This window comes from Xiphias gladius, chromosome 22, assembly GCF_016859285.1.
Source record: "Xiphias gladius isolate SHS-SW01 ecotype Sanya breed wild chromosome 22, ASM1685928v1, whole genome shotgun sequence".
Classification (NCBI taxonomy): Eukaryota; Metazoa; Chordata; class Actinopteri; order Istiophoriformes; family Xiphiidae; genus Xiphias; species Xiphias gladius.
This window is the reverse complement of record NC_053421.1, coordinates 29,853,100-29,962,099: the sequence shown is the minus strand read 5'-3', so window position 1 is coordinate 29,962,099 and position 109,000 is coordinate 29,853,100. Positions and strand designations below refer to the sequence as shown.

The window sequence follows — 109,000 nt, the reverse complement described above, 5'->3', positions numbered from 1 at the left end:
TATATTCTACATACGTGACCATACACCTCACACACACACACACACACTTGAAATTGTGAACTTTAACCTGTAGAAAAGAAAAAGAGGAAAGCGAGAAAGTGAGTTCCTGAAACCAACAGTCGTTTATTTAGCGCCACCTTGTGGAGCAAGCGCCTCGGCGAAATCCTGGACTGAACACTGAGTAAAAGGATTATAGCTTTATACCATTACATTTTTCATCATCATCATCATTCATTCAAATATAGTTAATGTACAGTTTTAAATTGTGTTTAAAATGTTGACATGATGGCTCCAATCTGAGCACAAAGTAGGAGTAAATGACTAAAGTGATTCAGGTTCCTAAGCCCGTAAATGAAAAGCTCCCGTTTTGAATAGTTACATATGTGAAGCTGACATGTATGTAACAGAAGAGCAACATCTATTTTGCATAAATGTGCAACTGATATTTGTTGCATTTTTTAGATGCATAAATGAAAGGGTAGTTGATTAAAATACATGATAAATGTATAAACCAGACACTTTCTTATTTTAATATATGTGACAGTACAGTGGGGTCCAAAAGTCTGAGACCACCACTGCCCATGTATGTTGGTGCAACATTTATGTCCATAAATGAAATTGTTCCGTTTTTAAATATGGATAAACGATGCATTTCTAATACGTGTCATGTGCATATATTACATATTTGACGTTTTCATAAATGCACATATATTAGATTTCCGGATGAAGTTATCGTAATCAGGTTGTATTTCAAGAGACATGATTGATTATTTTGTACAGTGAAGGAGAAAGATAATAAAATGTATAAAGGAAAAAAGTGAAAGAAGATCAAACTCAGATTCCAACCAGACGAAGTTTCGCTTCTGCTTCTTCACCCAATGTGCCCTTTCTCTCTCTCTCTTCCTCTCTTTTATTGTTGTCATCAAATCCCAAGTGCAGATCCAAACCAGCAGTGTGTTAGTCCGTCTCTCGACACCGTCCCTCCTCTGTCTGTGTCTCTCTGCTCTGAGCCCGTTGGTTCCTGCTGAAGACGGAAATCTTTAAACCCTCCTCATATATAAATATATATATATATGGTTTGATTTCTAAACGTCTCGGTCATTTTCCTCCAACAGCTGCTCACTGTAGTTTTTCATCGAACAAACAGGAGGAAACAGCGACTTTGTTGAGTCTAAGTAACCTACAGTGTGTGTGTGTGTGTGTTCGTGGTGATGAAGGGACATGTCTCCCAGAGCAACGGTGCGTCTCACTGATGGGTTTAGATGGTTTATGGAAACAGTGGAACTCAACGGCTCAGAGAAACCAGATGCATCACATTGGTTTGAGTCTGTGCCTGGGATGACAGGCCTCCTTTTTGTCACCCTGGTGGCCAGAACAGGGTTGCACTGTTACCCAGGGTGACAGAACGATTTCTACTGGAAAGGTATGAAGGTTGAAAACTGAGAGCCGTGCCCCTGATTCCTGCACGTCTCCGGCCGATGGAGGAGGATGCAATGATCAACTGTATCAATGGCGGCACTTAAATCTAAAAGGACCACCGTCGAGCAGTCACCTCTGTCTGCAGCTGGCTGTAGGTCATTAGTACTTGACCGTCAAGTACATGTACTAGTACTTGTACTTGACTGTACAGACTGTGAAATGGGTGTCACATTACATTCTACGTGGTATTAAAAGGTTTAATTTAAAGTGGCGAACCTATTGTGTCAGCGTTTACCTAATAAAGTCAGTGCAGCCATTTGAAGCGTGTGTGACCCATGCTGTGTGACCCATGCTGAGCTCTCCGTGGACCAGTCTATCTTCCAGCTCCCGGCGGACTACGTTTCCGTTTACAGTCAGAGTTTCTGACCCGGGTGGGGCTAACTGAGACCGCCAATGGTATTTTCTAGCTCGGTGCACTAAGCTTTGACTCCGGCCCCGAGGGCTGCTACATCTACGCAACAACTGAATCAAACGAGCAAACACACCCCATCCCACAGCTCAGACTGGATCCTTCTACATCCAACCGTCTGTTTTCTCAGGTTTCTTTAGACCTGCACCAACTGATGTTTCCGTCGCAAACACATCACTGACATGTCATCGCATTTTAAAGGGGGAATATGTAAGTATTTTTAGTTTAAAACATTAGAATTAGAATTAAAATTATCAACAGAATGTGAAGAAATAACCGTTCTGACGTTATGCCAAAGACGTCTGTGTATATGTGCACACCTGACCGACAGGGACGCAGAGAGGCCCGGTAAAAACTTAATGGATTTTCGGACAGTCCTCCGATGCGGCGGCGGCCGAGGGCCGGTCTGACCGTGGCGCAGGGGAAAGGGACGGGGGGAGGATTTCCTGGATTCCTACCTCAATGAAAACGTTTTACCTATGGTTTATTTCTTAACAAAGACTCACACTGCAATAAAAACTAAGAAAGAATGAACACAATTGAAACCGAGCAGCACGACAAGATAAGACCAAATCAAATCCAATCCATGGAACAGAAATGTGGAGTTCTACACGGAATATCTGCCGAAAGCACACAGCAACAATTCACAATATAATGTAGGAAAGCAGCTTTAATCTGACTTGAAATATAGAAATAGTAAGTCACTGACAGAAAGACAAGAAATTACAGTTGAGATAAACATATAACAAACAGATCATGTAGTTAAACGTATGATTTCCTGTGTAACCACTGCAGCTCTTTGTTTGATGTATAAATCCTTCTCATCTACATTAGAGTGCGTTTTTCAATTCAGTTCAGTTTTATTTCTATAGCAGCCAAATCATGACAGAGGTCACCTCAGGGCACTCGTCATGTGGAGCAGGTCTAGACCGGGACTCTGATTTACAGAGTTAGATTTACAGAGACCCAACAATCCCCTAATGAGCAAGAACTGGGCGACAGTGGCAAGAAAACCTCCCTTTAACAGGTAGAAACCTTGAACAGAACCTGGGTCGTGGTGGGAGGGGGGGTGGGGTATAGAGGGAGGGGGAGAGAGAGGGAGGGAGAGAGAGAGAGAGGGAGAGAGAGAGAGGGAGAGAGAGAGAGAGAGGGAGAGAGAGAGAGGGAGGGAGGGAGAGAGAGAGATAGAGGGAGAGAGAGAGAGAGAGAGAGAGAGAGAGAGAGATGGGGGGGGGGAGAGAGGGAGGGAGGGGGAGAGAGAGAGATGGGGGGGGGGGGGGAGGGAGGGAGGGGAGAGAGAGAGATGGGGGGGGGGGGGAGAGAGAGATGGGGGGTGGTTCCACAGTAGAGGAGCTTGATGACTGAAGGATCAGCCTCCCAGTCTACTTTTGGAGACTCTATGAACCACAAGTAAGCCTTCATTCTGGGCGCACAGTGTTCTACTGGGGTAATAGGGTTCTATATGACGGTTCCTGACCATTAAGGGCTTTGTAGGTGAGGAGGAGGATTTTAAATTATATTCAGAATTTTACAGGGAGCCAATGCAAAGAAGTTAACACAGAAACGTGATCTTTTTTCCTGGTCCCTGTCAGTACTGGTGCTGCAGCGTTCTGGATCAGATGTAGAGTATTTAGAGACTTGGTTGGACAGCCTGATAATAAGGAATTACAATAATCCAGCCTAGAAGTAAAAACAATGGACTAGTTTTTCAGCGTCTTTTTGAAACAGGAATTGCCTGATTTTTCCAATGTTACATAGGTGAAAAAAGACAGTCCTTGAAGTTTGTTTTAGGTGAGAATTAAAGGACGTATCCTGATCAAAGAGAACTCCCAGATTCCCAACAGTGGTGCTGGAGGCCAGGGCGATGCCATCTGGAGTAACTATATCATTAGATAAGGTGTTTCTGATACACAATAACTTCAGTTTTGTCTGAGTTTAACAGCACATATAAATATGGTGTAAGTACATTAAAGTACATTAAAGTAAAGTACAATTCCTATTTATTATCTAACAGTGATGACGCAGCACCGGGGGCGGAGTCTCCACTCCCGCGAGGACCAGTTCGCTGAGGGAGATGTGGTGGAGACATCTCACTCTGCTCACATTTTCGGAAACTACAGCACAGTGCGAGCGATCCTGTGCTGCAAGGAGCCAGATGGGTTGAGGGTTGGGGGGGGGGTTCCACATAAAAATGTGTAACAATAATGAGACTAATAATTATAATCATAGGTCCAATAATACCAATAATCAGACTAAATATAATAACAGTAATGATAATCATAATAAATGAAGCAGTGGGTGTTGAGCAGGATCACGGGGCAGTAGGTGGTTTACAGTCACACAGAGGGGACTCTGGCACACCAGGGGGCAAACACCTGCAGAAAAGCTTAAGAGGAGAGACGAAGAAGAACAAAACTACGGGAGAAAGAAGAAGAGGAGCCAGTAACGAGCAGTGATGGGATATTAAAAAGGGTTCAGCATTCACGCTTTCTGTTAATGTGCAAAAAAAACATTAAGCTTCACCCGCCTCCTCCCCTCCTCCTTCCGCTTGTTTGTTTTTTTTTTCTCCATGAAATTCCTGTTTTATTCTATGGTTCTCAACTTTCTGTGCTCAGTGAAGCAGCAGCTTTTTTCCGTTTGGTGCAACTGAATAAATAGTTGATCGACTGTAGCAGAGGAGAGAAACCTTAGCAAAGCTCCCTGCTTGCGGCACCGCTTTGGCTGTAGGCTAACCCGCATTTGGGAGGCACCGCCCCGTTTGGAGGCTGTAACGTCCCGATTAGAGGCTGTAACGCCCCGTTTGGAGGCGGTACCATCCCCTGTTTGGAGGCGGTACTGCCCCGTTTGGAGGCGGCACCGCCCCATTTGGAGGCTGTAACGTCCCGATTAGAGGCTGTAACGTCCCGATCAGAGGCTGTAACATCCCGATTGGAGGCTGTAACGCTCTGTTTGGAGGCTGTAACGCTCTGTTTGGAGGCGGCACCGCCCCGTTTGGAGGCTGTAACGCTCCGTTTGGAGGCAGCACCACCCCGTTTAGAGGCTGTAACGTCCCGTTTAGAGGCTGTAACGTCCCGTTTAGAGGCTGCCGGCCTCACAAAGATCAACCTGTTGTTTGCGCTGCTTTAATGTCGCCAGAACACCGTGAAGTCCAGATTGTGATAACTCAATCAGTGACTGTCTGAACCTTCGGCGAGACTGTACCCGAGTCCACCAGGACTTATGACTCATTAATGTAACGTACGTCGTTCTGAAATGGGCTAAAGAATATATTGATGCTGATACATTGACTTGTACTTGTAACAGAGTACCTCTGCACGTCGGTATTAGCACTTTTACGGAAGTACAAGCTCTGGGTACCAGATATCATCGATTAGTTGGTTGACAGGAAGTTAACGAGCAACTGTTTTGATAATGGAATCGTCCTGTTTAAAGCACAAATACTTGCTGCGTGTAGCTTCTCAGATGTGATGATTCGATGCTCCTCTTTGTCAAACATGGTATCGGTTTTTTAACTGCTGGTGGGACAAAACAAGACTTCTGTAATGTCACCTTGAAATCTTGGAAATTATAACAGGCATTTTTTATTATTTGTTGACAGTATTTTAGATAAACAAAATGAACCCAAAACCCAAAACCCCAAAACAATCGGCAGATTGGTCGATAACCAAAATGGCCGTTGGTTGCAGCCCTACTGAGCACGTCTCCACCGCAGCGGATCTTTGGTGGGCTGTCTCTATGAAGAACTACAAACAATGGGGAATGATGCCCCTACTGTCGCGGGGTGGAGTGCCTCCTCTTCTCCAATAGACGATCTCGGTCCAGTCTCATCGCGAGCTCCTCCGCGCAGCCTCCCTGCATCCTCCCGCGAGCATCACTGCGCACCGAGCGGAGCACCGACAGAGACACCGACGCACCGAACGGACACGGCACGGCCAGCGGACGTATGCAGGCTTTCCCTACCGAATCAGCGGCTTGTTTTCGGTGATTCCCCTCTCTGTCGTCGGCGCTCTATGGATGTGAAGTAAAGGACAGCAGCAGTCAGTCGGTGTCCTCTCCATCTCCGTGCGCTTCTCCCGCATCCCGCTGCCCACATCCACAAAATGGCGGACATCATCGAGCTGGGACCCACCTACGGTGAGAGCCAGGCCCTGTCTGCTTCATCTGCCTGTGGCTCGGCGGCGAAATAACTCATTGTTTCGGGCTTTTGTGGGGTTTTATCAACGAGTTACAACGAGTGTGTGCGTCTAAAATGTCCTGTGTCATCTCGGTTAGTTGTCTACAGCCAGTTAAAAAGAGCGTTATCACGCCAGCACATTCATTTGGATCCTTCGTGTGCGATCGTTTGGCCCCGACTGTCGTTATCAGCTCGATTTAATCAGCTTAAAGGTGAATACTTTACACCGGGCGGGTTGGAATCGATGATAAAAATGATTTTATTAACAAAACGGGAAACAAACAACGAGAAAACGGAGAAGAGTGCAGCCGACAGGTCGCTGTGATGAATCTGTACTAACGAAAATGCCGTCGTCCCGTCAGACGCGGTAAACAGGGCGTTCTCGTGCTCCTACGCACCGTCTGTCGCTCTCGTGGGCCTCGGTGTGCGTGCGCGTGCCAATCGGGGTGGGTACCGGATGACGTCGTGTCTGTGCCCGGCACGGGGGGGGGCGAACCCGACACACCCGCAGGTTTTACTGTTGACACCCCCGAGACTCGTCCCCTCGCGCCCAGGGGGAAACGCTGAGACACGGTCGGTTAACACTGGCGGAACGAGACCGAGTACATCTACTCGAGTACTGAACTTAGGTAGTATTCTACTCGCACTCGAGTATTTTCTTTTCCTTATATTTCTACTCATTTCAGAGAGAAATCTTGTACTTTCTACTGCACTAGATTTACGTACTTGAAAAAGTGAATACTTTTACACGTAAAACATATCGACAGCTTTTACAGTATTGTGCCTTTTTCTATAGACGAAACTACCTGACAGTAAAAACAAGCAGAGGTTAACTGATTAGTTGACTGACAGAAAATTGATTGGCACTGTCATTTTTTGGTTCCAGCTTTTCCAATGGGAGGATCTGCTGCTTTTCTTTTCAAATAATTTTAATAATTGTCATTTAGTTTTAACATTATTGAGGGTTGGATGGTTGGTTGGATAAAACAAACACGGTGAAGGTGCCACTTTGAGCTCTTAGTAACTGTGACGGTATTTCTCACCTTTTTTACAAACCAAACGATGGATTAATTGAAAAAATAATCAGCAGATTAATTAATAGTGAAAATAATCATTAGTTGCAGTCTCATACAGAGTAGTTAAAAATTTGACCAGATACAACAGTAAACTATCATTAGATAATCATTTAATGATATATAAAAATACAGTGTACTATTAGTACTTTTACTAAAGTAAAGCATCGGAATACTTTTCTTTTTTTCTCTACCAGAATCACCTGTCTTCATTTACAGGATAACCAGACCTCTTCAAATGAGTCATGGAGGAGAGACATTGCAGCAGGATTAATTTGATAATTGATCAATTGTATTGAGTCATTATTAAAAACAAAAATGCTAAAATTCTCTGTTTCCAGCTTCTGAAACCTGAATATTGGTCGGTTTGCGTAGTCTTCTATCCCGCTAAACTGAACCTCCTTGGGTACCGGACTTCAGACACATTGCTTGAACTGGATTTTAGATGTAGTAAAAATGAAACAATGCATCGGGTTTTTAATTCATATTAGGACTACAACTAATCATTCGTTTCAGCATCTACTAATTATATAGCTGATTAACTGATTAATCATTTGATTTACACAGTGTCAGGAAAAAAAAAGCCAATCACAACTGTGCAGAATCCAAGGTGTCGTCGTCAGTCTTGTTTTGTCAGTTTAAAACTTCTCTTTAAAAAGAGATTGAGTTTACTGTGACAGAAAAAAGAGAAAAAAAGAAAATCCGAGAGATTTGAAAAGCTGGAACTAAGTAATCAGTTAGAGGGAGGAAGTAAACGAACGACAGATTTTTGCAGATTAATTTTCTGTCAATCGACCGATCGTTGCAGCTCTTTTATAAATGGTTCTTTCTGGTCCTCAGACAAGGAAACGCTTTGTTTTGATGATTTTGGTTCAAATGTAGGATTCAGTAAAATAATTTGTCTAATGCAGTGCTCACGTCCTATTGGCTCTTATCCAGCCAATAAGGAGCTGGTACTGGATGTGATAAATGATTATTATTGTTGCTGTGGATCAGGAACTCTGACTGTCACTGTGAGTCCTGTTAGTTCATCATGGAGCTAACACAGCTCAGTGTGTGTGTGTGTGTGTGTGTGTGTGTGTGTGTGTGTGTGTGTGAGTGAGTGTTGCTAGGCAGCGAGCTCAGCTGCTTTCAGCTCTTTCCAAAACATGACCTCATCTGATGGAGTCTGAATGGAAGCCGACAACAACAGGAAGCAGGATTTCTCAGAGTTTGGTTCCGATTTTCTTGCAGATAAATGTTAACGCGTTTTAGCAGCTTTTAGAGTTTAATCAGTGATGTGTTTATGTGTTATTATAGAATTAATTGAAATGAAACAAGCGGGAAAATAATTACAGCTGTTTAATAGCTGTGATTAATGTGGGTGAAGTCACTGTTGTGATGATTATCAGAGCAGTTTTACAATTAAGGCTGCAACTAATGATTACTTTCATTATCGATTCATCTGTTTGTTATCTTGATTCATCGACTGCTCTTTTAATCTTTAATTGTCTCGAAATAGGAAAATTGTTATATTCTACTAGTATTTTTAAAAATCAAATAATCATTTTAATAATTTTTTAAGCAAAAATGTAAAATAATTTCTGTTTGTAGAAGATTTTGTGCTTTTTTTGTCACTCTTTATTAAATTGAATATCTCTGGGCTGTTGGTCGGCATTTGTAGACGTCAAATGTGGTCTGTGGGAAACTATAACGGGTATTTTTTTACTGTTTTCTGGCATTTTATTGACAAAACAATTTAATGGATTAATTATAAAGAAAAAATAATCGGCAAATGAATTGATGATCAAAATGATGGTTATTTTCAGCCCTAGTTTTGATTGAGTGAATTAACTAACGTCTCCACAGTTGGTACAGTTGGTTGTTTGGGGTTAAATACAAACGGTCTGGACACACCTTGAGGACCAGTCAGACTTTAAAGGACTGTCCACACTGACAGCGTTTACTGAAATGTCACTACACTTCTGTTCCTCCAAATGGATTGATCCATACTGACTCCAGATGCCAACCCTGCACTTTTTTCTCCGCTGTGTTTAGTGAAGTGTAAAATCCACATCTGTCTCTAAACCGCTTACATCTGCTGCTGTCTACTAGAGTAGGGAGACATGTTTGGGTACTTTTGTGAAAACAATATTCTCGATGACATGGTTTATATAACTGCCGTATATATATATATATGATTACAGTATATTAGTAGTAATGTAATGTCAGCTGATGTGGTGATGGTGGTGATGTGTACGGCAGTATTCAGATACCGATAAAAACCCAGCACAATTCTGTGCAGACTGTATATATATTGCATATATATAAGTATTATATATTATATGTAATATAAACCCTATTCAGCTGGTGATTATCAAACTCAAGCTGGATTTATATGTTGATGGAGTTCCACCGAAGGAGCCTCCAGCGCGGGTTTTGATTCATAGTTGAGCACCAGGCACACATGTTGTGTATGATCGGGTTGTATTATGCTCGTATCCCCCACAGTAACTGTGTTTAGATTTATAGCCCTGGAGTAATACCTGTGTTGACATTCCTTCATCGAGTCAGCCAGTCACAGTTCTGGCTTTGCTATGTCCATTGATACCCCTGAGCTGTGGTTTGACTGGCAGCCGTCTGTGCCCCTCTTACTGTGTGTTGACTTCCTCCTCACCCTCAGCCCGGCGTCACGTTCACGCGTGTGTAGTGCGAGCCGGTCTTTCAGCCTGTGTAGAAGCAGCATTGATGAAAACAGACTCGTATCCGTTTTATCAGACAGTTGTGAGACGGCCGACTGACACACGGGACGCAAACGCCTCCTGAGCGGACTTGCAGTTAGCCTCTACTTTTACCAACTTGTAAAACCTCTGAATGATTGATTTTTTCCTGACGTTTCAACCTACTGCTTGATCGATTACCGTCACCTGATATCACACTGTGATTTATACCAGTAGTACCATCAACAGTCTGATATGACACACGCCTACTGTCTGGTGCCTGCGACGCTGAAACAGAGCTGACATCTGGTGTGGATTCAGGGTTCAGGTTTGGAAAGTGAGAACATTTTGTCCAGTCTTGACTGAGTCAAAGGCCTGTTTTAGGATCAGTAAGATTTAGCTTAAGAGATGGTTTCTGTCAAGGCTCCTCACAAGTTTAGAATAATGTGGGTGTGTGTGTGCGCGCACGCGAGCGTTTGCGCGCGTACGCGTGTGTGTTGTAGCATCAGTGCGTCCTCGTGGGGCAGATCAGGACAACAATACTCCTCTGTACACAGCAAACAAAGACCTCCACAAGCCCTCCTCCTCCTCCTCCCGCTCCTCTTTTTTCCTCCTCATCAAGCCCCCCCCCCCTCTCAGCAGGGATCAGATGGGTTACAGTCTGTTTCTAATGAGACCTCAGGAGGGACGATGTGGTGACATCACTGTGTTTTTACGTGATGTAGCTGTTTATAAACGTGACGTCACCATGTAATGACATCACCGTGCGTTAGCATCACTAGTGACTCAGCATGACCGTGATACTGTCCTACGTCTCTGTGAATGTTAAATCCTGCTGTGGTTAAATACTGGGGTTCCAAATGTCAGCTTAGACGCCAGGTTTTTGGAGAATGCTATCCAGGTGCATTTTGGGAAATGTAGGGTCCAGTGTTTTTGGAGTTGGATCCATAGTACGGACTTAAAGTCAGGATATCTCCGCCCTGTAAATCTTGTGTTACTGACAACCAGTGGTATAATTTCTCACCTGGCTGCAGTGAAGCACAAGTGTACTCTGGGATACTGTGACATCACTGTGGGATGTGGTTACAGGTGCGACAGAGTAGAACTGCAACTATTTGATAATCAAAGGACCCTTTTAGTTTTTTAAGCAAAAATGCCAAGTACCTAAGTGCACCAATAGTTATAATGCATTAATATAATATATATATAATTCTGAAACAGGTCATTCAGCATAATGGGTACTCAGTAGTACTTAAAGTAGACAAATATCAGCAAAAATATTAAACCCGGTAACTGGTTTTAATGTTGTGGCTGATCGGTGTGTATGGACAGAATGTATATGTGTGTATATATATATATATATACATACATATATATGTACTGTATACTGTATTCATGGTGATGGGAAAAAAAGGAGTTTTCTGTCCCTGTCAGCATATTTTAGGATGATGTCACTGCATTTGCACATTATTATAAAGTGAATCACACTCCATGACCTTGTAGAAAAGAAAACTAGAGCATATGTTTCTATGCCGGCAAACATCCATTCCTTGTTTGTGGAGTGGCATTCTTCTGTTTTCACTAGAACTCAGCAACTTACCACTGCTGAGTTCCAGTCTGCAAAAGCAGTGAGTGTGATAGAAAAAAAAATCTCTATTTCAGAAAGTTGAACGAAGATAAAAATCAGAAGTTACAGACGATGTGATCCATCATCGTCTTGACTTGGTTCGACTTGGTCAATGAATCGTTCCTACTACAACATCAGCATCAACAACAACAACAGTCCCTGAACATGTAGTAATATCAGCCTGTAGTAAAGAATTTTAATACTAATTCACAACACATATCTTTAAATTATTTTCTAGTTGTGACTCCAACTGAGTCTAAAGTGACGACTTCAGATATCTTGTTTTGTGCGCCCAACAGTCCAACCTCCAGAAACATTGAGTTTACTGTGATAGAAAACCGAGAAAAGCAGAAAATCTTAGCCTCTGGAGAAACTGACACCAGTTCAATTTTAGCATGTCATCCTCAAAAATCCTCATTTTTTGTTCATCAGCTAATGAAGGAATCGACCGACAGTTTCATCTCTGTATGTTTCTGTGCCAACCAGTTTTCCTGAGCCTCTCCCCCTCTCTCTGTCTCAGCCATGTCTCCAGTGCTGGCGGGTTTCCTGGGAGCTGGTGTTCTGGTTTTGGTTGTGGTGGTTCTGGTTCTGCTCTGGTCTTTCTGTCAGCGCCGTTACCTACGCATCTCTGGACGCTACAAGCTGCATGGCGACCGTTACTGCGATGCCGAGGACCCGCCCTACAAGTTCATCCACATGCTGAAGGGCATCAGCATTTACCCAGAATCCCTCAGCGGTAGCAAGAGGATCGTGCGTGGTATCCGACGGGCCGACCGCTCCGACCGTGACGGAGAGCGAGGCTGCACCACTGCCCCCGCAGCAGGGAGGGGCATGGTGCTGGTGGATGCTGAGAACAACATCCTGGATATGCCGGGGCAGTTGCAGATGAGTCACCTGGTTCCCCCCGCTGGGCCAGTCCCTGATCCTGACCAGGCCCGGGTGGAGCGGGCGCTGCCGGTCCGTGCCGACTACTGCTGCCTGGACAGCAGCTCGGCCAGCAGCAGCCAGACCAGCAGCAAGACTGCGTCTCCCTTCACCCCCGCCTCCTCGGACCCGGAGCCGGAGCCCAGCCTGGGCTCCATCAGCCTCACCGTCGACTACAACTTCCCCAAGAAGGCCCTGGTGGTGACCATTGTCGGGGCCCGGGGCCTCCCCGCCATGGACGAGCAGGCGGGCAGCTCAGACCCCTACGTGAAGATGACCATCCTGCCTGAGAAGAAACACCGTGTCAAGACCCGCGTGCTGAGGAAGACCCTGGACCCCTTGTTCGACGAGACCTTCACCTTCTACGGCGTGGCCTACAGCTCGCTGCCCGAGCTCACCCTGCACTTCTTGGTCCTCAGCTTCGACCGCTTCGCCCGTGACGATGTCATTGGGGAGGCCGTGGTGCCACTGAAGGGCGTGGACCCGAGCACGGGCCGGGTCCACCTGAGCCAGCAGATCACCAAGAGGAACATGCAGGTGAGTGATGGCTCTCATTGTGGTTCAGAGACGCAGTGCAGGTCCAGCTGGTTTTCCGTGTCTCCTGTTCATTTCTTCACAATCGATCACATTCTTAAAGGGTAATTCTGTCTTTTTATAAGCTGGCTCTTGTATTTGTAGTTGTGTGCTTTGTTTCATTTCCACCTGTAATTTCTATCAACTCTTCAGGTTGTGGTTAACTGGAGTTTTCCTTTAAACGTGAAGCTGCTTTGAGAGAAAAAGAAGGATTTAGTAATAATCCAGCAGTTTTCTTGTCTCCTGCTGTGCCTCGTTAGATGATTAGTTAATTGGATGATGGTCTAAGACATTTTCAGTTGATTACTTAATAATTGTTTTTGTTTTTTTGTAGGTTGCTTTGGAAAAGAACCTGCCAAATGAATATGTGTAAATATTTCTCAGTAAAGAGTCATCAGTCATTACAGGAAAATTATATTTGAGGTTATAAGGCTGCAATCAGCAGTGACTTTAATATTATTTTGTTATTACATTATTATTATCATCATCTCACATAATCAGTCAATAATCTAGTGTCCAAACTACACCCAAGTTGCTGCATCTTCACTTCTCAGAACAGATAAAAAAAGACCATAAAGTGATCACACTGAAGAAAAAGGGGTAAATCCTCAGAGGAAACTGGGACTAGAATAATAATTTATAAAACTGGGATAATAGTGATTCATCGTTTCAAGCAAAAATCACAGCTCAGCATCCTCCTGACAGTGTGAATCTGTTTCCAGTGTGACTTCACTTAACGTTAAAACACAAACCTCTGTGTCGTCCCGATGCTGACTAACAGCTGCTGTCACCATGGCAACAGGCCAGTCTGACCTCAGACCAGTGCAGATCATCAGATCCAGTGACAGTCTCACCGTTGTCCCGTCTTTATCAGCTTAAAGCAGGATTTTTGGTAGAATGTAAACGTGTTAGTGATGGACGTCTCAGACAGCGGAGACGTTCTGTTGTCCTGCTGAGGTCTCACTCTGACACAGTTTAATCACCTCTTTGACATCACATAGTGTCTGCTGCTCTGAGGGTTTAAAATTTAAAGAAAAGCCACAAAAACATTTGCAGATGAAGTTGCATCGTCACATTAGATTCAGCTATCAGGAAGCATCAATAGCTCTCCATTCAATCAGTATTTTATATTGATTCAATTGCCAGGACAACAGCTGTGCTGAAACAGAACATAAAGAGGGTTGTTTTCCCCAAATAACAAAAGACATAAGTCCTGTCTTTCCTCCAGCAGCACGTGTTTGGTCAGATAGTTTTGGTGTTAGTCGTCCAGGCTTGGACATATCTGTGTCTGAGGTTTCTGCCTCCACCACAAAATTTAGTTTGCACTGCTAACAGCAGTGAAAACTGGCATTTAAAACATTCAACAGTGACACCTCTTTCAGAATCAGAGTCTCTGTTGTTCCGGATAATCCACAGAACTCACTGGAGGGAAGGATCTGATTCTTGATATTTGATTTAAAAGTCAGCCAACATTCTGTCGTGTTTGGGACAGTTGATAGCGTAAAAATGATCTGGTCGGTGCTCTCTGCTGGACAAACTCTGTAATGGAGACACTGTTTCTGAATGACCTCAGTCAGCCCGGCTGACTTATCCATCGGGCTCTAGTAGAAAGGGTTTCCAAAGAGAAGTGTTGACCAGTAGAGGTACTAAGTCAGAAAGCATTTATTAAAAAATTTGGGTTAACTGCACCTGTAACACTGCTGCTGCTTTGACCCTTTTTCTGTTCATTTGATATTTCAGTTGACCACGTTTGTCTGGACAGAAGTTTATTTGACACATAAGGGGGGGTTTTCAACATTCAGCCTACCCTGAATTATAACATTAGTTGTGCAGGAGAGTAAAATATAATAAAGCATTTAATAGAAAACACAGGAGCTGCAGTTTTTGTCACGTACCTTGAACACAGACCTTTATTCGCCCCGTGTTTGAGTTTCTGACACGATGACAGGAGAGATGATGTCAAATCAGACTGATACATGACCTGAGGTGAAATGTGACCTAATATGATCCACTGTGAAGTCACGGAGAAAACAAAAAATTTATACCGAAGGAACTTGTGCTTCATGTCACAGTATCATGAGACAGACTGAGTCAGCGTTTTTGTCTCTGTGTGTTCTCAGTGTGAGAGTCGTGGAGAACTGCTGGCGTCTCTGTCCTACCAGCCCGTGTCTCATCGCCTCAGCGTGGTCGTCCTGAAGGCTCGACACCTCCCCAAGATGGACATCACCGGCCTGTCAGCAAGTGAGTTCACCCAGCTGGAAACGCTGCAGTTAAATGTGTTTCTTTTTACACTAACAGGGTGTTTTTCTGTCTTTTCTTGAGTTGACATCCATCCATTCTTCCTATTGTGTCTGTGTGTTTTTGAGAAGCACACAGAGGCTCCCTCTATATCCAAATTTATGAATTACATTAATGAATTTACAAAATCTCATTGAAAGAACGACAGTAAGTGTGTTTTAAATTTACCAACTGGAACAAGAATAGTCCACATATTCAGGTATTATTATTCAGTGGGAGGTTTTATTGTTGCACCGTCTAAAAGCTGATTCAAATTGTTGCAGAAAGACTGAATTCCTGTCGCTATGAAACAAGGCTCAAGTCTAAATCCCTGAAAATCTCTCTGTTAGTCTAACCACCAAAGCTCACTATGTGGCCAAAAGTATTTGGACAGCCCTCTACACATACTGTATCTTTGGTTTACTTTTGTTCTGGGTCTTCTTGTCCCGGTTTGGGGATATTTGAGACAACAGTGTTCTTCCATCAGTTTGTGTCCGCACCTTTCCTGTCTCAACTTGACTGGCCTGCAAGAGTCCTGACCTCAACCCCATGTTACACCGAGCCAGACCTGATCACCAACGTCAGGGCTGGACCTCACTGATGGTCTGGTGTCTGAATGGGATCAGATCGCTGCAACAGGTTCAACATCTTCTGGAAAGACTGAAACCAGGACTGTGGAGGCTGTTAGAACAGCTCATTGGTGAACGTGGAGTCACAGTCACATGTTGCACTGGCTCATGTGTTCACCTGTCCACATACTTTTGTCCATGTAGCGTAGCATCTTCTGGAGAGCGTGTCCATTGCAATTGATATCTGGTATCAGGACCATCGTCATCAGTAGTTGACCCTGGATGTGAGACAAAATATCAGGCTCACTGGAGACTGGAGAAAGTGCTCCTCACCTGGACACTTTTTAAGATCCGGGGGCTGGGACAAAAAGCTGCAGTCGAGACGGACAACTGGGACGGATCCAACTGCCCCCGAAGCTTCGACCGTTGCCGTGGCAATTGACGTCCAAATCAGTATTTGAATGCTGCGGTTTTTTTTGTATAATTGTTAATATATATGCATTACCACAAAAATCCCAAATATCACACGAAATAAGAAATAGCGACCCGACATTATTCATTATGCGTCGGCGTCAATGACGATTAGTCATTACTAATCATCATTGACGCTGACGCATAGACAGACAAGGACTCAGACAAGGACATTTAATCCTAGTGAGAGTTCTGTGCGTCAGTCGTAGCTCTCACGATACTTTATGATACCTAAAACAATAAGATAAGTAATATTCATATTGTAGACTCGCACTAGGATCGACTGTCAGACTGGCTGCTGAATGTCTTCGGATCACCGTCACATTTATTCTGTTAACAGGAGAAATGTCTGAACCAATCAGCTCGTAGATCAGAGGAGCGCCGGGTGTTTCCCGTCATGCCCGGGCTCCAAAATCTGCAGCCGCCTTGATCTCGTGAGCTGATCGTTGTCTACGTTTGAATGATGGCAGAACGAGTCTGGATCAAGTCGAGGAGAAATCTGACCAGCTGCATTGTGCAGCGATCGACGATGATTGATCCTGATCAGACCTGGATCTTATTGATCCTGTCGAGGCCAACCTTAAACTCCCATTATTTCCCTCTTCTTCTCTCCTCAGACCCCTACGTGAAGGTGAACGTCTTCTACGGACGTAAGCGCATCGCCAAGAAGAAGACCCATGTGAAGAAGTGCACGTTGAACCCGGTCTTCAACGAGTCCTTCATCTACGACATCCCGCCTGAGCTGCTGCCCGAGATCTCCGTGGAGTTCCTGGTGGTCGACTTCGACCGGACCACCAAGAACGAGGTGCTGGGCCGCCTGCTGCTCGGCCTCCACAGCCCCTCCCCCTCCGGAGCCTCCCACTGGAGGGAGGTCTGCGAAAACCCCCGCCGGCAGATCTCCAAATGGCACAACCTGAGCGAGTACTGAGGGAGGACCACCGATACCAGCTGACACCACCGACCGGTTGGGACTCCACCAGTGAACACCACTGGGAAATAAAGACTCAGTGTACAGCACATTCACACACTCACACACACACACACACACACACACACACACACACACACACACACACACACACACACACAGTTGTGATCATAGTTAAACTCTCTCTCTCTCTCTCTCTCTGTCTCTATTATCTCTCTCTACCACCTCCACATTCGCAAGTCTAAGAAAAGTCCTGCAGTTCTTTACTACAGCCAATAAACAAAAGAAACAAGCTGTTTTTAAAATAGAAACCATGAAATCCATTTCTAAGACTCTTCTCATGTCTCCTGGCTGTTGATGTGTGTAGACTGGGGGAAGGAATGCTCAAATATGATTTAAAAAAGAAAAACAAGTAAAAAAAATGACTCCCCTCTTGCTGTTGTTGTCATGCAGTTCATCGCATGTCTGTCCAAAAAGAAAAAACAAAAAAACTCCAGATGAAGAGTTGAGAACTGCTGACTGATTGACAGGTAGAAATTTTCTCTCTGATAGAAGACAAGGTTCAACACCTGATAAAAATTCAAATACTCAGTAACACTGCATATAACTAAACGCTGAATATATCCAAGTAGAATTGCTCTTCAGTAGGACCGAATAAGAAACTGCTACAGACCTCCCACGTCTCGCTCCTGATACTCGACCACACGGTGAAATATTTTCCATTTTTTAGTCGGCAACATGCTCCCTGCGCCTGCAGTGTGACGGTTCAGCTCCTAATGAAGAAGATTAAACATCATGGTCATTCACCATTCCTGCAGCAGAATGTACGTCTGGTCCTGATCCTGGAGGAAGTGGACTTCAATATTTACACCATGACACCGTACACCCTCATTACGATGTGGATTTTAACGTGGATGTGGATTTAAATCTGTGGGTAACATCTCTTTACTGAAGACTACTGTAGATGCTAATAATCCAGCTCTGCTCATGAAGACAAGCAGACTGTGAGACCATGTAAAATACGTGTTTGTAACATGAATGCATTTCCTCTGGTATTTAATTTACAAGATCCTCAAGACTCTCCTGAGGAAGCAGAGAGCAGCTGTGGTGGCTTCTGTCTATTTCAGGCCTGTTGTCTTTAGATGAACTGGGACTCACTTATCCATGAACCATCTCTAAGTTTGAATATGACGTACAGAATGATGACCTATGAACTGCAACCGGATCGGGGTCAGGTCATATGATGACAGGTGTGGGTCACCATCCAGCCCGACCAGAGGTCAGAGATTAACATCTCAAAGCGGTTCACAGGTCAGGAAGGTTCGTCTCAAAGAGTAGAAGTACAAAGGAAATACATCAGAATATCAGCAGAATAGAATCAGAGGCTAGAGGAAGGGGAGCTTCAAAGATAAAATGGATAAATGACCCGGTAAAGTCACATCTGAAAATCTGCACACGTGCATTTTATTTTAGTTTTAACATAAACGTGTGTGACGGTCGAGAACAGCAGACAACGAAGCTTTACCTTAAATAAATCTGAAGACGTTTAGTCGTACTAAAAGTGTTTTATTTCATATTCTGGATTCGGCCCTCTTGGTGTTCAGAGTCCGAAGGGTAAAGATATAAAAATGGTTTGATGTGGACATACGGGACTTCCTGTGCTGATGAGGGGAATTTCCCAGCGGACTAATGTTTTTGTGAGATCCGGAGTGTACGTGCTCCAGGTCTGATGACACTTCGGCGTACTAGGTCATCCCACACCTAAGTTGTCAGGTCCAAGCTCTTGAGCAGAAACTTTAATATCTACAGAAGACCCGATCGTGGAGTCCCGATCTCTAGGCTCTTTCAAGTAAATGTGAGCAGCGTTTTCTCCAGGAAAACGAGACGCTCGAGCTCTGCCGCCTGTCACGGAGGCAGAGTCTCCGTGTCAGGACGGTAGAGTCTTGCTGCTGAAGTCGTGGTTTTGAGAGAAGAAAATCAAGTTCTGATCTCAGGACAATGTAATGAAACCAAACAAGGGTCCTGTTTGTCACCTGGAGATAATTCATTTGGGATCTTAACTGGTGTAAAATCATCACTGGCCAAGCCACAGCTCCCCTCTGCTTCTCCTCTCTTCTTTCTCTCTCTCTCTCTCTCTCTGTCTCATTTTGTACATTTGCATTCTCTTTTTGACCAAATTTCTACTCTAATTTGCACTGGTTTGTAAAGGATTTCTCCCCGTGAACGTTTCCCTGCAGAAAGGATTTAATCGGCCAGCTGGTGGCGCCATTGCAGCTGTTCTGGTTTCACACGGGCGTGTTTTATAAAGCCCAGTGAATATTTGTGCGAAGTGAAGCTGGAATTGGGTTTTAATATTTAGTTTGAGTCCACAGAGTCGACTCTCTGTTCTCCAACTCTTAGTCTTAAAGCACATTTTAGTCCCAGTTTAAAGTTAATCCACCTTGAATGTGCTCGGCAGATCAGACTCAGACTTCAGATGAGCGACCTGTGTAGGGCCAGGTTGGACTTGAAGTCCCAGAGATGTGAAGAAGTGCTGAGGAGGCCGCAGACAGCCGACAGAAAGCCCTCAGGCAGCTGTTGTCCGCAGCATCAGCAGCTGTGAGGAGCGACGCCTGCTTTCCACGCTCCCCCCGGACTCTGGACAACGCTGTGGCCTGACTGTAGATTTGTACAGATGTGAAGATGTTCGCTGGTTTCCTTCCTGTCTGATGTCCTCGGAGCTTTAGTGTGTTTGAGCGCCCCCTGCTGTAGACCTGGATGCTAACCTCTGTGTTGGGTTTGTTAACACTCATTGGACGTGCAAATAAAAAACGAGTTAGCCGTGACGGCTCCTTTCGTGTTCTTCTCCGCTTGCCTCCTCTGTCTTGCCTACATGCAGCGAAACTCGGTGTCCGCTTTATTAGGCGCAGCTGTCCTGCCACTAACTCGGCTTTGACGATGCTGGTCCAGCCGCTGGTTTGGGTCTGGGTTTTTTCACCGAGCTCGGGGTCTGGTCAGAGCTGCCTCTGGTGTTCTGACCCCTCCGGTGTGCGACCGGCAGAGGCAGCTCCGGTCCTGCGGTACTACGGCTCCTTCAACTCCGAGCTCGGTGACAAACCGAGACCTGGACTCACACGTTTCTGACAATACAGACACGAACCGGAGCCTACACAACATAGCGTCCAAAACGCAGGATGCGCGACCGAGCTGAAGTAGAAAGTACAGGCGTACTTGATAAAGTGGCCACCGAGCGTGTATTTACGCAGAGAAACACACTGGACATTATCAGGAGACGGTGTTTCTGTGGTGAACACGGACGGTGTCTAATGACCAGACTGAAAAGAGAGCTGGTATCACTGCCCCTCTGAGAGCAGATGGGCCTCAGACACACACACACACACTGATATTTATTCCATTCATTTCTTTACACGTCGGATGACCAACCGGAAGCGTGTGTAGTTCTCTCAGCCTCTCACCGGAGGGTCTGCGTGTCTGTCTGGGTTTGGCTTGATGCTTTTTGCTCAGTTTTACCTAGAGCTTACCTATGACTCCGTCCTTTTGTGCCGATGCGATATGCGGCGCGTCCTCCTACAGCTGAGCCTAAACGAATGAAGACCAGCGGGGACGTTTGCCCCGAGGCCTCCGACAGGTCCGCACGACGGCGTCCTCGCCTTGGATCCTTTCGGCAGCTCGTCGCTCCAGCTCCCACCTTCAGTCTGGTCCCATCCCGCCGTTGACCCTGCAAACAGTAAACGCGATCTTAACTCTCGTTTCAGGGCCTAGATTTTGCTCAGTTGGCTCAAACGCAGTCCTCTGATGAAGACTCTGAGATGTGGTCAAAAGCCGCGGAAAAACCAGTGGCTCCAATTTGAAAATCACTCAGACGTTCGTGTTAAATATCCCCGTTAACTGTAATTAAGTATCAATATCACCATCCTCTATTGATCAGAGTGGAAACTGATCATTGCCCCGCCCCGAAAGTGCGCACACGCTCACCTGGAGTGACGTCAGGGATTCGGCCTGCTGGCCGGCACTGGTATTTTCAGGTGGTCCAGCTCCTTCACCGGAGACACGAGGAGGAGGATGGCGTGTGCGCGCGCCGGAGCGACAGCGACAGGTGAGTTCGTGTGGACTCGACGCTGCTCAGTCAGTCGTTGGTCTCAGGTGTTGAAACCGTGAGGAGGCCTGAAGGCTGCTCTGACCCAGGTGATCAGGGCAGCGTGCTCGGATACTTTACCCCAGCACAAGTACTGACGCCACATTATAGAAGTGGTACATTGCAACCGTTTGGGAATACTCGGGGAAATGTAGAGTATTTAAAGTAAAAGTACTCGGTAACTGCTCCTTCATTATTCTTGGTGACGTGTTAATGAAAAAGCAGCATTTTACTGCTTTTTGCAAAAATCTGAATCTGTGATGTGACTTAAGTTTTCCGAGAAATGTAATAGAGTAAAAAGTTCAACCTCTCCCTCTGAAATGTGGCCGAGCCCAAGTAGAGAGTAAGAGTGAAATTAAAAGTACTCCAGTAAAATACAAGTACTCAGATCTGTACTGAAGTAAACGTACTCAGTTACCTTCCACTGCTGCAGCACGAGTCACTGATTCCACAGGTGAAATGAAATGAATGAAACTTCCATTTCAGGTTTTCTCGTGGGTCACCTGGGAAATATTCAGTGCGTTACAGTTTCAAAGGTGTTTCAGAAAAAACGTGCATCGTTTTTTAGGGAACACCTGATAAAATGAGCGTCATCTGGGTTTTTTGCCCCAAGTATCCTGATTATCCCAACGTTACCCGGCAACTAAACTCAACAGCAGGATTCTTCGCCTGTAACCTGCCAATATTTCACACAGAACGGCGAAAAGCAGGATGTTTCTGAAACCGAAAGACACAGGAAGGCCAGTAAAGGCAGAAACGACAGGAAAAAAGGAACATTTCGTGGACGTCCACCTCATCTGCCCACACACAGTAGGACGTCTTTAATCCAGGCTGTGTGCAATAGAAATCAGTTACAAAATGTAGTTCAAGTAAGGAAGAACAACAATTTTAAAAACATTCTGGATATTTCATGTGTGTGTGAAATAGTTTAAATTGAGTTCATTTAAAATTAAAGATAAAAAATGAGCATTTAGGACATTTACAGACAAAATCAATGTTTCTTGAACTAAAAGACTGAAGAGGACGCCCACTGTTTAATATGAACCTGCCTCTATCAGTATTAAATCAAGGCAGCGGCTAATAGTTATTTTCATTATCCGTCAATCAAGCAGATTATCTTTTCGGTGAATTGTTTGATCTATAAAATGTCAGAGAACTCTGATGTCTCGTTGTGTCCGACCAACAACCCGCAGAAAAGCAGTGAATTATCACGTTTTAGAATCTGAAACCGGAGATGCTCAGTCGCTCGCTGGGTTGCTGATTGTCTCTCCGTTGACTGGCTGATTCGCTTGACGCATTTCCTGTCCGGTTCAGTTCATCCAACCAGCTCTGACAAGTGAAATCCCTCATCTTTGTTGGAAACCGGGTCCTCCGCCTCCGCTTGCTGCCGGCTGCCGACGGACTCGGGAAACATCTGGAGCTCTTGTGTAATTTGGGAGCTGAGATCGAGTCCGCACACAGGAGGGATTATGCGCTGCCGTCATTCCTAGAGTGGTGTCGCACGTTGTCCTATGAAAGGCTTTTTAGATCCAGAGGCTTCCGGTGTTAGAGACCTTTATTATGTTATCGATTTCATTTGAAATGGATGAACTTGTCATTTTCTCCATTGATCTACACTCAGTGACCCATAACGACCAGGTGAAAACAGGTTTTTAGAAATTTTTGCAAATGCATTAAAAATGGAAAACTTAAATCTCTCATTTATAGAATTCCTCAGACCCTTCATTCAGCTCCTTGTCGAAGCCCCTTTGGCAGCAGTTACAGCCTCCAGTCTTCTTGGTTTAGTCTCTACAAGCTTTGCATCGTGAGTCGGAAAGTTTCTCATTCTTCCTGGCAGATCCTGTCAGGCTCCCTCAGATTGGACGGGAAGCGACTGAACTGCCATCTTCAGGTCTCTCCGCAGATGCTCTGTGGGGTTTAAGTCTGGACTTTGGCTGGGCCACTCGGGGGCAGTCAGAGACGGGTCCTGAACCCACCCCAGTGTTGTCTTGCTCCTTGCTCCTTGCTTCAGGTCAATGTCGCCCCGGTATCGGGTATCCTGTACTCTGGATCAGCTTTTCGTCAAGGGGCCTCTCTCTGTCTGGCTGCGTTCATCCTTCCCTCGGGTCTGACCAGTGTCACTGTCCCTGCCCCTGAGAACCTCTGTAGGGATGCTATCAACCAGGTGATGAGCAGCACCTGGTGTTCACCAGACATAGCACTTGGAGTCCTTTCCAGAGGGTTCAGTTTTTGTCTCCAAGCAAACTCCAAACAGGTTTCTGGCTTCCGGCTTCTGGCTTCGGGCTTCTGTCCAGCCTCAAGCATACAGGCCTGACTGACCGAGTCCTGCTGAGACGGTCGTCCTTCTGACAGGTTCTCCATCTCTGAAGAGGACGTCTGAAGTCAAGAAAACTTTATTTATATAGCATCATTCAGACACAATGCAATTCAGTGCTTTACAGGCCTAGACTAATTAAAGACATTCAAAAGGACATTAAGACGACGTTCAAATTGCATTTAAAAGACAATAAAAACAGAAACAAAAGCAGAAACAAGCAAATATTTAAAGATTAAAAGGAGGTTAGATATGTAATTTACTGCAATCTTTAATGTTCTACACCCTGAGCTGACTGTTTCTGCACAGATCAGGTGTTCAGGAAGCTTGTTCCACAGGTGGGGAGCACAGAAACTAAGTGCTGCTTCATCTTGTTTGGTTCTGACACCGGGAACCCCGAGTAGACCCGTCCCAGATGACCTGAGGGTCCGGATGCTGCGTAACGTACAAGTAAGTCGGAGACATATTTAGGCCCAAGTCTAGCGCTTTGTAGACAAGTACCAGGATTTTAAAATCTGCCCTGTGACACTGGGAGCCAGTGCAGTGGTTTAAGGACCGGCGTGACGTGATCCACTTGGTGTCGGTGAGGACTCTGGCAGCAGCGTTCTGGACGGGCTGTGGCGGTCTGGGTGATGAAGACCTGTGAAGACGCCGGTACAGTAGTCATCCTGCTGAAAGTGAAGGCATGAACAAGTTTTTCTGTATCTTGTTTAGACAGAAGTCCTTTCATTCTTGCTGTGTCTTTAAGGTGGTAGTTGGCTGGTTCAGTAATTGTCTGTATGGGACTGTGGAAATTTAGGTCCCAGTCCACAACTGCACCAGGATTTCTGGCTTGATTTTGTAGATTTTAGTGTCATGGATTCAAGGCGAGCAACGAGTCTGACTCTCTCTGCTTCAGGGCCAGAAGGAATTAGGATTCAGACACGTCAGGCCTTGATACGCACACGGTGCTTGTTTGTCAGTCCGTTAGTCAGAGCGAAGAAACCAGTAAGGACCCACCAGACTCATAGTTCAATGGTAAATTAGCGCCTCAGGGTCTGAATGAAGCCTCAGAGGCTGAACTTGTTCTGTAATGATCCTTTCAGTCACATGAATGTTGCCCAGAGAGACTCAGACACTGATCCCTTCATGACAGGACTCGGTGGCCTCCGTCCTCCAGGCTGGTGATGTCAGAGGAAGTGAGGCGTGCGCAAATCTGTACATCTGTACCTCACGGCGCACGACTGGCCTCGTCGTAATCCAGAGAAAAGGACAATTGAACACACGAATGTACGGCGAGAGGAGAAGGTCCATCTTCTAAATGAGCTGCAGAGCTGTGAGGCTGCTCTGGCGTGTGTCGAGACCACAGCTGCAACCATTAGTCGAGTAGTCGATCAGCTGATTGACAGGAAATGAGGTCTTGTGATAATCAAATAATCATTTTAGCCATTTTTGAAAAGAAAAATGCCAAAAATTCACTGGTTCCAGCTTCTCAGAGGTGAAGATGTGTCTCATAGCAACCGAATCTCTTTGGGTTTGGGACAGTTTGTTGGACAAATCAAGACATGTGAAGACGTCCCCCTGGGTCATGGAACTTGAAAGGGGCATTTGCACTATTTGCTGACATGTTATAAACAAACTGATTAATCGATTAATCAACATCCAATAATGAAGGTAATGGTTAGTTGCCACCCTGGTTTAAACAGAAGTTCAACAGCAGAGTGTTGGAGCGCGGCTCCCGAGGCCTGTAGGTCTGTCGTCCAGCGGCTTCGGCCGCCGGTCCTTCGCCCTCTTGACCATACCACGTGATGGGATGAGTGTGTGTAAAACCCCGGATAAGTTTCCCACACCAGATGCTCTGAATGAATCCCTCGGACGAGCCGGTAAAGGTCAACCCCGAGCAGAACGTCCCTTTTCTGTAGAAATGTCTCGGTGGAGATTGTTTTCACAACGTAAATCAGAGAAAAGACAAAGAACGCAAGATTTGCATCGACACCGCAGCGAACTGTAGGGTGACTCCAGGCTTCTGCAGCCTGCAGTTAGTACTCGCACAAAATCAAAGTCAAGTGGGTCATCAATACAATCATTTCATTCAGATTTTAATACATTTAGGCTGACACTGACGATCGTTTTGATTATCGATTAATCCGCCGATCACTCGATTAATCGACAGCTGCGGCTCAGACTCAGGACTGAGCGCAGGTCGCTGTAGTTACCGCGGCTGAAGCTCCGGTAGCGGTAAAAGCACGTCTACCGTGTCGGAGGGAGACGGGAGATTTGACGAGCGATGCGGTGACTGCAGAGTTTAGCGAATCCAGCCATTCTACCGACTGGAGGCCGGATCCAAAATGGAACCGGTTATCAGGACTAGAACATAAAACTCAGCGATGTAAAACTTCACTTTGGGTTGTAGTTATACACTCAGTTGTCAGTTTATTAGGAACACCGGTCAGATCTAAGTCAGTCTGATCCAGCCGTCCTGTGGTAAATCCTCCATCGTGGAGGTTCTGATCTTCAGTTTGTGTGAAGTCCCCTGCGCGATCAGTTTGGAGGCTGCAGTTCGTGGAGCTGTTGAACCGAGCTGCGTCACACACACACACACACACACACACACACAGGTGTTTCTGTTCTTTATATCAATGAGAGGAGGCTAAAAACCAGAACCTGATGTGGACTGCAAACACCACCTCCCTCGTCAGCAGAGCCCAGCAGAGGTTGTCTCTGGGTGTGAGGCCAGTCCACAGTCTCTGATGCATTTTGCCTGATTCTTAAAAGACAGTTATATCAGTGAGTCACGTGTGTGTGTATAATATACTGTGGTTATTTATTGGAGGGTGTGAGCTCCTCAGCTTTTTTCCTCCTAAATCACCTCATTCAGTGGCAGATAATCGATCGGTCACTCAGAGAAACAAACAGACGACCGAGTCAGTTTTCGTGTTAAAAGTAAAAAGCGCTTCTGTTCCTTCAGCATCAGCCGTGACGTCACACGCGGCTCCGTCCAATCAGGTCGCAGCCCTCGCCCTCAAAAACCCGTCCACACTGTGCCCCAGCAGGTCATACAGTCAGAGTCGTGGTCTTCGTCGTCGTCATCCACACTTCAGCCTCTCTGATGGGGTAAGACCTCAGACGATCCTAAGAGCTGAAACAAATAGCTGATTATTAATTAGACCGTAGACAGAAGATCTGACAACAAAATTCATAGTAAGTAAAGATTTTTTTTTTTTTTCCCTCGTTCAAGCTTTAGTCTGGTTCCACATGTGCAGGATGCTCTGTTTTTCTGTGTTTTATCACAATAAACAGGAAAATCTGTCAGTTTTGGACGAGTTTGATGAACAAAACAAGACCTTTGGCATTTTGACAATGTTTTCTGATTACAGATTATAGACCTAGTGATTGATCAGTTAATTCCTCTCTGGCTCCAAATGTGAATATTTGTTTTTCTGTTTTCTATCAAAGCAAACTGTATATGGACGGACATTTTTCACTATTCGCTCAAAGTTTTAGACCAAATTAATAATTGCTGAATTCAGAAGGTCATTTTCGGATTATAAAGGACTTTATTTTTCACAGAAACAGTCTCACTGCCGTGAAAAACCTCTGGTCCAAGAGGAATTAGTGACGAAAAGTCCTAAGCGATTTCTAAAAGAAAGATTTAACAGCGTCTCAGATCGTTTAAAAAATCCTGGAAAAAACAACCCCAGCATATAAAAATCAACAGTTAGAGCTGACCATCGGACTTCGCCCACAAAAAGACGAATTTCTCCTAAATGTAGCTTTTGGTTATTTGGAGGGAGAGTCTGGGCCTGTCCCTCGGACACTCGCTCCCTCCTGGCTGCAGGAGCGCGACAGGGTTCGACGTTCGTTGCAGCTGAGACCTTTCAACCGATCAAACAGTCGCAGAGGAAGTGAATCCTGTGCTGAGCTCCCGTCCGTCACTGGCCCCGGTTCTCAGTCTGAGAGCTTCTGTCTTCAGCCATGTTTTACAGTGTATATTTTAGCGCTGCAACAAATGATTAGTTTCATTATTGATGATTTGCTGGGGGGGGGGGCAGTAGTAGGTTCCAGCTTCTCACATCTGAGAAGCTGGAAACAGATTTTATTATTAACAGGGAACAGGCCACACCTGTCAATGAAAGCGATCAATCGTCAATTGTCCAATTAGTTTTGAGCCTCTGAAAATGATTTTGTTTCAAAATCAGTTGTGGCGGTGTACAGAGGCACAGTTGTGAAGATGATGTCACCGTCCAAATACTTATGGACCTAACTGTGTATCTTATCAACGAGCCCCGAAAAAACGGCAAAATATCAGTGTTCGCCTTGATGAATCATTTGAATGCGGAAGCTTAACTTGCAGGGGAAAACTTTTCATTAATTCGAGGTGTTTTCTGCCTCTTCGTAGAGCTAAAGTCAAAAGTCAAACCCTCAGACACACCTGTTTAAATGCCATAAAACCAAACAGTCTCTTCACGCTGGGTCTGTCTGCTCTCATTTTAAACACCGATGAGCGGGTTGTGTTGAGGTGGTGGGATTAGAAAACGGCGTCCTCGTCGCTCCACGCAGGGAAAAGCGGATTTTCACGCTGGTTGCGGCTGAACAGGCGTCGGCTTTGTGGAGGAGCAGCAGCTGACTGCCTCATGCCGTTGGTGAGGCTGCTCACTGACCTCTCTCCTGTTCGTTTCTCCTCAGATTTGGCGAAGGAGAAATGTCACATCGTCAGAATCATGAGGTGAGCTCAGACCAGGGGAGAAAAACCCCAACACAAACGGACACCGGACTCCTCCTAGCCCTTCTACAGGTCCCGTCCCTCCCTGGATTGATCCCCGGGTTGTCTGAAGATTGAAACCGACACCTTCTTCCATCCCGATCACTTCACATTATCGATAACCACCCTGAGATATGAGAGTCTAAACTAACTGATGTGATAATACAGCAGCCAATGTTCATTTTTTGCCTCAGCACATAAACATTTCTGATAAAATGTGGCTCTTAAAGAAGGGCGGCACGGATCTGTCCTGCTCTCTGGACAAACTGTCCTCAGTGGGTTCAGACCGGGGCTGAGTGCGGTTTTAAAATCGGCGTTTGAAATCGCATTATGAACGTCTCAACAAGCTGTAATAGGGTGTGTGACTAACTCGGAGACCATCACCGTTAACTGTCGCCACCAAGGGGCCGTAGCTAATTAATGTTAAATTTGTGAGTGAGATGGTGAAACTACAAAATGAGACTCTTTGCTGTCGACTTTTTTAAGAGGCACGAGCTGCAGCCTGGTGTCTTTACCATTTACGCTCGGCCAAACATGCTGTCTTTGAAAAAACAAAAAAAAAGTTGAGAAAAAGAGGTGGACTGTGTGGTTCGTAGCGTCATTTTACACCTACCGCCTTAAAATCTGGAAACCGGGACCTCTGGTATTCGTCCTGTACGAAGTCGGTATCAGTGCCGATGTACAAAATGCAGCTGCAGCACAATGACGGTCAGAAAAAGCACAAATCGTTGAAAAATGAAATCCCAACAATTCAGCCCGGCCCCAGGCATATTCACATTTCTGTGCTGACGCTCACTGTTACACACACTGTGTTATACACTGACACTGAACCTGACCGCTCTACATCTATATGACACAAAACTGTGCAGTGACACAGCGTCTTTAATAGGGATCCAGATGAGGGCTGTAGATAAAACCGGGAGTGTGAGAGAAAATAACCAGATGTTACTGTCTCTTATTTATCGCAGTCATGCAGAAACCCTGTAAATCCCAGGTGACCACTGCCTGGCTCCTCCTCAGTCCTGCCTCTCTCCCTCCGTATAATTTCAGACCAGCGCCGTGCTCAGAGTTTCCCGCCTGCCTCTGGTTCGCTCGGCGTTGCAGTCGGTGACTTCAGCGTACTCGGGGGTCAAAGGTCGTTACCCTCTGCTGGGGCTGATGGGAGGAATGGCTGAGGTTGGAGTTCGCAGCGTCTCCCACGTGGCCATGAGAAGAGCCACGCCCCTCCTTCAGAGGCTGGAGCCACAGAGTACGAGGAAATAAGTACTACTGCTAATACTGCTGCTACTACCGCTACTGCTACTGCTATTACTGCTACTGATACTGCTGCTACTGCCACTGCCACTAGTTACGCTACTACTAGTGGGGGGGGGGTGTTGGTGGGGTGTTGCTGATGTTTGTTTTCATCCAGAGTGAATCATAGAAAGTCCTGATGTATTTACCCCCCACCCCCCGTTTTCTTTCTCCCCAGTTGAAGTTGCCAACAGTTTTGCTCTGGTTGGTCTCGACCGTCTGGAGAAGAACTTCCCCGTCCTGTACCAGTCAACAGACGAGGTTTGTTCTGCTCTCACCTCACGCTGTTCTGTTACACATCAGGTCGACTGAACATTAATAAACGGCAAATCTGAACAGGAACTAACTGTAAAGGTTTTTTTAAATAGTTTAATAGCAGTTTTCCTGCATCTTATGTCACAGTAACCGAATCTCTTTGGTTTTGGACAAAACAAGACATTTGACACCTCAAAGGTAGAGTCAGCGATTCGGATCCACAATTTCAGATTCAGTGAAGATCTCCTCACGGTCCGCTAGCTGTCCGTTCTGTGTGTGCGCTGAAAAACACCCAGTGTTCCCACACAGCCCTGGCTCTGTAAACGGGACACAAAAAGGTTCGGACCAAGCCACACGTCACTGTTCCCGCCGATCAGCAACAGGGAAGTGGACTCGGTAGAAACATCCTGGATCTGTAACTGATCCTAACCTGATGCGTATTCCCTTTGCCGTTGTCTCTCCCTCCTCAGTTGGTGGATCACCTGAGGGACGCCCTCTTCCTGACCTTGGACGACATGCAGCTGTGGGCGGTGGACGGTTTGGACGGAGCTCTGGATCAGCTGGAGCGTCTGGCCGATGCAGTTTGGATGGCGGTGCAGCTGCTGCAGGACTCTCAGGTGGGCCGAGCTGCCACGTCAGGACTGGACGACGTGCTGAGTCGTCTGGAGGACGCCGCTGCCTACTACCTGCCCCTCCCACCCATGCTGCGTGAGTACAGGGGCCTTCTGGGTAACTGCGGCGAAGGCCTTCGGTGTCCTCCAGACACAGATTAAATCTAGTTTGAGATCTGTGAAATGTTGTCACCGCTTCTGGTCTATTTTCCTGCAGAAACATTGATTAAAGTGACAGGACTCCGGTTGTAAAGATGGGTGCAGGATGTCGGGGGTGCTGGGGGTGAGGCTGCATCACCCCGACTGTCAGGAATCATTCAAATCTGCCTTTTATTTAAAAAGAAGGAAAAAGACAAGAAAAGTTTGGCCTTAGTAGTTTATCAGTCTGTAAGTTTTCCTTTCTCGGGCGGACACAGAGACATTGTAGATGTGTTGTCAGAGGAGTGTGACCGAATCCAAACAAGCCTCATTCTTTCTGACAGACCCTGACCCCGCTGCGCATTGGCCTCGTTTCATAACGAGTATCAGAAAATTCATCTGCTGACTGCAGATATTGATATAAAAACCTGAACCTCACCCCTGAAAAAAGAGAGATCAAAAACAAGACTGCACATACAGTACACGGGTGAGAGAACAACACGTATGTGTACATGTCTCGGGTAACGCGTTCTAAAACGGGCAAAGAGACTGAACTCTCCTGAAAAAGACAAAACAAGACTGCGTACAAAACACAAGGGGAACAAAGAACATACGTATATGTCACGGTAAACGTGCGGGCAGCGCGTGCAAAGACGCGCAACGCAAGGCTGCGTGTGCGTGTGTGTGCGTGTGTGTGCTTGTGCGTGTGTGAACGTGTGTGTGTGTGTGCATGTTTGCGTGTGTGCGTGTTAGTGTGTGCTTGTGCGTGTGTGCGCGTGTGTGTTCGCGCGTGTGTGCGTGTGCGCGCCTGCGATCTGATCTTGTCTGACATGTCGAGGTGGTTCTGCTGCTCCACGTTCAGATTCTTACAAACTGCCCCTGTGACCCGACTGCTGGAAAAAGTGCCGAGGAATAATTCTCTGCACGTCCCCTTGTGTTCGCCAGGTCGGGAGTGGGAGACGAGGGTGCGGGAGTACGAGGATGAAGATGAGGACGATGAGCCCAGTCTGTGGACCAGGGTCCGCAGTCTCCTGCTGACCCTCAGCCTGCAGCTTTATCACCGTGTGACGAAGGTCAGACAGCAGCTGCAGAAAGCCGCCGGGACGCTGGGAGACGCAGCTGACGAGGTGAGACCACGGGGAGGTCTGTCCCCTGCACGCCCACGGTCCACCCGCACAGGTGTTTTCGCTCGCAGCATCTTCGCTGATTTGACCCCTCGTCAGAGGCGTGGCCGCGTCCGGGCTGCAGATTCCTTTCAGTTGTGTTGCACCTGTAGCGACGAGACAATCCCCACCTTGGTGAGTTTGGTGAGATACTGTAATTCCAGGCGCAGCTCCACCTGGCTCGAGGTGCCGGTTGGTGTTCAGGGCCTTTAACACGCAACACGGGGTGAAATCCCGAGGGGCCGTGACTGAAGACGAAGAGAATGGAGAGACAAAGAGACAGATCATGTCGTGTGAGGTGAAATCTGAGGCAGGAAAACACAGGATCCTGCTTCGTCACTGTAGTGAGTCGTCGTCAGTGAGTGGTTAATATCCACCACGGAGGTGGTTCTTCGATATTTTCGCTCTATGCGGCGCATCCGACGCGTTTACCGTCAGTTCACAGGAATAATCCGCGTGCTGGTGCAGAGGCAGAGACTTTGAGCACAGGAAAGACAGGCAGCACAAAATCCTGAGACGAGGTGTAGCCGGTTCTTCGGTTCAGCTCGTCTGTCCGTGAGACGCCATTGACACAGTCCAGCAGTTAAATTCCCATGAATGACCAAAGGTGTCTAGTTTGTCCTGAGGGTGGCGCAAGAGGAAAGATCGGGGAGTCATTAAAATCTACAGGGTTCGTCCTGTGGAGAGCAGGAACATTTTACGGACCGGCGCTTGGTGTTTTTAGTAGCGTCGACCTTTGACCCCTCAGGACTCGCGTCTCCGTCCTCAGTCCCTCGGCTGCTCTGAGATTTTATCATCTTCAGTTTGAGGCGGCATCTGTTTCTGAAACAATCGGGGCCTTTGACAACATTTCAGTCATTGGAACGATGATAAAAATCTGGTGTGCGGCAGAAACACCTCGTCCAAAACAAACACACAGATGAGGAGACGTGAAGCAGCTGCTCCCAGAGGTGTGCGGGTGTGTGTCTGGACTTGTAATTCTATCCTTGTGAGGACCAGCAGAAGGGTAGACCTTACGCAGTGGGGACATTTTGGGAAAATTAGGACATTTTGTCTGGTCCTCACACCTTCAGAGGGCCGCTTGAGGGTTCAGACCTGGTTTCAGGGTTCAGGTTAGAATCAGGTTTAGGTTAGGGAATGCATTATGTCCATGAGGGTCCTCACAAAGACAGAAGCACGTGTGTCTGTGTGTTAGCGTGTGATTGTTTAGGGGTGTGTGTGTGTGTGTGTGTGGCGGCTACGTGACCAGACACACGAGCGTTTCTTCAGCCTGCACATCTCGGACACACACGAAGTCGCTCTGATCAGATACAGTCCGACTGATCGCACCCTGATTATGCAACTGCGAAATAACAAACAGGCTGTGAAACAAACCGAAGCAGGTTCACGCAGACGTCCTGAAGTCGAGGACGTCCCAGAAAATCCTACAGACGCGTTCGCACGTTCATAACGTTGTTGCTTTAGTCTTTTTTTGGGAAAGAGTGGTTCTCATTATGGATTAAACTGCAGATTATTATTCCGGTTAATTGTTTAGTCTATAAAACCTCAGAAAACAGTGAAAAACAGTCATTTCAAATTCCCAGATTGTTTCTTCTGTCCGACCAACAGCCCGGAACGCGGGGAATCAGAGAAAAATCTATCAGAGAAAAGCTGACTTTTCGTAGACAAATGACTAATCAATCCACGGTGAAAATACTCATTAGTTGCAGCCTCAGACCTGTTCACACCAGCATTTACGACACCTCACAAAAACGGAGGTGAAATCTTCAATTGTACGTTTGGTTTAAGGCTTTTCCGACGTGATGAGAGAAAAATCTGAGAAAAGGATGAGATACAGAAACACACTGAACTTCAGCAAACAGCAGCTTCACAATAAACCCGATCAGTTTCTATCATTTTACATCTACATCCATTAAAGATGCTTCTCGTTTCCTTAGGACTGACACAGATGAGTGTTTTCCTGGTGAGCTTGAACCCAGCAGCAGCGAGAGCAGAGAGCCGGCAGACAGGAAACTGAGCTCCATCAAAGATAAATGGATCCCTTTCCTCTGCGGGCAGCTGTAATGGACCTGAACCTCTCTGCCTACGTGCCGCACGGAGCGTCTGAACTGATGCAGAGATAAGAGACCGTCCGCTGAGTCTGGTCCCTGCTCAGATCTCACTGAGGCTGAGGCTCGTCCCCATTTCCGTTTGGAGCCAGCAGCTGCGTTTATGTCACTTTATTAGGTTTTGATATTTTTGCAGGTGGGACGGTAGCAGCTTGTTAAAGAGGATATTGAAGCCGCGGAGAGTCGGTTCCGTTACGTCGCCCAGCGAAGCAGGAAACAGCCCAGAAGCAGCTGATTGGTCGTCCGCACCTTGTTGAGGGTCTTCCCGATGTCCCGAGTGTTGGACCACGGGCGGTGACGGGACGTTGCTTGGAGGTTTAATTCAGAGTTTAGTGTTGGAGTCTGTATGTCGGGAGGTAGAGCCGGTCGTCCACTAACCGGAAGGTCAGTGGTTCGATCCCCGGCTCCTCCAGTCCGCATGTGGAAGTGTCCTTGGACAAGATACTGAGCCCCAAATTGCCCCTGATGTATGATCAGGGTGTGAGCCTGTGTGCGTGTGGAAAGCGCAGTATGTGTGGAAAAGGGAGCTGTGTGAATGTGTGTGTGAATGGGTGGATGCGTCAGTACTGTGAAGCCCCTCGAGTGGTCGATAAGACGAGAGAAGAGCCGTCCATTTACCATGTGAGAACGGGGGTCAGCTGGTACCAGGGGGCGCGATGAGACCGGCTCAGTGCCGCTTCTGTCCTCTCGCGTCTCTCTCTGCTGCCGGCTCTGAGCTTTGGTTCGGGTCCAGCGTTTCTGCTCTGTTGTCCGTCAGAGCTACGGAAGGTTTACTGCTGGTGTTGAACGGCGTACAGACGTAGGTCGGACTGAAGATCACACCCGTCCACGGTGGCTACCGTGGTGACGGCAGGTACTTTAATACAACAGCAGAGTCTTGATCTCTTGGGGTTACCTCCTTTTTTGAGACTGGTATAACTGGTATCACGAAGCTGGTCATGAGCCGGCTCTGTTTCCGCCGGGTTTAATAATCCGGCTCTGGTGGCACTCCCATGACAGGTGACTAAACGCCGTCTGCTGAGGACTCATGTGGTCCAAAGCTCCTTAACAGGTGGCTTGGTTAGTCAGTTAGACGAGTCGGTCTTCCCAGGTGCTGTCCGTGAGGGGTCGGCTGACGTCGATGTGCCTCTTTGCTGGACTGGGACTTTAAATGAAGTTGTGTCTTTTCGGGGGGGTCGGTTGTTACTGAATCTCATGGTGGCGGTAGGGGGGGTGATGTGGTGGTATTTTGATTCCAGGTGGGTCAGATTTTACGTGAGGCCTCAGAAATCCTACCCCCGGCCCTGTTAACACTTGACCCGGTGTATGTCCCTACAGGTGGGTCTGGGCACGGTCCTGGAGATGGTTGGGGAGCTGCTGCAGTACCTGCAGACCCTCCTGGTGGCCCTGCTGTACCGAGCAGAGGGTCTCAGAGAGCAGACCCTGAGCGGGATCAGGAGCCGGGCCGCCGTGTTGGCAGAGCTGAGTCCACTCCGTCAGCTCAGAGAGCTGCCGGTCCGGCTCCAAAACCTGCTCGGAGACCTGCGGGAACTGTCCAAGCTCCTCCTGCAGCTGGTGATCAACGGCACACCGCTCTACAACATGGTGAGCCCGGAGGGCAGGGGCGGGGTCAGCTGAAACACACCTGAGATCTGCCTGAAAGACTTATCGGGCAACTCTAATGGGTAATTAGAGTTAATTAAGTACTTTAATAGGTATTTAGGTACCTTGATATTTTTTTTATCTTTTGACAGAGGGTGACTTCAGCGATTTATTTGGACACACAAGATAAAAACTAATAATAATCTGGATCCTTCAGGGACAGGATGCTGAGTGATGGTTTCTAGACTTTGTCTGGAAAATGCACCTGAGAAAGAAATTTAGATTCTTTTGTTTTTCTTTTATATGCGACACAGATCTTCTTTTTTCTTTTTTTTTTAAACGAACGGTGGAACGTGTCTGTGAATCCTCTTCTTCTCCGCTCTGTGTCTTATTATTAAATTAAATTCAACTGAATCTCTCTGGGTTTTGGACCGACAGTCAGACAAAAGACAGATTTGAGCATTTTTCAAAATTATTTATCAGAAAAATGACTGGTAGACTAATCGATATGGAAATTGGGAACTCGGCATAGCCAGCTTTATCACGTGTTGCTGTTTTTGGTGAAAAGGAACCGATTGACCTACAGAACATGATTTCACAGGTTTTGAACTAAAATCATTACTCTATCAAAATGTCTCCGTCCGTGCGTCTGCTGTCAGGAGTCAACTGAAAATGTCTGATTGTAACCTCTGGATAATGAAACACTAAACGTGAATTAAAATGTGAAACTTTTCGTGTCCCATTTGCTGCTGCAGCCGTCTGAGTTTCTGGAAATAACATCCAGAGGGGGAGAGTTGGCTACGTGGGGCAAACACATTTCGGTACCTTAGACTATGTAGCAGCTGAACATATTGATGGATGAATCTAAGTATGAACCATGTATTTCGTGTTTGTCAGCTGCAGCAGCCGTCTGACCAGGAGGTGGAGGACTTTCTGAACCGGGAGGACTTTACTTCCGACAGCTCGTCTGGTCGCGGCTCGGCTAACAGCCTCTTCCTGAAGGCGATGGATGGCCGTTCTCGCCGCCGCCGGAGTCTCTACTCCCGCGCCGCCCGGGGCTCTGGGGACCCCCCCGGCGGCCAGCGCTCCAGCCCGAAGGAGCCCCCGGCCCAGGAAGTCGGCGGCCCGCTCGTCCCTTCCAACGGCAGCGTCCTCCGGCGGCCGTCGGCCACCGAGATGCTCCTCTCGCCGCTCAGACAGTTCGTCTCTCAGAGCCAGAAGGCCTTCGAGTACCTGAGCCCCAACTCCCTCGACGACGTCGCCAATGCCACGGCGACAGCCGACTGAGGTTTGACCCCGCCCTCGTCAACCCCTCGTCGCTACCGCCGGTCCCGACCCCCGACCAATCCCAGCCTGCCGTCTCCGCCCCCGATGATCAGCCGTTTCTGCCTGAGCTGGTGTCGGTTTGTGCGTTCGCTTTAACCGACAGAGCCGTCGTGAAATTAGTTTAAATCACTGAATTTCCCCTTAAAAATTGTCTCCAGTACGTACATTTGGTTTCATTCAGAGTCCAGCTACGTATTTAATTCATTGTACTTCACATTGCACCTATTTTACATGTGAGTCAATAATATACAGTGTTGAATATATGACGTCAAATTCCCATAACACTGACTTTAAAAGAGCAGCCTCGAGGAAAAATCACATCTCAGAAAACACATCAGCCCTTTTGACAAAATATTCCCATCATAAGATGCAGTTTGAGTAGAGGATGAATTTTTTCCCCCGGTTCGTTTCTGAGATGAAGACGTTGGGAGACGCTGCGAACTCCTTTTCACTCGTCATGAATCTGTTTAAAACAGAAACCCCTGCAGGTTGACCTGGACTAGTCAAACACTGAGGGACTCGCTATAAACAGACCCGAAACACTCGCTAGGCCGCGTTACACCGATGCTCTGTCTCTCCACTTATAAAGACGAACTGAAGTTGAGAACAGGTAAATGATCCTGTTCTCCAACATAAGACGAGACCGACATTTTCTATCCTCATTTCCAGGGAAAAAACATCCTGTTATGTTTGGGTCAAAGCGGTACTTGCTTTTCCAGAGCTTTCAGCCACTTCCCATGGCCTTTATCAGGAGATCATTCATTCGTTATAGAAATTCCATCCGGTGGTGAGTCCATGACGCGTGACTGAAAGCTCTGGAAGTCCGATTCTTTTGGTGAAGAGCAAACCTTTGAGCTGAATGTATTTGTTTTCTGAAATGTCGTTTTGCTCCTCAGAGCCACCGAAGGTGTTAACGGCGATGTTTACAGTGATGAACACGCTGCTGCTGCTGCTGTTGTATTTCACAGACACGTCGAAGGTTTTGGTAGCAAGGACTGGACCTTTGAGTTTTAGGACGACTGCGTGATGAGTCAACATGAGCTTTGAATGTTTAAAAATGTTAGTAGTTACTTAAATTATTCGTTTTTCTCCCTTTGGGATTTTAGTTTAACCTCGTTTATTCATCTTACGGATAGAAAAACGAAATCAAGCAGGAAAAACATTCAAATATTGTGCAGCTTTCCGACCAGTCTGATGTTCTAATAAAGCTTGTTGGACTCTGCAGCTTCACCTCACTGTGTTTGTGTCAGGATTGAAAACGGACTCAGATTCTCTTGAGTACATTGGGTTTTATTAGAAAAGACTCGACTTCACATGAATCTGCTTCACTCAGTCTGTTCTTTGTTTCCACCCATCACCATGTATAAAGATATGTCGCTTTTTATTTGACCACAGATCTGCAGCCAAACTCAACAGCAGCGTCGTCACTGAACATTTCTCCGGGCGGAGCTTCGCGTCTGTTGTGACGTTGTTGTGACATTAATTTAATTCAGCCCGTCTCTGTTCCAGCACTGAAATCTACAGATGTTTTCACACAGAACCAACAAATTGAAAAAGGCCCCAGTCTGCATTTAAACCTCATTCAGGGCTGGACTGTGCCTCTAGGGCAGGTGATTTACCTGCACCAGCCAATGATTTTTGACTGATTACAGCTCCGACCACATAGTAATGACATTACGGGGAAATATTATTAATAATAATCACAACTGTATTGTGTTATTTAATTGGCCTGCTGCTGATAACCTGTGTCTACAGAACAGCTCCTGAATTATTAATTAGATCACTTTTGATTAGTTTGCTGTTTGAAAACACATTTCACAGTAAACGCCTCCAGCGATGCTCCTGTGAGTGCCCCCCAGAGGCTGCAGTGTTCATTACAGCATGAAAGAGTTGGGGTTCTTCCTCTGGGGAGCAGGAACGGATCCTGAGATTAAGTGAGAACTGGTCCATCGTGGTTTACCAGGTTATAAATCAAACTACCGGACAAAGTCAGCGTTGACCTGATGATGGCGCTAGATGAGGATCATGAGTTACTACAGTTCCTCCTGAGGGGAACATGAGCGCCTGAACAAAGGTTCACCTCAGTCCCTCCGATGGTCGTCGAGACGTTGCCGCGCCGTTCGCTCGGTTAAAAATCTCTCTTTCCGATCGGCAACCGCCTCTTGTCGCTCTAACACGCTTGTACGACTTTTCTGTCACCAACTTTACCGTCGACGCTTTCAGATGAAGAACCCTCCTCTCGGCCCGTCTCGTGCCTGACCTTTGACCTTTCTCAAGAAGCGACGGATGCTCCGGTATCTGCTCGCTTCAGAGGCAGTGAGACCGACCTTCGCACGTTAGAACCTCTTCAGAGAGCTAAACCTCCCCCCCTACTCGGCTCGTTTCTTTCCGAACACGGCCGACACGCTCCTGACGATCCCTCGGACGCCGGCGTTGGTCTTCCTCAGCGCCCGAGTCTCTCTGACGAGATCGACCAGCCGGTGAAACACCACCAGGACGCCGTGATACGTCTCAGCCGCCGACACCTCGAAGAAGCCGCAGCGCTGCGACAGAGCGAGCAACCGTCCCTCCTCGCTGGAGACGCTGCGGTGACGCTGCAGGTCCCGCTTGTTCCCCACGATGAGGACGGGGACGGACGACGGCTTCCTGCTGCGACGGATCTGCTGCAGCTGCTGCCGGACCACGTCGAAGCTGCCGCGGTCGCAGATACTGTAGACCAGGATCATCCTCAGCACATCAGGACGTCCGGCAATGACGTTGTCCTCTGTGCTGTTGTTTCTGACAAAACAAAGATTTTCTAATAAAATCTAAGCGTCACAAAAACCTCAGCTCCACAACCTTTGGCTGCAGGAACCGATGAACCGAGTCCACGGAGGCTCGGCCGGTTGGCGTCGTGGGGGAGGGAAACTGCAGTGCGATCCGGTTTCTGTCGGGCGGGAGCGATCTACACCGTGTCTCTGAAGCATTTGGCAACTTTTAAACTGACAAAAGTGTTTTCTTTAAAAAAAAAAAAAATCCATTGACTCTGAAGCTTCAGACGTCACAGGTGACATTTGGAGGAAGAACAAAGAAAATTTTTTTTAAAAATGGCATCTTTAAAAACTTTGGGGACTTCAACTGGGAAAAAAAAAAAAATTCACATTTTTAAAAAAACGTATAAAAAAGGCCTTTTACTTGGTTTTCTGGAGCTTTCAGCTGCATCTTGTCTGCTTCATCGGTGGATGGAGTTTTGCTCGGTTGTCGTGGCGATGGATCAGGCGTTGTCACATGAATGTATATTGATGTGGAACCGTACTCAGGTGATAGCAGGTGGTTGTTGCTGTTATCACCTGACCCAAATTTCACAGAGCAACTAAGCCGTCTCCGTGACAACCGAGCAAACGCTATCTGCTGATGAAGGCCATGAGACGTGGCCGAAAGGGCGAGAATGAACCTTCGGGCTCAGAATAAAAACAGTTTCTGAGACTCTGAGATCACAGGGATGAGCAGCAGCGGTCTGATTACGTCTGGCGACACCTTCGCCGCGTGGTGCAGGTGACGCCGCCCCCCTGCGTTGTGCTTAGGTCACTGCGTGTGTTCCTCCTGCGTGTTAAAGACGGGTGCGTTTCCTACCTGTGTGAACTGAGAGTCCCAGATGTTGAAGCAGATCTCCTGCCCGTCGATCCTGTCGACTCGGCTGTACACTGACTCTGAAAAAACAAGGTCGGAGGATTCTCAAGTCCAGCTGACTACATCCACCGGTCTCAATAGACATTTCTGACCAATCACAGAGCCGTTCACGTGGACGTTTTTTCTCTCACCGATGTCTCCGTACTCTCCGATGAATCTTCTGGTCAGAAATCGGACAGTCAGAGCTGCGGGGAGAGAAACGGAGCGTTAATCCACAACACGGACTCGACGCAGGTTCAGGTGTCCACAGGAAAACGGATGAATTAACGCTGAAGGAGAACGTTTGTTCAAGTGATTTCAGAGCGAATAATCACTGATAGTCCGTTCAGGTCACCGTGATGTGAAACCGTGACCCTCAACGCAGGACGTGGTCCCGGTGTAGACCAGATTTTCAAGCGTCTTTAGAGGCCTGCTTAGGTCAAGAGGCCGTATTTAGTATTCAAAAAGAAAAAGACAAAAAAGTAAAACATGAGTTTTCTATCTTGGTCTTTCTCATCCCGTAAATCATCTGATGGCTCCTCAGGTTTTTCTCTGGTGTCCTTGAGAGGCCGGGAACCCCATGTTGGGAACCACTGTCAGAGAGACTAAAGAAACCAGCAAATGTTCTCATCTGGAACCATAGACTCTTTTATCGGCATTTCTACTCAAAAACCCAATCTAAAAAGACTGATCAATTACAGCTGACGAAGGTCTGTCAAAAACTGAAACTGAATGAAAACGAATGAGGTCTAAACTGAAACCACTAGTCCATCCTCCACCTGTAGGAAATGTCTAAACCGAATGTTCAGTGAAAACTTAAATACAACCCACAACTGGAAAGAATCTCAAAACCAGATGTGAACTCTCCAACTGAGCAATTACAACAAAATAAAAGAAGAATGCGTTCAAACGAAAACCACACGACTGAGCCGAAGCTCCGAGCCCTCAGTGACGTAAACCAGTAACAAGCTGAAAACCACTTAAACCCCGCTGGCGTTCAGGGATCCGAGGAGGTATCCGGACGCTTTACTGAGGTAGAGAAAGATCTCATGAGGCAGAGTACGAACCGCAGCCAGTTTTACATTTTTACCTTGATTATCACTGATGTTACTACAAACCCATCCTAAAGTCGCAGCTGCTAGTTTAATCAGAACTAAGGCACCAGACATAGTTTGCATTAAAAACACCTGTAACTGGTGTTTACATCTGTCAAATGACTGTAACGGAGAAAAGGCTTTTTCTTAATATCACAAGTAGAAGCTGTAGAACAGGGACCTCTGCACTTGAAGAGGTCCCTGTTCTCCAACTCAGAACGCTCGATAAAAAGCAGTGTAAAAGTCCAATATCGTGTTTCCCCACCAGACTTTCCCACATCGCGAGCTCCCAGCAGCAGGATGTTGGCCTCCATCCCCGCCGCCACCACCAGCACTGAACGCAGGCTCTGCCTCCGCTGCGCCTTAAGGTTCTGCAGGGTCTGAAGGCCCCGGTTCAGGTGCTGGTCTTTATGTGCGCTGTGTGGGTGGGGTCTCTGCGCTGTCAGCCACGCCCCTCGGTCTGATTGGTTGATGTTGAGTCAACAGTGTTGATGCAGGACTGAGATCACAGATAGAGAGTGTGTGTGTGTGTGTGTGTGTACTTGGTCCAAGGGGAGAGGGGACGCATTATATCAGAGTGTCCTCACAACTATAGAAAGACCAACGTGTAAATCCTCCATTTTTCCAACTTTTATTTAAATCGACCGGTTCAGTGTCTGTTTCTGAAATTAAAGCATAAAACAAAAAAACAATTGGAGACTTTAGAAACATTGAGCCATTGAATCTGGTTGTTGAACTAAACTTAAAGTGAAGTTTTGACTTCGGGGTTTTTCTGTGATGTTTACAGGATTTCTCGGGGTTTTTTGTTTTTTTTAAACACCTCGGGCAGTTTATCACCTTTGAGCTGAAATGTCGATAAAAGCTGGAAAAACGGGGGCGTCCTCAAACCTTTGACCACTAGTGTAGGCGCATGTGTGCAGCCGATCCGGACCTCTGCTGCAGGAGGAGGAGAGGGACGGTCCCGGTCTCAGTCTAGCGGCCCCCCCGGAGCTCAGAACGGAATTTAAGGTCCTTTTATTGGCTCAGGCCCAGTCCCCCTCCTCAACCAAAATCCCTTTCAGGTCCTCAAACACCCCGCTGCTCTCAGCGCCGAGCTTATCGAAGTATCGGAGACGAGGCCTTTTCCACCGATGTCCCCGGGCCGGTGGACAGACTGTCCTTTAAAAATCAGCCGGAAACTCACCTGCTGAATGTTGTTTTATGGGTTTTTTATCTTTAAGTTACTTCCACTGAATCGACGCTTCTCCGTACAAACGCCCGATGACTTTATTTCAGTTTGGTGTGAGGAGCGGGTCCCGGGCTCCCGTCCTCCTATCGACGCTCCGACACACACGTCCTCCCTCCCGCCGGTAACAAATACGGCAACATTTAGTCCCACGACACGGGTTTCAAACCGGCCGCTAGAGCAAAAGAGATCCACGAAACGCAGCCGAGGACTCCGTCGAGCGCAAAGTGAAGGGGGCATCGACCTGGTTCCATCCGTCGCCCTCCGGGTCCGATAAGACGAGACCTCCCGTCCCTGGGAAACTGACGGACACCTCGTAGCTTTGACATTTTATTGACCGAGTCGTTAACGGATGAAGGAAAAAACGATCCTGTCCTCATTCTCTGAGCTGCTTCTCTCACGTGATCGGTCAGAACTTAATAACTCGCCTTGAGACTTGACAGGTTCGATCATTTCGGTTTTTGTTCAAGGTGAAAAACTGAAACACACTAGTTCCTCTCGTTTTTCCACCATTGTTCGCTCGAAAAACGACCGATTATCAAAACGGTTGCCATCTATTCTTCTGTTGATCGATTGATCGATTCAGCTGCGATATCATGGCTGAGCAACAGAAAACGACGAATGGATGGACCGAGTGAAAAAGAACTCGTTTATTTGAGGTCAGAGGTCTGGGACAATAACACGTATTTCACATTTTTCAGACGGTTTTTGATAAAATAAAAAATTGCAGACAGACACAGTTTAACCAACGTGAGCAAATCCCAAAGATCCGTGGATGCCCGAACACAGTTAAAGTACCAGAAGTCAAAGCCGTGGTTTATGCTGAACGGACCCTCCCAGTGTTTAACTACCGAGTCCCCAAAGTCCCAAAAGAGGTTTGACACCTCGTGGGACTCGGCACAAACGATAACGTCGCCAACTCAACCCGAGGATCTCCTTCACGCGACTGACGTATTAACCACCTTAAATGGCAGGACTGGATTATCGTCGACGCCGGTTACTTGATCGGCGGACGCGCGTTTCACTCCCCAAGCGGGTACTTGACCCGAGGCAAAGTACTCCGGCTCCAGGTTAAGGCCTCCGAAGCGAGGAGACGGTTACTCAGACCTGCACGCGACTCGTTCAGACGCTCCGGTTTTGGTTTTTGCTCTCAACCAATAACTTCGTTCCTATCGTCGTTAAAAGGACTCGAAGGGAAAAGCTTCGAATCGGCACATTCGAGCAGCTGTTGTCGTTTTTCCTGACGAATCAGCCGATCGTCTCAGCTTTACTTGCATAAAGTGTTGGGCAGTTTAGTCGATAATTGGGCATCGTGTTTTCTAATGTGTTGCATCTGTAACAATCTTAATTCGTTCAGTAACCAAAGGCGGTGGAGATCTGTACCGGAGCGGAGAGTTAAAAATACTTCCCTCTGAAATGTAACGAGGTAGAAGCGCAACAAGGAATGAAAGGAAAACGCTCAACTCAGGTCTAAGGACCTTAACCGTGTACTTGAGTAAATGTACTCGGTTACATTCCACCACGGGAACACCTGGCACAGCCACGGTCCAAACCCTGAGGTACTGAAACATCTGGAGATACTTCGGTGTGGCCGCGTGCGCGTGGTCCTGCACGAGGATGTCTCATCTGGTCTGTCTTCTGAGAACTTCCCCCACAGACCCGCACGAGCAGTAGCGTTGTGGCTCCAGCATTTTATGGATCTGATTCCAATGTCAAATCAGATGAAGTTAGAATTTAAACATTTGTAAGAAAAACGGGGAAGTTCTAAATAACTTCACAGATTCAGTGTAGATCTGTGATCAGCTGCTGGAGCCATGTTGACTGTCAAGTGTCAGTCTGGAAGATTTTCAGGTAACAAAAGTCTGTTAGTCTCCTTCCTTCGCTGGATGAGGCGACACTGTGGTGACGATGAAAGTATCACGATATTTACATATCTGCAGTTTTATGAACCGGGCGTCTGCGGAGACGTTCCCAGAAAAAAGGCTGCGTTAGGTTACTGCTGATGTGGACCCAACATTTCCTGCCGCCGCAGCTTCACGTTAAAGGCATTTCACTGGTGAAACCCCGGTAGACTTTTATTGTGAAGTAGTCCCAGGAAACGCGGTGTGTAGTTTTAGACCACATCTGCGTTCACCACCAGAAACTACAGGTGGCGCCAAATTCACCAGGACTGGAATCTTCCAGACTGAAACATTAATGAAGCCTAATTAACGTTGACGACCTGTAGCTGTAACCTGAACACGAGCTGAGCAGCAGAAGTTTTGAAATATTGATTATTGATTGATATTGATTGTTGAGACACAGCGAAGAAATCTGAGTTCTACGCCTGATTTTTCAGGAACTCCCTGATCCAGATACTGGAGCTCCTGGTCCAGAACTCTGAGGGAAACGAGCTTCGGATCTGAAGCCTAAAAGGCTGAAGGTGGACTCTCCTGTGTTTAACGAGCTGAGATCAGCTGATCGTTCCTCAGAGTGACCTTCACTCAGAACGGCAGAACTGAAGCTTCACATTAACGTTGATCAGCTGCAGCTGATTTAATCTCCCGCCGTCGTCGTTTCAACTGGAGGAGCTGCTGACGTCACCTGACGGTTTTCAACGCGAAAAATAACCAGGAGAGATAAAGGCCGGTTAGAGACCAGCAAGCGTCGGATCTTAATGAATCCGGGTGGTTTGCTCCAAAATGGAACGGGAAATGGATCAGAACCCAACTCTAACAATAACATTTTATATCTGATGTAAAAAACAGACAAACCGATCAAGTCAATAATCAATCCATCAACTCTCAGACCGAAATGACCGAAACTCCACAGGAGGAAGAGGAAACAGTTTCAACACTGCTGAACTTCAGCTTCCAGAATTCGCGGGTCACGACAGAAACACTTGGCGGTCGTTCGGAGGTCACACGTCGACTTCCTCTGATGTTTCTGATGTCAAACATGCGACTCTGAAGCAGGCGGAGGAGGGAGGATGTGGAGGGTTTTCATCCTCCGCCGCCGCCGCCATCCTGTCCTTCTTTGTCCTTCTGGCTCCCGAAGGTCCCCTCAGATCCAGAAACGCTCTCAGCCTCTCTCTCATCTCTTTCAGTTTGGACTCGTCCGGATGGCGCTGGTGTAAATCCGTAGGCTTCTCTCCGCTCTCTGTGTTTGTCGGAGTCAGAAGTGAAGGACGGAGCTCCAAACTGAAGGTTTCCATCAACTGGGTCTGAAAACTCTGCTGCAGTTTGTTCAGAACCTGCTGGTCCTGGAAAAACAAGAGAATAAAGGATGAGTGACAGGTCAGACAACCAATCATCACTTACCAATTAACAGTTACTGTTTCATTTTTGCAACTAAAACTAAAGACTGACATCGTAGAAGTAAGCAAGTAGCTGATTGATCAAACAACAGTAATCGGTACGTATTCCTACCCGGTCTTGTCCTGCTCAGGGACACAAGAAGATTCCCCTTGACACAAGGTTTAGCTCAATCGTTTCTTTACAGACTTTGACTGGAAACTCATGTATTCCCAGACTCATACATGATCTGTAATGGAGTTTAATTTCTAAAGAGCTTGAAATGTGAATGGAGTTCTGTTTTGTAAAATATAAGGAGAGTGAAAAAGGGAACATTTTGGAATTAAGCTGCAGGTTCGATCAAAAAAACAATCAAAAAACAACCTTCAGATCCTCCACATCCCTCATTAACTTTTTTTCTTCATTCTCAAAATCTAGAACTAGAACTCATCACAGGAGGCCGAGTTACACCGAAGCAAACTGGACCAGAAGGTTTCCTGTCTGACACAACTTGATAATGACCTCAGGTGCAGCCCTGTGTCATTGTTCAACACAGCATCCTGGAACCGGAGGAGTCTGTTCTGTGTAAAACAGCTGACTAAATACAGCCAGAGTCCGGTAGAGCTTTTGGCTAAGAAAAGTCTGTTTGACATGTGAAACGTCAGACACGAGAAACCGTTTCCTCACTGAACAATCAGACTCTGTCAAAACAGAAGGTAGAACAGGTAGAGTGTCGAGTTTCAGTTGAGCAGAGGACCAAACGGAGCTAAACGACACAGTAACGGTGACCTGTCGAATCCTGCTCTGTGGAGTAAAACACAGACTCTTACGACATTGACTTACAGCTGCAGCTAGTGGTCCTGGGGCCTTACTCGAACACAGTATCAAGAGGTTTCAGGAAGAGAAATCCACACATTGTGTATCACCAGTTCATTTCCAGGTCTGTGTACCTGTGAGGAGGGAGTCTCCTTGAATAGACTCCAGATGTCAGAGATGAGCTCCGCGGCTGTTTGATAAGGAGGAGAGCGACGGAGAGTCAGACGCTCCGATATCGACATCAGATGAGACCAAACACAACCGGTCTGAAAACAAGAAGACACATGAAACGCGTCGTCAGTGAAGATCGGGGAACTTCAGTTGACGCCAAACTGTCCTACAAATAAATGCGATTAGCGCTTTCATTGTCTTTTTCTGTTCTTTTTAGTTTAATAATACTCACACACCTTGTGAAGAAGAGGAGCCATTGATTGGCATTGAACCTTGGAACATATAAATAAAAATCACACAAAGTCTAATTTTCTAATTCTGAAACAGACAAAGAATTGCTGGTTCTTTAGATTTGTGGTATTAGTACCTCCGACCGCCACCTTTTTGCTGTAAATCCGACAAATGGCGTCCTCCGAGTTATTAGGCTCCGCTTTTTCATTTGGCTTAAAACCAAAATGTGCCCACGGCCGGTGTTTGGCTTGCAACTAAATCCACGATGTTAATGTTGACAGCTGGTGGCGCTAACTCTCCACTGCAGAGGAAGTAGACAACCTTAGAAGAGCTCCAGACATTTCTGCCAGTTTTTATACAGACGAATGGAAACGATTCTAACGATCACGTAATAATTGTGACAGGCCTCGAGGTGAGAATCACAAACTCCCCTGCGCCGATCAGACCGTGGCCCGTTCCGCTAGAGCGCCACCTGGTGGATAAACTACTGACGTACAAGGCATACAGGCTCACGTGAGCATGTGATGAAGCCGTTCCTCTGAAAACCTTCAGTTCTGCTTGTCTGCTGACAGCTGACAGAGTTCGTGTCCCGGTACCTTGATGACGTCCCCCCACACTGACCTTATTAAGTGGATCGGGTGTCAGCCAGAGGAGACCAAACAGTACATAGTAAATACAGTTTTCTGTTCTTCTCTGTTCATTTGCTGAAACAAATCACTTCCTGATCCAGATGTGCTGACCAAGCCATTCACAGTTGCATCCGCTAAGATGTGCTGGGTAAAGATTTTCTAAAACCAGATTTAGACATTTTGTGAATGCGACGCTGTGTCTTTTGTTATGAGGTTGATGTTGACAAACCTTTGCAATATAATGAACCTTTACACAAGCCAAAAACGGAGGCGCTTTCTACTTGTTGTTAAGAACTGAAGTGTAGTTACAGCCTCGTGCTGGATCACTCGTGGGCAGATACCCTGAGTTTGGGATCAGTGCCGGCACAGAAAAAACCAGATCGGCGAAAGCTTGGTTAAAGGTTTTCTGTAGTGCTAAATAGCGCCCCCCGATGGATAGGTCTGAGAGTCGAGGTGCCCACACACCGGGCCTTCAGCCTCACTGCGGATAAACTGACCTCAGAAAGTCGACTGCAGCCTTCAACCTTCAGGTGAAGCAGCAGAGTCTCACACCTCTGAAACGCAAACAGAACACACAACAGTTTCCAACAAACGAAACACACACAGTTTCCAGCTGAAAACCAAGCCAACAAAAAAGAAAACCTAGATATTAAAGGAGCAAAAAACACTAAAAACTAAAGTATCCAGCGTAGCTGGGCAGGAATTCATTTCTTGAATGTTGAAGGAATTAGAGAATGTACAAGAGCTAATTAACTTTGGTCTGGTTACGGATGTGAATATCATGATTTTGTGTGTGTGAGGCCTCTGACCCTCTGGTCCAGCAGATTGAGACAGGGACTCTGAGGACTCTGTGGTCTCTCAGAGCTGTAGGGGTCTGAGGGGTCCGACAGGTCCTGACACAACGAACAGATCCACTCTGTCCTGTAAGACAAAGAGGAGGGATGGTGAGACAACAGGACAGAGGATGGGGGCAAAGGGCCGTGTGCGAAAATGAAGGGGCGTGAAAGATTCCTGATGCTCTGTAAGCGACCGGAACGGAACGTTTTTATGTATTTGGAAATTCCTGTACATACTCAACCCATAATTCTGCACTTGAAGCGGATTTAGATTCATAATTAAAAAGCAGTGTCGTGCATCCGATCAGAAAAAACTGCATCTGGATTTGGTGAATTGAAATTAAATTTATTCAGGAGATTAGAGGTCTGGAAAACTTCTCGATTCTAAGATGCACCGCGATGCGGATTCCGCAGTGACAGAACACGATCGAGAGTTTGCAGCCTACACAAAACTGTAGCCTGCGAACGTTCCGGCCTCAGCTGGACAATAAAGTTGTAAAGGCACATTGTTACGTTGCAATGTCGCTCTCTTGTATTGAATTGTGGGCAAACGTTAGGCCAACGTTACGTTTACATGTTGGGCGATACTGCGGAGGGAGGCAGTGATCGGCAGTGACTGATAAAAAAACACAGCCACTATTTTGAAAGCGGAAATCTGGACCCCACAGAACTATATGGTTTTCCAGCTCTAGCCCTTCACGAGAATTTCATACAAAACGTGCCATAACCTTTTACATAGGGACGACTTGAAAAGCAGCCATTTACACAGCCAGGTGCTGTATGTGGCTATCAGCTGGCTCGCTTATTAGTTTAGTAACTTAGCAGGCTAAGTTTGCGGATATGCAAACACTAGTAATTTAGCTGTTAGAAGTAACAAGCAACGTGGCAAGCCATGGGACCCTGCAGTACGTCAACAACCAATCAATAAGTGATCATCAAACCTATTTATTCGACATATAACAACGAATAATCTTGACATAGCTCAATTATCGCGTCCAAAACGGCCATCTTCTTGTCAACTGCAACTTCAACACAACGTGCAACTGGGGTACGCAGCAGGTGTGGAGTTGGGCACGTTGAGCTCGAGCTTTTTAATGATCTGCACGATTCACGTGGGTCACATTTTCAGGTCCGAAAATCTGGAATTCCAGATGAATCAAATCACGTCTCTGTAATAAAGGTCTGGTTCTCTCTGCAGGTGAGAAGACGATACAGTGTGTTGCTCAGTCTGCTAAATTTAGATTCATTCGGTTTCTCTGGTGGTGGATCATTCGTTTTGTTTTTTTGTTGACATAAAGGGAAAAGGTTACAAAATGTGGTATACTGATTCTTACCAAATGTCAGGTCCAACAGGGGGAATATGACAGTCTCTGTGGTAACCTCGACCGCAGGATAAACAGATTATTGAACTGTAAGCAGAACCGCAAGCACAGCAGGAAACTATCTGCAGGGTCACAGGAGACTCTGGAGACGACAGAGGCTCTGTGAAATCCCCAAAGACATCTGAGACGTCATCAGCCTGGGACTGAAACACAACAGAGCAGCGGTAGTCTCACCTTGATGGCTCAAGGCTACCTGGTTAAAGTGTTAACTCTTCTTTGTCAAGTTTGTTTAGATTACACACCATGATTGACATGTGACTTCCTACCTGAGAGTCCTCATCCATCTCTTCCAGGTAAACCTCATCTTCAGTGTCTCCAGGGATGAGATTGAAACCAGGTAGGGGACGTCCAGGTCGGAGCAGGGACAGTGGCAGTCTGAACAGAGACACTCTGGGCTGACGTTGGCTCAGACGGCGGTCCTGCTGTCCAATCACAGGGCTTGATTCTTCAGTGTGTCTGTCTTTTGTTTCAGGTAGAGACCGGTTCCCTGCAGGCTCTGTTTCTACAGATGTGGTGGAGGTCAGTTTGTTCTCTGCAGGGGGACTGAAACCAGGTAGCGGACGTCCAGGTCGGAGGAGGGACAGTGGCAGTCTGAACAGAGACACTCTGGGCTGACGTTGGTTCAGACGGCGGTCCTGCTGTCCAATCACAGGGCTTGATTCTTCAGTGTGTCTGTCTCTTGTTTCAGGTAGAGAGAGTTTCCCTGCAGGTTCGGTTTCTTCAGACACGGTGGAGGTGGCTTTGTCCTCCGCAGGTTCCTGCTGCCTCGCTGTCACCTGTGGGACGCTGATATCACAGGCAGAGTCAGGCACTGCCTTCACCAGACTCTGCAGCTGGCGCTGTCCCGGGCTTGTGTTTCTCGGCCGGCCACAGCGCTTCTGCCGTTTACCTGACTTTCTTGGGATGAAGTTTCTTATCAGGCCAAAGTATGTCGGCTGTTTACGGCACTGTCCCGGGACTTGGTTTTTCATCAGGCCACAGTGCGTCTGCTGTTTACCTGACTTTCTTGGGATGAAGTTTTTCATCAGGCCACAGCGTTTCTGCTGTTTAGGGAAAGTGTTTCCAGGTAAGGTTTGGGACATAGTCTGACTGAGCAGCAAGGGAAGCTGAGGCAGTACTGAGTAGCGACTGATGGGCCAGCAGGACACCTGGTAGACAGCCTGAGGGTTGGTCAGCAGGACGGCGGCGGGATGGTTCAGATGTGGAGCAGCCGGTTGGTTCGGAACCAGAGACGGTTGAACGAGTTTGAGGACGCTACAGGACGGAGACAGACCTGCCCACAGGGAGGCAGGGGAGCTGACGGGCTGTTGACTCACTGAAGTAGGAACCGGCTGGACGTGATTCATCAACGGCACCACCTGGCTCGGGTACGTCTTCAGGTGAGATACCGACCTCGGGGGCGAGGAGGACAGAGGCTTGACAGGCTGAGCGGAGGTGCCCACAGCGCTCGTGGTCAAGGGAGTGACGGGTCGGCTAAGGTTCGGGCAGAAGTAGGGAGGAGGACTCAACTGAGCGGACGAGAACTGCAACGAGACAGAGGGACAGCTGCCTGAAACGGGCGAAAGAGTGTCACTAGCGGTCCTAGTCTGGGTAAGGGGGGGCCTGCTGGAGGGCGCGGGACAGGTTGAGGTGGGAGGAACAACAGAGGAAGAGTTGGAGGGGTGCGAAGTGGAGGGAGGAGGGCAACATAGCTTACTAGACGAGGACTTTGACGACAAAGAGGGGTGATTTACTGGAACAGGTGAGGCAGTGTCATTGGTGGTCCCAGTATGGGGGAGGGTCTTACAGGAGAGTGCCGGACAGGTGGCGGCGGGAGGAGTGACGGCAGGGGAAGAGGTGGAGGTGGAGGTGGCTGGAGTGTTCTGAGTGGAGGCTCGTGAGACAGAGAAGGGGATCCAAGAAACTTTAAGTTCACCTGGAAACCAAACAATGAAGTGTCAGCAGCCGATATAACCAATCAACTGCCCCCATAGAGTTTGTCATCTTACGTTCTTCTATCTGATGTTCAGAGCCAATCAAAAAATAACACATATGTGACGCAGTCAGGATCAGCTCATAGAGACACATCAGAGCAACAAACTGGAAGCCACGTCATTTAAACATACAGTGAAACCATTTTTGTGCAGCTCCTCCTCGTGTTTGTTTTGATCGAACCTGTTAAATCAGCAGTGGGATGGAAAGTTCTCTACATCCATATCACATCTTAGAGAACAGAGCAATCCCATATTAAGCTCCACAGTTTCTAAGATAATTGACTCAGACGATTACTTAATTGTTTAAAACGTTGCCAATTACTTTTCTGTTGATCAACTAATCGATTAATCAACTAATCATTGCAGCTCTAATCATCTCTTCAATTGTTGAAAAGGATTTTGATCTCTAATTGACACAAGCCTAGTTTCATTATTGGCGTAATCAACACCCCCAAACTGCAAGCTGTTCTGCTCTATTTGAGGACAAGTGTTAGTCACAAAAATGTCAAACAGGGAAAAACAAACAAAAAAAAAAAAACTTTACACTGTGTAGCTCACTGCCAGAACTCATCAGATGAAAACAGAACAAACGCGGCAGTCAGTCCTCTTATTTAATAAAGTAACAAAGATGAATGTTTTTTGGTTGTTTCCATTTGAGTCTGAGAAAGAAGTACATCGGTCCGGTCAAAAGTTTTAGGACACCTCCTTTTTTCAGGTTGTTATTGAAATTTACTTCATTCGGTGTCTCAGTGTTTCTGAAATTAAATCATAAAACAAATAAACCATTGGAGATTTAAAAAAAAAGAAGTTCCCATCAACGTGTTGCACCTGCAGGTTGCTTTGCTTTCAGCTTCTGTCCAGTTCATCCCAAACCAGCTCCATGTGGTTCAGGTCTGGAGACTGTGCTGGTCTTCCATGATTTTCTGTTTTTCTTCCAGTTTCAAAGTGCCTTTTGATGGTGTCGACAACTGTACTCACTGACACCTTGGTTTTCTTTGCAATTTCTCTAAAGGAAAGACCTACACTTTTAGAGTTAAAATAGTCATACTTCCTCTGTTACTTGTCTTTCTCTCTCCAGTCTGACACCAGTAAACCAGTGACTGCTTCCTGCAGCACACTGTTGACCTGATAATGTGTCAGAGGCTGTAGTAACACAGTTTGCTGCAGGGTTTGGACGTAACCAACTAAAGTTGGGGAACCAGTAGGAAGTGTTTGCATCAACTTTCAAGGCTTCATTTCCTTCCACTGCTGCAGGACAAAGCTGGAAGTGAACCAGCTTCTAATCCCTGAAATTCGAAAACTCTGAAATTTACATTACTGTTCAGTTTTGGTTCAACAACTTTTGTTGAATGTTTTTCACTCAACTTGAACTGCTTAAATTTCAATAAAAACAGGGAAAATTTGGGTGTTTCCAAACTTTTGACCAGTAGCAGAACTTTATTTACAACTGTTGAAATCTGCAGATACAAAAGAGCATAACCAGGCAGACAGGACAATAAATAACAACATGGAGAAAAACTGTAAATAGCAAACAATATAAAGTTAGCAGATAACAACCAATAATACCTCAACTTACCAAAGTTTAAAAGGGTTTCCAGAGACTTCCTGTCAGTGATGACCTGCATCTGAGACATGGTTTGAGGGGGAGACGGGTCCTGATCTAGATTCTTCAGCTGAAACTCGATCTGGTCAAAGAAAAGAACACGGCGAGGTCAAACTGGCTCTTTATCTCTGCTCTGTACAGCTGTGTGTTTTGTTGTGTCTGTGTTTTCTGCAGGTCACGATCAGACCGTCTGTTACAGTCAGTTTACAGGTCAGGAGATGCATTTGTCCAAAACAACACACGATTAAGTCAACTAAAGCAGAAAAACCTTTATTTCCACTGAATCATTTCCCTCCACGAACAATCAAACTGAGAGCCTCAAGGTCTAATTCCTATCAGACTAAGACAAGAAAAAACACATAAGATTTTCCAGAGGAACTTTGTAGATTAATGTTGTAAAAAAAATGAAACAATAATAGAGTAGATTTACTGCCTCTGACAACCAGTCAAGTTGCAGTTTAAATCCACGTCTGTCCAGACTCACATAATATATGTCGCTGAAGGAATTTCTACCGCCTTAGTGTGTAAGTTCACTGAGAGAAACAACAGAGTCAGATTCCTTGTATGTGTTCACATGCTTGACCAGTAAAGCTGATTCTGATAGGACACGAAGTTGTAGCCATGACAATTTACACATTAGTAGCGTATGAATTCTTGAGTTATGGCCAAAGACATGTTTTGTGAAGTCACAGTGACCTTGACCTTTGACCTTCAAATTCTAATCAGTTCATCCTTGAATCCAAGTGAACGTTTGTGCCTTATGTAATTCCATCCAAGCTTTAGGGATGTGGAGTTCGGGATGTGGAGTTCGGGATGTGGAGTTAAGGATGTGGGGCTCGGGATGTGGGGCTCGGGATGTGGGGCTCGGGATGTGGAGTTTGGGATGTGGAGTTTTGGATGTGGAGTTTGGGATGTGGGGTTCGGGATGTGGGGTTCGGGATGTGGGGTTCGGGATGTGGGGTTGGGGATGTGGGGTTCGGGATGTGGGGTTAAGGATGTGGAGTTCGGGATGTGGAGTTCGGGATGTGGGGTTCGGGATGTGGGGTTGGGGATGTGGGGTTGGGGATGTGGGGTTGGGGATGTGGAGTTAAGGATGTGGAGTTAAGGATGTGGAGTTCGGGATGTGGGGTTCGGGATGTGGGGTTCGGGATGTGGAGTTAAGGATGTGGAGTTAAGGATGTGGAGTTAAGGATGTGGGGTTCGGGATGTGGGGTTTGGGATGTGGGGTTTGGGATGTGGGGTTTGGGATGTGGGGTTTGGGATGTGGGGTTCGGGATGTTGGGTTGGGGATGTGGGGTTGGGGATGTGGAGTTAAGGATGTGGAGTTAAGGATGTGGAGTTTGTGATGTGGGGTTCGGGATGTGGGGTTAGGGATGTGGGGTTCGGGATGTGGGGCTCGGGATGTGGAGTTTTGGATGTGGAGTTTGGGATGTGGGGTTGGGGATGTGGAGTTGGGGATGTGGGGTTCGGGATGTGGGGTTCGGGATGTGGGGTTCGGGATGTGGAGTTGGGATGTGGAGTTGGGGATGTGGGGTTTGGGATGTGGGGTTTGGGATGTGGGGTTTGGGATGTGGGGTTGGGGATGTGGGGTTGGGGATGTGGGGTTGGGGATGTGGGGTTGGGGATGTGGGGTTAAGGATGTGGAGTTCGGGATGTGGAGTTCGGGATGTGGGGTTCGGGATGTGCGTGATTAGCCGACTAAATGATTAAACATCGCTGTCCTCGCTGGTCGGCACAGTAAAAATACTAGTCGATTAAACGAATCAACATTTTATTAATGTATAACGCTGCCGCCCGCCACTAGCTGGGGCTGCAGCCCCCCCTCTCCTCACGCTGATGCCTCACGCTGATGCTGATGCTGAACAACTGAGGCGGAAAGTGTGACAGATGATAGACGACCCTAAAACATTATGCCCCCGGCCCCTGCCGTCACTGGTGAGGAGGAATAAGAGTAAATCTTTCACGATGACAGGTGCGGGACTTACCTGTTGCGACCAGCTGAGCAGAGCTGGCAGGTCATTTATGTTTTTTGTTTTTTCTGTGGTTTCGGTCACCAAGAGCTGCCCCCGCTGCAGCTGCTTCAGCTTCACCATCCTCCTCTGAATGTGTTCACGCTCTGACTCCGACACCACCTGCTCAGAAACGAGAGGATTTACCTACAACACACGGAGCAACTCACACACTTAACTGCTAAAGGCTCCAGAGCGCGAACAGCACTCTGTCAAGTGCAAATGAACATTTTCAATGGTCACACCGGTGCATCTGACATTTATCAGGTCAGTCTCTTAGCGTATGCGCGTAGCGACATCACAATCTTAAAAGATACTGGTAATTCCAAATGAGGAGAACTATTGATGGTTTTTTCGCCAAATGCTGTCCCCCGCCCTGAAAGGCCCAGCTCAGGCCCGACATCATCGGCTGTGGTAACCCCTCCACCACCTGTGGTGGCTGTGGCTCAGGAGGTAGAGCGGGTTCAACCCCCAGAGGGTGAGGGTCCTACCTGTGTTGAGCGGCTGAGCAGAGCTGGCGGGCAAGTCGGGGCAAAATACCAAACCCCAAACAGATCAGCATGTGTGAGTGTGTGTGAGTGAGTGTGTTTGAATGTGGCATGTAGTGTAAAGCGTACTTGACAGGACTAGAATAGCCTATATAAGTGCAGTCCAGTACCTGTCCATGTACCCGGTAAGATGCCTAATCCTGACCCAACATCATCTGCGGAAATGAGGGTTGTGGGTTCTGACCCAGAGCCTACAACATACAAAAAGGCCAAAATAGCTGCCTTTCGCAATGATGGCTTGTCCAATTAACCGACCGCCATTTCCGTCTGGAGCCCCCCCTGCTATACCAGGAAATGAGGATTAAGTTATAAGTTAAGTGAAGTTCTATCGTCACTATTATCTGTTCTATTTATATCTGGTGTTTTTGGCTGAAGTTGTTTATTATGTAATATGTATTTTTGCTGCAATATTATCTACAAATGAGCTGCAAAACTGTATCTCAGTCTGTATGTCTGCAGTCTGATTTGTGAAATCGTAAAAGAATCTGCAAGTACGTGCAGTCAAAAATCTGAATGTCAATGTCTTTTTAGTATGAGCGAAAACTAGGTTTTAACTTCCAGAGCTGGAGAAACTTAATAATTTGAACAACTGACTACCACATTTTAATCACTACTGAATACTTAGTGTTGAAATTTAAGCCCCAGTGCATTTATTGCACTCAAATTTGACTATGCAAACCATCTTTCTGAATTTGTGTGATGTGTCAGTTACTGGTTGTGCAATTTCAAAAACTTCCAACTGTGTGTTTATTTTAGGGTTTTTGAAATACAGATAGAAAATGACTGTGCCTAATATTCAAAAGCTATTTTCAGGTTGCTCTAGTTCAATAAGCTCAATTCAGGAGTCAAGTCAAAAGCTCTGCTTGTTCAAATAGATTTGAACAAGCAAACTCATGCTTAAATTGAAGATGTACAATTCAGATCTGAACATCCGCAACACCAAGGAAACGCAACCGAGCTGAAATTCAGATCACATGAACTCAGAATGATGGTTTCAAATACACTAAATTCAGTGGTATTTAAATTGAGCTTTGATTAAAATTGAACTCTATCCACATCTGCCGTGCTGCAGAAAAACTGCAAACACAGCCGCTACGGCCCAGCAATGTCACCGTTGAAACCAACTGGCGCCTCTGCGGCCTGGTGGTACGTAGGCTGTTGTTCTAGTAGCATTTACAGATTTGTGTCCCCATTTTAAGATTCGAGTATACAGTTTCACAACGCTCCCCCACGGTCTGTGACCTGAAAGTGATACTGGGAGCGTGAACATGAAACAAATACAACTCAAGGCCCTGCTGGGGAGCAACCCGCCGTTAGTGTCTTTTGGGAAACAACACATAACAAACCAATGGCAATAAACGACGACCCTGAGAGGGAATTTTCTTTAACAGCTATAAAATATAGATACAGGGCTGGATCCAGACTTCCTCTCTCAGTCCACAGCCCCGTCTCATCATCACATCTAACCTTAACTTGATCTGTGTTATTTCTGCCGGTTCAAGAAGAAATTCAACATTTCTAATGAGCTGAACCAAGATTTCAGAGAGCGAGAGTACCACTCTAGCTAGGGTTGCAACTAATGATTATTTTCTCATTAGCTGACTAATCAATTAGTCTATTAAACAAAAATCAAAACTGTGAACAATTCAGATAACAGTTTCCTGTTTTGACAGTTGCTATTTGGAAGCGTCAAATGTTGTTTTTTGGCACAGAAAAGACCAAAACTATTAACTGATTATCGTAATAGTTGCCAATTCATTTTCTGTCCAATCAATTAATCAACTGCTGAAGCTGCAACTTTAACAGCAAGAGAAAGATTATTACACAGAGATGCAACATCCTACTCAAATATTTTAATTCAGTCTAAACCTACGTGCTGTGTAACAGACACATTTGTCTGTGCTGTCTCTGAGCTGTCAGTCAGAAAAGGACATAACCACACCTGGGGTAAAACAAAGTGACTGTACCTCACCTTGACCTCGTCCAAGATGTCTTCCATCCTTTTTTTCAGCAGTTGAGCACAGATTTTGTAAGACTCCTGCAGTTCAGTCTTCAGCTGAGACTCACCTTGAACAAGTTCCTGCAGCCTGAAACACAGCAACAAAACAATATGGTTTTTATTTACGGGTCCTGAGGTTTCCTCTGAAAAGCCCACAGACATGAAAGTAGGGACCCCTGACTGTGTGTCACACACCCGGGGAGGTTTGGGGGACTCTCTTCGGACTGTACCTGGTCTGCATGTCCTGCAGACTCCGCCTCACTGTGTCTCTCTGCGCTATGATTGGCTGAACCCAGGCCTCCAGCTGCTTCTTCAGACTGCCCAGCGCTTCGCTGACAAACTGATGCCTGTGAGGAGGAGGAGGCCGAACAGAGCACAGTGACTGCACAGCCAAAACAACACAGACTGTATCAGCTGATCCCTGAACAGATTACATCTGGACACGAGCTTCAGACAGACAAATTCAAGTGCGCATTTCCTGTTTTGCTGCGATCTCCGGCTGCTTCGCTGGATTCACAGGTCAGAGTTCAAAGCCCACGTTCCCCGTCAGTCAATGGAAACACTGCTGCACTGTGTCTGGAGAAATGTTTATTCCAGCTTGTTTGATTACCTGACTACGAACTGCCTTGCCACTTTCAGACATTGTTTACGGTCTGTGATCACTCTGACCTACGTTTGTTTATTACCCACGTCAGGAACGTGACATCGCGTCCTTTTCCAGGGCCGAGAAGATTCGCTGAATGGAAACGTAATGTGACCGTAGCTTTATTCTGTGACGAACCCTGACCACTGATTGGTCAGAAGAACCTGTGAAATTATGCATGATGAAAATATACCACCGTGAACTGTCAACAGGAGAGAGAGAATCTTCCCAACGGAAGATCAGAACACAGAAAGTGATCTGTTTACCAGGAAAATGTGCTGCAGCCGAAACCTGAACATTAAAACGGAAGATTATCGCTGTTTATTTTGTTTGGGGCAAATTTGAAGAAATCCCCTCAAGGCGTTCCTGAGATATCATGTTCTGGAGAGTGGGACGGACTGAGGGCCTGAAAACACGGTGGCTCTGGCCGCGGCTTTCGCCAGCGTGGAGGCATAAAATCAATGAAGGACTCTAAAACTAGATTATGACTTGGAGTCCCTCTACAAGACCAGAACCACAAGATGGAGGATGGATGACCTGTTATAAGTGATATTCTTCTTCAGTGGTGGAAATTTCTGACAAATGATGGAGTAAACCTGGGGCTTTTAGGGCCCCTGGGCAGTTGCCTGTTTTGCCTGGTTGGTCATCCAGCCCTGATTTGATGGCCAACATCGTGGTAATGTTCTGCACTTCCAAAGGAGCTTCTCTGAAAGTAATTTGTGTTTATACATCCTCAAATCACAGATGACGTACTGGCTGTAGAAGCTGTAGAGCGTTCAGCAAATGCAGCTCAGCAGCTTTCAAGATTTTTCAGCCATTTAGTCAAAAGCCGAAGTATTGGACAAATTCAAATTTCAGAGGATCAGCAGAGTTATTCCAGCTCATCCTGGGGGGAACATGAACGTCTGAACCACATTTAATCACAGTCCTTCCAACGTTTGCTGAGACATTTCAGTATGAACCACAGCGGTGGACGACACACGTTAGCATCTTGAGCCACGCTGCTATTGTGGCTACAAACCTAAGCTGCAAATCCTGTTACTCACTATTTTATTTAATGTTTTAATGTTTGCTGCTTTGTTTTAAATAATTTATTGTTTTAAGTGGCTCTGGGGAGCCTGCATACCTGTGGTTCATGTGACTCATCAGCTGGCAGTCTCTACAGGTGTACTGGTAACAGGTGAAACAGAAGAGTTTGAGTGGCTCACAAGGGTGGAGTCTGCAGAACTTGATGGGAGAAGTCAAGACATTCCCTGAGGAGATAAACGGACACATCAATTACATCCTGCAACCACATGAAACACAGAGAGGAGACCAGATGAGAGGAAACTTTACTGATCCTCAGACGGGAGATTCACACTGAAGAGGTAAGAAAGCCATCTATAATGTACAGTGTGTAATATACGTAACCGAAGTACAAATATTCTGTAGGTAAATTAAAAAAAGAACCTATTCCCAGTTTACAATGAAACGAACTCCAGGAGAAGCTGGAATCACACGATGGTTGGGAAGTTTAAATTCTGGACCCATTAAAAAATAAATAAATAAATAAAAATCAAGGAGGAGTTACCGAGATCACATCTGAGACCACAGAGGTTCCCACAGGAATGGATGGACGTTTGTATGCGTTGGACTCGCATACAAACGCGGAGCTTTGTGGAAATGAGGCTTTGAGGCCTGTCAAACATGTGGGATCTGTTCTCATTAACGATATGAAATGTGTACTGTATAATTATCAATATCAATCATTATAAAAAAAATAAATAAATAAATAAAAAAAACCTATCACCTATTTGGACCTATCACCCTGCCGTAGGACTAGGCCTCCCCTTGTGTATTGTAATCCACTTGTGTCCACTCCTGTCACCATGTGATGATGTGAAGTAGCTTTCAAGCCACCAAGTACCAACCTTTTCTTTAATCAATAAAAAAACTTAAATGTCAAAACCCCCGGATGTTTAGATTGTTACCTGACCTGGCGGATGGTTGAGGATCGTGTGTGACCTGGTTACAGTGACTCTACGATGAGCCAACACGCACTCGTCACACAGAGCTTCTTTACAGTCCAGACACCAACATCTGGACGAGGGGGGGTCCCGGCTGCAGCACTGAGGCGACAGAGGAGGAGGAGAGAGACGCGTTAACGAAACCGCGCAGGTAAGAGATGTGATTTAAAACTTTATTGACCAAAAAGATCAGGGTCTCCTTTAAAACACTTGAAGTGACATCAAGACACAGAAACCGAAATGTGAAATTAGATATTTTCATTACTGTCATTTCAGTTCACTATGAAAATCAACGGACTGTGACTCTTGCTGCATGTTAATTAAGATTTTACAGATCCCCACTGAAGAAAATCAGTACAGTCCAGTAGAAGAAAGCTGTGAACTTCCCACACCAGTCTGTATAGATGTGGCAATATGTATGTGGAGAATAGGAGTGGCTGATGGAGACGGAAACCTATCTTTGTATTGTGATATCAATATACTGTACATCATAATAGAGAAACTAAACCGATGAACTGTTTATGAATAAAATATACAGACAGTGATGTCCGTTTTGGTCAGTCCAGCAATTTAAGTGTCTGACAAATCAAAGTCATTTATCAGATTGATACAGAAAATCAGTCACGAAGACTGGTTAGAAACACATTCTTGAAATATTTCCGGGAATATTACAGGAAGAGATGCCATGCACACCGAAAGTCTCAGTGGACAAATTTATGTCATCACAATGCAAATATCATATCGTCGGCCTCTACTTTTGACCATGGGTCTGGCCCTTCTGAGAGTTTTTCCGTGACAGCCTCAAACTTAAACAACCTGGGGGTCATCTCAACCACGTCAGCGCTGAGGCTGAGCGACTTACCTTTCCCCCTCTCTCCTCGCAGGTGAGACAGGAAGCAGTCCGACCTCTTTTTGGGTTCAGATTAAGACATTTCAGAGTCAGGTGTGTCGCAGTAAGCCAGAATAATGTTGGTCACAGCTAAAATGTCTAAGTGGTTCGGTTTTGTGGTAAATGCTCCTATCTTGTAGCCTCTCTAGACGTATAAATGATTACTCTAGAAGAAAAGACGAGGGGGGGGCAAAACACAAAACGGGAAAAAATAAAAATGAATTTGCAGGCAAGAGGCCTTGGGAGATTGTCTCCTGAGCCAGATGTGGCCCCTGTCTGGTAGTTTCAGACCTCTGAGTTAAACCCACGGTGGACGAGTAATAAATGTGTGTATGAAGGTTTTCCTCAGATATGACCCAGCCCAGGACCACTAGTGGTCCCTGTACCAGAGTTTGTGTTACCTGTTGACTGCTGAGGCTGTTTTCTGGATCTCCTGTTGTCTCCATGTTTAGAAAAGAACTCTGCCCTGAAAGAGAGAAAGAGAGAGGATTCTATTCATGTCCAGCACCAACGACACATACAAACATTGTTCTAAAATGTCTCAGTAAAATGTAAATCAACCCAGAGAGCTCCATCAGAAGAAAAAATGAAGATCTTACTCAGTTCTGCAATTTACGGCAAAAAGCGTGCACAGGTACAAAGAAAAAAAGTCTGATCTGGGAGTTGTTGTTCCTGCTGGGACTGAGCTGAAACAAGAACAAACTGAAGCGCGGGGCAGGTCTACAGGACAGCAGATAGACCCTCACAGTCCTTTAGGAGTGAACGTGAACGTGATGTTGGAGGGCCAGACGCCCAGATCAGGGCCAGAGCGTGTCCGCTCCGGAAACCAAGGGAAGAAAGCATCTTTGTACCCCAAATTCGCTCCTCTTTGCCGGTGGGCTCTCCACCTACTTTTTCAAAAAAATGAACTTCACATCTTCAGAAAATATTGGTGTCCTGCTTTCCATATTTGGACACATCCTCCATATCCACCTGGAAACAGCGGCGTCAGACGCTCCTGAAACCCCCCGGCTGTCCGGGAAAGTCTGGGCATATCTGGACACCGTTATTTCCGAGGCGTCTCAGGCTATTTTTTTTTTAAAAGCTTTAATATTTCCAAACTGTGTATTATAGCTATCATTTCCTAACTCAGATTAATCGTAACACTTCTTCTATTCACTGCGAGCCTAACGATTGCATTAGAATATCATTCAAATGTCAGTTGCATTGATCCGTGTCCAATACAAACCGATCTGTACTGTAACACAGTAACACATACTCAATATATCTTGGCACACAGAGTGTATCTCTGGGGATTTTACTTCTACAGTGAAGAGCGGAGTCCTCGGGTTCCTCTAAATTTCATTCAGCGGGCTTTAACCCAGGTTTGAGGAAAATATCTACTTTCAATTTTCTGACCAATATTGGGATTTAAATGGATTATTTTCTATACATTTCACTTCAGGCCTGAATATATGATGCCTGCGGATTTATATTCTAATATAGTAATAACAGTAATAATAACAACAGTAATAAGGAGAAGAAGGTGTAGAAGAAGAATGATCATTGATAGAGAACTCATTAGCATTTGCCATGACCCAGGTTTGTTATTTCCATTTCTCTTTTTGGGTGAGACCTCCCTTCAAGACCTCTTGGGTTTTTCTGATCTCCCCAGCACTTCTGTTCTGTTTACTTCTGTCCAGTATCGTGTCTTTGTGAGTACATGTGAAAACGAGGAAGCTAAACTAAACCCACGTTAACCGAAACAAACAAATGGTAAAATCCTCGGATAGAAACCAGTTCAGGATCGGGTCAAACAAGTCGCGGTCCAGAGAGAAGAGAAACTCCGGACCGGCTCGCCACTAAAAGGCCGTTTAAAGAAGAAATGGAGAGAGAAGTCGGTGACTCAGACAAACTCCTATTAGCCGGAGTTCAAGCCAGTCGGTCCGAGCAAAACTCCGCCGGTAAGAGCCGAAGCAGATACGAGACTGACGCCAGGACATCAGCTAGTCCGGCTTCATCTGCACGGCAGCCTGGAGCAGGCTAGTACCTGACAACGAGACTGCTGAACCAGTTTCCCCGAGTCTGAGCCGTCTTTCAGCGGGGACTGGAGTCCATCCGGTAAGCTAGTCTGTAGCGGTGTAGCGGTTAGCGGACCAGACCCGGTCTGGACGAGGGGGGAAAGCGGTGAAATCTTCATTTCACGGCGTCTGAAGAAACCGAAACCGTTAGAACAAACCCCGCCACTCGGTGAGACGTGTCGTCGTCTGCTCCCCGGGGGTTTCCGGTGCTGTAAAATCCGTTATGTCCGTCCGGTAACCGCGTCACTTCACCGGGTCATCCCGCCCCGGGTCTTTGACTCACCGTCACCGTTGCCGTTACATCGTCCTCCCGCCCCTCTCCGGTAGCTCTGCGCCGCCGGTAAACGTGAAGAAGACGAAAACAAACATGAAAAGTCCGTCGTTCGTTTCTAGCCGCGCTTCTTCTTCTGCTTCTTCTTTTGCTGCTGCTGCTGCTGCTGCTGCTTCCTCCTCCTCCTCCTCCTCCTCTTCCTCCTCCTCCTCCTCTTCTTCTTCTTCTTCTTCTTCTTCTTCTTCTTCTTCTTCTTCTTCTTTTGCTTCCTCCTCCTCCTCCTCCTCCTCCTCCTCCTCCTCCTCCTCTTCTTCTTCTTTTGCTTTCTTTTGCTTCCTCTTCCTCCTCCTCTTCTTCTTCTTCTTTTGCTTCCTCCTCTTCTTCTTCTTCCTCCTCCTCCTCCTCTTCCTCCTCCCTCCTCCTCCTCCTCCTCTTCTTCTTCTTCTTCTTTTGCTTCCTCCTCCTCCTCCTCCTCCTCCTCCTCTTCTTCTTCTTCTTCTTTTGCTTCCTCCTCCTCCTCCTCCTCCTCCTCCTCCTCCTCCTCCTCCTCTTCTTCTTCTTCTTTTGCTTTCTTTTGCTTCCTCTTCCTCCTCCTCTTCTTCTTCTTCTTTTGCTTCCTCCTCTTCTTCTTCTTCCTCCTCCTCCTCCTCCTCCTCCTCCTCCTCCTCTTCTTCTTCTTCCTCCTCCGCTTCCTCCTCCTCCTCTTCTTCTTCTTCTTTTGCTTTCTTTTGCTTCCTCTTCCTCCTCCTCTTCTTCTTCTTCTTTTGCTTCCTCCTCTTCTTCTTCTTCCTCCTCCTCCTCCTCCTCCTCCTCCTCCTCCTCTTCTTCTTCTTCCTCCTCCGCTTCCTCCTCCTCCTCCTCCTCTTCTTCTTCTTCTTTTGCTTTCTTTTGCTTCCTCTTCCTCCTCCTCTTCTTCTTCTTCTTTTGCTTCCTCTTCTCCTCCTCTTCTTCTTCTTCTTTTGCTTCCTCCTCTTCTTCTTCTTCCTCCTCCTCCTCCTCTTCCTCTTCTTCTTCCTCCTCCTCCTCCTCTTCTTCCTCTTCTTCTTCTTCTACTACTACTGTCGTATATCACGACCTTGAACCTCTTGAGTGGAGAAGAACGATTCTCAGCATGTCGATGCTTCTTTCGAGTTTTCTTTATTCATAAAAATCAGGTGTACATAGTTTTCAGGGAGAGAATCATTGAGGTCAAATTAAAAAGCCTGCGAGGGTCCAGTCGAGTCCGATTCTCCAACAATATCAGGGTGTTGTCCCAAATATATAGGCTTATGCAAATCAACCCCTTAATATTCAGGGTATCCCACTCCCAACTTTGGTTCGTTACCAATTAGGGTCAGATTCGGTGTTCTCACTCCCCAATGGCTCATCCCACATATATCCCTTTATCTCTGTTCTGACATTGGGCCTTAATGAGGCGAGATGGAGCTTGGGCTACATGTTGACTCAAACCCCCCGTGTGTCCTTGAACCGGGCAACACAGAATTTGACAGAGGCTGGAATTCGTCAAAGCACTCCCTTCGTCAATTCACACAGAGCTAAAGTCTAGAAAATTGGGAAAAACCCTCTTAACCGGTTATGAAATACACAATACTACTATCACCACTGTGGGAGAAAATCCTTCACCAGGACCAGCTGGGTTCAGATTCTGTTGTGGAAGATTATCTACAAAAGACCCTGAACACAATTCAAGTGAAAAATGTTGGAAGTTGCTATATAGGAGACAAACTTTATCACAAGAGTCTCTCATTAGAAAGAGTCTAACAATCATCTTCATAGTGTTTCTTGAGACAAAGAACTGAGTCCCGATTGGTTGTATTTACTTCACCCCAAACACATCATCCAACAAGACCTAAACATATATAATGGTCAAGCTCTGCCCACGCACTGGCCATAAATTAGACATGAGACAGGCGCAGCTTGGCCTATTTCCATTTAAGGTAAAGCTGCAGGCTGCTCCATATGTAGGCCCCCTGGAACATCTGTCCAGGGCCCCTTAGAGAAACCCGAAGCGTCTATAGGAGCATCGCCAAAAGTGAATAAATGAGAAACCAGCTTTTCCTTCACAAATTCTCTACAAGGCAATTTTGTAGTCTTCGGTCGAACACTGCGTAATCTACAGGGTTCAATAAGAGGCTGAATTATTGTAGATTAAACGAAGCGAGCTGGTCCCAGGAGCAGCTGCGTAGGCTCAGCGGAACGACCGACTCGCCTCCTAGCCGTGAGTACGCTCCCCACTGTGGCTTGTTTATCAGGACTCCATTATTTCATCTCTCTGGGTGCTGTAACGGAAAAAAACTCTTCAGATGGGCCAGTTATTTCTACTGACTCTACTGCAACTTCCAATACCTCAACTATGGAAAACAAAGTAAGACATTAGACAGGCAGAGTCGGATGTAATTCTCTAGACTTACTGTAAAATGCAACAAAATCCATTCAACCGAGGCTGGTTGATGAACGCAGACGCTGAATCTGAGTTAAACCCTTCTGGCCTTATATACGTTGCTGGACGCTCCCTCTTGTGAGGCTTATTTTGAGGTATCATCCCACGTTTCTCCCATTTTTTTTTTTTTTTTGCCTTCTGCATCGTTGATGATCTTAAAGATATCGAAACATAATGGTGTCTCAACATGCTCCGGTTCCAACGATAAAATATGGACGTTCCTTATTCAACCACCAGATATGAACATGTTTAGACATCATAGTGTCACAAAATTACTTTGTTCACAAAATAAAATATACCACATATCCCCATTCTGAAGCATAGAGAGGTTTTTTTTTCCTCCGGTAACATTTCTCTGTACTTCACACAATATTTCAAAGCCGCAGCCCGTCCCTCTGCGGTCGCCAATGTCCATCTTCCTGGGCAGCAACACGCCACGCCGTATGGGCGGCGGTCACCCAGATGGAGGTTCAGCAGCAGCCATAGCCGGGGAGAAAACATCCTCTCCTCACTTAACTCGGAGCAGGTAAAACCCCAGCTATGCTGTCTCCAAATCGGCCTCGGCATAATAAACATGCGGTAACAATGACTGTATATATTTTTTAATGTCACACAATGGCACACACTTACAAATTAACTGAATAAGTGACTCACATAAGAGGGGATAACACACCTCCTTTTTATCTATAGTGTGACTGATATTTAGAGGGTTTGGGAAACTCTACCTTGTCTGGGGATTGAACAGGTAGGGTCATACTACCTTAGATACATTTCCACAACCACAACTAACACCTGCTTTGCCTACGAAGGCGTGTGTCGGAAGCAAGCCTACTTTATAAGTGGGGTCCGACACCTTAGGGGTGTACCTATTGCAGAATATGCTGTTTTTCCGGACCGTGCGTAGTATATGGACCCAAGAAATAGCAAGCTTTTATTCCAAATGCTAAAATTCCACTCCAATGAACATTAACAGTACCATATAAGTAGGTTTACAAGAAGTATCGAGCCAACCCCTTTGTACTTCAAGTACGCAGCCGCAGTATTCATCCGGGATGCGTACATGACAGTTCAAACATGAACCCACACCCTTAGCTTCCTGTACTACTCAAGTCTTTGTTTATAAAGTGTCAGTTCCAGTTGCAATTTCTCAACTTCCTCCTTCCAGCCCTGGATCTGATCCATCGGTTGCTTCTTTTCTTCCCCCCTTTTCAGTCTGAGCTGTCCTCTGTCGACAGGCTCTCACATGCATCCGTTTTTTCATGATAGGTCGGTAATTGTCTCCTTGCTGTCCTTGAGGTCTCACATCTACCACCACCTGGAAAAGTGCAAAGGCGAACGTCTGATCGGTTGTTCGGGGACTGACGCCTGATTTTTGCTGACAGTTATCTCTTGGCACTTGGGAAGCACCTGCTGGACTGCGAGATAATTCCTCAACCTGTGGAGGCACCGCCGCTGACACAACCGGGGCCTGAGTGTCCGGAGCTTGGTTTTTTCCTCTGTTCTTCCTTTTCTCTGTCACCTCTCCCAGCTACAGCTGTGCCAACTTGTTTGATACGTGTTTCTCCTGTTCTTCCAGTTGTCATTTTTCTCTCCTATACCACTCCACATGATGCACTATGTGTTCTTCAAACGTTTCCCACGACATCTTCATTAGTGCCACCATGGTGTCCAGGCACTTTTGCACTTCCAGGGGCATGGCCTTTTCAACATGATTTTAAAGAAGTTTTCTGTTGTTATATTTGCATCCCGGGCACCGATGACAATGTGGAGATGACAGAGAGAGAGAGCTGCCCCCTTATGAGAGAGACCTTTTTTTTGTTTTGTTTTGCAGATGGGGTCTCCTTCCCTCGCTACCTAAACCTTAGGCGGGCACGTAAACGAAAGGTTGAGAATTCCCTCTTGTATAAGTTTTCCAGATGCGCCAGGGAGAGGCCTCACTGTGAGGGACAGCCCTATGATTAATCACCCTAACATGTATAACCCAGCCTTGTTCCTAAAGGACCCCACAGGAATGCGTATGGGTCCCTAGCATCTAGAATTATTTAATCTAGACGTTAGCATACAGGTGCCAGCTCTATTTGGGTGAAGCCCGTCTTTCAAGTAAAGCTGCCTTCGCTCCCAGAACACGTTAAAACTGTCAATGAAAGTCACATCGTAGTTGCTGCAAAGCCGATGATAGCCAGATGAGTAGACTCAGCAGGCGTCTAAAAAGCTGGTACTGGGTTGGGGATGTAGGTGCGGCACTTCTGTATCTGCAGGACCGTCAACAAGTGGATAAAGTACAGTTTTAGCAGGTCAGATTGTTGTTTTGTGGTGTCATTTGCTCCGACATGGACAACAAGCCTCTCCAACTTTGGATGGACTCTCGCACCAGGAAAACAGTACATTATCGCTGTCTTCATCTTGACATGCTGACACGCCGACATGCTGACGTGAGTCCCTGTGGTGAGATACTACAGGAACCCTTCAGAGGTCTTGTAGAGTCCAGGTCTTGGCGGGTCAGAGCTGATTTTAGCGGCATGAGGGGAACCTACAGGAGGTGGTCGGGAGTGGTCATAATGTTTTAGCTCATCAGTGTAAATCCAGCAGCTTTCCCTGCGTAACAGTTTTTAAATGTCCCCTGGCCTCAGGGATGTGGAAATCTTTCACTAACCCAGAACGTCAAAGTAGACTCTGATTCATGTTTTTCTTTCACATAATAACGTGCCAACGAATCTTATACTATTATTGGGTGTCCCAGATCCCAGATGTCTAGTTCCTGCCTCAGTTGTCTCTTTAGAATTTTTTCATTTCTTGGCTTTTGTCATCTTGAACAATTGTCTCAGCATGTATGCAATATTCCTTGACATCATTCAGTCTGGAACTCTACCATGCCACACACTGTCTGACAAAAATTACTCTTATCTCTGGAGAAAGGCCATCTACCAAGGTCTGAATGAAGTGCCTTTCCCACACAGAATCGTCGGTAGTATCAGCAGGTTAATCATTGCCGCTATGTGCATTGAAGACTTGCAGCTTCTTGGAGAGATACAACAAACATTTCTCTGGTTTTTGCACACGTGCATTCAAGGTCATCATGTTTATGACTGGCTTGAATTTCGTTTACAATGCATCAAACAACACAGTCAGCCGGGTTTGATAAGGAGAGCTATTTGTAATTTGACGGTGAGCAGCTGAGTCCCAGTTAGCAGGCTTGACTTCTCCCCAGGCAAGACCCAATTTAGTCACACAGACATGTTCCAATTCCGCTGAAGTGGGTTTGCACTACACCACCATCTTCTTCAGAGCACTTGCAAATATTCCCATTATTCTTAGGCTGTGGAAGTTTTTCAATAATAGCCTGTAGCTCTGTTATCTTCCAAGGACTGAAGACATGCTGAACACCCCCGGTTCCATTGGGACATTCTCTCATTGGAGCAAGAAACGTGTTTCCGGCGACATCTCCAGTTGCACCACCTTGTGTAGTTGCAGATGCAGATTGCAGTACTGGAAATGACGTCATGGGCTGATAAACAGTTCCTGAGCTGGTCAAACCACGGTCACTCGAGTCAGAGCGTGGCCTGTCTGTCACCACCGCAGGAGTCCGCCATTCAATAGAAGGCAAACGTGATGTTCCCTGGGGTGGTGATGTAGGCGTCTTCAAGCCTTGGCCAAGTAGATCAGAATATGGTGGAGGCAAATGAACAGTAGATGGCGCTGCAGCAGTTCCTCTGTTATCTGGTCTTTTAGGTGTCTCTGTTGCAGTTCCACTTCCTGCCTGCAGGTGTTGTTGTTGTCCACTAGGGGAAACCCCAGCTCCCAGCTGTGGAGGATGTTGCCCTGCTGGACAGTCCGGTAATTCATCCGCTTTATGGACAGTGACCAGTTGTTTTAGGGCGATTTTTAATCATTTCACCCACATGACAGATCTTTGGACCTATGGCGTCCCAAACCCCGAGGCATTCTGACATGTAATCGTGTTCCCAATCGGGAGGCCCCGTAGGACTGGGAGGATTTATGAGCTCCTTAAGCAGTGCTACCTGGGATCTTTCAAAAGAGGCATTTCGTGGCCATCTAGGATCAAACTCTGCTACATGGTCACAAAAGGGTGTTGTAAAATAGTTTGACCCTGTAACCTCATCAACGAGGGCTCTAGGAGTCAGTTGTTTTATTTTAGTAGTTGCGTCCTCTAGACACAAAGAAACAAAGGCTTTTACACTTTTACACACTTTCTCAGTCCTTTCTCTATCATCTGCTTCCTTCTCCCGCAATTTCAAAGTTTGAAGCCGTTCTGACCACTTATCATTAACTTTCTTAGCGGCTCGTACTTTAGCTTTTATGATGTTCAGTTCAAACCGTTTAGCCATCTTTTTTCTCACAGATCGAAGTGAGGCATGATGAAAACTCCCACGCTGATGACAATCCCAAGTTCTGACGCCACTTTGGTAAAAACTGTACGACCGTACTGCCATAGTTGTCAAACATAACCTTAGCTGGACCCTGAAGATTTTTCTGGCCGCTATTATTGTTACCCACGGCAGACCTGTAACACTCAAACGTGTAAAAAAACCTTCAAATATTGTTTGTTTATTAATTAATAGATGATAATTCTACAATATTAACAAGCTGAATATTCTTACAATAAAATAACTTTATTTATTATTATCATTATTATTATTTTAATGTTAAAGCAAAAGAAGGAAGCGAAGAAAAATGAACCTAAAGTCGAATAATTGTGAAGGATATTGTGATAATATTCACAAACACATCAACTTAAAAACAAGCTGTGTTAAACGCTGCAGTTCTTTTCTTCTTCTTTCTTTTTTTTCTTCACATACAAGAGTGGGAGGCGAAGCTCCACCTACCAAAGTACAGTCTCTTACTAAAGAAACCAAAGTCATTAACTCTCAGAACAGCAGAGGGAACAATTCACAAGCCAACGGTAAAAGCGGTTCGAAATATACCTCAGACACACATCTGCTTCCAACCATCACACACACACACACACACACACACACACACACACACACACACGCAGAACACATCAGCACGTACACACATGTAAACTCAGCACACAAACTTTTTCAGCTGAACACACAGACCCGGCACAGGTACGGGTGCAGGCGCAGGGAAAGGCGAGGGGTGGTTGGACCACGGAGCCGTGCATACACACACTCTTCACCCAGTTCAACAGCACAACAGCACACGAGCTTCTAAACAGAGGCCTTCACACACACCCACACACACACAGTCCAGACTGTCTGTCTCATACACACAGGGGAAAGAGAAATATTCCCCGAAAATTCGGACACAGTTAAAATGTCACTTACTCAAGAGAAATCATACGCTCATTTAATCAAGATCTTGAGATCCCACTCCGATCTCCCTGTTTGTGATGCATTTTTAAGGGCAGGACACCGTCTCTCCCCCAGGCAAATTTCTTCAGCCACAAAAGTTGAGAAACTTGGAGCTTGAAACTTTGTTTTGACTCCGAGCTTGGAGTCAAAACAAACAAAAATCTTCAATCCCAGTCAGTGCAGGCGTTTAGACAAACATATGCAGTTTTAGAAACAGAAACAGTGACCGGCTATAATTTCCACAAAAATTAAAACGCCAATTTAGCTCCTACAGCCCCCCAAAAAGAACAGCCCTTAACACCGTCCTGCGACCTGAGAGGACGTCCTAGGCGTCTCAGGAAAGATCACAGGGTTCTCAGCCTTGTCTTTGTAAAGTTGCCCCCGCCGGGTAGGGGAGGCCATACCTCTCCGGACGCAGGCAGGGGGTCAGCCATCTCGGTGGGACCTCCCATAATGTGGCGGAAATTCTGTCAACACTCAAATAAAGCGCAGACACTGACAGATTTGAATATTAATGTGAATATTATTGATCAATAATAGGAGACAGCAACTTTACACACGTCGGCAAAACACCCCCCCGTCTCCCCGAACACAGAGCAAAACTAGTCTGCTATAGTTTTCTAGAGAACAAAGAAACTCATTCTGGTTGGTCGGTACACGTCCACGTATACGTTCCATCCAATGGCCAGTTTGCCAAACACACATTCACATGCATATGTTTAGGAAGGAGGAAACCACGAGCCCAACCACTCAACTTCATTAATCAACACTAGTCCAGTGCAGAAGGTACAGTCCAGTACTGAGGAGACCAGGGAGGGTCTGCTGGAGCTGAATCCTTCTTTAAAAGGGATACTTTACTTTCCTCCTCACTATCACATTTGAGTGTGTCATTTTTATGATTTTGTGTAGGAATTTTACTCAGTGTCCAGTTTATTACATCCACCGAGCCGAAACTGAGTCAGTCCTGTGATAAATCTTCCCTGCTGGAGGTGGCAATGTTCAGCGTTTTTTTTTAAAACCGTTTTGGGGGAAGGTGTTGATTAACCGCTGTCTCTGTTATTTTGTCCACCTCATCTATATCAGTGAGCGTAGATTACGTAACCTTTCTGTACAATGCAGCTCAGTTCAACAGCAGCACAAACGACATTTCCATTGAAGTGAACAGATTTCTGTTCCAAATGTCGCTAATGCCTTAAATCTAAAGCGAGGATCTGTTGCTTTCATCAGTGACGTAAGACGATGTCTCGTTCCGGACGTTCGGCTTCTGTCTGTTGAAGCGGAAACTTTCAACGCTGATGGTTCCACATAAATAATTCACTGAACACACACTGATTGTTTCGTTAAATCAAAAGTGGTGACGGATTTATTCACGAAGAGAACATAAATATTGAACTGCATCATCAGAGCTGAGGTGACCAGAGGGTTTAGTGGGAAAAATACACGTCAGTAACTTTCAGACTGGACATAAAAGTCAGATGTTAGTATCAAAACAGCAGAATTTTATTTATGAGGTGAACAAACGTCAAACAATAGAGAATTTAAAAGACTCCAGGAATAAATTTGGTGCAGATACAAATACACAAGCTGCATTGAAAAGGTTTTGAAAGAACACAGGTTTTCTGATGTTTGAACTCGTGAAAGACGAGTCTTGCATCATATTTGGACTTTTGTAAAAGTATGCAGTGTGTTTATCCAAAGTTTTATTTTCGCTCTGCTGTTGATTCAAGAAAATATCCGTTTTCTCATAACCCTGTATGGAGGAACAACCAGTCTTATTGCAAAATGAATAAATGAAGATGGACAAAGTGATTAAATACACTGAGAAAATAATTTGCAAAAAATGGTTTGAAATGTAAAAAGCTTAAACAAATTCCATCAAACTTCTGTTTTAAATTTCTGTAGCTTTTTGTTCATTAGAACCTAATTTCCAGATTTCTATCTGTATGTTATAAATTCAATTTGAAATTTTTCTATGCGTTTCATTTTTTTATACATTTTCTTACTTCTCAGAGTATTTGAAAAATCCAGTTGTTGATTCATTCAGTCGTTTATTGTAATTTTTAGACCAAACTTGACTTATTAGAAAATTAATGAAAAGTGTCCATATAAACTTGGAAAAAATTGGATAAATTCACTTTAAGCAAATTCTGTCATAATCATTGGTCATTTAGTTTACTTGACTGAGTTACCAACACTTTTTATTCATTAACGAATTCATTTCCTGATGTCATGTCGATGTTTTGCATTTCATACTTTTACTCCTTATAAATTTTCTTTTTAATTTCAAAATTTTCCGGGGTACCTTATAATTTAATTTCCCCATTTCTTTAAGCATTTTACTCGTTTAGAAAATTTTAAATTTATTTACCAGTTTCTCCATGAATTTTATGTATTTGTACATTTGTTTCTGGATTTGTTCTATACCGTATACAGTTATTTCGAAATTTCTTTACATAGTTTATTTACTGTTTTTTTGTTTTAAATTTGTCTTTAGGCTTTTTTTCTTTACATTATAATGGTATTGATGGTATTTCCCAGTCCATTTGATGGTTCCAGTTATTGAAAGATTCATCATTTTATTGTAGTTTTTATTTCCTAACTAGTCATTTTTGGTCTTCCGTACATTCGGACTGTCGACTTGGCTGTAACGCAAACCGTGAATATCATCAGTAAAACTCTTCCTCTCTTGTTTCTGACTCTGGTCCTGCAGCACCCTCCCCCCTCCCCCTCCCCCCAGCCCCAGGTGAGGTGGTGTTGCGGGTCGTCTCGGGTGCGTCGCAGGTCTCGCTGCGGGTATTTCTACTGCAGCAGGCAGCTGCACTTGGCGTTCTTCTCCTTGTGCATGGTGTTGAACAGCTGGACGGCCTGTGTGTTGATCAGAGTCCAGAAGTCCTTGAAGGAGATGTTCTGACCGCTCTGAACGCCCATCTGGTCCAGAACCTGACCCAGACCCTCCTCATTCTCCACGGTCTGCAGACAGGAAAGAGCCAGTGAGTCAGCACAGAGACACATGGACACAGTCGGTGCGAACCTACGGGGGCAGTGATGTCGGCCATGAAGCACGGCACAGACAAATGAGAGATTTCTAAAACAGAGGAAAAGACGTAAACGTGCAAAGGTCAGGGCTGTGAAAACCGAGGGGACAACCGTCAACAGACATTGACTCCAGGTCCGACGGGGTCCTCTTCTGAAGTTTCGCCTTGTGTTTGCAGCAGGACGACCCTATTGTTGGGGGGGTGGTGACTTCAGGCGCTAACAGCCTTTATACTGTACTAATGTACAATCTGTTTCTATTACACTGTCTCTGGGCAACGTAGCCGCAGGTTTTCAAATAGATTGTGAACCTCTGGCTCACATGAAGTGGAAGCTATTCAAAAAAAATCATAATTTTTAGGAAAATATAATATTATTAAATAGACAAAGTACTAATATACACTATTAGCCCTTCATATTGTACAGTAGTTCCGTATAGCCCTAACCCCTGACCTGAACCAGGTGCTGCGAGAGTCTGAACAGAACCATAAACCGGTTTAGTGACGCTGGAGCCGCTACAGGTGGATGTTGTGCTGCAGGATCAGACACAGTAGACATCACAGTTTCCTTGAAGCTGAGAAGCTGCTGTTTCTGTGTGTTGAAGTCGGGACTAAACCAAAACTCCAAAACGCAGACAAAGGGGCTGGGTCTGGAACATAATCTGATCCTCGTAAATCAGCCAAACCGGATTTAAGAAATATCCAAAAGCTTGAGACAAAAGGACAGAGGACACTCCTACAACACGTCCACCAGAAATCCAGTGTTTTGAATCCTGTCCTGTGCTGACGTGTGCAGTTCACTGCATCCAAAGTTCAAACTGGTCTGAGCTTTGATTAAAGGCAAAGCGGAAATGTATAAGTTTTGTTTTTGAAGATATCCACACAATCATATCAGGACCAATCTGAAAATGTTTGCTGTGTGAAAAATCAGATTCGGGGCTAATTGTTACCAAAACATTACGTTAATTAGCAATGTTGACCATTTTGACTGCAGGTCTCTGGTCATCAGAACCGATTGTGATCGGTCATAAAACCTACCCGTGACCAGGAACTGTTTCTATTTCCAGAAATAAAACCTCACAAGCTCAGCCTCTCCTTTTACTGCAGCGATGTGAGCAGCGTGACTAGCGTGAGGCTGAAGTGTGACGCAGCTTTAGTCCAGAATCTGAGGGTCTGACTGCACGGTGGACTGGTCTAACTGGCAGGTACAACCTGCGGCCACTGGGGGGCAGCACCTCCACCACAGGAGGTCATAGTGACTGTTTGGAGTCATGAAAACAGACTCAGTCTCAAGAAGGTCCACCTCCATGACAGATATAAAGTTCTGCAGAACATTTCCACTTCTTCATTATGGCTCCATGTCTTGTCTTTGGGGCAGTTTTATTACAATTCTGCTCCAGGGAATAAAGAGTAAAGGCAAAAATCCCCCCAATCACAGTGTGACTTTGAAATAGCCTATAAATCTGACCTATGGATTTCTGCGTTTTATGCAGCCAACAGCTGCTGCAGATTGGCAGTAAAAAGTGGTAACTGATTCTCCAACAGCGTAAAGATCAAATGAGTTTCAGTTAACAAACCGGGCCGAGTGGTTTCTGCCGACTGGGCTGACTTGGGTCGCCCCCCGTGACCCAGAGACCAGGCCTTCACCTGCACCAGCAGCATGAACAGACAGAGTGAACAGTGTTGTGGTTGGAGGATGAGCTGTGATGTCGTGGTCTGTACCTTGGCGAATCCCGGCAGCTGGTTGGAGATCATGGTCTGGAACTGGGTGGTGTTCATGGTGGGCCCGTCGTCTGCAGCTTTATGAAACTCTGTGACCAACGTGTTGATGGCCAGCTCCAGATCTGAGTACTGGAACAACAACAGCAGACCCAGGGAATCAGCTGCTATAAGCAATAATCAATAATCAGTGAGAAGTCAACCAAGCCCTGAAGGACCAAACGCTGGTTTTACTGCCGCTCCTGTGTGTGTGTGTGTGTGTGTGTGTGTGTGTGTGCTTTTCTTTCTGTTTTTAGACGTACTTTCCCTCCTGCCATTGGTTTTAGTTCATTTCAGACTTGACTGAAATCAGTGATCACATGATCAGGAAAGAAACAAAGTCTTGTGAAGTTCGCAGGTCTCGAACGTTCTGACCACTTTTGGTCGCATATTTTCCAGCCAATTTCCTGGAAACTTTCCTCATAACCTCCTAAATATTTTCTGGTGTTTAGCTGTAAATGACCAGAGTTTTTCCAAGGAATGCCCCAGAAATGTGGTGGAATACCCATAACCTCATCTCTTCTTCTGCAGTGGTTTAATGGCACCGCTCCTGACGAACCAGCTCCTGCTGTTTGTATAGCAGCATTTAATGGAACCACGCTCTCATTTGCATTTTCTTTTGCATCACATTTGGATGGAAACCACCTGATAATCCCTGACGCTACCTTTGTGGTGTCATTGCTCGTTTCTAAATCACATGCTGAAGATCTGCATTTCTGCTTTTCCGTTTCTGGCACGTTAATGTTGAATCTGTGTAACCTGAGAGCTGTAAAGTCCCTAAACTGAACCGAGTTAGTTGCTTTGTGGAATTTAAGAGGGTTTGCGCTTGTTCCAATAGGTTATTCGACTCTGCGTCGTCGTAGAAGCTCCATAATCGAGGAAGTTGTTTGTGAGGTCGGGGTACACACAGGAATTCAGACTGAATCTCAGGAGTTTCCAGCAGTGATCAACATCTACAGTCTGAGCTGGAAGGTGTTCTCACATTTCCAATAAACAGCAGGAGATACTGACGGAGGTGGAGAAGGTGGAGGAGGAGAGGAGGGAGACTCAACCTCTGCGTCTGACCGAGATGTACTACAATTCCCAGAATGCACGTCCTTTGTTGCATCTACTGTTGCTGAGCTGTTCGTTCAAGGAGGGACTCGAACTCGCGCCCAGAAACTCACTATGTCAACGGAGGCCCCTTTGAAGCTGCCCGTGCACGTCTGACTGTTAGTCACAAAAACCGGTCTGTCAGCCAATCAGGATCAGGATTGATAAGACCTTTGATTAGTTGATATTTAACTCATAAGAAGTGATTATGAGTTAATCGTTAATCGGGTTCACGACAGACTGGTTTGAGCTCAGTGAGAGCAGTAATACCACGGTGTAGAAAAATGCTGTCACATTAAAAGTCCTGCATTCAGAGTTTGACTTAAGTAAAAGTACAAAAGTATCAGCGTCAAAATACAGTAAAAGTACCGAGAGTAAAAAATGATTCTAATTATTGATGCCTTCGCGCGTTCATCACTTTAATGTTGCGGCTGGAAAAGGTGGAGCTGATTTTAGCTTATACAGCTAATCATGAATCTGTTCTTTATATTTTCTATTAATAGTCTGTAAAGTAACTAAAGTTACAAAATAAATGTAGTGGAGTATGGTAAACGGACTGAACTTTTCTGGTCTTATCGACCCATCAAAGCGCTTTACACAACTGCCACACTCGCCCATTCGCACACAACCATCAGCCTCTTGCCCAAGGACACTGGAGGAGCCGGGGACGGAACCACCGACCTTCCGGTTAGTGGACGAGCCGCTCCACCTCCTGAGCCTCCGCAGCCGTCGGAGTATGAAACAGCACAAGTACAGTACGAGGACCGAGCGACGCAATCAGCTACTTTCCAGCGCCGGCGACGAGACGTGACGCCGCAGAATCCGGAAATAACGGCAGCGTTTATGTTGCAGGTTGCTCCTGCAGACCTCAACTGTAGCTTCGATTGAAACGTTGGTTCCAACGCTCGTCTGTGTGTTTGAGAGAACTTTGTAGAACAGGATACAGAAATGCAGGTTTTTAAGGGTCAGTGATCTTCCACAGATACTGACCTGAGTCTGACTCGGATCCACCACAGAGGGACACGAGAGGATTCCGGTCCAATGCGCAAGGGTTGTGAAATGTCTCCCAAGTGTCCTCCCAGCTCGCAGCAGTCGGAATTTGAGGGCAGCGTGACAAAATCCTGGAGTTTATCTTTAAAAACTGAAATGATGTCAGAAAGCGAAGGGACCCTGGTGTGGGAGGGGTCCCGAGCAGCTGCGCGCTGTTCTTGTGCCTCAGGCTTGTTCTGAACCGCAGAGTTAAACAGTGAGTCTCAAACAGCCGAGTGAGATCAGACCGAGCTGCTCTCCGAGGACCGACCGCTGTTGCGAAAGAGGGCGGTGGCTGCAGAGCTGCTCAACAGTATTCGACACCAATCTGCCCAAACCAGATGCTGGGATCCACATTACAGTATCAGGGAGAACCAGTTTCAGAAAACGATTTCGGCCTGTAATTCTGCAGTTTCGCCGGCAAATGGACAACAGCCTTCGGAGGGTTAGAAACTCTGCAGCCAGGGCTTAATAAACATTCATGGTCTGACTCTGCCTTGTTTTGCAACACGTTCAGTTGCTCTGTCCCTTCGAAGCTTCATGCACATTTTACATTAAAGCTCACTCGAGAACCTTAGGGATAAAATCGAGCGATTCAAAGGAGGGCCGTAGATGTCACGGTAAAGTCGCTGTGCAGTCGCCGCTGCCGACGAAACGCGCTCTGTCGAACACACGTAGGCGCGTTTTAGTGACGCCGCGGTCGTGCCGTGTGGAGGTCGGATCGAAGCGAGGCCTGCTGCAGCCTTAGAAAACACGTTGTCGGAAGCGAAGTGAGGTTTATGGACCAACAGAAATCCATCGAAGAGGCAGAGGAAGAGAGGACCAGCGTACAAGGCACGGTCTGAACCTCCTTCCTGCCTCCGGCTGAGGCCGGAGAGAGAACCTGCGTCTGAGTAAATGGAGGTGATTTCATTTACCTACAGCCGACAGTCAGCATCACACGAGACTGTTGTCTCTGGGAAGAACGAGTGGGAACTTACGATGATAAGATAAGATGGAGCATTACCAGGATTCCCCCGAAGGAAGTGAAATAACGTTGCAGACAATCAGGTTCGGCGAAGTCTCCGAAAAAAAACCTGGACCTGACCCGAGAGCCGTGAGGGTCTAAACAGAACCAGTCTCGCAAAGCCGGACCCGTCCCCCCCCTCGCTGTGAATGGTCCGACTGCCCCATCATCACTCTGCCATAGGGGCAGGAAACCGCCCGGCTCGTCTGTAAATGCGTGAACGGGTGAATGTGGCTTGTCTCGGGCGGCGCTGAGCCCAGGATGCAGCAGCACCGTCGCTGTGTGTGTGTGTGTGTGTGTGTGTGTGTGTGTGGGGGGGGGCTCGTTTTGGTGGAACATTTGCACGTGGGGGGGGGGGGGTCGATCACTGTCAATAAAATGGCCGATTCCCCAAACCACAAAAAAACCCCAGTAAAAGACGCATGTCGGTGCGATCGAAGGATCCCGATCCGGTGTAGGCCGCTGGCTCGGAAGGGTCGGTCTGGTTCCGTTCTAGTCGGAGTCAGACCAGCACGGAACCAGGAAACCGGATCTCACTATGCTTTGTGTCGTTATGCAGATAAATAGGACCCAGACGCTCTCACGCGTTATCGTGGCGACAGCTGACTTTCATTGACCTCAGACTTTGATTCAACCTAAGTCCCATTTTAAATGGGACCCTGTTTTTTATATCTGCATGAAGTACTTTTACTGTGATACTGGAACTACAGGAAGTACTTTTACTGAGATACTGGAACTACAGGAAGTACTTTTACTGTGATACTGGAACTACAGGAAGTACTTTTACTGTGATACTGTGACTAGATGAAGTACTTTTACTCTGATACTGGAACTAGGTAAAGTACTTTTACTCTGATACTGGAACTAGATGAAGTACTTTTACTGTGATACTGGAACTACATTAAGTACTTTTACTGTGATACTGGAACTACATTAAGTACTTTTACTCTGATACTGGAACTAGATGAAGCACTTTTACTGGGATAGTGGATCTACTGGAGGTACTTTTACTCTGATACTGGAACTAGATCCAGTACTTTTACTGTGATACTGGAACTACAGGAAGTACTTTTACTCTGATACTGGGACTAGATGAAGTACTTTTACTCTGATACTGGAACTAGATGAAGTACTTTTACTCTGATACTGGAACTAGATGTACTTTTACTCTGATACTGGAACTAGATGAAGCACTTTTACTCTGATACTGGAACTAGATGTACTTTTACTCTGATACTGGAACTAGATGAAGCACTTTTACTCTGATACTGGAACTAGATGTACTTTTACTCTGATACTGGAACTAGATGAAGTACTTTTACTCTGATACTGGAACTACACAAAGCTGAGTACTTTCTTTACGTTCTACTTCAGTCAGACTCCGAATGCAGGACTTTTACTTAATGTAACGTAACGTTCAGATTACATTCTGCTATCGGTATGTCTACCTCAGGAGCCAAACTGATCTGAGCACTGCTCCAACTGAAAACTGCGCGGCGCCCATTTGCCTCCCGCTGACCCGAGTTCAGTCTGCGTTGATTCCACACAGAGAAAAGAGCCCGATGGTGTTAAAGTCGCTGCCACACGATCGGTTTGATGTGTCTGACGCGTTTCCAGAGACAGATGCTGACAGATGTTGACAGATGTTGACAGGTTACTCCACCATCAGCCACTTTAGCTTCAACGTGTCGGCGCTCCGAAACCCGACAGCTCCGCTCTCATCAGGAGACCACACCGGAATGCTTCCTCCTGACCGATCCCCATCCCGCCACCCCGCTCATTTCTGATCCCGACACCCTCATCGATATGCGATCGATCAGGCCTCGGCTGAGCACCTGGATCAGCTTACCTTGGTCGCCATTGGTGAAGGTTTGGTCGCCAGAAGGTTCTGAAAACACACCGAGAGACACCGAGCAGGGACTGACAAGAGTTCACACACCGTTTCCTGCTGAGAGTCACAGAGTCCTCCCACTGAACACACACACACACACACTCAACACACACACATATATACTGAACACATACACACACCCACACAGTGCACACACACACACACACACAAACTGAGCACACACAGTGTGTATATTTGTGTCTTTACAAACTTTCTGCTTGTGTGCAGCGTTTGTGTAAAGTGTCTCTGTGTGTCAGCTCCGGGATGTTATCAGCCACACCCAAACTCCCAGCAAACAAACACACACACACACACACACACGCACTGGGAGCTGACCAGTACAACGAGTCAGCTGAGCTCACAGCTCCTGCTGAACTTCCAAGCCTAGATGACTTCACTTCGAAGAGAGAGATGATTCCCGTGGCTAAAGACAGAGGGAATCATTCATCGGAAATCTTTTTTAATTACTTACTTACTCTGAAACACCTTTTCTTGCTAGAACACGGGTTCAAAAATAACGTTCCCATTGGACCCATATCAGCTCTGTAAATCTGTTTCAGGCCAGATGAAGATGTGATCTAATGATATAGGATCAGTTTTGTAGTGTAATCACCAGCTGGTTAAAAGTCGATGCAAGCAGGTGTATCTGGAAACTAACTGGACTGACACAGTGTGAGACGCAAGACCCAAGACCCAAGACCCAGACCCAAATGATTGTGGGTGAACCTGGGGCTTTTGGGGTCCCTGGGAAGTGTCCCACTTTGCCCAGCTGGTGGTCCAGGCTGGCTGCAATGAGCCACAGCGTTTCTGGTTTGAGTCCAGCCGGAGACCTCTCTCATTTCCCAAATAAAAGACTGTGACCAGCTCCTGCACTGATCGCAACGGGTGTTTTTGTCCACGTTTTCAGTAGAAACAGGCAGTGACCACATCACTGACAAATCTCCAGCTTTCTAGTTGACATGTTGAACTTGTGATCAAACAGCTGCTTATCTGGTGCCTGTGTCACCTGATGAATCTAAGTCCAGTACTCCCTCTCTTTTAGCTCTGGTTTTGGTCTCCACCAGCTCCAGAGGGAAACATCTGGCTCTTCAGCTGCTAAATGCTCCGCTATGTTCACCAGCTGCTCTCTGACTGCGTCTGTCTGCTGTTTGCTGCTGAGCAGGTACTGGACAGTGGCTTTTTACAGCTGTTTCTTTGAAAACATCTGGCTGGTGTTATTACTGTATACGTTGTTATTGTAAAATATCCGTTGTAGCTGCTTTAACTTTGCTGTCACACAGGTCTGATCGTCACTGAGCAGCTGTTTCAGTCTGGACGTGGGGCTGAAACCCAGAAATAAAACGCGTTTACAAATTGAACCTGCTTAATGCGGACGCAGCCTGACTGAACTGGACTAACCAATAATATTTGTCCACATGGCGCCTCGAGTAGACACCACGCGGGTTTTCCTCCTGAAGTCCTGTTGAACTCGTTCACATCTGCAGCGAATGTGTCGTCTCTGAGCAGGTTTAATATTCTGACACTGAACCGTCATCTATTGCGGCTTTAATCAGCGCAGCCCCTGAGGTGGAGTCATGTGGTAGAAATAAGTCATCGGCCTGGAAATCCATGTGGGCTTTACAACGACTTAAATAATTCAGATTTCACCATTTCATTTCATGCAACAACTTTAATCACAAGGTGAAACCCCTGCTGAAAACATCAGACAACTCTGCTTCAGGATCCCGGGCACTGGGTCCTAGAGGGTCCTGGAGGATCCTGGAGGATCTGGGGCCGGTCTGGTCTGTGTACGAGGACTTTGACGAGGCTTTCGTCCTGGCGTCCGCTGGTTTTTGGTGAGGAGGTGGAGTGGAAGGAGGCATCGCTGTCGGACTCGTCTGACTCGGGTCGGTCCTGGTACGTCATGTCTGCTTCACTGACAGTAGTCAGAGTGGGAAATCAGACGATGAAATCTTTTTATGCTTTCAGGAAAATCTAGCTGCAACTTTCAACATTTTCTTAATATTTATACTTTTACTGTTTTGATTTGCATTTTTCTACCAACCGACATGACTTCAACCGGTACCAATAAACAGTATTAGTGTTCGGGCATCATTAAGAAAAATAAAAGTAAAAGTAAAGTCCAGGTACTGTCCTACCTGAGCTCAGAGTCAGCGTGAACGTTCTCCCCTCCATCGTCTCCGGCACTCACTCTGACTCGACTGTTTGAGCGCTCAGTTGGTCTTCGGCGTGTCGCTGTGGTGATCCTCCTCTTCATCAGTCTCCTGGCCTCCGGGTCGCTGATGCGAGTCGAGTTCGGAGCTGCAGACCACAAACTCAGCTGTTCGTCATCGCTGGAGTCTCTGAGACAAAGAAGGGGAGAGGGTTGAACAGCCTGACATCTGCAGCAACAGCAGCTTTAAGTCATGTCCGAGTCCGGTTTAAACCAGGTCTATCTTAGTCTGAGTCAGCAATAGTCTGACATGAGTCATTAATATTGAAGTATGATGCGGCAATATTCAAGTCTGAGTCAACAATACAGGCATCAGTCAGTAATACTGATGATTCAGCAAAATTACACCCTGACTGTGGAGTAGTCAACTTTGATTCAGCAATATTCAAGTGTGAATCGGCAAAACTGAAATCTGATTCAGTAATATTTCAGCCGTACTCAGGCCATAATCATAACCAAGCAATATAATAAACCTGAGTCAGCAATAATCAGGCCTAAGTTTGCTAATTTGCTGTATGACTCAGCAATATTTGGCCCTGAGTCAGCAGTATTGAAGTATTGGAAACCACTGCCCTGTGTCTACTACGGGTTTTGCTAATGGAGGTAGCGTGTCCCCTAAGAGTTGCCGTAACGCTGCCGTGAGGCGGTAGTTGCCGCTGTAGTCCCGTTTGGCGCGCGCGTTGGAAACTTAACACAGCTGTCGCTGCTCTTCGTCTTACGACGTCTGTGTCCCCTTCATTCATTTACTATTAAATATGCCCCCGTAGGCGCAGACAAGACGCACGGTTACATTATGATTCAACAATATATAAGCCAGAGTCGGCCATTTTGACATGTTTCAACCAGAGTTACTAGCATCAAACTGTGCGGCGGCAGTTTTGAATCATGAGTCGGCAGTTTTGGACTGTTTGACCGTAGGTCAAAGAGTTTAAACTTCAACAACAGTCACTTGACTCGCTGCCTTGTGACAGGCTGGACTGCGATTGGCTACTTGTGTCTCTGTAATGCAGCACTGGACAAAAAAAAAGAACATGATTCAATTATTCAATTATTCAATTTTCCAGTTGCCCAGTTCCGTTCCGCAGTTCTAGCGGTCACTCACAGCTCCTCCTCGCTGTCTTCCTGGAAGGTCAGAGGTTGCATGCAGACGACACACGTGTTTCCCAAGCTGTGGAAACATGGCCGACAGTACAGGCCTGCAAAAACAAGAGAGCAGCAGCTCGTGAAAACTCAGGAGAGCTGGAACAGCGGGTGGAAAACATGACACTGACCAAAACTACTGACAGGATGGGGAAACATTGCACTTTTCATAAATTCAGGGAGCTGGAGCCTCTGGTTTGATAAAATATGACACTTACTGAGCAGAAGATTGATCGTTTTCTTTGTTTCAATTGTGTTCTTCTGGCATTTCCGCCTTTATTTGACAGCCAGTGGAGAGAGACAGGAAAGAAGGGAGGAGGAGGGGATGACATGCAGCAAAGGGCCCGGGCCGGATTTGAACCCAGGCCACTGCAGCAGGGACCCAGCCTTGATGCTGTATATGGTACACGCTCTAACAGGTGAGGAAATTTCTCTGCTTGAACTTCATTCTAAAATACTAATTCTGTGACATTAAAGGGAGTCACCAGAAGAGACGCAGGGTGAGAAACAACAGAAATACCAGTTAGAAAAAGTAGTTTTCCCCTTGTTAGAACAACCGGCTTGGCGCAGGTCAAACCCTCGTAAGAGCTCAGGTTGCACAGAAAGTTGGATTTGTTTCAACGCTATAAATGTTTCCAGATCCTCCAGTTTTCAGGTGCTTTAGGGGCCATTTAAGACTGAGGAACTGTCGTCTTCAGCATCGCCTCTTAGAGGTGATGTTAGCAGCATCGCTTGTCTCTTGAGTTTAAGATGGGACTCCCTCGTGAATCTGAGTAGAAGAGTCTGCTCTTACAGCTTGTTTGAAAAATGTCTTCCCCCTCCTACACTTTGCATCGTGGGACAGCTGCTCCTCAACCCATTTTCTGGTCCTTTTCAGTTTTTAACTTGTCTGAAGTAGGAACATTAATGAGGTGTTTTAGTAACATGATGGAGGTGCTAACTGCAACTAAATACTGGAGCTCAAATATTTACTGCTACTCGGTATTTTTGTTGTTTTTTACAATCCAGTAAGAAACAGTAATTTGTCTCTGTTGAAGGTTTTGGAACTGGAGATGCTGTTGTTGTCACGAACACGAGAGGCTCTTCCCTCAGTCAGCAGGCAGCGGGCACCGAAGGGTTAACTGAACTGGTCTGAGAGGAAAGCTTGGCCCCGGGTCTGAGCTCAGCTACAGTTACAGACTGTTATCTGTCTGACTTCAGCTGAGTCAACAGCAGTTAGAGCAGCAGGACACTCCCTCGGTACACACACACACACACACACACACACACACACACACACACACACACACACACAGTTGAACAAAAGATTCAGCTACACCACTTCACACTGGAGGAATTAATCTCAGTGTCAGATATGAAACACAGCATTTCTTTTAATGTGAATCCTCATGTTATTAAAGGATAAATTTGATGTTATTTTATATTTTTCTTACTGTCAACAAATCCCATGAGTGTTAGTCAGTCTCTCATCACCTTCCCTCCTCTGTCTGTGTCTCTCTGCTCTGAGCCCATTCGTTCCCACTGGAGATGTAAGTCTTTAAAAACTCCTCACAAATATAATGTTTCATTTTAAAAACGTCTCAGTCATTTTCCTCCAACAGCTGCTCACTGTAGTTTTTTAATCAAACAATCAGGAAAACATTTGTTGGGGCCTATTTTCAGCGGCAGCTTAATCCACATTTGGTGCTGTAGTGAGCATTTGTGGCATCGGGACCGTGTGTGTGTGACTGAGTCTAAATAACCTACAGTGTGTGTGTTCGTGGTGATGAAGGGACATGTCTCCCAGAGCAACGGTCGTCTCACTGATGGGTTTCATTGGTTTCTGGAAACAGCGGAACTCAACGGCTCAGAGAAACCAGATGCATCACAACAGGAGACATTTCAGTGTTGGTTTGATTCTGTGCACGAAGTTTGTTGACAAGAAGGAAAATATAGATTATCACCACCAGATATCACCAGATTTATACTTCAACTGCACAGGCTGCTGAGATCTTCCAGCATCACTAGAACACAGATTTATTGTCAGTGGTAAATAAAGGTTACAGACACACTCAGTAGCTTCGTTACAGCACCTGACAGTGACTCTAAATCACTACGACAACACGAGGGAGAGTATCTCATGAAAAAGCTGAGAATGGATTTAAAGAGAATGAATAGCTCACTATTAAAGCTACGATGACTATTACCAGCGGTGGCGCTAGAGGAAAAGTCAGTCGGCTTCATCTTCTGGGGACCAAGAATGTCTTTACAAAACTTCATCACAGTCCATCCGGTACTTGTTGAGATCTTTCAGTTATTCAGGTTGTTTCATTTCAGCTTCCTTTAAGTCACATATTTCAACATGTCAAATTGTAAATGAACAGACGGACAGAAACTCGGCCCAACACACAAACATCTGACTCAGGAGCGGAGAGAACGGTCGGTTTGCGGGTAGATGCTGCCGAGGACCGTCCGGAGACAGAGTACAGTATGCGTTGTCGTTTGTAGCTGTAGTCCGCGTTCTGCGGCAGCAGTGTTCACCTCGTCATCGTCGCCACTAAACATTAAACAGCCAATCCTTGTAAAGTCCTGTCTGTGAGTGCTATAAACCTCTGTGCAGCGTTTTGGTGTCTGATAAACCTTCAGACTCATGGATCTGTTATGCCCCCCCCCCACAGGCCCTTGTGTTAACGCAGGACTGTTTTCTGTCCGAGCGCCCACTACGAGTTTTAAGGTGTGTTTACCTGTACACTGTGGGACTTCGCAGGTGACCTCCTCTGACCTCACCACCTCTCCACAGGTCAGACAGGTGACTGATGCTGACAGACCCAGCAGGTGAGACAGGTGAACTCCTCCAGGTAACCTGACAGATTTAAAACGAAAGCTGATTTCACTTGAGAATTCAGGTGATACAGAAACATTTGGGTTGGTCCTGAATGGTGCTAGGCTGCCTTGTCCAAAAAGACGTCTTTAGCATCAGAAAGTCCAAGTCTTTACACACCAGAGGTGAATTTCCACCAATAAAATTTAATATTTGCATTTCGAACCAATATCCTGTCAGTGAAGTTTCACAGTGTGAAAAAAATAAAATGTATAGATTAAACAAAAGCTTTTTCCTTCCGTTACTCAGCAGAATCAGCTCCAGGTCATCACTTGACGTCGACTCCCACATTATCGCGTGATGTGAGTATACGTGATGCCTTAAAGCTTAAAACTCCAGCGGAAGATGAAAACTGATGACATGTTTCTACCGCAGTAGGAGTGTTTGAAGGTGACTCCCTCCTCCTGCTCCTCGGTCAGCTCGCCTCCTGACTGCAGACCTCCTCAGGGCTTCCCCCTCCGTCCTCCTCTGATCCAGGATCTGCTGACGGAGGAACTGGATCCTCTCCTGATGAACACACAAACAACAGCAACAACACACCTCATCCGATTCGTGTTTCGCTCTCCTCCTCAGGTTTTTATTTTCTCACATTTCAGACTTTGAATAGCAACCGGCACTGCTGCTGAGGAGCCTCTGGGGAGCACACTTCACTCTAGATGTGCTCTGGATAAAGAAGTTAGTGTTTGTTATGTAGACGGCAGGACGCTCACACAGCAGCAGGCTGTCTGTCAACATGAAGCCGACTGTAAAAAGCGATGTAAAGATAAAGTGACATGTTGTAACGTCGGACTGACGTCGAAACACCGACAAAGCTGCTTTGTCTGTCAGTTGCAGCAGTTACACAGTGGCCTCGTTGTGCTGTTTAGCTTCCAGCAGTTTACACTGAAATCTGAAGTTGTCTCTTTGTCTAAGGAAACATAAACTGTAACGATGCTGCAGCTGTTGTGCGGCATGTGACTGAGGCTGGGATCGCGGTTCCCTGAAGGAAGACTGTATGTAAACCTCTCTGCGGGTCTAACCAGAGACTCGCGGAGGAGCCGACCACCTCCCACTAGCAGCTCTGGGCTGTGTGGTGATTTTAGCGTAGTGACCACGGCTGGTATTACGGGATCATGTGACACACACGGACACCAGAAAGCATCATAAATGAAATGAATCTTTATTTCTATCAGAATTTGATCCATTTGGTCCAGTAACTTGACAAATCTAGAAGAGCCGAATGATCCGTCTCCTTCTATATTGTGCTACTGACTAAAGAACATCATACGGTCAAGACGCAGCTTGACAGGATACGCCACTGCAAATTCATCACTTTCTCTTCCCAGATCAACAGAACCTTACGACGTCATCTGTCTTCATAACTGTTTCCATCCACCTGCACATTTTCAATCACCAAAAAAAAAAAAAAGAAGAGTGGAAACACCAGAAATATCAGTAAAAAGTATGTGGTGTAACAGCAGCTGTGGATAAAACAGACAGAGTGACTAAACGCTGATGTACATGAAGCGTGAAGAGAGGAAACCATCAGACCTGTGAGGAGCCACGAGGAGACTGGAGCCTTCCTCACATCAACACATGAAACCAGCAGAAACGTCAGGTTTCCATCACGTCGTCCACACAGTTTTCCGTCGTCTGAGCTCTGACTGCAGCTCTTTTAACGACCTCGTCTCGCCGCGTCCTCTTCTTCTGTGGTGGTTTAATGGCAGCGCCCGGAGAATCGGCTGCACCAGCTGTTGATCAGCTCAGATTCACACAGCAGCAGTGGATGGAAACAAGACTTCACTCATATTGTTCTTTGTACTATTTGAATGGAAACCTGGTTTATGGCCCAAGCTGTGGTTATCAACTGACGCAGGTCAATATAGCATCGTTTATTCTTAAATTGGGGGGTGGGGAGGTCACCCATATAAGCCCATGGACTTATAAATAAAGTCTAATTAAATTAAAATAAATTTGAATGGAGTTTGGTTTACCCCTGATCCTTTTCATGCAACCGGAACTCTACTATTTAGTGCGCTGAGCGTGTTTCAGGTCTCCGAGTGTCAGAGAGTTTCAGAGAGTTTCGGTGGGTTTCAGTCTGCAGGTTTCTGTCTGGTCCAGGTCTCATGTGGATGAGTTCAGACCTGCCTCCTGCTTCCTCTTCTCATACTTTCATTCTGCAGATTCCTCAGATATCTCTGTCTCTGTGACCTTTCACCCATAGCATGTGGTTTTCTTCTCTGTTCACTGAGGTCTGACAACAGTCTGTCTCAGGAGACTGGAGAGACTCTGGCGGGAGGGGGCGGGGTTTACAGGTGGAAAATCTACCCTCGGGCTTCTTCTTGTCCTGCTACATGTCACCTGATCCTCAGTACGCTGAAGCCAGAGTTGAAGGATCGGTTTACACCATCTGTGTTTCGCTGGCTGTCGTCCAAAACCCTCCAGGAAAATAAGAGGTGGCTTTCGTTTGGTTTTAGATTTGGATTCATTTCTAACTTCTGAGAATGCTGCACACACAGCAAGGTGCAGATCAGTGTGAGAATCAGTGCGGGTCCATCAAAATTAAACTTGTCTGTGTTTGAAAATGCCTGGTGAATGGAGAAGAGCTGTGAGACACGTTTAACTGAATCTGTTTTGCTTGTTTGCCTTCATCAGACAGTTTACGGCGGAGACACAGACAAGGGGGGGGCAGGGGGCTATGATGTGCAAAGGTCCCTGGCAGAAATCCTGCATTTTACAGAAATAATGGAACACAGTTGCTCAAAATGTGTTACTTTCCATTCAGGTCTTTTACTCCATTATTCCTGCTCTTCTCCCAGCTCACTGTTGATGTGGACTACAGGAGAAAGCAAATGGTGCAGTCAGACCAGGTTCAGAGAACGTCGACATTAAACCAGACCTGCAGCCTCAAGACTGCGTCAAGTGTTACAACTTTATGCTTGAGGGGTTCGGGGAAAACTGAGACTGTGGCGGCTCAGTGAGGGTCGGAGCTGTGAGACGGTGAAGTGAAGAAGACATAAAATGTCATAATTAATCAACTGGCCGTCCGTCTCGCTGCTGTGAGGCAGTTTTGTTGACTGTTACTGAGAGAGTGAAGAAGAGGAGATTTACCTGTTCTCGCGTTGCCCAGGTGTTTGACTGTGGACAGATTCCTTTGCTAAAACCACCTGGAGACTCTGTCAGTGCGGACACTGATCGGTTTCACGTGAACACAGAGCAGACAGTGTAACGTAGACGTGGTCTTAACGTTGGTCTGTGTAGAATTTGTATGTGATGATATTTTCTTTTCAGTTACTCTGATGACAGACAGTTCTACCTTTGTCAGGACCAATTTCAGTTTTAAACCATTGTGGTGAGGACATTCCTGCACTGAAGGTTCAGACCTGCTTTAAGGTTCAGTTTAGAATCTGGTTTAGGTTAAGGTAAGGGAATGGATTATGTCAGTGAGGGTCCTAACACGTGTGTGTGTGTGTGTGTGTGTGTTTGTGTGTGTTTGTGTTTTCATACCAGCTCTCTCTCTGGATGATATGAAGCACAGACGAATCGTCTGCAGCGTTGGACAAATCCTCCGGTCAGAGAGACCAGCAGGGCCAGACCCAAAAGGAACCCTGCAACAAAGACCAGAACCAGTAAAGAGCATGCAGGCAGAGATGACTATTATTTCTGCTGATCCAGCTTCTCTTCACTGTTTGTCGTTTCGTTGTGTGATCGACAAGATCTAAAAAACGGAATACTTCCTCAGTAATTCAGCTGCTGAGGCTTCTGAGTAAATTTCACATCCACATTTCTAACTGGACTGGCTTCACACCTGCTTTCGTACTTTACTGTCAAACTCCAACAGTTGGGCACCTAAAGTTAAAGACGTAAAGAACAAAAAAGCCTGAGAAGACTTGTTTTATATATATTATACACGTGCATATATACACACCGTTCTTTTTTTTTTTTTTTTAGAGGCTTAAAACATTTGTTTGCTGTTTTTTTAGTTTGGAACTATTCATTCATACCTTTGCTGCACTTTGATTTCTCATCTCCTGTTTATTCTGTTATATGCAATATATTTGCATGTGTTTTATATTGCTTTGTGTGTCTTTTTACAGCCTATATAAAGCACTTTGTATCACGTTGTTCTTCTCCGTCTGCAAACCTTTCCTGAACTGGACTCCACAGAAAGCTTTCAAAATTGTGATCTGAGGAGCTCTTTTAATCTGGATTTATCATCCTGAAGACGGGAAGTGTTTGTCATATTTGGGACCTACTGTCACAGTGTAGGCCGTGAGTCCAGTTTTTTCCCTTGTGTTTCTAGCGTTTCCCTTTTCCCTGCGTTTTCTGTCTTTTCCCCCGTCCGTCTCTGTGTCTGGGGCGTGGCGCTCCTCCTTCTCTCCCTCTCTCCCTCTCTCCCAGCCACCTGTTGCCGGTCAGGCAGCACACCTGCAGTCCGTCAGCTCCTCAGGTCAGCGGTATGTCTTCCCTCGTGCTCCAGCCACTCTGCACCAGGTCGTTGTTTTCGCCAGTCCGGGAGATTTCACTCAGGCCGTTTAGAGCTCACAGTCTAAGTTCTTGCTCCAGTGTTTTGGACCTCTGTCTCCTCGTGCTACGGATCTCTACTCGCCTTCTCGCCCGTCAGCTCATCAGAGTGCCACGCTCCAGACCACCTGCTTGCATCACCAGCCACCAGTCCTCCAACGCCCCCTCCGCTCATCTACTCCTTCCCCAGCTTCCCTAGACCGCTGCATTCCCTGCCCAGCTCCCTCTCTGCCTGCTGCCTGCTTCCCTCAGCCCCTTGCCCAAAACCCCCCACTCATTCCTCAACTCTCACTACAGCGCTGAGCAATAAACTCACTCTTGTTGATTTGAACCCCGGGTTTTGGGCTCCTCTGCTGACTGTGACACACACTTTGGTGTTTCTCTTCCAGCTGTGTCTGAGTCTGTCACCAGAGTTTCTCTCGGCTGTCAATCAAAACGTTTCTGTCATTTTCATGTTCAGACATGACCTGAAGTCTGAAGATTAAACATTCAGACAACACACAGCTGTTACCCCGACACAAAGATCAGGTTTCTGAAATTCTTGAAACCCTCTCCCTCCCCCTCTTCCCCCTGCGACGGTTACTACTACTACTACTGTCTTTACTGCTGCTGGGCCTTGTCAACAACAGGAACTTTGTTTTGAACTCAGGAACTTCACTTTTATTTAAGTTGCAGAAGTCTGGTTGCAGTTTTGGATCCTGGTCCACGCCTCTCATGCAGGACTTTGATGGGTCAGACTCAGGGTGGAGTCCGCAGGGCTGGATGTATCTGACACAAACCTCCAGGCTGCTACAACTTGTTTGAAGAGGAAGACTGTGTGCTAGTAAACATGGATGTAAACAGTGCAGGCTTCAACTTTTCAAGTTTTACATTTTTAAAATCAGCTTTGCAAATATTTCCGGAGGAAGGTAACACATTCAACATTTGTTGGAGTTTTAGAAACACTTGACACCTGTCCACAAAGCAATGATGGTTATGACAGAAAACTTTAAGTGCAGCTGCAGAAACTCACAATAACATGTTTCAACAAATACTTTTATTACCGATTAATTTTCTCATTTAATCGATTGGTCTATAAAATGTCAGAAAGGGTCAAAGGTCCAAGGTCACATGTTCAGATTGTTGTTGTCTGACCCAAAAACCCCAAAAGATTCAGTTTACCGTGACAGAAGACTAATGAAACCAGCACATATTCACATCTGAGAGGCTGGAACCAGAGGGGTATGGGCATCTTTTCTTTAAAACCAATGATTAAATTATGGTTGTCGTTTTGTATCGATTGACTAACTGATTTGATTGATCATCATTTCATTGCGATGATCAGCCGCCTGCACCGAGGCAGGCCGTGATGTCACATCCTGTATGATGTCACTTCCGGCGTGTTCCTTACCTAGGACGAAGGACGTGTTGTAGTTTGGCTCTGACGGCTCCAACAGACACTTCTTGCTGATCACTGTGACGTTCCCTCCCTGTAGGACGTTAAACGAAGCCACCAGGTCTCTGAAGATGTCTGATGCGAAACCTGATCCGTTCACCTGCAGCGCCACGGTGACGGGAGCTGACAGGACAGAACGGTTTCTTTGGTTTCGCCGCTTTAACCGACATCGCAGTCAAATTCATGTCGTCACGTCTCACCTCGGGCCACCACGTCCCCCTTCACCTGGTGATGCACCTGATCCAGCATCCAGAACACCAGGAAGTCCAGCGCCACCAGCAGGCTCCCCATCACCAGGTGCCTGAGGACCGAGACCATGCCCACCAACACCGCTCGCCGCTCTCTGCTCGACAGGTACGACGACACTGGAAAACAGATGGGACAACAAAGGTCACTTCAGTAAGCACCTGCTGGAATTACACACACACACACACACACACACACACACACACACACAGAGAAGTCGACAACAGTAAGAGTGGGCAACCACGGTGGCGCCCGTGACTCTGCACTGCTCATCACACCTTTAGAAAACAAAACTATCTGATCAACTCAGTTACTCTGGATCCGCTGACCTCAGGAAGGAGCAGGCGAGCAGGACGAGGCCGCCGTACTTCAACGGTCCGCTGAGTTTCTGAAACACCTGCAGGTCTGATGAAACCTCCTCCATGATGTCCTGAGACACCTGCTGCAGAGAGCGGCTGCTGTCGGCGTCCAGGTCAAAGGTCACCGAGGCCGAGATGTTGAATTCAAACTCGCGCTTCATTTTCTCAAACGCTGCGACGGTGGCTAGAGGGAGACAGAGTCGGACTCTGCAGCAAAATAAAGATTAAAAAACGACAGCGCTTAAAAAAAGCGGCGGCGTGATGACGAACTTACGAGCTGCCAGACGGTTTTTCAGATGGTTGGCGACGTAGGACGGGATGGTGCAGAAGAGCTCGGCAGCTGAAAGACGCAAACACGAAGAAGAAAAAGCAAAACAAAATGAGTCTGAAATACCAGGGCTCCTTAAGTACACTGAGCTCATGTCTTCAGTAAGTTTTCTGGGATTTGAGGGGTTTCAATCACAGAAGCAGTTTACTCTGCCAATTATTTTTAATCAGTTAATGGGTTAGTGTACTAAATGTCTGAGGTGACATCTTCAAACGTCCACTGAGAACATGAGAAACTGACATCGAAGAATGGACGGTAGTTTATCTGATAAACGTCTGAAGCAGTTAATCAATTACCAACACTGTTGACAATTTCCCTCTCAAATTATTAATGAATTGATCAGGATTCTTTCCACACTAATAAACACTGATGTTTTTATTCATGTTTTGATCTCATAAATTACAGATTGATCAGATTTTACAGCAGATTCTCTTTTTGTGACGTTTCACTAACAAACGGTTTGTTCAAGAGTTGAATACTCAACCCTGGACGAGAACAAACAGCTTTGGTTCCAATAATTCATTTGTTCCTTTAATCACTGTTATCAGTGTCAGTTTCTCATGATAATGGATTCATCATCTCAGTAATCTCAGGAAAACAACGGGTTATTACCTCAACAACAAAATAAGTATCTTGCCATGAGAAAACAAAAGGTCGTTTTCTCCAGCGACGTGAATGAGAATGAGAGATATTTTCATCATGTCAGCGAACACCAATACTGTTTTAAATAATTTTCAGCTCTCATACAACAGGATCAATACAATACAGTCAACTTCTCAGTGGAAGTTTCACATTCAAATTAAATAAAGAGGACTGATTTGTACGACATGATAAAACTACGTCATTATCTGCGACTGACTTTTTCTGTTTGTTATCACGACAAAATACAACGTTATACCGTGATAATTCATTTTTGATTTTGAGATAACAGGTAGAAATGGAGATTTATGTCCGTTTGTTATATATTACACACACAAATTGAAATTGTAAACTAAAACTATTGCAGCCGTGGCTGTTCTCAGCTTCTACACTGTAAGTAGATTCATATTAAAGGACGACTCCAGTGATTCAGTGTTTTCACCGCCATGACGTTCAGTCCAAAAACACTGGATCCTACATTTCCCATTATGCATCTGGATGGTGTCTTTCACCGGAGCTTCGCCACCAATGTAAATAGTCACGTTTTTCAAACTCCACACCTTCAGTTTGTGACAGACTGGACGTCAGACATTTCTAACAGGACCGGCCAACTGACCTACACTGTAAAAAAAACTGCAAAGTAAATTCTTCAGCATGAATAGCAACAAGAGCAAGAAACTTAAATTATCAGCATTTAAAGTAAAAGCTGCAACTGTGTCAACAAATGAAGCTCGTGTCTTATTTCGGTGAAAGTGAGTCAGTCCTGGTAACTTCATCTGGGATTCATTACAAAAAGAGAAAGTTCTGGTAACCTCTCTTCTTTAGCTGTTTAAAGCAGGAAAACAATCAGTTTTCAGTCCATGTTTGCTTTATCCTTTGCACTGTAAAATCTTATAATACGTTATATTGAATAAACTTTTTATTAAGTGCAATTAGATCAGTTTGTCAGTTTTAAGTTTAAATTCTTTAATAATCACGAGTACAATTCACCAAATGTCTAATGGATTGTTGTTAGTTAGTAGGTTATTTAGTAGTTATTTAGAAACACTGTCAGCTTTTTCACATACATTTCCCAGCATGCATTGAATAAGGTTCCCCAGAAATCCTTCTTTTTTCCAAAATGAAAAAAGAGAAAGAATTCCTGCTCATTTATAAACAGAAAATTCCAAGTGAGTAAAGCCCACAGATCCGAGTTACTCCGACTCCGAGAAAATTAACAAAAGTAAAAAATCGGAGTTGTGATCATGAAATAACACGTCTGTCTAACTTATAGATTAGTAAATTAACAGAAGTAAAAATTCTAAGTTGGATAAACTAAAAAGCCTAAACTTAAGATATTAAGTTAAATAGTCAAACTCAAAATGTTACTGATGTTTGTTGCCTTGAAATTTTGTGTTTTCCCAAGTTTTTCTTTTTTACTCTGTGTAATGCTCCTTCAAAGTGGTTGCGAGGTGACGGTGTCAGTGAACGCACCGCGAGCGAGGTTGCAGAGCGGCAGGAAGCTGTCAACGATGTCACACAGGAAGCCGAAGTCTCCCAGCAGGTCGGTGCAGTCGGCCCGAGCCTCGGCAAACACCGCCCGGCACTTCCTGTACGGAGAGCCAAGTTTGGCGTTACAGACGTCCCCAATGTCCACCAGGAAGTGGAGGACGTTCCTCAGAGTGCGAGCTGCAGGACAAAGGTCACAGGTCAGCCTTCAGGATAAACTCAGGATAAGCTCAGTCACCTCTCTTGCTGTCGTTCTATAAGCCATCAGTTGCTGATGTTCACCAATTACCACTACTACTATTATTCTCAGTAGCACTGGTAGTAGCGGTGTTATTGTTATTACTGTTATTATAATGATAGTGACTATTATGCTTACTGTAGAAAGAGAGAGTGAAACCAGAAGTTTCGGGTTCATTCAAAATGCCGTTAACATCTGTACTATCACTAATAATTAATCATTCAGCCTGGGAACAGAGTCTTTCTCAACAGTCTGTCGTCGTGGCTCGTTTCATGTTCAGGTAACGACTTTTTGAAAAACAATCTAATCTTGTGGTTTTATTCCATGTTTTTTTAGCAGCTTTTTGCAAACACCATTTCCCATCGGTCCACAAAACACTGCAAGCTAAACATCAGGGCTCGACAGAAGAGGACAGTGGAGTGTCTGTGGTTAGTTATCACTGTTGTAATAACAGTAGGACCGAAGGGACTGAACTCTGTAGACTTCAGAGCTTGAGTAGAGAGTGTCGGTGAGTTTTATGGATATGGATGAAACCAAGTTACGATGATGTAAGCACCCACACTGCTTCACTTGTAGTTTCTTTGTGCAAGTTGTAGTTTATTTTCATGGGAGATGTTTTTTTTTTCTCTGCCTACAAAGTAAAGGTTGTTCAACTTTCTTAAAATAAGGAAGGTTTCAGTTTCTTACATCAGTTGCTGTAGTAGTTGTCGATTTATCTTAGAACCTCTTTTCCTTTGTCTGTCCTTGTGTATTTTCTGTCTCTTTCTGTCACTGTTGTATCTGTAAAGTCACTATTAATGTTTTGTTTTCACACCGTTTATAAATGAACATTTTTTTTGAAAAACAGAATTCAAACGTCCTTTGAGAGTGAACAAGTAAACGCTGCCTTTCCCACAAAGCTCCTGTATTCATGGTAAATACCAACGCTCTTACAGGCAAGTCTCGCCACTCGGCAGCCATCTTGGCAACGCCCCTGGAAGTTATTTCAGGCTAACAAGACTGTGTAAATGAATGGGGAGAAAGTCATAACCTCAGGTTCAATGGTCAATGGGACATAAAAACTGAATGTGTAGAATCAGCAGTAAAATCTGATTTAAAAACTGCTTAAATAGTTTGGTGACTTTGCCCCAAAAAAGGTTTAAAAGGCTGTTTTTCCACAGGTTATGACCTCTACTAGGCATGTGCAAGGTTTCGTTTGCATCAGTGCAACAACACGATCGGCTCGATATGTTTCCTGTTCAGCTGCTATAAAGCAGATGATTGGCTGATTGGGGGGAAGTGGCGGGATATGTGTCATGCAACCGCCATCTTTGGCGTCACGTACTTTTCCATTCAAAAAGCTTTAAGTGGTTTGTCTCTCATATAACGTCTCTGGTAAATACACACAACGAAGACGGCGACAAAGCCTCAAAACACAGAACAAACCGAGACTAAAATGTTTTTAGTTTTTCTTTGTCAAAAGACTGAAAAAAAACGAAAACAAAATCATGTGCCAAACTAACACAGTACCATAAGAGCTTCGTGGAGCGAGTATAGTTAAACAGTGGTGGAACGGTAATGCGGCACACACAATTACAACAATACACATTATTAAACTTAATCTTAACTAAATAATAACTTGATAATTAAACTGTGGGACACTGGTCCTCTCTCCACTGTCTGAAAAAAGGCATAGAAGTCCCTCACCGACATGTCGGACGCCGTCAGTCAGAGCGTGGATGAAGTTCTGGACTCTTCCTGCGACAGAATAAGCGTTACTGCTGATCTCTCTGATTCTGTCCAACACAGCTGCAGACAGACAGACACAACACACACACCGCTGCTATAATGTGACGGCAGGACGGCTGAATCTCAATCTGGACTCAGATCACACTGAGTACAGGAAAATTGGTTCGTGAACTATGTTTTTGAACGGTCACGAAGCTGAACCGAGTCAGCTCAGTTTAAAGAAGAGATTTACAGAACTTAAGTTGACATTTCAAAGTCAGTTCTTTCAGTTCAGATTCAGCGTTTGGAGATAATACATCAATGGTACAGGAAAAGTAACTGAGCCCCAGTCCTTGGCGTGTGGGGAATTTAACAACACTGGGCAATGTTTATGTCAGTACTTAGAAACGTACACATTTTTAGTCTTATTCTGGTGTGTTTTGATTTTTCCAGCAGAAGTTCATTCCTGGTGGTGCGGATAAGACTTTGAAACAGCATTTAGACGTCGTCATGCTGAGAATTACAACAGTCGGGGTCTGTCATTTCCTGCTAAGAGGAAGTTGCCTGGGAATAAGAATTTAATCTGGTTCTTATCAAAACAAAAACACAAACAAACTTCTGGGACAGTTATTAGAATTCGGTCCGTTGTGTTTATATGTAATAAAACATAAAAACACGAAGACAGTAGGAGTTTTCTTTTTTGGGGGGGTCAGGGGGACTCGTGACCTCAGCATTTCAAAACTTGTTAAAAACTTTAAAATTATGAAATAAATACTTAGAAAAGTCAAAGTATTTAACAGCAGTATTTTCAGCAGTATACTGTGATGGTCACAGAGGGCGGGACTTACAGAAGAGGGGCGCGGCTGCTCTCTGCGTCAGTTCTTGCGTCCGATTGGCTGCCAGCTCGGCTCCACACAGGAGACTGGCAGCAGCTCGCTCCGTGTTTTCTAGTGTGTTGGTGAGCGGACCGGACAACAACACCGAGACAAACAGGAAGAGGAGGAAGCTCCTGCCGTGGCCTGAAACACAGAAGAAGAGGGGCTGTGATAGGCTGACGAAGGCCACGCCTCCATTTGAAACACCGCTTCTATTTGGTGGAAACGTCATTAGTTCTGCAGGTATTGGACATAAACCAAAGTATTGATAAGTATAGATACTCAACTGAATTTGAGTCCAAAAACACTGGATCCTACGTTTCCCATAAGGCACCTTGATAGTGTCTTTCATTAGAGCCATGTCTTTAAACTCCACACCCCCAGTTTGCAACACAGACTGGAAGCTGGACATGTATGGTCTGAGACAAGCCGGCTGATGAAGAGAGGTCACTGACTGACCTGAGCAGAGCGAGGGCAGCATCACCGCCACGTCGGCCCGGACTCCGGCCGACAGTCCCATACCGAACGCCGCCAGGAAGGCCACGGCCAGCGTGCTGTGAACACAGAACCACAGGGGCTGCTTCTGCAGGAACAGAGCCGTGACTCCATACAGAGACGCCAACACCAGCCCGGAGACAAATGCCATGAGGCTCCACCCCCCCTCTCTCAGGTGACCTTTGACCTTCCTCCAGCTGCTGAGGCGAGAGCATCCTGCTGACCTGTGGAGGGAAAGACGATGAAAGTCTAAAGTCTCTCTAGCACCTCCTACAGGCCGCAATGTTCACCCCATGTCTATCAACCATCTATATAATCAATACGGGCAAAAATACCAAAGAGATAATCTTAACCGCCGCTGACAACATAAAATGTAGACAATGACAAACAGACAGAAGCTCCGTCGGAGAGGACAGAGAAACTCTACTGGTCCACCTGGTGTTCAAAGGTCGAGTAAAAACCAGTTCAAACCAGTGAACAGAAAGGAGCCCAGTTAGGACTGATGTGGTGGACACAACTAGTCTCTACGCTAGAAAATAATCTGCCTACATTTGATTAAAATTTGTACAATTTCACAAACTTTTATCATAAACATTTATTTTATTTTTATTTTTTAGTATCTTGGATACGTCTGTATTTCAGTGTGAATCAGGTCCAACCTCCAGGGTGAAACAGAGTCACTGAAACGTTAGACGCTTTTTGTTTTTGTTTTTTTGAGGATTCAATTATTCTGCATTTTTACATTTGTTTTCAGATGATCTGCGGTGCTCAACTCAAACACTGCGTTAGGTTATTGTGATTGAAGCAGCTTTAATAATTAGTTTCATAAAATCGGATGATGTGTGACAATGTGAAGGGCGGTAACGGTATTTTCACTATGGGGAACGTTTGCAGAACGTTAGCTGAAGGGTAAGGGAGCGTTCGCTGCAGGGTATAGTATACATTATTGTTATTATTTTTATCACAGTAAATTAGTTATAGGTGTTTATTATAACTACTAGTTACAAACACACACACACATATATATGGGATCTTGGCTTGGTCATTCTCAACCACCTTAGGAGGTGTCCTCCATCGTGACCTCGGGACCTCCTACCCATACTCGGTGCAGATGTTCCCGTACACTATGCCAGCCACTCGGTTATGGCGTTCCATGTACGCTGTTCCTGCCTGCTTCTTACACCCTGCTAGATGGTGCCGGACTGCCTCAGGAGCCTGGGGTCCTGTCTGGTGTGGTAGATCCCCGCCTCTAGTGATCTTGTACTGAGTGCCTGTTCTTGTGCTGCCATGAGTAGCGCTTCTGTGCTGACCTTCAGTCCAGCCTTTTCCAGCCACTGGTAGGATTTCTTGACATCAGCCACTTCTTCTTCTTCATATATGTATAATACTAATGTAGCCTGTAGCTGCAACTAATAGCTGAAATGACATTTTTATATTAGCTGCACATTCCAGCTTAACAGATATAACCATACAGAAACCAGACACCAATAGGGAACGTTGCCTAAAGGTTATCTAAAGGTTATTATTCTCTAGTTTCACAAAAGAATCCTGTGAGAACCTTCATGAAACGTTCCTAGAACATTCTTTATGGGGGAACCAAACGGGAACCTTTAGTGAATGTAGTCGCAGTGACATGTTCTTTTCTCTGACACTATCAGGAGACGGAAGAAACGTTCGTGTTAACGTTAATATAAAGTGCTGGGGTGATTTTTATCTGCATCTGATGAACTTTGAACCTGAACTTCTAAAGATCCATCGATCAGCAGAGGATCCAACCGCCGGAGGTCGCGATCGGAGTTAGCATCTGTTAGCCGTTAGCTCCCCGCTAGCCTGCTAGCCGAGCAGCGGCAAGCAGTACCCGTCTCGCCGTCACCTGTGAACGGTTACCTGTTCAGGACTCCTCTGGCGGTGTGTCCGACTCCGCCTCCTCCCACCTGGATTGTGATGTCGGTTTTCATCAGGTGCCTTCTCCCTTTCTTCGCTCCTGCGCAGACTCCAGTGTTTTCACGTTACCTGGACACCAAAAAAACCCCAAACCGAACCAAAACAACAACAAAACGCGGTGTCAGAACCGGAAACTTCCAGAAGCTCCAGCTGTCAACTGACAAACCGCCGCCCGGTCTGTGGCTTCGCTCCGGGCTTTCAGGCTCTTGAAGCGGAGCCTTGACGGACGATGGCTCAGCCTGAGCAGCAGAGAGGTTCGGCTCCTCTCGGAGGTACGTCCACCGACAGAGAAACTCACCTGGCACCACCTGTTGTAGCAGCTACCTGTCAGCTAGCAGCTTCGTCTCACTTTTCTGTTGGCGGTTGTATCTGCGTGACCTCCAGCTCTCCTCATCAACCAGCTGTGTGTGTCGGTTCCAGATGCGCAGAGGTCCAGTCAGACCGTCCGGCTCCCCAGCCGATCCGAGTCTGTGGTGGCTCACCTGGTCCTCCGAGCGCTGTTTGGAGCGGTGAGCGGTACAGGTAACGTCCCGTCCGTCCACCTGATTAAAGGGGGATGAATGAGTAGAGTGAGGATTACAGAATTCCTCCGTAACTGGCTAATGTTAGCATCGTTAGCATCCCCATATTTTCATTTTAATTCATTCATTTGGTTTTTATTATTGTTTTTATTTTACTTTTAATATTTTGATTTAGTTTTATTCTAAACCATTTATTTCAAAATTTTTCATTTTTAATTATTATTATTTTTATAAAATATTTCATTTTTATGATAAAATGTTTATTTTTTTGGTTTAGTTTTTATTGTCTTAAAATTCTAAATATTTTCTTGTTTTCATTATGGTGAATTTTTGTTTTTGTCTGTAGTTGTGTTATTATTATTTAAAGGCATCGTAAAGGATTAGTAATGTGGGTGTTTTCCTCGAGAGACCACTGAGTTGAAATTGTTGTTAGTCTCGTGGATTTTTGTACATCATGTGCTATATGTGCTATTCTCTGTTTTATGTTGTGTTTGTTGTGTTTTAATGCGTTGTGAGTTTGTAGGGCTGCTGTCTCGGCCAGGTCTCACTTGTAAAAGTGATTTTTTTTATCTCAGTGGGACTTCCTGGTAAAACCAAGGAAAAATAAATAATATTGAAAAATGTTTAATCCTATATTTGATTCTATTTTTAATTGCAGTTGTTTTTTTTTTAATTTTTAATAAAGTTTATTATTATAAAATGTATATAGTACATTTTTTGTTTTGATTTAGCTTTTATTTTTGTAAAATTTTATATTTTGTTTATTATTTCAGCAACTGTTATTATATAACATTTTTTATTTTTATAAATGTTTTATACTTTAAAATTTAAAAAGCTCGTTATTATGTCCAGTTGACGTTCTTCGTGAAATCAAAGGAGTGAGATGTGATGAAATAACGATCCTTCATATGGTCCCTGTTCAGTCCTGTTCCTGGGCGTCGCTCACAGTCTCCCTCTGACCTTTGACCTGAAGCTGGCAGCAGGATGCGTGTTTGTCGGTGAGGAGACGTCACACTCGCGGCCGTTTTTCGTTTTTTTTTTCTTGATGAAATGCGTCGAACACATTGACAGCATCGGACTGACACGTGTGTCCGTGGGTGTTTTGTTCCAGGTGTGTGTGTCCTGGGCGGGGCGTTGTCCTCCTCTTTCAGGTGTTCAGTCCTCCTGATGTTTCCCAGCATGCTCGGCTCCCGCGGCCGAGCGTACCTGATGCTGTTTATCCTGTCTGTGCTCTACAGAGGTAAAGGCAGACACACAGATACACACACACACACCGAGTTTACTTGTGTGGCAGAGGATCACCTTTGCTGCTCTTCATCTGAGCTGAATGTAAACTAGAGACACGTTCAACAAACCAGCCGGTTAGTGCCCTTCACTAACGGCTGAAACTGAAACACACTGCGTTTACCGCACAAATGTCAACTTTCTGAGACTCGTCCAGAGAAGCTTTCGAGTGCAGCCTCGTCTTTACCGCTTCCTGGTGCACTGACCCATTACCGGTTAATTATTGTCCATTCGTTGTCTCGTCGCCAAGAAGCAGTTCCAGCACATAAACTCTCCTAAATATCGAACTGATAATAATAATAATAAATTTATTTACGAAGCACCCTTTAAAACACAGGTGCAAATTAGTACAAATATGAATCTAAAACAAGATGAATAATTAATACAAACATAACAGCAGTACTGTTAGTTGAGAAGAAGCCATAAGGTAAAAGTGAGGTTTAAGAAAGATTTCACAGAGGACACTGAGTTTGCTCCACAGCTGGGGGTCCTAGACAGCACAGGGGCCGGGTCACCTTTAGTGACAAGTCACGGTCAGGATCACAGGGAGCTGGCAGATCACAGACATCAGTAGGAACCCGACCATTCGAGGCCGCAAAAAACAAGCAGATCAATTCTAAAAGTCACAGGTAAGCAGTGAAGCTTAGCGAGGATCGTTCTGATGTGGTCGCTTCTCGTAGAAGTTGTAGCCGCGGTCTTTGGATGTCTCGCCTTCTGAGGACCAGAACACAGAGCGTTACAAGTCCAGTCTGGAGGAGGTAGAAGCAGGGCTGACCTTTTCTGGATCTGAAAAATATTAATTTCGTTTGTTACCCCGCAGAAACGAGACAGTCGCTAAATCCAGCCAGGAACTGATGGTCTCAGTGGAATTCACGAGACTTGGTTAAACCACCTTTGGTTCAGACATTTACAGTGAACGTATAAACTTGTAGAGTCATGTATTATTCACATTGCAGTAGATGCACAAACAGACACACCAAACATTTCATCCCTGTGAAGTTTATGTTCTAAACAAACGAGTTTAAATGGACATTTAGTTTGTAGCTGCAACATTTCCTCTCACATTTCCTTCATCTGCGTTTCTCAGGTATCATATCTGTTGTGGGACATTCATTTTTAGGGTAAAACAGTCGTCATAGAATGAAGCCCCCTCTACTCGTCTGTCCGGTACAGTTTCCCAGCCGGCAGGAAGACGTTAAATTCTTCTTCTCAGCGTTTGTGGATGACAGTAGTTCACATAGTGCTCTTTCCCCACAGCATTTAGAGAGGTCTCCTGCATAGAATAAATGAATAAATAAATTAGATAAGCCCAGACCTCAATGGGGGCGGGGTGGGGGGGTATTCACATGTTACAGCAGCTCGGAGACTCAGAGGCTTCTCAGAAAGAAAAAGAGATCGAGATCTCTTTGAATTCGCTCAATAAAAAGAAAATAGGAGAGGGGGGAAATTAGAGAGATGAGGTCATAAAGCTGTATACAATATGGACATTGCAGTATACAGAAATGTATATTGTCTTAGAGTATATCACATCTCGCTGTACTGTGTTTGTATTGAACTGTATTGTATTGTGCTGGCGGATCTTATCGTGTCTCTGATGTTGTAGCGTGTCCCGTCTGTCTCACCACGTTACTGCAGGACCGGTCTCTAACATCTGGCGTAACGTGGAGACGGCTGCTCTGTCTCTGAGCTGCAACCTGGACCTGCAGGTTCATCACAGCAAGTTACTGTGGCGAGACGCCGTCAGACCGTTTCTGCTCATCACTCAGCAACTCATGGTGAGAAAGACAGACCCTGGAAAGCACAACAACAACAAGAATTAACTGGTAATTTGTCTGTATCTTTATCACAAAAGACAATAACTGGACAAAAACAAGTAACTGCCAAGTCATGTACGTTAAAACAACCGGTAATAACACAAGGAGTCCTCTTTAGTTCAAGTCTCCTTATTTATCCTGTATAATCAGCTTATAAACCTGTAATAATTGGTTTATAACAAACTGTAATGTAGTTTGTAATCAGATATAATAACATGTTTCAGTGTTAATTAATGTTCCGTGTTTGTTCTACATATTCAATATTGTTCCAGCTGTGTCCTAGGAGTTGGTAACAAAGACATTAACAAACACTGAGATCTGATCACAGCTGCATTAGAGTCTATTTGAAAACTTGTTTTCTTAAACTTTGCGCCATTATAAAAATGTAATTTAAAAAAGTTTAAAAAAGCTGGAAAAAAGATGTTTTCCGTTTTTAAGACAAATTCCTGTGACCAACAAAACAACAGACCGAACACAAACTAAATCAAAAAGACAGATGATCTATAATCAATCAGAACGTTCAGCATGAATTGATCAGTATCCTGATTATCAGGGGTTGGGCTGCAGGAGTCATTGGTCCCACTGTTGTTTCCTGTTCAGGATGATAAAGCAGAGTTAGAGTCGGAGGCTCTGAGCGTCGGCAGGAAGTTTCAGAGCATCAGGGACGAAGTCGTCCTTCAGTACGGATACGACCGATTCAAACGAAAACACACCGAGGCTGCCAACAGCACACAAGAGCAGTTCACTACAAAGACCATGATGCAGTGCAACAGTGAGTCAGACCACATCAACATCATCACATTTGTGACACTGGACACTGGATAATGGAGGTCCAGGCCATTGGTACGTGGACAGTTACACATGTTTTGTTCTCAAGGCTCTGAGCTTCAGCACGTTCAGAAGGGAAGATACAAAGACTCTCCTGGTGTCTGTGGGTCCAAGACTTCAGCCAGTCGCTGACTGCAAAGGAATAAAACACAAATCATTAGGCTACACCGAGCCGACAAATCAAGGAATATTGAATATGATGATTCTGTTTGACTTCATGTGTATCTGTCCAATTTGTTATGAACCTCTAAACTCTGGGCACAGTGTGGGCTAGTTGAGACTTGGCACTTTAATGTTGAATCCATTATGTTACATGCAACTGTCCAAATACTTCTGCCCTGGACTGTATCTGTTAGTGTTAAAGACACATTTCACATTTAGAGGACAGGCTACATTTGATTTGTGTGCGTCGTCCAGGTGTGGTGGAAGAGGCTATGCAGCGCTGTTTTGATTGGTTCAGACGCAGGTGGGCGGAGTGCATGGAGGTGATACCTGTCCCCATCATCAACCACATCCTCTGTGTCTCTATGAAGTTCCACTTCCTGTGTGACATCATGAGAGGTGAGAGGTCACACTGGCTGCTGAAAATAGATAGTCTCTGTTTAAATTATGACTAGACTCAAATTCATGATTCAGTTACAGTGAAACATATGATTTATTCTTAAACTGGTAAGAATGCAGCTTGATGTTTCTTTCGGTGAAGTTATGACTGGTTAAGTGAGTCTGATATGTTGAATAGAAACGTCATAGTTTTAGATATCAAAAAGCTAAACAGTCTTAAAATGGAGTCGTCCTTTAAGAGCTGTGATAAACCGAGCCGACAGCCAGCCGACAGTCAACTGACAGCTATCCAACAGCTAGCCGTCAGCCAGCCGACAGCCAGCCGACAGCCAGCTGACAGTCAGCCGACAGCTAGCCGACAGCCAGCCGACAGCCAGCCGACAGCCAGCCGACACTTGACAGCCAGCCGACAGCCAGCCGACAGCCAGCCGACAGCCAGCCGACACTTGACAGCCAGCCGACAGCCAGCCGACAGCCAGCCGACAGCCAGCCGACAGCCAGCCGACACTTGACAGCCAGCTGACAGTCAGCCGACAGCTAGCCGACAGTCAGCCGACAGCCAGCCGACAGCCAGCCGACAGCCAGCCGACAGCCAGCCGACAGCCAGCCGACAGCCAGCCGACAGCCAGCCGACAGCCAGCCGACACTTGACAGCCAGCCGACAGTCAGCCGACAGCTAGCCGACAGCTAGCCGACAGCTAGCCGACGGTCAGCCGACAGCAGCCAGCCGATGCTGGAACCTTACAGCCCCAGTTTTATTTTTTTTATCAGACATTTGTGACCTCAGGGGTTCCTGAGTATTACTGTGGGGCTGTCTTGGGTGGGGCTTTTTCACTGTCATTTGGAGCTCGGGGACTGTGCCGGGGGGGGACTGGTTAACTAAGTACATTTATTCAAATTTGAGGTACATGTACTTTACTTGAGAATTTCCATTTGATGCTACGTTATCCTTCTGTTTCACAACAATTCAGAGGGAAATACTGTACTTTGTTACTTCTCTACGTTTATCTTAATGCTGTAGTTACTAGTTACTTTACAAATTAAGATTGAAAACAGAAAGATACATAAATAAACTGCATTACCAAAGATTAAACCAGTGATTCTCAAACGTTTTGTCTTGTGACTTCAATTTTAATAACTGATCAAATTATCAATATTTAACTAAAAATCAAAGATCAGAGAACAGATCAGTGGATCAGAACTGTGTTTCTTCTTCTTTCCCATGAATCGTCTGACGACCCCTCAGGTTCACCTGGTGACCCTCTGGAGGGGCCCAACCCCCGAGTTGGGAACCAGTGGACTGAACTCTCTCCCTGTCTGTGACGTAGCTAAAAGCAGCTCCACCTGGAGCAGCTCCGACAGTAAAACGCTGCCGAAGCCTCCGTGACTCAGGAACAATGATCTGATCACGTCATTGGACATTTTGCATAGCAAGTACTTTTACTTTTGGTACTTTCACTACATTTTTCTGAATTCTTCTGTACTTAAGCTTCAGCAGGATTTTAAGTGCAGGACTTTTACTTGCAGTGAGGTATCTTTTTCTGCTGTTGCACTGGTACTTTTATAAAGTAAAAGATCCGAGTACTTCTTCCACCACTGAAAGAGGACTAGATAGTGTGTTCCAGTTATCAGGGTATCAGACTGTTCGTCCTCCCTGAGGAAGACTACACCAGCATGCTGGAAGACATCGCTGGGGAGGACGAGGTCTGAGCGGAAAACGGATGAAGAATCACAGTGGTTTGAAAATGATAGACTAGTTTGTTTCA

General features: G+C 45.7%; 6 protein-coding genes and 2 long non-coding RNA genes across 16 annotated transcripts in view; 4 read left to right on the top strand and 4 right to left on the bottom strand.

Annotated features, from left to right (window-relative positions):
• The first annotated feature begins 5,766 nt into the window (after positions 1-5,766).
• syt11b (synaptotagmin XIb) lies at positions 5,767-17,222 on the top strand. The gene is made up of 4 exons (XM_040117256.1): positions 5,767-6,022; positions 11,982-12,922; positions 15,079-15,199; positions 16,893-17,222. Exons 1-4 carry the CDS (start codon positions 5,989-5,991, stop codon positions 17,201-17,203), a joined length of 1,407 nt encoding a protein of 468 aa, XP_039973190.1. The 5' UTR covers positions 5,767-5,988; the 3' UTR covers positions 17,204-17,222.
• LOC120783892 lies at positions 15,457-20,788 on the bottom strand. 2 transcript variants are annotated; one of them, XR_005706391.1, is made up of 3 exons: positions 20,725-20,788; positions 17,877-17,976; positions 15,457-17,772 (listed from the first exon to the last, which is right to left on the bottom strand). It is a non-coding gene; the product is annotated as an uncharacterized LOC120783892 (long non-coding RNA). The 2 variants fall into 2 exon arrangements; XR_005706390.1 differs by lacking the exon at positions 20,725-20,788 and adding an exon at positions 19,644-19,756.
• A 14-nt stretch (positions 20,789-20,802) lies between these two features.
• Positions 20,803-38,098, top strand: plin6 (perilipin 6). 8 transcript variants are annotated; one of them, XM_040117246.1, is made up of 10 exons: positions 20,803-21,299; positions 23,991-24,102; positions 26,600-26,745; positions 28,318-28,357; positions 29,444-29,642; positions 29,865-29,947; positions 30,412-30,649; positions 31,636-31,817; positions 35,279-35,545; positions 36,440-38,098. In XM_040117246.1, exons 3-10 carry the CDS (start codon positions 26,741-26,743, stop codon positions 36,827-36,829), a joined length of 1,404 nt encoding a protein of 467 aa, XP_039973180.1. In that variant the 5' UTR covers positions 20,803-21,299; positions 23,991-24,102; positions 26,600-26,740; the 3' UTR covers positions 36,830-38,098. The 8 variants fall into 8 exon arrangements, with proteins under 8 accessions (XP_039973180.1, XP_039973181.1, XP_039973183.1 ...); XM_040117247.1 differs by having other exon boundaries at positions 23,967-24,102; XM_040117249.1 differs by having other exon boundaries at positions 23,962-24,102.
• A 42-nt stretch (positions 38,099-38,140) lies between these two features.
• Positions 38,141-42,915, bottom strand: zgc:171704 (uncharacterized protein LOC100124619 homolog). Its single transcript, XM_040117255.1, has 4 exons — positions 41,876-42,915; positions 40,669-40,722; positions 40,481-40,557; positions 38,141-39,630 (listed from the first exon to the last, which is right to left on the bottom strand). The coding sequence occupies exons 1-4, from the start codon at positions 41,922-41,924 to the stop codon at positions 39,238-39,240; spliced, it is 573 nt and encodes a 190-aa protein (XP_039973189.1). The 5' UTR covers positions 41,925-42,915; the 3' UTR covers positions 38,141-39,237.
• Positions 42,916-42,960: 45 nt separating this feature from the next.
• trim33l (tripartite motif containing 33, like) lies at positions 42,961-72,383 on the bottom strand. The gene is made up of 15 exons (XM_040117653.1): positions 72,354-72,383; positions 64,186-64,291; positions 62,244-62,308; positions 60,923-61,055; positions 60,074-60,200; positions 58,535-58,651; positions 58,278-58,392; positions 55,734-55,880; positions 53,722-53,830; positions 50,439-52,087; positions 50,125-50,315; positions 48,764-48,875; positions 48,452-48,508; positions 47,058-47,189; positions 42,961-46,076 (listed from the first exon to the last, which is right to left on the bottom strand). The coding sequence occupies exons 1-15, from the start codon at positions 72,381-72,383 to the stop codon at positions 45,735-45,737; spliced, it is 3,432 nt and encodes a 1,143-aa protein (XP_039973587.1). The 3' UTR covers positions 42,961-45,734.
• An 11,029-nt stretch (positions 72,384-83,412) lies between these two features.
• On the bottom strand, positions 83,413-102,760 carry dcst2 (DC-STAMP domain containing 2). Its single transcript, XM_040117340.1, is given in 16 exon segments — positions 83,413-83,672; positions 83,896-84,099; positions 85,072-85,165; positions 87,833-87,951; positions 88,340-88,476; positions 91,456-91,556; positions 93,863-94,030; positions 94,108-94,272; positions 94,364-94,696; positions 94,787-94,852; positions 96,953-97,147; positions 98,892-98,993; positions 99,761-99,931; positions 100,247-100,506; positions 102,170-102,295; positions 102,525-102,760. Coding segments are annotated over 15 exon segments (2,385 nt in total). The 5' UTR covers positions 102,241-102,295; positions 102,525-102,760; the 3' UTR covers positions 83,413-83,473.
• On the top strand, positions 88,219-91,823 carry LOC120783934. The gene is made up of 3 exons (XR_005706394.1): positions 88,219-88,271; positions 88,345-88,542; positions 91,459-91,823. It is a non-coding gene; the product is annotated as an uncharacterized LOC120783934 (long non-coding RNA).
• Positions 101,951-109,000, top strand: part of dcst1 (DC-STAMP domain containing 1) — a 19,741-nt gene continuing 12,691 nt past the window's right edge. Inside the window, exons 1-7 of the mRNA XM_040117341.1 lie at positions 101,951-102,498; positions 102,611-102,748; positions 103,671-103,745; positions 103,859-103,987; positions 105,667-105,806; positions 106,446-106,617; positions 107,091-107,234. Coding sequence (XP_039973275.1) covers positions 102,456-102,498; positions 102,611-102,748; positions 103,671-103,745; positions 103,859-103,987; positions 105,667-105,806; positions 106,446-106,617; positions 107,091-107,234 — 841 coding nt within the window. The 5' untranslated portion in view covers positions 101,951-102,455. The remainder of the gene's footprint in view (positions 102,499-102,610; positions 102,749-103,670; positions 103,746-103,858; positions 103,988-105,666; positions 105,807-106,445; positions 106,618-107,090; positions 107,235-109,000) is intronic.

Bases quoted from the DNA above. Each gene is read 5' to 3' on its own strand.
- syt11b (XM_040117256.1), top strand. From the start codon at position 5,989: ATGGCGGACATCATCGAGCTGGGACCCACCTACG. The intron at 6,023-11,981 runs GTGAGAGCCAGG...TCTCTGTCTCAG, and splicing joins CGAGCTGGGACCCACCTACG to CCATGTCTCCAGTGCTGGCG. The intron at 12,923-15,078 runs GTGAGTGATGGC...GTGTGTTCTCAG, and splicing joins TCACCAAGAGGAACATGCAG to TGTGAGAGTCGTGGAGAACT.
- plin6 (XM_040117251.1), top strand. The intron at 30,650-31,635 runs GTGAGTACAGGG...TGTGTTCGCCAG, and splicing joins GCCCCTCCCACCCATGCTGC to GTCGGGAGTGGGAGACGAGG. The intron at 35,546-36,439 runs GTGAGCCCGGAG...CGTGTTTGTCAG, and splicing joins GCACACCGCTCTACAACATG to CTGCAGCAGCCGTCTGACCA.
- zgc:171704 (XM_040117255.1), bottom strand. From the start codon at position 41,924: ATGGAGGCCAACATCCTGCTGCTGGGAGCTCGCGATGTGGGAAAGTCT. The intron at 40,558-40,668 runs GTGAGAGAAAAA...TTGTTTTTTCAG, and splicing joins CGGAGAGTACGGAGACATCG to AGTCAGTGTACAGCCGAGTC. The intron at 39,631-40,480 runs GTAGGAAACGCA...AACAGCACAGAG, and splicing joins GGGACTCTCAGTTCACACAG to GACAACGTCATTGCCGGACG.
- trim33l (XM_040117653.1), bottom strand. From the start codon at position 72,383: ATGGCTGACCCCCTGCCTGCGTCCGGAGAG. The intron at 62,309-64,185 runs GTGAGTCAAAGA...TCTCTCTTTCAG, and splicing joins ATGTAACGGCAACGGTGACG to GGCAGAGTTCTTTTCTAAAC. The intron at 47,190-48,451 runs GTCAGTTTATCC...TCTTGTTTTCAG, and splicing joins GCTGCAGTCGACTTTCTGAG to ACCGGTTGTGTTTGGTCTCA.